The following is a 112,959-nucleotide window of genomic DNA, read 5'->3' as shown; positions in this document are numbered from 1 at the left end:
GCAACAGAACTATGAGTTCACAGGTACAGAGAGCAGATGAATCGTCTTTTGATGAAACACTGAACTCAGATGAAGTCAGTGGAGGGCGAACATGGAAGGATTTGACATATCTAAGGCTACCTTTACACGGAAACGATCTGAAACCAAAACGCAAAAGTGGCGTTTTGTTTTCACTTTTAAATCTGCATTTAGACGAGCGTTTTAGGGTGAAAATCTACTTTTTTGCATTTTCATGCCCCCAAAACGCTGTTACCATCTAAACGATATAGTGCATCCGCAAAAAGGTTTTGCGTTTTTAACCCGTTTTCGTTTCCGTGTAAAGTGCCCCTAATACTAATTAGAAAGGATTTCAAACATTTAGTCCCGCGTACCTACAGTCGACTATCACCACGCTAACATGCCACCTAATATATCTGCTGTCACCTGATAGCTTCCATTTCAGGACAACACCTGTTGTTAAACCAGTCCAGGTTCAAATTTTCTTGTTTAATTCATCAATGATTCCACTGAATTGTGAGTCCATCTTCTTTGGATTTTGACTCATGCAGGAAGCGATCCAAGTTTGTAAATGACACCCACTTTCTCCCGCGTCTTCGGTGACGGATTGCGGCTCAGTTACACCCTCGAGTTCATTTGATATCAGTCGGCTCCTCACCCACCTCTTCACTTTCTCTCTCTCCGTCTGCTTTTCTCTGTGCTCCTTTCTTCTTATCGGCCTCCAGCCAGTGCCAGGTTCTCACACTCTGGTCACGCAGGAATCTGCATTTTCAACACGTCAACATGTTTGGAAAGCTGCTCATTTATCTGATTAAAACCAATCTGATGAGCAGCCGTTTCCCGTTAACAAAAGTTCTTGTCTTGGTAAAAGGGACAAAATGAACGCTTTGTGGGGAAGGCAGCTACAGATTTGTCACAGCTGGTAACTGATAGGCCAGCAGGGCATCAGCTTCTACCTGTGTAGGTAATTAGCATCACCAGCCTATCACTAACAAACTCCATCTTATCACCGGCCTGATCAGTCGCTGCCTGTGGCAACGATGCAGGCTTCCCTGTGTCTTAATTTTGTCCCTTTTGCTGTGCCATACTTTCTAAATAAATATACAGGAAATCACTGGTCACTAAACCGCAAACTGCATACTGATGGATCAGACAGTATGCAGAGTGTTTACCCACAATGCATTTTGCTCCTGCCCGAGCCGAAATCAGCCGGCCTGAAGCTGATTTCCCTTAAGCTCTAAACTCTGTAAACTTTAGCAACATTTGAAACATTTTCAGGCGAGAAAGTAGTCGTTTAGAACCCCAACGTGTTGAAAATATGACAAAATACCGGCTATTTACAATTTTGTTCCCACGAATTCGGTGCTACTAAAGCTAGCCGCAGTGAGCAACGCACTTCCGGTTATTTTCACAAAATAAAATACCCGTCACCTTTTATCATAGGGAAAGCCATTACGATACAATTGGTGCTTTTGTTTTGAAAACAGGAAGTGAACCTACCCTCGTTGTAGCTAGCTTGAAACAGGAAATGGCGATCGGCGACGTTACGTTGCATCTTGGGTAGTTTGAGTATGAGTAGTAACCTCATGATGCATACCCAACATTTCGGCGAATCTAGTATGCATCCGGGAACTTCTCGCTTACTCAAACTCGCTTACTAACTTAACTTACTTACTAAAACTTAGTAGGAGTAGTATGCGGTTTCGAACACAGCCATAATGTGTGTCTGCATGCAGAGAATCACCAACCAAACAACAGCTCAAAAACACTCAAAAACTCTGCAGATTTTTCTGTACAAAACAGGTAAGGGTAAAAATATTTATCTAACATTAAGTTTACACAACTGAAAAAAAAACATTTATAAAATAAACATAAATCTCAACACAAAATAAGTATTTGAAGAAAATGTAATTTTCCAGGTTATATTTCTGGTGTAACATCGTGCACCTTCGGCCTTCCAATTAAGTTTTTTCAGTCAGAAAACTGATCAACTGAACATTTAGTTTATGAACACTATCCAGTAACAGATGATTGATTAATCAATCAGCAACCTCCCGTCCTGGCAACAATGTTAGAGCAACATTTGGGCCTTTAATCAGACCCCTTTCTAAGTTATTGTCCGACGTTGTGACGCTTTGGACTAGTTCAGAAACCGTTCAACACGCTCAGTGGGACATCGTCGCTACATGTACTCCTCAGACGTCATCTTTAAGTTACCTGAATGGATTACACTGCGAGTCTGGAAATTGATATATATATGTATGTATATATATATATATATGTGTGTGTATATATATATATATATATATATATATATACATTTACATTTTTTTACATTTATTACTTTATTTTATTATTTTTATGTTTTTTGTTTTTATGGCACCAAACAGACCAGGCCAAATTTCTTGTGATGTAAAAATTACTTGGCAATAAAACCTTTTCTGATTCTGATTCATGGGATGAGTCGTCTGACAAAAGAAACAAGAAAATATGTGAAGGAGAGCAGCTTTGTAACATTAATAAAACTATTATTATAGATAGATAGATAGATAGATAGATAGATAGATAGATAGATAGATAGATAGATAGATAGATAGATAGATAGATAGATAGATAGATAGATAGATAGATAGATAGATACTTTATTGATCCCGAAGGAAATTCAAGAAATAACTAATTGTAACTATAATACAACATATATACTTTAGTATAATATGTAGTTTTTACAAATTGATGCTTAGTTGAGCATTACCATGCAGGAATCATTCAGTCCAAACTACATTATCTGGGCGTGTTAGTCCGCTTTAGAGAAGCTCGATTTCATACCATTTTGGTTGGACTTAAACATGCTTACTATAAAAAATATCATCAAGCTAAAAACTCAGATCCACTTCCTGGAACCAATGGGCCCCCAAAGGATCAGCCGTCAGTGAATCGGTGCCAAACGGCCGAACACATCCTCAGAGGTCTTTGTGTCTGTTGGGACCGTTTCAGCGGCCCGATGGGAGCCTCCACCACACAGGCAGGAGGTCTGAAGGCTGTGGCTAATCTGTGCAGCTGTACAGGAATCTGACTTCTGTTAGAGACAGTTTCCACGGCAGCACGAGCCGCTTCCTGATCGGTAAAAGAGGTCTGATAAAAATGTTCAAACTGCATTTTTAATTGGTAAATGCATCTCGTTTTTAAATCTGCATGTACTTCTTTTTTTTTTTTTTTTTTTCCCCACCCTATTAAGAGCCTCTGACCTCCTGCTGCAATGCTTGGCATTCGCACTGCGAGACCATTCATTTTAGTCAAAACACTGGAAATGATGTAACTTGACATTTAGGCTGGAGGGAATACTTTAAAAGAGTGTGAGAGTGTGTGACTGTGTGTGTGTGAGAGACTGAGATTAATAGACAAAAACAGAGATGAAGAGAGATACAGTTTGGTTATGCAATCCTGTTTGAATAATGTGTGTGTGTGTGTGTGTGTGTGTTAGACCCCCGGAGGTTAAGTTTGACAGAAACAGTGTTGGGTGGTATGAGGCCAGTTAGCAGCAGCTGCTCACATCTTTACACCGAAAACACAACGATTTATATAACCAGACCTGGAAACACAAGCTGCTGAGAAAACATGATTGTGTGTGCATCGGTAACATGACGAAGCTTTATGCCGTATACTGAAGTGCAATATTGTGAAAGCAATGCCGAGACACGAGATTAAGTTTGCAGCTGGTGAATCGTATTCATTTATTGGTTTATTCATTTATTTCACCAAATGGAGACATTTTTAAATCCAGGTTAAAGACATTTCTTTTCTCATGTTTCTATGCATAAAATCTGCACGATATCTTTTAACTTATCTAGATTGTTGCTTGTTTTTAAATTCATTTAAATGATTTTATTTGTTTCTCTTTATATTCTTTGTATTTTTAATGCTTCTTGCATTCCCTGCTGCAATGCTTTTATTTTATGTAAAGCACTTTGAACTGTTTGTACATGAAATCTGCTACAAATAAATTTGATTTGATTTGATTGGTAAATCCCAGTAGCAAAAACAAATCTCTAACCTCCTTTAAAACAAGTTGTTTGCTTTCCATTGAGCTCATTGAGGAGCTTGAACATGTGATTAAGGGTTGGGTTCAATGGGCATTTTCTGCTGCCCTGCCAGTGCTTTATATAAACGCCTGGAAGTTTCTGCATATGGAGGACAGTGTGTGTGTGTGTGTGTGTGTGTGTGTGAACAGCAGCAAGGGAGCAGAAAATTCATGCATCGCCGTTACGTAGAGTGAACTGAAAACATCAACATGAAAAACTACTAAGAAGCACAACACAACAAACAAACAAAGGCTTACGAGGACATGACAAACTGAATAAATGAGTTTCTCAGAGTCCCTCGGGGTGATGACATGAATACACAAACAGCTGTTCAGCTCGGACAAAAGAGGATAATGATTGAAAAAGTGTGTGTGTACGTGCACGTGCAGTTGTGTGTCGAGTTAATCCCCGATGACAGCTTGCAGACAGACACAGCTGCGTGTGTGTGTGTGTGTTTAGTGTTGGTGCTCCTCTGGAATAAGGTCACGATGAGGTCACTTCCTGTTACAACAGATCTGATGGAGGTTCGCGAGGATGGACATGTGATCCAAACACGGCCTCGCATTTAAACTTCGGAAGATCCACGCTTAATGGTGCAAGAGTCGATCATCAGCAAGAAAAAGATAAATTGAGGAAACGGTCGGACTCGACGGCGCTTTCCATTTGACCTTTTAAGCTGCGCGTGGGTTCGTGCGCGTGTCGGGGACACCTGTCAGTCACACAGCTGCTAACAGATGCAGCGGCTGCTCATTTAAAACACCTTATCAGCAGCTAATCCCCGTTAAAATTAAAACCGAAATAAAGCTCTTTAGCAGAATATATTTAGTCGCTATCAGCTAGATGAGGACGTCTGATATTGTGTTTATTTTGTGTGTTTCTGCAGTTTTTATCTGGCAGAAATTAGCCGTGATCAGAGTGAAAGAAACAGCTCACCTTTCCGCTCTGTTTTGATGTCCTCTAACACCGTCCAGATGCATAGTGAGGATCCAAGAGATCTGCTTATTAATCAGCTATCTGTAAAGGGCGGAGAGCATAGACAAAGTAAATGCTCCTGATCAATAACGAGATTATACGAATGATTCAATTAGCGGTTTTCTTGACGAGGTTACGCTCTTCTTTTCAAAGAAGATTCAACAACAGTCGGGGAAAAAACGAATAAAAACAGTTGCTTGTTGTGGATTCCAGAGTTTTTAACTTCAATATCAGACTAAATCCACTCATTAAAAATGATAAAGTTAGGTTAAGATAAAAAAAAGCCTAATTTCTGTGAGAAACCAAACTTATTCTATCAGAATATTTTAGAATATAATAGATATTATAGAATAGAATATAAAATAAATAACAAATATAATAGAATCAGCTGCTTTATTACTTTGATCTCAACATATTTACTTGTATTTTCTCACATTTTTGTTTTTGCTTCGATGCTCTTATGTAATCTTAATAAAAAACCTACAATGTATTTTTCAAATTGGCGACATGAAGCTGTTGTAGAATTTTAAATAATTGCTTTAATTTGATTTTGAGCTACTTTCACTTGAAAAATGATTAAATTCAGATTTTGAAATTATTTTGATAGGAGCGAGGTTCTCACAGGATTTAGTACTGATCATCATTTTAAAATGGCTTCTTGGTACCTGTGAGTCCTGTGGGATGCAGATTGGGGCTCCGGGTTTGTTCCGCTGCCTACAGACACTCGATCAGAGCCGTATCCGTTGGGTTTGGACGCCACTTCAACCCCTCGATCTGCCCGTTCCATCAGTGGCTCCTGAAGCGTTTATTTAGATCTGATGGGCACAGCTCAGATACACGCAGAGATTAATGGTTCAAGTTCAAGTTTTACTCGATAAGTGGTCTTGTCAGACGATGCTGCGGTTGTAAAATCTGAATTTTATTAAAGCAGAGCTTAAGTCTGAAAACACTTAAATAAGCACCCATGCATTGTGTGAATGAGCCCCAGTTTCTGAAGCATTTAGCTGTCTGACAAAAGAAGAAGGAATATATGTGGATGACAGCTGCTTTATTAGGAATTTGGCTGTATTATCGTACATTAATGCTTTAATGCTTTTACAAAAATGTAGAACTTTGTAGTATGTGTGGAGCACCAAACTACATCATCTGGGTGTGAAATCTAAGATTTTATTCCATTTCCGTTGACATGCATTCTAAAAGTCCAGTTCTGGTGAGACTAACACAGTAATTAGCTTTTCCTTACATAGTCATGTAAAACATGCTTAAAACAAGTTAAGGCTGAGGGTTTATCATTAAATAACTCCCTTGTTCTGCGGCCTATGTTGAAGAAATCTTACAGTTTATTAAGGCGTGAGAAGTAAATAGAGACTTTAGATATATTTGGATGACTGTGATAATGGTCTAAGATCACATCAACAAACTGTTAGCAGAACTTTTAGAAATGCATCACAAATTGCAGTGACATCACATTAAAATGTGTTTTTTATGATACAACACCTAAATTAGATGAATAGCAAATGTAGCTAATTTACTAAACACTTTGTTATAACATGGTTAGTATAAAGGTGAACCACCGAGTCCTTTTTTAGTTTTTCGTGTTAGCTGGCTAACATTTGCTAATTATTTCATTCGTATGAAACAAAGTACAACTGAAGCTGATAAGAATGTCATTAGTTTTTCACGTATTTTACCTTAAAAATAGAGAAATCTCTGTATGTGTGCGTGCACGTGCTTGGTGGGTTTATTAGTTTGGATGAGCTCGACTAACAGCTCTTACGTTAAGTTTTCTTAACTATGACGAAGTGCTGAGAAAACATCAGTTGTGCAAACTCCCAACATGTGGCAGAATGTCAAAGGAAGTGACACACTCACCACAGATACTCTACAGGTGAGACATTCAGGGAATGCAGATCCACTGTTGTGTCTGCCAAAACGTCTGCAGTGCGAGAGCTTTGCTGTGAGGTGAGACGTTTGTAAGCTACGAAACAAAACCTGTGCTAGAATCGCTTGATTAGAGTTAAAATCAAATCAAATCACATTTATTTGTATGGCACATTTCATGTACAAAACAATTCAAAGTGCTTCACGTAAAATAAAAGCATTGCAGCAGGGAGTGGAAGAAGCATTAAAAATACATAAAAGAATATAAAGAGAAACAAATAAAACAATTGAAATTAATTTACAAACAAGCAACCATCTAGATAAGTTCAGTTTAATCTCCACTGGCAGTTTGTTTCACTTGTTTGCAGCATAACAGCTAAATGCTGCTTCACCATGTTTAGTCTGGATAAGTATAGTTTTTATATATAAAACGTTTTGTACAATCCTTTCCTTTCTTGATACGTGCTGAAAAGCTAAGAAAATCTTACAGTAATTCATTCTTTGGGTAATGGGACTACAAACAAGATTTCATGACAATCCATTCGATTCTTGCTGATGCGAGACCACCAGTGAGTCATCAATGAGACCACGAATATCTGCCGTGAAACCCTAAATGTGTCGTCTAGTTGCGGATCCAAAGTAAGAAGCTTCTGCAGGACACCAGCGATCACCAGATGAACAATGAGCAGTGACCCGGGCACATTAATTCCCCCTCAAACATTAACCTTTTTATGCAGCCTACACAGAGCACTGACCCCCGAGTAACGAGTCACTCGGCTTCTGAGTTATGGAGATTGTCAGCGATATTATTTATTTAGGCAGGTTTAGACCTCAGGGTAGAGTGCGCCCAAATCCACGCAGTCTATAAAATCCACCACCGACAAGTGAGTAAGAGACTAAGATCATAAATAATGAGGCAGAAACAGCTTGAAGGGGCAGAGCTGCTGTTCTGCCATGTCAACCTGCATTAACCCAGGGATGGATTATAATCCAACGCAGAGGTTTACAATGTGGTGGACACAGTAAGAGCAAGTCAACATGCATTAGTGAAGAAAAATAAAGTGATACAGCCTTAAAGACTTAATAAAGACACACATTTGAGCAGTTTTGTTCACAGGCTTCAACATGAAGCTGCTGGTTTCAACTCTGTAGAGTTACAGGGCTACAAAGATGACAAAATCCATTTAGGTTTGTAAATAATCCGCAGTCCAGCAGAAATTCCATGTTTAATCCTTTTTTGGTTTTCAGTTATTTCTCCTTGTGGAACGAGAACAGGTGAGTATTTGCTAAATTTAGCTCCTGTTTTCAACTTTTCAACTTTCAACTGATTTCATTTATCAAATGTGAGGGGAAAATTAGGAGTTATGGGCAATACTGGCCAATTGTTTTCCCAGTAAAAGCAGCTGGCAGCTGTGCTGCAGCGTAGGTGGAAGAAGCAACACGTTGACAGCAACGAGCCTTTCCAGTTAGGAAAAACAAGCAGACTTCTGCGGGGAGGGATGACTTCATCTTGGTGTTCTGGATTTAAGCTATGTTGTGTGCCAGTGTCGAAGCTTTTCACCGTTTACTGTTTTACGATGATATTACTGAGGGCTGCAAACTAAAGATATAGGTGTGGATCCCTTATTCAGATCACAGTCTTTAGAAAATAAAACCTACACTGAAAAAAGGGACTTTTTGGTGAAGTAAACTCTATTAGAGTAACTGGCATAATTTCTACCTTGTATTTTTAAGATTCAGTAAGAACTAGAGCTTCTTAAGTAAAATTAAACATTTTATTAACGTTATACATGAATTATGGGGGAAGAGTAAGTTTTACTTAGGTTTCCTCATACAATTTAAATGTTTAATAGTTGTATGTACATAAATCTAGAAATACTACATGAACTTTACTCTGAAAGTGTATCATTAAAATCTACTAAGTTACTTCATAACAGCAAATACTACAGATATATAAATTTTACTTACATTTTTGAGTAAAAAGATGTTGCTGCCTATGAAAAACAAGTAGACTTTACTTAATTTGTTTAAATAAATATAACTTAAAACTTAGATGTAATTAAGTAAATGTTACTTAATATCTTCAAAACTGTTATGTTTTATGGTAAGTAACATTTACTTGATAATGCAGCATTAAGTATTACTTAAATCATTTGAGTGCAAATATTTACAAAGAGTTTTTTAAGTAAATCTTATGAGTTGTTTTTTTCAGTGTATTTAGACTGAATGTGGTACGGTAACTTTGACAAACAACACTGCTGTGCCTCCATTTGGATTTTGATGGTTAGTTAAGTCACAACTGTTTCTCAATCCCATCGCAACAGAAAATTCGCAGTGTGGTTCGGATGAATGAACCTTTTTCGTGGCAGACATTTTGAGCGGTCTATCAGGGAAGCACAAACACGAGGGCTGGCAGCCACCGACTCTCCCAGGCTTCAGTAGAGGAGGAAATGGATCCAAAATGGTTTGTTTGGCTGGATCTGAACATAAATTATGCCACTATTTTCTCCTTTGACTAGCCAACATATCTGCTGTGAAAAAGAGCAACTCTGGTAAAAAAGTAACTAGTCATATTTTTCTGTCTTGTCTTAATATTTCCATCCCAGTTTTAACTCAAAGCTCAATGTATTACGCAGAAGTTCATTTAAATCAAATTAAAACACTGACCAAAGACGAAGACAATAGTTATAATTTTACTGAAGAATTTCTCTTTTTGATTTGATCAGGATTCATTAAACGTTTAGACCAAAAACTTTTAATTTGTGTTTAAATTTGATTGATTTTGTTGAGTTTTCTGTCCCCAGTGATCCGTCTTTGCTGTACTAAGCACGTCTCATCTCTAGCTCCTTACATCCTGCTCCTGTCGCCTCCTCATTGGACAGAAACACCTGATTTGGGTAAACTATGATGACGGGAGACTTTCATGCCAGGACTGATAAAATAACTTCCGCTGACAATCTGCAACGTGCAGCTTTAAAATTTCAGCCCCATTTCTTGTGTATAATTTAACACAATGGGCTTTTCATTGGATTGTTCCGGTGTGTTTCCCTGAAAGTGCTTTGTCAGATTTAGTCTCTTATTACCCAGAAAAGCAGAGAAGGATGGAGGTTAAAACAACAAAAGGAGACAGAACAGCAGGCAAAAGCGAGGAGTGTGAAGGCAGGTGATAAACAAGAAGAACGAGACACAGTGATTTATGCAGGAAGGCGGAGGGAGTCGAGCCTTGAGCTTTATGAACTTGATGAGCCGGTTCTGTTCTTTTCTCCCCTCCCCGTTTCATTCGGTCACATCAATCATCTCTGCGGCGCGGCTTCTGCCCTCGTCTGCCAGTCAATTAAGGCAAACACCAGCAGTGAGGGCGGAGAGATGATCAATGTTTCATGAAGGCAGGTTGGCCAGACAGACAGACAGACAGACAGACAGACAGCTGCTGCTGGTGACGTAAGAGAAACACTAAAAGGCTCCAGAGCTCAACAGACAGATTTCTTTCAATCCGTGAATAAAAACAAGCAGGTTTGAAAGTCAAAAGATACTTTAGCTGCTGCTTTCTTCAGGTAATCTGAAGTTCTTGGCTGCTGTTACTGTACTGTGTTGGTTCAACCTTTTCTTTGGATCTCCCTGCTTCAGTATGTTGTGATGTTCTCTCAGTACATTCAATAATGATTGATGCTGACAACCAGTCACTAATATGTGGTAAAGGCATGTGCTATTTTTACACAATGAAAAACACCGAGCCAAAATTTGCCATCACGTGCATTTTTACCTCATCTGCAAATTAATAAAAGGTAAATCTATCATACTGTGCTGTTGGGATGATGAATAAATAAGGATAAAATCCCACTGATCGTGTTTGCTTTGAAAGTAAAAACAACCTTTTTGTGCTTTTCTATTTTATGTGTGGTGTAACAATCCCTTTTAATGCAATTTTGATGTCAACAAACTTAAATCCATACGTATTGTTGCCGGCAAATCCCATAAAGCTCAAAAATAACAATCAGTCCCCGTGTAGTCCAATCCTGACATTTGTTCCCTTAATCCTCTTGCATCCTGTTTAACACAGAAATCTTTTAAGCCCAACTGAAATGAAAAAAAATATTTCTACGAATTTGTACATTTTATTTCTCTATATGAAGGGACGACTCCTGAAGTGTCAGGCCTAAAGAACTATCTACAGCAGCTGAACAGGATCTGAAAGTGATGTCCTTAAGAAAGAGGAAAACATCCAGCAAAGACCTGACACAGGAGCTGAGAGATGCATCTGGACCTTCAGCTGATCCATCTGCTGTTGGCCCAAGCCTCATCAGAAATGGGCTCCATGGAAGGGTGGCTGTCAGGAAGCCGTTCTTAAGGAAGGGAAACAGGGAGTAAAGGCTGAGCTGTGCCAAAGGACACAAGAAGTGGGCTGAAAATCAGTGGCAGCAGGTCTGATGGAGGGATGAATCCTCCCCAGAGCCCGGAGCTCAACATTACTGAAGCAGTGTGGGATCATGTTGGCAGAGAACGGAACAAAAGGCAGCCCACATCCAAAGAAGAGCTTTGGGATGTCCTTCAAGAAGCCTGGAGAACTATTCCTGAAGACTCCTTAAAGAAAGGACAGAAAGCTCGTCTGAGAGGGTTCAGGCTGTGTTGGAGAATAAAGAAGCTCAGACCAAAAACTGACTTTAAAGCTCGTTAGAATTGTGAAAACTCAGTTTTTTCCTCATATTCTCTATTTCCATTTATATGTGCATGTTCCTACACCTATTTCCTGTCTTCCTGGCAAAATATAAAGAAATGAGGGTCGGCTGAAGACTTGTTCCGTGCTGTAATTAGCCTCAATTTTCAGAGTTTAAACCAAGATGATTTGAACAGTGATGTCTCTAAAATCCTGAAGCTGAAGACATAGTCCTGTTAGGTTTTAAGCACAGTAGGTAAAGGGTTAAATATTGTACATATATATATATATATATATTTTATTATTATTTTTGGGGGGTTTTGTGCCTTTAATGGACAGGACAGTTCAACAGAGACAGGAAGCAGGGGGCAGAGAGAGGGGGAGCAACATGCAGCAAAGGGCCGTCCGATGCGGGACTTGAACCGGGGCCAGCTGCAGCGAGGACTGTAGCCTCTGTACATGGGGCGTCTACGCCACCAACCACCCCAAAATATTGTATTTTTAAATTAACTTTATTCACACAGGAATATGGAAATATCTTCAAATCTTTGCACAGAACTTTGGGAACTCTCAGCGAACACACATCAGAAGAATCCTTACTGCAAAAATATAGAAACTAGCTAGTGGAAAATGGTTTGATCTTTTTTCAGCCCTGCAAGCTTCCATCCAAGTGTCACAATCAGCCATCAGACAGAGAAGCACTGATGCTTTGGGTCGTAAAGCCAGGCAAGAACTCCCATCTCCAGAACAGTTCAGTCACGAGTCTGCGTTAGAGGAAGGGAGCTCAATCACCTGTGCATCACCTGTAGCAAAAACGTGTTGGAAAACTGGCACCACACACCAGAGCATTTCATTTGGCGTTGTCCTCGCATCACTTTCAGACCACAGGAAGGACATCCGCTCATCTATTTTAGTCATTAGTTTTCCAGATGGGCTGGGTCAGGTCAAACAAAGTGGAACAGTATGCATCACCATCAGACAGATGGAAAGAAACAGATCTGTGATGAAAAAAATAATCTAATCCTGTAGGGCTGATGCAATTAACCAAAAACTCTAAATCTATTAAAGGGTCACATATGTTTTCCAGCATGGGGCTGCGCGGTGGTGTGGTGGTTAGCACCGTCGCCTCACTGCGAGAGGGTTTCAGGGTCAACTCCCGGCTGGGGCCTTTGTGTGTGGAGTGTGCATCTTCTCCCCGTGTATGCGCGGGTTCTCTCTGGGTACTTCAGCTTCCTCCCACTGTCCAAAAACATGCACATTAGCATGACTGGTGTCTTTAAATCATCCCCAGGAGTGATGGTGAGCGTGTGTGGTTGTGGGTCTGGTTTGTCTGTGATGGACTGGCAAACTGTCCAGGGTGACCCCGCCCAATGACAGCTGGGATAGGCTCCAGCCCCCCCACCAACTTAAAGTATATAAATATATATTTTCCAAGCATCTATAGCAATGTTGACTGTCAGTTTTGTAAGCTCGAGTTCAGGAAAATCGGCTTCAGAGTGGTCGTATTTCAAAGAGCTCATTCAAAGAGTTGAGTTTGATTAGGATAGTTACAAGTTGCAAAAATGAAAAAAAAACAAGCAGGTTTGCAAAAAAAATCGTACTTATTATTTGCTGACCTCAATGAGCATTTAAAACATAAAGATATGTTAAGATAAGGAAGCAGAAAATGATGAAATCCTGATCATTCAGCTGGTTTGGTGTGTAACGTCAAATTTTTCAGAGAAGTTTGGTTAAAGTTTGTTGAATCAGTGTAAATGGATCACTTCTCCATGACATGCCGCAGTCACCCATCAATACTTCCACATGTGTAACATGGAAGGCCTTGAATCAAGCCGACCTTCCAATCAATTGAAAAAAAAAAAAAAAAAAAAAAAGACATACGTCCGTTAACAGTTTTAACATTTAACAGTCCACAATCGTGGTAGAGCTCTGAGGTCAACAAATCTATTTTTTCTGGAAGTGCCTAGGTCAGAATACAAACCCTGGGGTGAGCGAGCCTTTTCTGTCGCTGCCCCCAGGCTCTGGAATAAGCTCCCCGTCGAGCCAAGTCTTATTTCCTGGGCCCCTTCAAATCTAGGCTAAAAACCTACTTATTTAGGATTGCTTTTAATACCCAGTAGTATGATGACACTTTTATCTTATTTTGTCTTATTCGATTTTGTTGTATTTTATTGCTTTCACTGTTCTTTTATTGTTTTTATTTGTTTTTACTTATTCTTCTCTTTATTTATTACCTGCTGTAAAGCACTTTGGTACACCGTAAGGATTGTCTGTAAAGGGCTGTATAAATAAAGTACATTTACATTTACATACGTGATTTTTCTTTTGAGGTGAAACAAGATTAAAAAAAAAAACTTGTCACATTAAAAGAATTAAGCTTTCAAAATTTGAATGGACGCATTTCCTTAATCTAAGATCAGCTGGTCTCTAAGTGATGCTCAGTTCTGTGGTTTTGGCTTAAAGGTAAGAAAGAATATACAATGAAATTTGAAATGATAACCCTCTAAAGAGGAATATGTTCAAAAACAAAACAAAACAGTGTTTTTCTGAGAGTAAACGCTTAGCTTCAGTCCAAATAAACTAACATCTGGATCAAAACCTGCGACACTCTTCGGAGCTTTAGTTTGAAACATGTTTCCATCCATGTTTAGAGGTTTTCTGAGGATGTTTCTGCACTTTTCAGAGAACAGAGACTGCGCTCCACCCAACACAAATGTGAACTCTGGGTTAAACAGCAGCCAGGAGTCAACACACACTGGAGCTACCTTGACCTCACGTTTCTCTCTTTTTTTAAAGGTAAATACGCCTGCCGGTGTTCTTTCAAACAAGGACTTGAATGTGATATTTATTGAGTCTTGTGTGTGTGTGAGATGCATTCTGGGGAAATGAGTGCGTTCATTTTCTCACAGGAAACTTAAATGTTCCCAGAGGAAAAAGAGCTGACAGGTTGCAGCACCGTGAGTGTGTGTAAATGTGTGTGAACTCTAAACTGAGTTCCCACCGGTGGGAGGTATCAGTGCTGAGAGCCAGTAACTTATCAATCATCCTCCACTGGAACAGAGAGAGACAGGCAACGCTTTTCCCTTCAGGAGCAAAAAAGGGAATTTTATGAAAAACACTTAAAGGTTTAGATGAAGGCAGTCGTGAATATCTGTAAATCCTTTCTTAGCATTCAAACTGTACAGTTTAGACACAACTTCTCCTTCTAAATAAAGGACATCCACACTATATCAACAGTGTGGTGCCTGCCTCCAGACAATGCTCGTCACAGCAGTATAGTAGCTGTCATCTACCTGGCTTAGTTGTTGCTTTTGTTACTCTATCCATTCTTTGGCAGGAGGTGTTGGAACATGAGCTCTTACAACGGAAAACAACTCCTGAGCATGTTAGAGATGGCAGCTTAAACTATAATAAGATGAGTAACTTGATGTCTAGGGCTGGGCAACGATTAAAATGTTTAATCTAATTAATCACATGATTTCCCTGATTAATCGCATTTGTACGCAAAATCCAAAAATTAATCCAAAAGTAGCGTATAGCTTTTAGCATTTAGTTTTATTTTAAATGTGCTGCCATATGAATGAAAGTGCCATAACATTTGTTGTGCAAACACACTTTTAACATCAGCATCTTTCTGTAGTTTTTATGTAGAAGCCTCGCTCCACTGTCTGTTTCCTTGAATGACTTGCTGCTATCAGTTGTGTGTTTTGCCTTTAAGTGATATTTTAGACTGGAACTAATACGCTGAGAAGACAATTCAACTTGGCAGTGTTTACAGATGACTTTGGTTCTGTCGACTCCGCCGTCTGGAAGAACTTTAAAATGAAAATGGCCGAGTAAAAGTTCCGTACCCTTCTCCAGGTTTGGTGGATCCGCCGATTACTTTCTTTTCCGGTTCCGCAGCAGACAGCAACAGACTTCTAATTTTTAAATAAAAAAAAAATAAAAACTGCGTTAATGCGCGATAAAATATTTATCGGCGTTAAATAATTAACAAGTTAAATCGCCCTATTGATGTCAAATCTTTGAATCACAGAACTTCAACTGACGTTTAATACAACAGTTTGAAATTTAATTTGTCTTCTAGTTCAGTTAGATGTGAAAACTGAGGTTACAGTTACATGCAAAACACAAAGCTTTTTAGATTTTAGATTCTGGTTTTAGAGGAAGGTTGACAGAGGACAGAACCCGACTTCCAGGTGCTGGCACGCAGTTTTGTTGCCTTTGGACAGAGGCAGGCTGGCTGTCTCTGTGCTACTAACGGGCTTTAGCTCCGTTTTTACAGTACAGACATGTAAATAAATGCTGAACTATCTTTTATTTACCGTCCGTGCCCTTATTTTTGTCCAAACAACACCATCTAATGAATATCTGGCTCATTTTCTTTTAGAAACCGCTTACATTTTTCACTGAACCAAACAAATACAAGAGTTGTCTCCTGGGAAATGACGCAGAGCATGAGTGACTTTACAGATGATGTCAAACGGAGAAGTGGCAGAGCTGCACATCTGGCCAGAAATACTGTGCGTATGAGAATGAGGGAAAGCGGCACTCAGGATGTTCACTTGGTCTCCAGCCTCGCCATCAGCCTCACCAACAGATGAATCGGGGGAAACAGATGCTGCCCTTTCCCTTCCTGACTGCTACTTCCTACTACAGTACACATACAGTGTGCCTTTGTGTGCGTTTAACACATTTTAACTTTCCCTTTTTTGCCCTCTTCAGCACAACTGGAAAGCTGGAAACGGTGCTTCGAAAAGACCCCCAAACCGGAACTACAGCTCCCTTTTTTCCTTCACACTGGACATCCACGAATCCTGCTTCCTGAAACCCAAATTCTCTTCATTCAGATGGGATGCAGAGATTTAGATTTCTGCATACTTCCTTTACATCGGCTGAGTAGATATGAGCCAGCAGAACTGCTCCTCCTGTGCTGTGAAGCTGCTCGTAGGACGGAACAAAATCCGCGGTTCTTTGGCCTTTTGCGGCAGCCTGTTTGTCATCAGTCATGCTCGGGTGCCCGTGTGTTAATCTGTCACCCCTGACGTGATGTTTGCTGTTAACACTGCTGATCGTGTTGTTCTGTTATTATTTATGTGACTGCAGAACAGAACTGTCCGTCTGCCATAAATAAAGTCGTCCAATTTTAAATCGGGCTGCAGACGAGACATTAAACGGGAATGAGAAGCTGACATTGTGCTGGATCTGAGGCATTAGACACCACACTGAAGGACTCATGTTGATTATAACAACCATGAGGACACAGTAACAAACACAAAACAAGGTCCGGATGAGGATCAAGAAACAGGAAAGCCAGTAAACAACCTCAAAGATCCTTCTTGCCTGTTAAATGCAGATATGAGTCCAAACGGTCTCATAAACTACAGCAGAAATTGTTTTACTGTCTTATATGGGCAGCTGGCAGCACAGAACTGGTTGGCTCCGACTATGTAAGGGTCCCTTTTATGAGAGACCGACTGATAGAAGACTGTACAGTTATCCGTTCAGCAGAGGCAGGGCCACAGAGTGAAGATTTTATTTTGCTGAGTTCGTAGCAAACTTTTCTTGCATCTCTGACTTTCCCAGTTCACACGTCAAAGTGCCAAAAAATGTTTCTCATTCGTCTCAATGTTTTGCCCTGCATTTAGAATCTGAAGCATTCTAATATCAGACATGAGCTCATGTATTCAAATGGCGTGCTCCCACTATGCAGTCCGGTACGGGTCGGAACGGTTCGCTTATTTCAGTGTTTCCATTACCACGAAAGCGTACCGGTCCCGTGGAACCCGTTACCATGTCTGTAACCCTTCTGCTTGGGGTACCGAGCACACAGGACCGGCTCCAGGCTCTGCTCTCCGTTGTTGGTGAGGAGGCTGTGCAGCGGGAGCTCGATGGTGCCGTGCCAAACCAAAAACTTTTCCAGCCGATTGCCGCAAAAATGGCAGAGAGTGGTTTCAACCGCACCGCGAGCCGGTGTCGCATTGAGCTGAAGAAGCTTGGAGGTGGTTCCAAATTATGGATGTTATTTATTATTTGCTGTTATTTGCTATTTACGCGTCGGCACGCACTCCACCCACCCCTGAGGGTCCCTTTGTACAGCAAGCTGACCCCAAAGCGACCCGTACCGTACTGAACCGACCCGTACCGGACTGCATAGTGGGAACGAGGCTATAGTGGTCCTCTCGATCAGCTGCGTGGTGGTGCCATGCATCAACTAGGGCTGAGCAATTTTATCGATACTGCGATATATATCGATATTTCGATTCCCGATAAAGTATCGATTTTTCACCCGCGAGTATCGTTTTTTTTTTTTTAATTAAATTTTTTAATTTTTTTTTAAAGCAAACTTTATTGAAAAGGCAGACAATTAGTGAAAACACAGAACATTAAGGTAATACAGTACAATGCCAGGGGGTCACATTATACAAAACAGTGATAAATGAGTTCATAAAAATGTTGTATAAAGTGCAGAGCTCTCACGTTTGTGACATGTTCGTTTGTTTCCGTTTGTCTGGCGGTGTTGTCCTTCCGGTTCAAAGGTCGGACCACCGGTCCAATCAGCGACGATTCATGTCAAATCACACTGTCCCTTTTTCTTCCCCCCAGAAAATGATGCAAGTGTATCGTTAGCTGAACATCGTGTATCGTATCGTGAGATTAGTGTATCAACAGGCCCCAAGTCGTTCTGATGCGTTCATCGTCTAAGACCCAACTGAAATGAAATTCTGGTTTCGAGACAATCCCCTGGAGTTTCCATAAATTCGGCTCATAAAATCATCTTTGTAAACTTTTACGAAGTTGATCTTTTTTACTTCATCAAATCTTATATAGCTGCACTTCTGTGTCTATTATTTGGACTAATTATGTAAACAGATTTGAAGTGATTTGAAGTGTTTATGCTGTTATCACCAGATGTGAAGCGGCTATTCTGGACTCATCCTCAGTGTCAGCTCACCAAACCACTCATGCTGCAGGGATAATGAGTTCAGAGAGACTCTCCTCTACTTTCCCATGGAATGAAAGAATGTGATTGTAGATTAGCTCAACAGGGAGGATGCTTGGAAAAGGGTGGAAATCATTAACTCCAGTTGCTATCCAGCTATGGATTTCAAACTCTTTGAATTCTTTTCACATATTTGTTAGAGCTCAATCCTCTTTTATGCAAGATTCACTGTATTTTTTCTGTGATTTTTCTACAAAAACATGAGTTTTTAAAAAAAAAACAAAAAAAAAAACTACATTTCTGACTACATCTTGACAACCTCAAGTAAATTTGTGTCAGCAAAACAATATCATAGTGTAGCACTTGAAGAAATCATGTTAACAGAACAGACAAAGAATCCCTTCTATAGACCCCAGGTGTTAGATGCCGCCATCCAAAGCCACAACATTACTACAAGCCAACACAAAACACTAACCTGATCATTTCAGCAAAGCATTTGAAATGTCTGTGCTGCTCACATAAGATATTACAAAGCTTATGGGGTGCAGGAAGCAGGAGTACATGGTTTAATAATGTCGTAATAGTCTAAGGATTAGACTTAACACCAACATATTATGTCATAGTTTGGCATCTCTTTACCTGCACCTTTAGGTAAATTTTGTTTAAAGGTCAGAAAGGAGTTGGATGTCTTTTCCTCCCGGTTCTGGCAGGCTATTTGGTTCAAATAAAGTGGTTGTAATTTCAGCTAATAGTCTCAAAAGTATACAATTAAAAAGATAATAAATGAACAAAGCCTTAACCTCCACGGTGGCAGTAATGACACGTTACGGGCCTTAAATCTTTCATCTCCCCGGATATCCCAAACAGCAATTTTCTGCCTGGATTCTTCACTTTAAACATCACAGATGCAGGACATTTCTCCTCACAAGAAATCCACCTGGAGAGGAAAGATAATGTACAACAGGCGGAATACAGGGACGTTAATTATTATGCCTTATTAAAGATTACCAAAAAAAAGTGTGAGGAAATCCTCAATCTGCAGCATCACGATATTTCAAGGACTACAAGGATGTCAGAGTGAAACGACGGCGTTAATGTTTGACCGCTCTGCTTTATGTAAACCTCACAGTAAAAATAGATACAGTTTCCAGGAAATTGTTTAAATCTCTGACTAGATGCTTAATGTTTCTCACACACTGAGTGCTGATTAAACAGTGATGTAGTGAAACTGTGCAGCCCAGGAGAGCACAGGTATGTGACCCCTGTGTGTCCACCCCCGCGTTTCTGCGCACTTCTTCTTTGATCCTGAACTTCTGGGTCAAATCATCACGAGGTCAGAGGGTCCACTCTGGAAATTCCACAGCTTTTAATAGGTCACTACTGAAACATATCACATTCCAGAGAAAGAGAGCATATAAACAAATTTGTAAACTAGAGTTGGGAAAAAAAAAAAAAGCTGTCGGACGCAGCAGGAAGAAAGAAACAGGTTCTCATGATAATTAGTTCAACAGCCTGTACACTACCTGAGCCAAGTACAAGTGTGTTCTCTCACCTGGCACGACAGGAAACTCCTGCACTAAATCAACCTTTACATGACTACATGTGAGAAACACTTTGATTTCCAGGTGAATAAAGACACACATGAAGGCACTTTGAGGTAAAAAAAACCCAAAAAAACAAAATAAATCAACACCAGCAATGAAAACAATGTTACGATCTATTTTGGGATTGTCCAAAACTCTCATCGTTCTGGCACGACATCCTTGATCGTCTGGAACATATGTTTCAAATGACTATAGAATTTGATGTCAGCCCAATGCATTTTTGTACCACAGTATCACATTTGCAATCAAGAGCAGACAAATATCTAATGAAGATATTGATTGGAGCAAAGAAAGCTATAACGAGGAAATGGCTACAACCCAACACACCGACACTGGAAGACTGGCGAGGGACTATTCCCGACATCTACATCATGGAGAGACTGACGTTCGCTCTGAAATTTAAGTGTCGGTGGTTAAAATGGATCAGATATATAAGATCACGGAGACCTGAACTGCTTTAAGTATCTCTATTACATGGCTTGAAGTACCAGTTTACTAATCTTGATGGAAAAATTAGTGAATGTGACTCTCTTTGTTCAATTGTTACTATTTTATACACTGTAAAATGAAAGGGAGAGTAACAGCTTGGAGGGTATGTTAGCGCAGTTATCCAGATACATGTTTTTGTATAGATCTGTATGTGTGTAACAGCGCTGAAATGACTTTCTATGTATCTCTCTGATAAAAACAAAATGAAGAAAACAATGTTACGAACGACGTAGTGACTTGAATCTCATGACGTTGTTTACAGCTGACAGATGCGTGTGATGTAAAAGGACAAGTAATCATTACAACTTAATGGGCAAAGTAGCGTGACAGCTTTCTGAAATGCTCCACGACTCCTCTGAGGGTGTGTTCAGACACAGTAAAAATAAAGCAACGACTGTTTGGGACGAGTAAACAAAACCCCACGAGGAGCTGGATTTATGGACACTGTGACATACTGATGCCTTCCGGGCTGATCAGCAGAGTGACGGTGCCAACGCCCTGGGGAGTCGCTGCACACGGCCAAGCAGCTGTCAGACACGTCACTGTTGAACCGCACCTTGTTCACTTTGCACATGTACATAAATTACATATTCATATGTATATGTACAGGAGATGTGAGGTGTTACTCGACAAGCTGTTGATGTGCTTCTCGGTCAGTTCTGCAACTTTTCAACACAGACGGGCGATTAAATACGAGACAAAGCAGTGTGGGTGGTCTTCTTCTTATCCAACTCACAGGGAGAATGCAAATGTAAGATTTTACTAAATGTGGAACTGCTGCTGTAGCTTTACATAAAAACAAAAATCCGTTGATAAAACTGTCCGTTTTGTGACTTTTCTGATCATTGATCATACAGGAAAATCTTCCTGAGGCAGCGGGGTTTAGTTGTGGATGAGTATGGATGTTCTGTTTCCTTTGTGTCAGCCGTGCTGACAGATGATTTTTCTTCCAAAACCAGTCACAGCATGTAATTACTACAAATGTAGGTTGGAGTGTCTTCCATTATTCACAGGAAGTGTGACTTTATTTCGCCAACAACATAGGCTAAAGGCAGTTTTAGTACTCAGCTAAGATAGAAACATGACCAACAAAATTCACTCTCTGACTGAACAATGTGGAATGATTTCAATCCATCTCTACGTACAACTCAGACTCTCCGCCGTGATGGTGAGTGTGTCCTTTATCGGCCCTCTTTGATCATCTAACCTAACAAGCTTTATTGATTCAAAAACCTTGATTTAGTCAGAGAGGACTGATAAAGGACGGATAAAGACGAGAGATAGAAGACAGACAATGACAGGTGTGTGTGTGTGTGTGTGTGTGTGTACTGTGGTGCGTATAGATGAATGTGTGAATGTTGCGGTCTCCACCAGTGCTCTGGATCCCCCCAGTCGAAGCGGGACCCGTGCAGCCCAGCAACAGAGCCAGCCAGGGCATGAGCCCCCCCAACCCCAGGGGCAACAGGAAAAAGGACCAGCCCAGAATCTAGGAAAGGTAACAGCCAGGACATCCTGAGTAAACCAGCGGGGGCTGCGAGTATGGTACGGGGGGTAGGAGAAGGATAGCACTCTGGCCCCCCAACTCCGCGACCCCGCCGAGGGCAAGGCACATGCCCCCCCTTCCCTGGGACGCAGGGCCCTTGACCCTTCCCTTTTCGTGGGGATCCAGTTGTTAAACATCCTGGCGGGGCTTGGTGGAAAAGCACCAGTGGGTCGGAGTGACCCAGGCAAAAACCCAAAGCATCCACCCACCCCAGCAGGCCACCCCCCGTGACATCACCACACCAGCCCCATGGCACGCCCCGACCCACCAGTCGACCCACCAGTCGACCCCCCCCGCGACAGGGCAAGCCAGGGATACAGAGGGGGAGAGCGAGGTGATGGGAAACATCTACCAGGTTCTGCTTTCTGAAGAGCCTCAAACTGTAACATTAGCATCACCTGACAAAAAGTTTCAGATAACCAATGACAGGACTTACTTAGTTTGTTGTTTCTGAGTGACTGGTGGGGAATTCCAGGCGTTCCATTCCAGACTCGTGTGGTCATGATGGTGCATCAAGTCCACGGGATGACCCGGGAATCCCGGAGCCACCCAGCTATCACCGGGGTCATCAGAGCTGGATTATTGCTCCAGCTCACAGCAGCAGCTGAAAACAGACTGAAACCTGAAATGTATTTAAACAATTTCTGAATCCACTAAAAGGATATATTAAGACTTTCGAACAAATGAACAGGCTGCAAAAGCACACTTACCTGCTTTAATGTTGCAAGAAAACTCCAGCTTAACAAGTTATGTACAGACGAGCACATTAGCACATCCACACATCACACTGAGCAGCTGTCCAGCACAGGAGACAAACAAACACCCAAATCTATCCAAGTGCTCACTTTTTCTTTTTCCCACGATTCCACTAATCTAAGGTCTGGGAAAGAATGCCGTTCAGTACTCAGAGTTAGTCACTCTGCAGGTGAATCACCTTCTGCTCAGCTAACTGATGAAACGCATGCCTGTTGCACTGCTACAGTGTCCCGCTACATCTGTCCTTCATTCTGCATGAGCGGAGACGGTGAGACGGGCGCGATGCTGCTAATCAGGATAACGTGATCAGTTTTAACGTTTGAAGAAGCCCCTGCTTTCATCTCGCAGGCCAACTTTTCCAAGATAAAACCCAACTGACCCAATTCCGAAAGTATTTTCTCTCCAGTAAATTCTAATAAACACAAACATAACAGAGTGTGACAACTGCCTGCAGTGGATTCTAGCTGGAAGCAATTAAAGTTCCTACCGAGACTGAAGATAATTGCAAAGCATGATTCATGTGTGAAAGCAGAATCAACACACACACACACACATAAACAAACATGCATACACAGGGGTGCCACCACACCCACTTTCAGCACAACAGCCCTGAAGAAAAGGACACACACACACACTACTAAATAAATAACAAGTCACCATCAAAAACAATATCAATATTTTATTATACCAACTATACAAAACAATTAAAAAAAAAAAAGTCACTGTTAAGCTCTTATGGGTCAAATGGAAAAATAAACGGCTCCAGCAGGCAGACAATTTGAATCAAAATAGATGTGGAGTTCATGCACATGCATGTGTTCACTTACAGATACATAAAGCAGACAACTTAAAACAATCAGCAGATTTACAGCTCAGCGTAATTCACTAAATCAGGTTCACCACATTCTGGATCAGCTTCCTCAGATCAGCTTCGACTCTCTGGCATTCCCGAATGGTGCACTGGTCTGATGTCTGGATGACAATTCTCTGGGGAAAAAAAGGACAAAAACAGAGGTGAATCAGGGAAAATCTGAATCTAATTTAATCTTCTTAACAGATTAACATAATAACATTAACATATCATTTTAGTATGCCTCCAGAGGCGGTGCTGCCTCCTCTGGAACTACGTTCATATAAGTGGAAAAGTGGACATGAACAACATGTCGCTGGGATAATGAGGACATCCACGACCTGCTATGTGAACAAAGAAGACTCAAGTAATGGAATCAACGTTTAGAGTCTCCTCATCTGTCTCAGATCATGATCCTATGCCAGCTGTACCGCAGTGTTGCATAAGAACTCCAACCGTCAGGACATTAAATCACATCTTACTCATCTTCCAAAGCCAGCCAACGTTCTCAAGTTCAAATAAACCACAAACATTTGTGTACACACCCATGCAACCAATTCATTTTATCAGTAAGAGAACATTTACATTTACAAACATCCCAGAAGTGCTTAAAACAGGTGAAAGCTCTAAAAAAAAACTTCAGGTTCCAGCCGTCTTTCTCCTCTTTTGGTTCCATTTCTCTTCTTGAAGCCTTTTCTGCACACAAACCCATCATTGCTGAAAAGCCTCAGAGCAGAAAATGGCTTTGCTGTAATTCCTATTCTCAGACATGAATTTAGGAATCAGGTCATTTGACAATGGAGCAAACATTTTCCAAAACAGTCCACAGTGTTTCCCATACATTGAGGAAACTATGGCGGCCCGCCATAGTTTCCTTTTGGCCGCCATAGTTTCTGAATCCCAAACAGCGATTTTTTTTTTTTTTTTTTTTTTTTAAACACAGCGATTTCCTCGAAAACCAACCAATATGACTATACAACAGGTGAACTAGTAATTAAACATGTCCTAAAGTCTGCAGTGTCAGAGTTTTTAAGTTTAGTGGCAAAAAAAGGTTATTTCGCTGACGCTGTCGGGGCGATTGACACAGTGGGTGCGCGTGCACAAAGATCAGCTGTAATCATCGTGATTTCGTTGACAAACATATTTTTTTGACCTATTTATATTCTGAGAAATAATGTGAAATTTGAGCAATGACGAGTACACTAGTATGTTGTCCGGTATGTTGCTTAAAAAAATAGTAAGCTCAATAGTTTCTGTTTAAAATAAGGTGTTTCATCCGTCCCGCATGTGTGGTTCAACCGTCCCGACTAGGCGGAGCGGGTGAAGTTTGTTTTATATTCGACATTCGCCTATTTTCCAGCTTTGTAATTGTAATAGCGTCACGAAAACCGCACCAAAGCCTCAGGATGGTATTAATATTTACAGAAAACTAAGACTAACATACCACAGGCTTTATCAACTCACCAAAGTAAGCCTGAAAGATCAGAGTAACCGCGCCGAATATACTTCTAAGTGAACTACGGCAGCCGGAGCGCTTAGGGACCGTCGCAAAAGTGCAACGCCTTTTTTTGTTCTCACTGGATATTCAACCAATGCAGACCAAACCACTTCTGATGGGTTTGTGAACTCACTATAAAGCTTTCACAGCCTTTTAGTTTCCAGAAAAATCATTTTAGGTAGAACATTAACTCAGTGTGCATAGTTAATTCCATTTTAGACTTTTATTTTGTAATAGCTCTCTTGTTTTTAAAGATATCAAAACCAAACCACTTCTGATGTGTTCCTGAACTCCTTGTGTACTTCCCACACCCTTTATTATCAAGGACAACCTTTTCAAGTTTCTCAAAAAGGCATAAATACTCACTGTATATGATCCATTCATATTTATCATGAAGTTTAGTTTTAACCTGTAAATATTTTCTATTACAATTGTTATCATTGGGTTTTAATGACAAGATGAGGTTTCCTTATGTAAGCCCACAAGGGTTTCTGACATCTCCAGCACACATTCCTTTTTTTTTTAATTTGTTGTGTTTTATTGTGTATGTGTTATATTTGAATGAATGTGTGCAAATCAATCAAATCAAATAAAATCTGCAGTCGCACAAATTTACGCCGCATGAATTTACCCCCCCCCCATAGTTTCCAAAAATTCTGTGGGAAACACTGGTCCATGTATGACAGTGTTTGGTTTTTTTTGTCAGCCACTCATAACCCAGCCAGCCTTTATTCCACAAACCAGGACCAGGACCCTGAAAATGTCAGGATGACTGAGGACAGACTGGAGGCTGAGCAGCATGTAGCGAGTGTCTGTGGGAACATGCTTTTTCACTGAGTGTTTGATTGAGTCATTCTGTTTCATTCAGTGTGTGAGGGGCGATTAGGCTGAGCACGTTAGCTACGGAGGCTTTAGCTGCATGCGGTTGGACACAAACTCAACCCGATGCTAAAAGCTGTTCACCGTGTCCAGCCTTCAGTCTGTTTTTCCTACAACACAACCCTATAGATGCCAATAAGTGGCTCCACTGTTCCTCATGCTGCAGCATATGTGAGTCAGACTTTATAAACATTTAAATGTCCCACTAAGCATTTTTGCACTGTGTGCAGTCTACTGCCTTTAAATGAACCCAAATAATCATTTTACGCGTAAAGAAGTCACAGAGAAAGTAGTGACCCAAACATAAAAACACCTCCTAAGGAAGGATAATGACTCAAAATATGCAAATATACAGTATCAGTCACCCATTTAGACATACCTCCTCATTCAAAATGAATAGGGGGGGGGGGGGGGGGGGGGGGGGGCGGGGGGCGTGGCTTAAATGAAAACAAGAAATAAAACACCCTCTGGCACCCACACAAGCATTGTTAAAAAAGCAGAGACCCAACATACCCCTGCACAATCACTGGATCTGAGCCGGCACGGTTAATGAGCCGTTTATTGTGCACAGTATGTGTGCACAGACCTACTGGCATGATGCAGCAGTGGTTCCTTTCATTCGAGGTAAAAACAATACTTGTGAGAGACGTGGCTTCCTGCTTTCAGCCACTGTTCATACCTGCCAAGGCATCCACTGCACCAAAGTTACTGCAAACTAACGCATACAAAGTGTGTGTGTGAGTGAAAACTGCACTCCTGGGTGAAGTCGTGTGTTCTGTGGTGCCAGCTGTCCCTTATAAACACGTCGACTCTGCGGTCACGCCAGGAACAGGCAGTGCGAAAGTTAAACAACTTCAACTCAAACAAAATGACTGAGTTAATCCAGTTTCTATTCATGACGAGCCACAAAGGAAATAATAAAACATTTAGTGTTGGTGTCAAGTTAGGACCACATAACGGGGGAGTAGGAGCTAAGACTGAGGTGACTGGGTAATGGGCACGTGAAGCCCCGTCTCATAAGTCATGTTAAAGTCTGCTGTGTGTGTGAATAATTTAGATTCAATTACACCATCAGGAGACATAGGAAACTGGAGAGACTCCTCCAGCCTTGATGTACTGCACCAGTAAAACCATTTTCTTTGCTGTGACTCAGCATGAAACACCAGCTGGTCTCGGTTACTCAGCTCTTTCTGTCTTCGCTGACCTCTTAGCAAAGAGATGTATCAGTTACACCAGGTACCAGAGGCCAATTCACCTCAGAGAGCCAACGTTTTAAATGCAGTTTGCCACTTTTACCAGAGACATAAAATGAACAAAGTAGAGCGATCTGTTCACTCCATACAGTTTCTTTATAATCTCAGAGTGTTGGGTTTGAATGAATGTCACACATCAACATCAACATGTCTGCAGGTGTGGGACTGGTTCAATGCGGAGGGAGCAGTGAAAAAAACTGACTCTGGAAAAAGGCAAGTCACTTTTAACATACGAGTATTAAATTGCTTATCAACGAGATAATGCTTCAGAAAAATGGGATGTTGACTGACAGAAGGGGGAAAAGGCTGAAAAACAATCAAGCTGTGTGTGTAAAAACCTTTAGCGTAGCATGCTAACATTTGCTAATTAGGAATTAACATGTAGTTAACCTATAACAAGCAGATATTCCTTTTTCGAAGATCCTGTAAAGTTACAGTATAACATGCAAGCGTATTTAGAACTGCATGTAAATATATTGTTAACAGGTTAATTACAAACTCAGGCAGGGAAATCAGAGGCCGACTTTACTACAACTACATCAAAACAAAAGTCACAGCGTACTGTATTAGTGACGAGACAATGGCTCCATGTGAGGGCCAAACTCAAACAAAGGTGACGGGAGGAAGGAAGACGAAGATAAGGAAGAGCAGGGAGCTGTACGGGGGCTTAACTTAAAAACCATCTAGCTTTATGTTGATGGTACTTTGAGTGACACGGACAACCCACTGAAGCTGAAGTCTTGTCAGAGCTTCCCTTCCTCGCCTGTCTGCTTATTCACCCAACATATGTCCATCTGACAACTCAGTGACAAGTTCCAGCTTTCACAGGCGGAGACAAAGGACCCCGTCACACACCACCAACCTTTACAGCGTCATCACCCCCATCCCGTCCTCAGCAGGTGTTCACAGGGAGACATCAGATATAAGACACTGTGTGAGATATGGGTTGTAGGAAGTAGTGGGAAGTTACTAAAGAACTGTAGCATGACAGTTTATTTAAAACAACACAAGTGTGGATCAGGGTGAGCACAGACTGGAGTGGATATCTGAAACCATTTCCCTGAACGGAGTCTATGAGGGTGGTTTTAGAGTGTGGGATATAAATAAATCATCTACTTTCCAAACATTTCACATGCTCACCGCAAGCAAAGAAATGCATTAATCACACTATTACTGTGTCTGTGTAAAATGGCCTCCGCTTGCCATTTTTTGCTAAATGTTAATATAAACGCACTCATAAGGTGGTGCAGTAAACCAAGCTAACTTGGGGCTTTAGCTTTAACACTTAAACCGTCTACACTCGAGAGCTGGCCTCAGGAAACTACAAAGAGTAGAAGATTAATCCTGGCGGCCTGAAAGTTGCAGTTCAGGCGTCTTTAAACGATGATGCCAAATCATTTAGCATCTTTCAGAGGTAGGATGCTAATGCAGAATCTACAGTTCTTATTCTACAGGGAAAGGAAGTTAGGGTTGTAATGTTTAGTCATTATTTCTTATTTTTTAGTTTTATAGTTAGATTTCCATTTTAAAACATTAAAATTATTTATTTATATATATATATATATATATATATATATATAAATATAAATAAAACACTGAATCAGCTGAATATAACACAGGTTTCCACTGTGTTCCACATCCTTCTGAGACACACAGAACCAGACCAGGTCTAAACAAGTTCCAAAGCTTCGGCCATATAATAAAGCTCGAGTGAGTTCATACGAACAGCAAACAGTGAAACGTTTTGTTTTCAATGCTGACACGGTCACCAAATCACACGAATAAATAAAACAAAAAAGCCCAGAAGTGAGAAATATGAACATGTGATAAATAAATCATTGAACCGTGCATTGTCCTTTCATCCAGGCTCCATTTCTGTTTACATTCATAACCCTGAAGGTGTTAGCGTGTCAGTCATTAACTCGGACCTCTTCCATTCACTGCAGGTGCTCCAATTCAAAGCAAACCCTTTCATTATGATGGAAGACGGGCAACACACTCTGACGTGTTTCTGCGACATCTCATATTTTTCATTTTACAATGCGGAGTGACAAATTCTTTGTTGCACAGAAAGAAAAATGACAAGTCTACCTCACAGAGCAATTTATGCTCAATCTATCCATTTTATTACTTCCCTTCACCGCAGGTATGAGGGGGCAACCCTTTCCATTCAGCCCTCACAAAAAGAGTGGGGTGTGGTCCATTCATGGTTCACTCACTTTTACATTTGTACCTATTGGCTTTTGTTCCACTTTCTAGATAAATAGCAAAGCTTACAGTATTCTGTGCTGGTGCCTTGAGGCTGAGCCCCTCTCAGTAAAAACTTAACCCTTTGAACACAGTACGTGTTCAGGCTTTACTATAATAAGGTGACAAACTGACTAAGGGTTTCTACAGTAGTCAGATTACCAGATATACACTGAGATTAGAGGCTTAAGGATTCAATAATCATGTAAAAGGACTATCCTATATTTTACACTATGAATGGAGTATTTTTCTATTCTATTCTTCTATCCTGATGACTTCAGAGTTGCTTTAGTTTGGGACCAATGAAAATACTTTGCAGCCCTCAGTAACATGCAGCCCGTATTGAAGTTCTTCACAGTAAGAGACGGCACTTCATTTTGAGGTGTATTAAGAGGTAAGAGATGGCGCATAGAAACAAGCTAAAGCTACTTAAAGGGATAGTTTGCCTCTTGACATGAAGCTGTATGACATCCCATACTAGCAATATTATTTCTGAACATTTTCTTACCCCTTGCTGCGCCCTGTGAGCAGAGTTCCAGCCTCGTTTTGGCGTTGACGAAGGTAGTCCGGCTAGTTGGCTAGGGTCCCGAAAATAAAGCGTTTTGCTTCTCAAAACAATATGCGTTCAAAAGAGTAATACATTTGCATCACAAAATCGTTAGCCATAAAAAGTCAGACCTCACAATCGTTTGGTGCCATTTCTCTCTACCTTCGTATCACTGCATGCTGTGTAAACCGTGCAGACTGAAGTGCAGACCGAGCAGCAAACACCGTAACAGGCGCGGCTGTCGGCAGGTGGCTGAACGCATTGATATGAAGGGAGAGAAAATAGCGCCAAGCGATTGTAAGGTCTGACTTTTTATGGCTAACGATTTTGTGATGCAAATGTATTACTCTTTTGAACGCATATTGTTTTGAGAAGCGAAACGCTTTATTTTTGGGACCCTAGCACACTAGCTGGACTACCTTCGTCGACGCCAAAACTCGGCTGGAACTCGGCTCACAGGACGCAGCAGGGGGTAAGAAAATGTTCATAAATGATATTGCTAATATGGGATGTCATACAGCTTCATGTCAAAAGAGGCGAACTATCCCTTTAATACGGTGATATAAAATATGTTTGTGTATGATAGAAAAAAGGCAAAACTGGAATGGAACACTTAAAAAGTAACTGGAATTGGTTGATCAAATCGTAATGGACACATCTCTGAATAATAGAAATAATAGAGAAATAAAAAGCTGTAAGGGAACTTTAGTTCGGCCCAAGTTTAAGCAGTTAATTCACTTTTTAAACAGCTCAGACTGAGGTTTGGGTTGTGACTGTTGCAGCGAGGTGTGGGATATCACTGCGACTCCTCTGTCCACTCATGTGTGACCCTCAGAAAGCTATCGTTCACATGGGTAAAACCTTGGGCTGCTGAAGCCAAACAACAGCCGGGAATCGCTGGGAATCTGGAGTGATGTCATGAATGATTAAGATCACAGTGGTGTAGAGTGTCGAGGGAGCAGAAATCAAACAGAGTGGAGAACATGCCAGAGCATCAGCCAAAACCCTGATGGGTTAATAAACAGCGAGTAGACAAATAATGATGATACAGTGCCCACCTCATCATGAATGAAACTCATCACATGTCACAACAACTATGTGTGGCGCTGAGACGTGTTCAGCTGTTAGAAGGGACGCAGGTGCAGGTGTGCTCTGACTATCTTATTGTTTAATTACAGTTCCAGAGAGATGAATATAATCGTGCCCCGGCTTCATGAAAACGTTAAGGAAAAAGCTTAGTATCAAAAATAAAACTAGTCGTTAGATCAGACATTATTGACGCCTGCTAACTGGCAAGCTTCATGAACTATAACTATAACAAAGTATTGATCTGTTCTGCCGTGCTATGATGTTACGTCTTATAATATATATATATATAAAAAAAAAAAAAAGAAGTATTTTCTGACCAATGATTAAAAACACCACCACTATAATGGGCAAATTTAAAAAAAAAAAACAAAAACAAACATTCATCACTTCACAAGAACACACATCATGCCGGATCACTAAACCAAGCAGCGAGTTTAACAGCAGGTTTTCTCAAACGTTCGCCATCATCGATGACTAAAACGGCATTTTATCCTGAAAGCTTCAGGAGGCCGGTACCGATTACCCAGAGGTTGGAAATGTAAAGGGACTTCACGCCACAAACTGTTTGAATACCTCCTCAACTTCATGCAGAAAGCAGCAACAGAAGATGTTTTTCAATATTTGTTGTGACAATGCTTTCCCATAAAAACATCCATGCCAGTTATAGTAGACCTGGCCCTGCCTGACATTTAAACTATAATAATTAAAGTTAAATCGCTAAACTTTCAATTTGTTTCTACATGTTAGTGAGGATATCCTCCTCCTATGAGAATGCACCGTTTTGTTACATCTTATTGACCCGTTCCATCGTCCATACACATAGTAAAAGTAACTTTTAAATATATATATACACTATATCTGATTTTAAGGGGTCAGGGTATAAAGGTGTCACTGTTGCTTTGTTTATTTAAATAGGATCTAAGCTCTAAGTGTGTGTGTTTGATCACTCAGCCGTCCTGTATCTTCCGTTATATAACACCCCTACAGCAGCATTCATGCATTTCCCTTACCTATGGCAGCTATGATATAGGCGGTGTTTCTGTGTATTATCCATGTACATGAAGCATAAACAGCTCAAAGGCCTCGTCCATTAGTGTGCACGTGGGTATGAAACATGTGTACACAAACAGATTTCCCCAGTGTGAGGAGATGAGAGGCGAGTACAGGATGCTAAAGTGGCTCCCACACTGCTGAGCTTACGACCAACAACACGGGGGGATCCGATGACAAGCTTCAGCCCACACATACACAGACACACGTGCACAGTCCCTTACAGCATGCACAGACTGTGATCGCCTTTTTTCACCCCGAAGCATGCACCCTTCTGGCATGCAGCAGAGACACATATGTTCCTTTGTTACATTGTGGGAAAACTAGGGCTCGAATTGGGTGAACCTTTGCACTTTTATCATTGTCCTCGTAAACACAAGTCCCACCATCATTATGGAGATGCCCTCCCCTCAGATATAGTGTAATTACAGCCCTGACCCCACTACTTAACCTTGCACTGTTTCCCAGATAGATGCACCTGCACATACCAACATTTATATGAAAACAGTGCCCTGGTCTCGATTTAAAGCCAAATACAGTCTGAGAATAAACCGAGTCTTATTATAATGTAATGAAAAAAAAGAGGATTAAGAATAGATTTGTGTAAACATTTTCAACCATTTGTTTTTAGAGAAAAGATGCTGAAGAGAAACAATGTGTGTGTGCATGTTTCAGTGTTTTCTACTCAAAACTAAACAGTCAAATACAAAGGGATGATTTTAATTTACAGCTATATGGACCATAAAATACATGAGTAATCTGCATGCCAAGTGAAACATGTAATGGCAGAGTGTTTTCAAAGCGTAGAACAGTATGTTCGCGTCTGGCTGTCAGAATACTGGTTGAACTTGTTACTTGGCACCCTGTCAGTCTCACTAAGTTATGGGATTCTCATCTGGAAGACACGCTCTCCTCCTGCCAATGTCAATCACCATATCAACAAGCGATTAACAAGCTCATGTCTGACATACATGTTTGTTTGTGTGTCAGAAAAGAGGACGAGCGGAGGAAATATTACATACTGATCAAAAACAATTAAGAACCAATTTAAAAATCAGAAAATAGCAATGAAACGGCTGAGTGCAAAATCAGCCGAGGCACCTGTCAGGCTTCATCTATTACAATTCAGTAAGGCGAGCACACAACAAACATTACAGGTAAGCATTGTCCATACTGGGGCCCTCATGTTTGTGTGGATTCTTCACCTCATTAACGGTAATCCTAAAAGTTCAACAAGACAGGAACCACTTTTTTGGTTCTTGAAGATATTTGAACTTTCACAGCTTATCAAAAGCTCTCAGGATTATGATGTGATTAGTTAAACTGAGGGTCTACAGCCATGCAATGTAAAAGCAATCTCAGTACAGTCCTGCAAGGAAGGTAGAATGGCAGCCATGTTCATCATCTTATTATAGCACATTAGCATGCTAGCTATGCCTGCTGATTAGCGCTAAACATCAGCTGTGCATCCATCAATTGGTTTAAGTTTAAGGTGATGATTAGAAATGCGACTTTTAGGCACTTTTAGATGATCTGGAAATAAATGAATGAACTAAGCCACACAGTGATGTCAGACGATGGCTATTCAGTCTATGTTACACATGGCTGTAACAAACAGAGAGCGGTTGCTAACAACAAATAACACTGAGAAAGAGGACTAAACAAAACTTGTCACTTGGCCACAAACGAGAGAAAGATAGAGACGTATTCAGGAATTCTTCTCAACCATATATGCTGGATATTTCTTATCATCTGGAGAGTGAAACAGGTCATTTAGATCATGTGAGGGAAACGTTTGCTATGCCAAAACTTTTAAAAAAAAGTTAGAAAAAGTTATTGAAAACTCTTATGAACATTTGGACCAAACAATCCCTTAAAGGCACTTCCATCCGGATGAGACAGTCCAGGTCATTCCATTTGATAACTACTGATTCGACTCCAAAATCTGGTAAGAGCAAAGAATCTATCAAGACTTAAACTAATCTCTTTTAATTAAGCTCACATGTGCAGTACAGCGTTTAGTAGTGTATGTAATGTACGCTGTAAAAATGCACAATGGAACAGTGATCGTCATCTTCATCCATTTCCAGTTACCTTATAAACTTCTAACGAATCAGAAAAATAAAACTGCTCCCAGCATGTGGGCTGTCACAAAAAGTGGCAATAATTGGAATAATTTCCAGGCCAGCAGATAGTGTCCCATCACTGCTCAACTCATCCTCATGTGTACGTTTCAAACAGAGCGAACACCAGCATGTCACTAACTGTGTGAACAAAAAAAAGTCATTAAAAACATGTCAAATCATTTTTAAACATCAGTTGTCGCAGTGTGTTTACCTCCCGTTGCGTTTCTTGGGAGGGACAAAATGTTCAGAAGGTGCGTAAGCCGCTAAACAGGAAACTACTGGTCTATTTCAGTGCTGTGCGGTCCCACCCTACTCTGCTGTGAAATATCATGGAAAACTCAGCAGGAGGCGTTATCTCTTTCTGTCAGTCCCTCACACACTTACATTACATCACACAGACCAGAAACTAATACGCTTAGCAATAACCAAAGAACTCCGGCTGCGGTTCTCAGCCAAATATAACAGGAAAAAAAGAATGATTATTCTTTTCAAAATAAGAAACAGAGTTGGAAGAAAACCAGTGTTTGTTATTGAAGATTTGTTAATGAAATAACTTGGTGTTTTAAATGATCATAGATGAGTCTGCACTTTCAGTTTTAATTGCAACGCATTTACATGTAAAACTGAAGGCTGACTTCTGTAAATCCAAATGAATACTCTATCTGCAGGTACAGCTTTGGGAGGATTCAATGCTGTTCTCTTAATTCCTTACCTGGTTTAGGTACCTGACATGTCTCTGTATGTACCTAATGAATGTAAGTCACAATCATCTGTACTCGATGAGTGTTAAGAGCCATGAAACAAATCAACTAAAGCCGAAATGTGGCGATTAGAACAATGAGAAATATGACTATACAGAGTGGTGCAGGATCTATTATAATCTACTTAGATGTGTAAAGTTATATCTTTATGTGCAAAGGTTAAAACTAGTCTTTTTAACATCCAGTGATGAAACTGGACATAAAACAGTGACTGAAATTTTCAAACAGACATGATGCAGTAGAATTTTGTGTGATGTGGAATGAGACGGACTGAATCTTTGGTGGTACACAGACATAAAAACAGACGGTAAGAAAAGATCCTAAAACCCTTCCCAGCAATTTTCCTGTTGAACAAAAGCCGAGAGAAGAACCGGTTTGGAAGATTGATGATGCAGCGCGTCTATAGAATAAAAACACTTCTTACAACCAAACCCTGAAATCAGACTAATGCAGGATTGCAAGCTGCTCATTTGACTGTGTGAAAGCTGACGTACTGTGTGATGTGGTTTGCTCTGCTCACCACACCGACTTTAAGTTTGAGCACAGCTTCCTATTAGAGCCTCATCTGCCAATAAAAGGGATTATTTGGGGAAGTTTGATCCAGTTAATGACTGGTGAGGTTCTCCCAACTTCCTACATTCAGTGACAGTTTGAGAAATCAACAACATTGCTTATGACCAAGAGCAGCCGGTGCCGACCGTTCTGTGAAGTTTATATTTGGGTAAATTGTTTTGTTGCTAATGTCCAACAATAACCTGCTTCTGTTGGAACAAAACCATTTACAATGTAAATGAATGAGCTTTTTGATTTTAACAATTCAGAACATTTGATAATCATCCCTTCTCGATCATGATCTTCCTTCCAAAAGTCACCAAATTAGAGTTCAATCGAGTCATATCTGGTCATCTGGAGGTCTCAGCCAGTGTAAAGACGAGTTTGTTTTATAGGACTTTATTAAATCTGAGCAACAGCTCAGATGTGGGATGCAAAACATTCACTGTAGGTGTAATCAAATCTCAGTGGAAGGAGAATCAATAGAAATAAGAATTTAATACTTGAATCCAGTTGGTGTTTAATAGTAAGAACAGTTCTAATCTCCAAACCTCAGGTGTAAAATGAGTTTTTCACTCAAAGGGATAAATGTTCTTAGGTGAGCGATGCAGGTCTGCCCACACCGAACTTAAGAGACTCAAGTAGGATTTCGTTTAAAAAAAAAAAACAAACAAAAAAAAAACAGTGACAGTAAAAGACAAAGTCATGCAAGGCCGCAATGCAATTTTCATAACCCATTAAACAGCTTAATGGCTTCAAACTGACAGACGAAATAGATTTGTGAATTATGATTATTATTAATTAATTGAATTCCAATTGGCTTGAATTGGACTTACTATCTAAGTGCCTTGAGATGACATTTGTTGTATATGGCGCTATATAAATAAAAATGAATTGAATTGAACCTTACTTTATGACAGCCGTGTTGGGCGTGAGGTGGTGCTCTTCACTTTGAGGAGCTTTGGAGGACTGAAGGGATGCTGCAGGGATGGAAGAAGATGGAGGAAGAGTAGAGGAACGCAGGGATGAAGGGAGAACGGAGGAGAGGGGCGTCTGGTTCGGGGGTCCTTTGCCATTTCGAAGAAGACGAAGGGACTTGGCTCTAACGTGATGAATAATGCTGTGGTTGCTACGACGATGGGCCACCTTGCCAGAAGGTCCTGCACCTGATCTCTTAAAGGTTTGTTCGCATCTGGAAACAGAATCATGAAGAGCTGTGTTAAGTTTAAGTGACTTCCTTAATGTGTGTTTATTGATCGAGTACAGTTTCAATGCATTTACAAATCAGAATTAAATCCACAAATCCACATAGAAGCCAAAGCATTACACAGCTCTACAAGTCTGACAGTGAGGTAAATTGTTTACAGAAGAGTTCTTAGAATTCAGCTTTTAAAGGGTAAATTGCATTTTTAATTATAATCGATACATAACTAAAGCACCAAAGGGAAGAAAGTGCGTTACCCGAAACTCTCTGATGGGATTACAGCTCCATTTTCACCTTGTTATGAAACGCTCTTTATCTTCAGGTGCCACATGAAACACCTGTGTAGTTGCTCATTAAAGAGGTTGACGCTCAGTGAACCACAACAGGGAATTAATATGCCTAAATGCACTGTATTTTATGCAGTATGTAAGTAGGCAGGCACCCAGATGCAGAATAGACTGCACAATGTTCCAAAGACAGCCTGCATATTTGTACACACAACTGAGCCTGAATGACACAGTGTCAAGAGCACTGCAACACTCGAGAATTAAACAGGTCACCCAACAATCTGTTACGATGTGAAAAACACTGACAGCATGGAAACATTAAGTGTCATTCTCCATCACCTGAAAAACACGCATAATATAACATAATGTGTGGGGGAAAAACATGAAGTCAGGGTGAAATGATGCGTACTTCAAAGGCCACATGCCACAAAGCACATCCCGTCGCAGATTCAGGGTCCTGACCTGAAGATGAAAAGTATCAACTGCCTAACAGTCTGTGTACAACGTGCATATGAACCTGCCGAGACAAGTAGAACAGAAGGGGGAATTCTGAGACACAAACGCCACCGAGGAAAACAGAGCATTCCTTCTATTGTTCGAACATTCTCTTCATCTACCTTAGTTTGTGTTTTGTCTACCAGTTTCCCAACAAATTCAACATGTCTGACAATAATTCTGAGGAGATTCCTTTGAGACAACAACGCAGAGAGAGTCAGGAGGCTTGGAGATTAGCGTTAAGCGACAGATATGTCACGGGGTCATGGTATAATGTTAAGTGACTGTGATATGACCCTTACCCTCACTTAACCCATGCGAGGCCCCCGGTCCCTAATCTCTGACTAGTCTACAGATGAATTAGATACATGATCTGCATCCTCTTTAGTTTTCTTTTCTTTGTGACAGTCATGTCCAGTTCAAGCTTATGAATGTTGTGCAACTCATATGAAGTAATGCAGATCATTTCTGATCTTCCAAGCAATGTAGAATTTAAGCTGAGCGCCTCAGCTAGGAGCGCCCACATAAACATATCTGCCTCTGTGAACCTGAGATGCAGGGATGTACAGTTCCTAAGTGTGGGCCTAAAAAGAAGGGACCAAGTAAGTAAACTGTCCCAAGCCAAACACCAACCACGTGGTGAACACTTAACAAGACGTCATTCTGATGTGTCGCCTATAAAACAACAAATAGCTCATTTTAAACAAGTGAATCACTCAAAGTTACCACTGACACCATCTTGTGCAACATTAGATATTTAAAACGTCCTTTTCTGATGCATTCGTGGCATTGCACTGCATGTGCTGTTCAAACAAGGAAGCCGGAAGTCGTTTTGACATGAGATACCTGGACATTTCGCAAAACCACAACAGCACATCAAATGCTAAAAGCATGCTCACATTTAAATGCATCTATGCGGAGATTTCGCAGTGTTATGATGTTGGATGTTAAAAGAGATTTTAGGTTCTACTTGCTGACAAAACTGACCCGTTTCTCTAAAGTTTAATGGTCATGATAGTGAATTCTTTACACTATAAAGGAATTTTCTTCTATTTAGATTTGAAAAAAGTGCAGTATATCTCATGCTTTATAATTTTGGAGTACATCAAAATAATCATAAAACCTGTATGATGACATCATCAGCAGATTCTTGTTCTGCGAACACATTTTTTTCCCCCCGTCTCTCCCTCTAGCGGAGGATCCATCACTCGACATTCCCTAATGGCCTTTCTGTGAAGTTAAGTTTCTGTTAAGATGAAGTGAGTTTTAAAGAGTTCCATCCTCTACAACCAATTACATTAATCCTTTTGGTGACCCCTGACGACCCCTGGTGACCCACAGCCTGGTTCAAACAACCTGAACAACTTGACACAAAGAGCAAAGCTGTGAGGAATGACAAGTATGCTTGAGACATGCGCACAAACACGTGCATACATACACATGTAGGGAATGCACGCACACAGACACACAAACCACTAGCACACAGGTGACAGCCCTTATTATCATTAGCAGTGCCAGCTGGAGGAAGAAAACAACATTACAATGAGAGGATTAGAAAACTATTGTGAAATTCTAAATGCGGCTGGAAAATGGCCTGGTTTCATCACAAAGAAACAAAAGCTGAAGACTTTGTGGAGTTGTAGAAATTTCTGGCATTAAGTGACTGAAGTGATTTCAGAGAAGACGGCACACGGCAGGCAGAGCATGCTAATGTGTACTTAAAAGCACAGTTTCCTCTCTGATTGCACTTGTCAGATGTATCAACTTTGTCTAAACTTTGCCACATTTTTGTGATAAAAAGAAAAGAAAAAAAAATTAAAATTATTGCTTTTAGGCTGAATGCAATGATTGGATGCCCTCCTGTCTGTGGATTAATTGCAGGTCATTTAAGTCTACAGATGGCTGCAGGGACAGAAAAAGAGCAGCAACTTAAACCGTTCTCATCAAGTAGCGCCACAGGAGGCAAGAAAAGAAAGGCTGCATCAGAAAAAGCTAAAAATAAAACTTTCGATGGAGAGCTGACCCCATGCTTGCCGTTTTTCAGCTAGACAGGTATTGATTTGGTTTGTTTTGGGGGGAATTTGTTGTTTTCATTACTTTACAGCTAGCGCCGCTACATTGTGTGTCAGTCAAAGACTTTTTTTTAATCTTGGTTTCTGGTGCAGCCCGAGAACAACTCGCTGCTCACTGGGAGCTCAAGTTGTAGAGGAGAAGCTTTGGAAGGAGCTCTGAGGGGAGGGTGGGTGCTTTGGAAAAATAAATAAATAAATAAATATATATATATATATATATATATGTGTGTGTGTGTGTGTGTGTACACATATGTGTACGTGAGGCGAGTGTTATAAAGCAAACAGTGATGGGGTTGCATCAGGGTAACATCATTAAAAAACTGGAAAAAGCGTAAAAAAAAAGTAAACAAAGACACAAAAGCACATCAAATGTTAAAATCAACAGTAAAAAAATGTGTGAGTGCCTCAACTATTATTTATGCATCTCTAATGCGCTCACAGCAAATGCTCTAAGATCAAAGGTTTATTAAATAGATCCAATAAAATAAAGAAAGCATAAAAAAAAAAAATTGTCTCAGGCACTGAGAAACAGACTGATGATCAGCAGCCTGCTGACTGACAGAAGCTCTAAGGACAAAAATAATGATTCAAGACATAATTTATGACCGTATAAAACACAAAGCGCAACTTACGGTCCAAACAGCTGCGGGGGAAAATTTGAAAGAATTGTGGGAATCAAAGACCGAGATACTTAAGTGATCATAAAAGAAAAGGCAGTGATGAAAATAAAAGAGACTGTCATATGAATTATGGCACCTGTCTGGACAGAAGACTGAATAATGTTGAGAAAAAGACCGATGAAGCCATTAACAGTCGATGTGAACTTCCAAAAGATTTAAAGTGCTTTTACTATTCATCATATTCAGAGTGCACATGTTCCTGCTTCTCTTTAGTAGGCAGTATACATAATATTGGGGAAACTAGCAGGAACATGCTAAGATCTGTGCAATGTCCAAATCCTGAGTCAAACGTAAATAAACACTTCTTCAGGAAAGCTCGGGTGTTGGGCGGGGCCCCTGCCGGGGGGTTTTGGTGGCGCTCGGGCTCGCGGGGGCCGGTTCCGGCGCGCGGCCCATGTCTGGGTGGCGGGGGCCTGGCGGGGCTGGTAGGCTGCCGCCTCTGGTCACCGGGGGGGCTCTGCCCGATGCTTGTGGGGGCTCTGTCCGGGGCCTTCCTCTGCTGTCTTCTGGGGGGATGCGTGGTTGTCCCTATGGTGGGCTTCCCGGGTTCTGTGCTCCTTAGGGGCTGTTGGTGGCCTGGGTCTGGGGGCCCTCTCGGCCTGCTTCTGATTGTTGGGTGGGGGATTGTGACACTATACACTGATATTTAAGCATGGTTATTATGTGGGACCATCTATGTGTGTTGCATGTTCATGCACACGCACACACACACACACACACACACACACACACACACACACACACACACTCATTAGCCCAGTAGCATGCTCACTATGCTCACTAAGCAGTTGTGCTGTCCTGTGGTTTAAGGTCACCTGTGTATCATATGAGATTGCTGCTGCTTGTGTTTTTTTTTGTTTGTGTGTTTGTCTGCTTACAGGTGCTCCTGGTGATTCTAAGGTTGGATTCCCCACAAAAGCCGTGAATCGTCTTCAGTTTTGTTTTTACAGGTGTAGCAGCTGGTTGTTGGATTTTTCATTGTTTTTTTATGTTCGTCTCTTCATGTTTCTGTTCTTTTTTTCTCTTCTTCGCTTTCCCTCTCTCTCTGTCCCCCGGTCCGGTTCGGCACTATTATCATATCATGTTAAATATTGTAACAAAAATAAATAAATAAAAATGAGGAGTTGATGGGCGTCAAGGGGAGCTTTACATTCATAAAGCTTCCCTAGGCATAGCAAATGTGTTTAGCATAAACGGTATTCAGATTACAATTCTGCTGCCATAATGCTGGACAGGACAAGGGAAAAAAAAAAAAAAAAGAAAAGAAAGCTCGGACCGAAGCGATTGCAGGTATGTCACACATTAAACTCTGTCCTCACCTTTCGGTTTTCCCACAGCCAGCAGCCTCTCTTACAGAGACGGTGCCTTGCACTGCGGGCTGGTGGGCGCCACTTTTCTGCTGGCTCCGCCTTCTTGACCTCGTCTGAAAGAAGTAACAAATGGAGAATGAATGGATGAGGAAAAAGTGAAGAGATGGGTCTGAACAGAATCCATTATGCACGTCCCAGTTTGTTTCCTTTGTTAAACTTACCGCCTCCAACAGAGCGTATGACTAAACAGCATCAATTAAAAAAAAATAATTTAATAAATAATAATAAGAAAATAATAAATAATAAATAAAGTTAATAAATATATTAAACCAGTTAATAAATAAAATAAATCATAATAAATAAGTTCAATAACAATAAATAAATAAATGAAATAAATAAGTTGGCCATTGAAAACTTTACATTCTATTAACCAAATTTTCCATTTATTTCATGGACACATTGTATATTTCATAGCATATTTATTAATTTCAGTACTTCTTTATCTAATTTGGAATGGAACGGCTCTCCGTACTTTACTCCCTGAAACACTGCAGAGTAAAATACAAGCAATTGAGGTTAAATCTTCTGAAAATCCTTGTTACCAAATATTATGAAAGCTCATCACAATCATAGTAGAGATAAGCTCTATTGTGTAAAGTGATTTCCATCAGATGCCAACTTTATGAGCTTTACTTCTCATTCTGGCTTAAGGAGGAGGATTTGGCATCTAAATGGAGCTGTTGAAACTCTGGCTGCCTGACACGTGGTGCTTTGTCCCGGGCTTTCAGACTTGTGCCTCTGTGAGGGTCATGATCATTTTGAGAGCTAAAGAGACCTCTTTACTGTTCAGATAAGGGGATTCTGCAGAAGGCACACCACACAGAACAGATTCTAAGAATGCCTTATTGCATCATTAAGCATAGTTAAAGAAGAATACATGTTAAATCACCACAAAAGGTTATGTGAACAAGCAAGGATGGAGAGAAAGTTTTGAATTTTGGTCTCACACATGTGAACAACTCTTGGGTTACATCAACAGCAGAAACACTGGAAATGGTGGGAAAATAATGTAAGAACACCTTCCTTTCCACAAGCTTAAAACTTGTTCATTTATAGGTTGATACACATGTTTCTTTCATCTACACCAAAACAGATGTGTAAGCAATGACTTGATTTGTTCCCTCTCGTGCTGATGGTGATGACATCACTGAATCTACAATTAAATAAATCATTTAGTTCTAGTTTTTGTGCCGAGTTAAACTGGCCAGTTGGTGGTTGCACCCTTGCATTGACAGTGCTGCATTGAGAGAATAAATCTTGTTTCGATGACACAACAGATCCACAGCAGGAAGCGTGCTAGCTACTACTTACAAGTTGACTTACAACACGAGAAAAAGAATTAAATGCTACTTTTTACAGACTGCGGTTTTACCTGAGCGTGTGGTAATGAAGCCGAGGTGCGACTCCGGAAGACGCGTCCTGGACTTCGCTGTCTGGGCTTTGCCTGCGTTTGTGAAGTCTTTTCTTCAACCTGCTGTCCGCCCATAGGGTCAAAAATGTACCGCTGTGCCATGCGCAACACCCGTGTCAGCACACTTAAAGGGCCTGGGGCCGAGTCTGCAGGTGAAAAATATTTCATTCAGTTTTATTTAGGGTTAATTCTATACACTTCAGTTGTCCACCAACAAGAGCTCATTAAAATGGCTCATGTTTGAAGGCTCTGAAATATAGAAGATGTTATAGAAAAGCTCCATATCATTCAAGTCATTTTACCACTTAGAAGACATCTTTCTGAGACAGAAAACATCCAGGGGACAACACTGTGATGATGCAGCACATATCCTCTTCTCAAAATAAGTTATCATTCCACTACAGACCTACCCCAGCTGAAACGGCTTTGTGCGTGCACTGTTCATGTACTTTGGTGTGAGAATGTGTCCTTTTTATACAGAAATGAATGTTATCAGTAGCTCACCATATTTACTCAGGGGGCAGAATCTGTCTGTTTAGGCAAGCTGTGAACACAAAGACTTTCTTGTACTATGCACCGTCCGTGTTTGTGTGCAAGCACACTCATGCATACAATCACAGTCATGGACTCTGCTGCTATATCTCATGTTTACAGAGAGCGAGCAGTTCAAACGGAGAGATCATTTTTTAGAACGCAGTGAGTGTTGAAAATAGGATCCGATATGATTGAGAGGAGAAATCTAGCACTGATGGAGCATTTTTCTTTTTCAGCCTTCTTGCTGCAGCACGAGGCCGACATGCAACCCAAGAAGCAAGCTTGTCTATTTATGTCTGATGTTCCAACCACAACATTTTCATCTGTGATCCAACTGTACGTTCGGAAACCCAAAAGAATTTTCCATATTTCTGCATGAATTTAATTTGATTTTCACATCCTGCAAAATGTCCTATAAAATATCAGAGTCCTAAAACTGGGTCTGTAGAACCAATTAACTAAATTGGAGAGAAGTGCTGTCTAACGGCGAACTGCACGCACTAACGGAGACGTGATGTTAAAGTTCCTCTGCAGATGACTGCTCTGCACCCACAAATAGGAAAATGCAACAATCAAGCATAAAATCATGAAATATCTTGGACTCGTGCAATCTGCACTGAATTAAAAGGAAATTTAAGAATCACTTTTTGTTTCTTTTTTTATTTGATTAGCTTTTTCCGTACCACCACAACTTTTTTCAGCCTATAAAACATTAGCAGGATCGCCATCAAACGGGCTCGCACTCGTCACCGCTGTCGTACGACTCGGCTCTGCTGACAAGCCCAACTGATTTAGAGCCACTGACTCCTTTTCTCATGTTAGAGAACGTTCAGTTAAGACCTGCTGCATAGATAATGTTGTACAAACAAACATGACAGGTGAGATTAATGCATTCAGTAGCTACACATTTACAGTAGGGCCACAGAACACACACTTACCCTTTGAAGACGTCTTTTCAGCGTCACGTGACGTTGATAGATTTTCTCTCTCCGTTTCTGTTCTGACTTGACATGACAGTGTGTCCTGTTCTTTCTCCAACTGTTCTGCAATACATCACAGAATAATTACAGTTTAGTTCACAATGTTGGGTGAAATTGTTTGAGTCTTTTTGAAGTGTCACAGTTTCACATTTGGCCTCTGAGTGTACATCACATACAGCGCCAACAGCAACGCAGTGACAGAGAAACCTGAACGCCGTCTGTCATTTCCACAGATCTGATCACTGTCCAGAGGCTGAATATTCAGCAGCAATTGTTCACAGTCATATGGACATCATCTCTGACCTTGGTGTTGAGTTCCATGTTTCTTACTTTTTGGTTATTGATAGCACTTTGAAGGACTACAGACTGGAGGGCCTGTGAGCTCACTGTTACAGGAGGGTGCAGAGGGAGAGCTTGCTGCAGGATTTCCCTCCAGTGAGGCAAGCGCTTGCAGAAGTGGCAACTCCCACATTCAGAAAGTCAAGTTGACTCCTGATAACCTCCTTTGGAGAATGTTTTGCCGACTTTACAATACTGGCTCGAGTGGAGCTGGTCATTGCTTTTCTAAGTGCGGCAGCAGAGCAGCGGTTCAGACTTCATAACTACAGCCCCGATTCCAAAAAGAGTTGCGATTATATGTAAAATGTGACAGAAATATAAAGCAATGATCTGCAAATCACGAAAAAAAACAATATTCTGTTTAAAACAAAACATAGAAAACATTTCAAATGTTGAAAGTAAGACATTAAAAATATTAGCTCTTCTTTGTATTTTTGGGAGAGAGAGGTCTCAAAAAAAGTGGCAAACGAGCATTAAAAGGCTGGAGAAATAAGAGGTACTAAAAAGAAACGGCAGGAGGAACATGCTACAGCTAATTAAGTTAACTGGTAAGAGGTCAGTAACATGACTGGGTATAAAAAGAGCACCTTAGAGAGGCAGAGTGTCTCAGAAGTAAAGAAGAGGTTCAACAGTCTCCAAACTGTGGAGCAGTTTCAGAATAATGACTTTGAATATATCGTTTACAGTCGATAATTTCTGTAAAAGAGTCAAAGAATCTGAAGACGTCTCTGATTTTCAGGCCCTCGGGCAGCACTGCGTTAAAAACTGATCCGTCTCTGTCATGGAAACCACTGCACTAGCTCAGAGGCACTTTCATAAATCACTGTCTGTGAGCACAGTTGCATATTTCAGCAAGACAATGATAAAACACATACTGCGCCTATTACAACAGCATGGCTTCGTGGTAGAAGAGTCTGGGTGCTCGACTGTCCTGCGTGCAGTCCAGATGTTTCACCAGCTCAAACATTTGGCACATCAAGAAACACAAAAAACAACAAAGAAGACCTGGGACTGCTGAGCTGATTGAATCCCATATCAGATAAGAATAGGAAACAAACCCAGACATTTCCAGGCTACACAGTAGTAAACATGAACCTTTCCCATCTTTGACATGTTGGGACTGTCATTAAACATTTGGTAAGCTTTTCTGTTCTATTGTGAATCATCGATCATTACATTCAGTTTTTAAGTTACATTTTTCCAAAGCATCCCAACCTGCACCAGGCAAATATGAATTGTTAGACAAACACCTCTCTGTTGATCAGTTTCATTGACATAAATCAGCCGTCTTGCCGACTGGGAGGAAGGCTCGAGTTCATCCTCGGCTGCAGCAGAGCACCTGTGTTAGTTACAGTTTACTTTCTGAAAACCATTTGTCCACATTTCCATCTTAATTTTGCTCAAACTAGAACTCAAACATGAACACTTTAAACTTTAGTCGTAGTAGTTCAGTGCGCCGCAGGATTCAGATACAGCTCCGGTCCATTTTCTCTAAATCCTCTTGTCTTGTTCTTCGTTACCAGGCCCAAGAAAAGCTGAAATGCATGTCTGGTTGTAAGTTTGTGCACTGTGGGAGGGCAGGGGTAATGTAGGCTTCTAATTTGTAAGAGTACATATCACTGACTGAGCACAAGCTTCAGCGATGAGGCTTCTGCCTAACAGGAAGAGCCAGTGATAAAGTGCCGTGTCTACTGCCTAATGCAAGGCTTTTGGAGAATCCTGAGCAGGGTTATCTTTGATGTTAAAACAACTCAGTTTCCCAGACACACCCTCCCCCCTCCTATAGCCCATGGCTCTCCTTCTCCCTCTGCCTCTGCCTCATGTCTCTTTCCTTCCTTCCCTCCATCCTATCTATCTCTATCACTGTCAGACATCAGTTAAGGAGAGGTCCCCTTCCACAACCAAATTCAAAACACTGATGTGTCACGGCATGCCTCCTGTTAACCACCCAAAGACTAACAGGACAAAAACGGAAAGCTTTAGCTCAGCCACTGTCTGAAATAAATTAGGAGGGGAAATTATTCTGGCATTGTGGGTTTGACAAGATGTTTAACACTGTTGACTCTTTTTGCGACTGCTTTCAGAGTAATTGACTGGTTGGGAACCAAGTTAATTACATTACTGTAGCAGAGTGCCGTTTTATTTCTTGAATATAATGGCTAGTTCCCTTTACCCAGTTTGGAAAGCTTTAGTTAGTGCTTCGTTGCCTTCTCATTATTGCGGTTAACTGATGGACTACAGGACTTTCCTTTTGAAGAATATGACTAGCTGTGATGAAAGTCTACACATGGATCAGTGGTGTCCAACACAGCAAATGTTGTAAACTCATGATAAAAATACTGAAAAACATCACAGCCTTGAACAAACATCTCTTTTTGTACGTTTTCATTAAGCACATAAAAACAGGCTGCGGATGTATCAACACTGGTGAGCTCACCTGCGCAGCTCCAGCATGACTCAGGGTTGTAATGAGTAGGCTGGAACGGCTGTGCGAGTGTGTTCGAGTGATTTATGGCTGAAGCTAAGTCTTGTGCAGGCATTTCTACCCTCGCTAAGCTGCCACCCAGCAGTTAGACATCGATTCTCCCCAGCCGAAAGAAAAAGAACAACTTTGACCAGCACAAGATACATTAAGTGCCAGATAAGACCTCGCTTTATCATATTAACATTACCCATCTGGGAAACTACACTTGCTTGTCTGGAGGAGGATCAGAGGCACATAGAGCTAATCTTGACACATATTTGGGAAAGGTTCACTCACACCTCCGAAAGGTATGATCTATAAAAGGCCCAGTTTACGATTTATCTGGCCCCACTTACAGTAGCCTGGAGTAACCTCTGAGGAGAGTTGGAGATAAGTTCAGGTCCATCTCCTCGTATGAACCAATATAAGAAGATGCTGGAACATGAATGAGTTTTATTGCACTGATGAAAAGTAGGGAGCAAACCAAGCATTGGGAGTTTTAAAACTGCAAACGTATAGAACATTTGGATAGAAAGCCCATCATCTCCTGAAGAGAGAACGGCAGCTCTCATAGCTTCGCTCTATAATACCAGAGGAAACATCAACATTGAGTTTAGAATGTGTAACATTCTACTCGGCTGGATTTTAGGACGGTATTTCACAGCAGATTCTTTCGGCAGCTTTGCATAAACCTAATAAGAGAGAGTTACTGTAGGTGATGCTAATGGCTTCCACTGGAGAGGAAATGTTAACAACCAGGGATTACTTGTTGGGGATAAAGGTGTTTTCTTAACACATTGACTCCCAAGTCACGTAAAACTACGTTTTTACTGCCCATGCGTTGGCTCCCAAATGGTAAAAACACGTTTTTTTTTATGGAATCTGAATCTATACATTCTGTATGGTTTTTGTAATTATGTGATGAACAGAACTGACATAGATGGCAGTCAAAAACTGGTGTCATCATCTGGACATTTTGATCATTACGCCAATGGCTTTGCGTCAACTCAAGAACAATTTTGATAACGCTGCATTGATTGTTGTGCATTTCCGCATTTTGTCCAATCGCACGTGTCGGTTTCCAGAGGGTGGCGGTAAAGTAACATAAACAAACAACAAGAAGGAGAAGAAGACACGCGACAAGTCTAAGGAGGCGGTCTTATGAACAGGTTAGCTTTGCAACATGCGACACGACGCAAATCCTCTGACCCGGAAATGTAAGTATCTAAAGTGCGACAGGCTGAAAGAGCGCACGTTTCACAAAAGCCCCGATATCTCAGTTTTTTGTTGATTTTGGTGGATACCCGCCTTGGTTTAGCTAAGGATAGCTCGCTAATGGCGGCACCTAGAGACACGCAGTTTTGACCCACAAAGAGTTTAAAGTCTCAGCTTTCAAACGAGCCATAACATGTTTCAGTGGCCCTATCACAAAATATGCTATGACTATACAAAAAACGTCAAAAAATGGTTTAGAACACTGGGATACTACGACATAATTCCGTAAACACCGCCGGTATTCAATGTGTTAACTGTGTCAGTAGTCCAGAGTGAAATAAAAAAAATAAAAGGCAACTACATTTGAAACTAAGTGTTTGATGAGCTAAATAACTTCTCAGCTTAATGTGAGGTTCTTTCCTTCCCATCTCTGCTCTTCGTCATAGATCATCACCCTAATATTCTGAGGAACACAACTTTATTTAAACTTATAATTCAATGGACACTGGTTCAGAATCAAAGAAATCCCTTCAAAAGATTCAATCTTGGATTCTGTTCAGTCATTGTAACACAGCCAACTTAGTCTTTAATGCTGTTTCCATAAGCACACACATGGAGCTCTTTCAGCACAGTTTTTTTTTCAGGTCACATTGAACTGAAACACTGCTATGAAAAGGCAGAGAGTCACTGCCTTTGAAAATTACATATTTAAACTAATACAAGTAGCAAAATATATAAAAATAACCAGTACGACAGCTTAATCTTCAGCTAATGTGGTCTTTGTAATCATCAACAGAGCAACATATCGCAGGATTACATCCATCTTAAACAAATACGCCACACCACAAAGTGATGAGGCAACTTGTAGCCGTTAAATGAAAACATATGGTGGTGAAACTCCTGACTGACACAGAACAGTTACTAATGTTACAGTCTGTGAGTTCAGCTCCAGGCTTTCTCTATGACTCAGGGGTATAATGAGAAGGTATGAATGACAGTGTGTGTTTTTCTGCCCACTCTCCATCTCTCTCCCTCAAAGTCAGTTTCGGATGACAGAGCGCTCTGCTGATTCCTCAATGTCCAAGAATTAATGCTGATGACTCACAGCCTTTTGAAGGTTGTATTTTAGTGTGTTTGAAGCATTGGATGTCCTCTGGGAGTTGGCGGGGCAGCACACCTGTAGCCGAGACTGAATAAGCTCTAATGTAAGCCTGGGGTCAGCAGATCCTGTAGCCTGGAAGATCACTGACACTGCTCAACGGCACCTTTGAAGTGCTGATCATTTGCAGAGAGGGGAAAAAGTAATGGAGACTGAAAACTTCTCCAGGGAAGCAAAGCACAGAGACCAATACATTCCACTCCTACTTACCTAAAACCAAGATAAATGCACAAGAGAAGCTGCAACGCAGCTCGTATTCAAAACACACGTTTTTAACTCGAGTGTGACAGCTGAAAGAGACCCTCTGAGCTGTCACAGACTGGAAACTTGGTCTGAGCTACATGCAACAGGTAAGTATGAAAATTCTGAAGATTAGATTAATCTCCATAACGTTATAACCCAAGGTCACATCACAGCATTGGTGGCTACAAAGCAATAATAAGCACATTCAAGGTTCCATCCAGCTGACGCATGGTCCAACAGACTGGATAGTGAGCAAAAAGAAGAAGCATGAGGGCAAAATAAAGTTATATTTAAGTGAACGTTGTCCTGAATTAAAAAAGACAAAGAGAGTAGTGACCAGGATCCAAACTTCTGACGACAGACATAATCAGTGTGTTGCAGGATTAGTGAGGGCCATAAAAAATGGCTTAATGTAAAGTAAAAGTAAGATGCTGCCCCAAATCAAAAGGTGACTGTAGCTAAGAGAGGTTAAGCCACTTGGTGCTGAAGCTGCATTAAAAAAAATCCCACATATATACTTAAATTAAATGAATGGAGGATCAATTCTTATAGATATACAAGATTAATCCTTAATGGAGTCATTAGCCGCATTCGGACAGAGCAGTTCTAAGAACGCAGTTCTAAGAACGGTCCTCCTCGAATTTTGGTCTAATAACTGCCCTTCTCCAGGGGAACTGTTTCAGTTTGCATTCGCAAACTACTTTAGCGACACATTCAACAACGAAACGAAACAAAACACGCGAAAAGTAAGGACAGAAGAAAAAAACACCACAAAGAAGCTATCATGGAGAGCGGGGAGGCCACCGTGTTAATGGTCTGCATGATGGTGATATTAATCATGGGCGTCTAACATCGAGCTGTAAAATCCATCACCCCATACCCCCACCCATAGACTGATTATTATAAACCCCTGCAGATTCGCACTGCACTTTTATTTGACTTACTTATGCTGTAATATGTGCAATAGTCACACAACAATCGAGCCAGATATTTAGATATCTTTATACTGTGTGCCTTATATCGTTTTGTGTATCCAAAGCCAAGAGCTTCTGAACTAAATTTCATTATGCCTGCATAGTGACAAAGATTCTTGATTAATCACATCATGTACGATAATAACTTAGCATGTTGGGAACAGGTTGAAAAAGTGGTGGCAGATAGTTCAGAGAGTCATGTTCAGGCAAGAACATGGAAGAAAACTCTGTTTGGAGTCGGTCTTACTGGAGGTCAGAACTCGAAATGATTTCTGTCCTTTCAACCAGTTAATGTCAAAGTTTTTAAAAAAGATATCCTAATTACATATTGAACTTTATCGAGACCTTTATCAAGCGAGTTGTGCCGAAGCAGATTCTCAGATATGAGCCGACACCTTGGTTAAAACAGATGCCGTAGTCTCTTAATGTCCTTATCAGAGAAGCAGTGAGAATAAGACCCGGATCAGGCATTTGTTTTTTTTATTTCAGCCTACTGGTTATGACTCAGCCTGCAGTCATTCCATCACTACGACAACACATTGTTTGGTGAGATAACATGGACAGTTAAAGCTCTTTACTACTGGAAAGAAAGAGAGGCCGAGGGTGAAAGCATTACAAAGGACAGAGAAGTGAAAGGTGAAGGAGAAAAAGAGGAGGTGGTGGGCAGAAAGGAAGGAAACAGGTCAGATAAGGAGGAAAAAAAAAACAAACTGAGAACCAATGGTTGAATATCCAAATTTTTTTTTTTATGTAACGATAAGCTGACAACATGACAATTAACATTTAATTATAGATCCAGTCTGAAGTACAGACAGAACAATTGAAAATATATTTTATAACCTTTAGAATAGAAATGGAAACTACACTGCATGTGATATTTCACACTATGCTACAAATACATGTTTTTCATTGCAAACTGTGAGCATCTGCACCCATTCTGTTGGAGTCTGTGCCCAAGTATAGACCTTTTAACAAGCTGGCACTGGCCATTTATAATTCAAAATGTTGTTATGTTTTTCTTATCCACAATCTCGTGCAGTTTCTTATAAAGCATCTTAGATCGCAGCATGACAAAAAGGTACAGCAACTAAAGTACTGAGCTACCAGCTAAGCTCAGAGTGGATGGCTGATGGGAACTATTTGGCTCTGCCTGAGCTGCTTGCTCACGAGTCATCGAAGTTTATCAAATGTAAAATGGACAATTAATTGAATTCCTGGATGAATCCCTCCACCGTTGGGTCAAAGCCTCACCCAAAGTTCAAAATGGTGGTATCTGACTACTTTTCCCACAAAAATCTAAATGACTTAGAATAACGTGATGAACCAAGACTAAAGGAGAGGAGGATAGAGTAATGATAAAAATAGTAAAAGGAAGCCAGTCTAACAATCTCAATCATGCAGTGTTCTGGGACATGGTTGAGCTGCACAATGGGGCAAGACAGGGCTGAGCTTTTAAATAAATCTGTTCATTTGGAAAGCAAAAAGACGGCAAAGATCCGCATCGCTAGCCAAGATTTTAACCATGTTATTGCACTATTCATACACTCCACAGCAAAATACATGATTTGAGCAACGGGTGGGGGGGGGGGGGGGGGGCTATATGTCCAGCAACGACCACGTATGCAAGTGGAGGTAGATGCTGGATTACGGAACAAAGGCATTTGTTTCTTTGCCAACTGATGCAGGCTGGAAATGTGGACACGTACACAATTTATCTGTCTGGCTCATCAGCGACATCAAAGCTGTTTAAAGTTTACAGCCCTCAGCAGCCCTCTAAAAATTCCCCAAAACTCCCACAGCATAAAATAGACTGAACTATCATGAGTGATCAAGTGATCCAAAACAAAAACAACAAAACAACAGAATTTATGTAAGCAAATCACATCATGTGTTGAACCTTTAATGCTGTATTACACCGGGCCGTGGCAGAATATAAAAAGAAGGACCTAAAAATGATTTATTCAGTCTTTAGGGATCAAGAAAGGGAGGAAGCATGAAAGCGAATGAAAAACAGAGATAAACTTAAGTCTAAGATTATGAGAGAGAAGGGGAATTCCACAGGGAATTCATGGTCCACAGATAGAAAAATACAAAACAATTAAAACAGCACTTTCCTCACTCTTTTACTGCACCTTTAACACCTTCCTGTACATGATCTTTCTGGTCTTACTGATACGGTCGGGAAGCTCCAGTCCAACAGGCGCACCGACAGTCTCCAAACCATTTGGTTTCAAAACTTGAAATGTTTGTTTTAGTTTTCTTGAGTTTTTAATACAAACCTTAATACAAGTCTTAATACCTTAATACAAGTCTTCAGTGTATGTGTGCTTCCATGTAATGGCATGTTTACGAGGGAACAAAATGAGAAAGAATTATCATTAAGCCAAAGCACAGTAACAGGCCAACAGATGGAGGAAAGTAGATAAAGAGGTTAAAGAAAGAAAGCATTCAGCAAATTCTGCTCCAGGAGCGTTGAAGCCAAGAGGTGTGCAGGAACAACACACACACACACACACACACACACACACAAATATCAGCAGCTGGAAAAGAACAATGTTAACTGGTCTGACTACATATTTGGCAATAAAAGGAAAACCTGGTCTTACCGTACAAACTCAAATGAGACCAATCAATGAGGTTATTGTGTTGGATTTATTTTCTAATCAGTAAATTAATCAAACAAACACGATCTGGATCAGTACAGACAACCCAGCTCAAAAACAAATATACAAAAATATTTAGCTTTACCGTCCAATATCTGTATAATATTCAGTTAGCCAGTATCAACGCTTAACCGTTTTTTTATTCATTTTCCCAATACTGCTTGTTTGTGTTTACAACCCAAATCAAGTTATCTAAATTAATAAAGAGTGTAAAAGTGCAGGGCATCAATGCAACTTTATTGATTCAAAATTCCTCGACACATTCTTGGATGGGGACCGGCCAGCCTGTGCCATTCCTGTGTAACGTGTGCAGAATGTGGTTGTTTATCGTCTTTTTGAAACTGCATGAAACGCATTGGAAAATATTTATTTAAGGCAGCACATGCTGCACAAAAATATCAATCAACTTCATTTTTGCTTGAATGTAAACAAGCTTTACCAAGAGCATTGATACAACTCCGACTGTCAGAGAGCCAGCGTTTTAAAGTTGTTGCTTGGCTGTTATGCTGCACACAACTGGAACAAACTACCAGCAGAACTGAAATCAGCCCCAACTGTAAGCACTTTTAAATCCAGGTTGAAAACATTTCTCTTTCGGTGTGCTTATGGTTGAGTTTATATTTTTCTTTTTCCCCTCTTTGATTGCTTTAATTTTTATTCTATTTTTTTTTCTCTTTAAATTGCTTGTTTTTAATGCTGCTTTATGCTGTTCTTTTAAATGCCTTGTCTTTATGTAAAGCACATTGAGTTGCCTGTGGTATGAAATGCGCTATATAAATAAAGATACCTTGCCTTGCTTGTAAGGGTCTTGATGGTCCTTTTTTAAAATGTATATATATATATTTTTTTTTATTGGTTTCGAGTACCTGCCATCCATTTCTTCCCAGAGATCTACAATACTGATTAGTCCGACTACAGTGCACACTTCCACTCAGTGATGGCTTCTGTCACAGGCCCCTGAGTCCAGAGAGGTTTACACTGCACTTCTCAATCTCCCACAGTAATCCATTACCCATGTAGTTTTATAAGCTGGTGATGAATAAGGGTTCTTGATGCATAGATGACGGGTGAATAACTAGGTTTTGTCCTCATGTACTTTACCCGCTAAGATTGCTCCTCTAGCTTTTGTTACAACCAACCAGATTTCAGCATGAACTGTCCGCTTGAATCTTTTTGGCGCTTACATCCATCACTTCTTTCATCTTAACTGTACATAAAAAACATAATTTAAAGAACATAATGGCTTGATAGGTTTGTGTCACACAGCCATATGGAAAATGCTCCAGAAGAACCAAATGGAGAGGACAGACAGAAAAAAATACTTTGGTTAAACATCAACCGCATTTAATTTGAACATAGAACCCCAACAGTTATCGTCTTAATCAAAATGGGTTTCTTTAGAATAAAACACATTACGTTTGATTTAAAAGCATGAGTAACTAATATCCTTCTCTGGATTAATGTAAGCAGGGAGGCTCATAAGACATTAAGACAAAGTGGTGCCTGAACCTGTGTAATTCTCTTTGTGAGTATCTCCCATCAACTTGATTTCAAAAGATTTTGACAATATATAATCTGGCCTCTAGAGCATCACAGCAGAAAAGCACTCAATCATCACCATAATAAGGACTCAAAACTGTTTGTATTTCTACGTTTTCACGCAGTCCTTTAGAGCAAACGTAAGATCTTTGGTCAAACACTTACACCCACGCTCATATTTGTAATAACAGCCTGGGTTAGTAATAATACTTAAGAACCCGATGGGATCAACTTCTCTTCTCAGAGACAACATGTTCTTCTAAATCAAAAGCAGACAGCAGCTAAATTATTCTGGTGGTTTGCTTTTGTGCTCTTGCTGTTTGAGTGAAACTGACAGACAGGAAAAGCTCTCAGAGTAACGTGGTATTAAATTGTGGATGGGAATACACGCAGGAGTTAATGGGTGTCTGATGACAGTCAGAGACACACCGGGCCTGCTCATGCACATATTCAGTCATTATTATTGTGCACAAAGCTCAGACGAATCAAAAGTTTCATACGGTTCTTGATAAATCCAAGGCTTAGGAGTCTGAGAGAGGCGGTTTAATAGTTAGGAAAACAGAAGAAGCGGGGAGGGACCGTATAATAGAGACACTGGTGTAACAATTCAATATTCCACACATATGTGGCAGGTTGTAAAGACAGAAATTGAGCCCAATGAAACTCATGTTACCGCAATGCTGCCGATATTGTTTAATAAGGAGAGTAGAAACACAACCACACTTTGAAAAAATAAAAAATAAAAAAAAAAATCGGATAAGATCAGATAAAATAAAAGACAATAATATGAGTATAAGTGTATGCAAAGCAGCATAACCTCTAGAGCAATGTATGCCCTAGATATTACTTAAAGTAAACATAGTTATAACAATCCATTAATCATTCATATGGCACATCCCCTTCTTAAGGCTGACAGCTGAGTTCCATCTCAGATCATAAACAGACCTTTTACTTACATGTATAACCACTTATAGTGCACCCCCCCCCCCCACACCTAACATACTCAGCATACATATGGCCTCCTTTTACCTCAATTATATGGCAATACTCCAGGATAGAAACAGAAGCTCCACAGAGAGTAATAGTTGAACAGGGCTAAGGTAGAGAAAGCTGTATCAGTAAGGCAAAAGCGAGCAATGTAAACACCAGCAATGACACACATACAGAGAGGATATTACGTTGGCAGGAAAACCTTCAGGGTCTGACCTGGAGGAAAGTGTTCAGGGATCTGATAACACGGTTTTCCTTTTGTCTTCCTCAGCTCTCATCTCCCCTCCCACCAACAGCTTCCAATTCCCTCATTTAACACGATAATATCACAAATAATGAATACTTCTCATAATTCTAATTAGGCCATATACAATTATACCATATGCAATTGATTTATTTAGTCATTTATTATTATTATTAGCATTATTATTATTATTGTTGTCAAATATACAATCATTGTAAATATTTATAATTTTTTGAGCTTCTTGACTAATTTGAATTTCCCCCATTGGGGGATGAATAAAGTATTTTTCTATTCTATACCACCAAGCATCAAATTCCCAACCAGATGCCTGCTTCTAATTTAGTAAGTTATAAATTCCCTGTTGAGTTTTACTCCTTAAAAACTGCTCATTTTCACACTTGAGAGAAAAACACTGGTAAAGAGACCAGTTAATAAAAAGCTTAGTTGTCCTACACAATGCTAAAACTTGAGAAGGCCACCCATTGAAAATGAAGGTCACTCAAGTATATTTGGCAAATCATTCAGTCTGACATTTTGACTGTACAAATAAGGAAAACCTTTTCTTGCTTTTGAACTACTTGCAGCACAAAACAAAGAGAATAAAAAAAATAAAAATCAGCCCTCTAACACAAACAGTCACATTACACCATCCCCTCCCTTCTTAATGCACAGACACACCAAATCAATACACAATTATTCATGTGAAGAAGGATTGAAGGGTTCCATTATCGTCAAGTGGACAGCCAAACTGACCAGGAAAGTGTTAGAAAACCGAGGAGGAGAAATTGTTTAAAAGACTACGTTGGGGTTCATATGTGCAACTATCTGCATAATTATTGTGCTCATGATGTAGAGTGAGTGGAGTCAACACACAGCGGATCAACCAGTCCTAGATCAGGTGGTCAAAGTGGTTCATGTGCACACATTGTTGATACGAGTGAGGCAAAAACCAATACAAAACTAATTTCTGACAACTAATACGGACACAATGTATGGATTTATGAAAAGGAAGGAATATTTGGAGAAGAGTGTGTAGCGCCTCAGTTAGGTTCAGCCGTAGCATGACATCACGATGAGTCCATGGATGCTAACACAACCAGCAAAAACAAGGACAAGAATCCTCAATATTTATATTTTTTTAATTAACGTCCAACCACTGCAACAACCCGGTGAAGTCTAAGGTAATTACAGCAGCTGTTGTCTGATTTGTTGCTACAGGTTTGTGACCAACTGTGTGGTTCGATGTAATGGCATTTGTGACATAGTACTGTACATACCTTAGAGTCATGTTAAAAGATCCCAACTAGAAGGTATTTATCCCACTACATGAATAATATCCTGTAGCAAGAACAAAACTGCCAGATAAACAATTACCATCAACAATAAATCCCTTTCCCCTGGGGTCAACAAAAGTAGGAAGACAGGCCTACTGAACATTCCCCGACCTGCAAACATCTCGCCATAGTGGGGTTGAGGTAAAGACCTTGTCAGAACATCTCGGTCAACATTGCTCTGCTTTACAGTGCTGATGATTCAATGAATTTTTGCTTATTTCATTAAAAAAATAAAAATAAAATAATAATAATAAAAAAAAAAATCCACTTTGTAGCATTGTTTGTGACAAAAATTCAACAGGCTCAAGGCGAGTTTGTGCTTGAACATCAGTATGAAACCAAATTAAATGGCAAATTTTCTGTTCACAATGTAGGCGTCTAAGGATGGGAGTGGGCCAGGGCCCTAAGGCTGACCGAGCAGGTGGCATTCCACCTAAACTAGCAGAAACAAATGGAGAAGGAGAGGGGGGGATTACAGAAAGGCTTACTAGAAAGCTGGCCCAATCTAAAGGGTCATATGTAGGCTAAGTGTTAACAAAGGTCAGAGGTGACATTCTTGTGGGACTAATGAACACAATCCAATTCAAACCATGGTTTAAGACTACAAGATCAACAAAGATGACCCAGATTTATTTTCTTCTAGCCCCTTCATTTGAAAAATCAACAAACAAAATGTTTGTTACCGATGGTAAAATGCACCAATGGCAAAGCAATTACATCAGCAGCTCCTATGATGAAAAAGGTTGGGTTTTTCTGTTTTTTCTTGAAGAGAAGACTGTTGCAAGCAGCTCCTCATTGTGGATATTTTGCTCTGTCTCAGTGACCTTTGTCTGCTGGCGACACCTGCAGCACAGGAACCTTAAGCTGCTAACAGCAATGACATCATCTTTTGGTTTCTGTAGGTCACAAACTCCACATTTTGACCACTAAAACATCCTTCGTCACATACCTTGTACCATCTTGTAATGTGTTTGTTGGTGTGTGTGGTCATTCTAATAATGAAACCAATGCCATTTACCTTTTATGTATACACACACTTGCAGTTATTCTCGTCAGAGATGGACACTCAGCCATTAAAGTTAGTATTCAGTGCCTGAATCATTTATCATGAACCAAAGAGCAAAGAGAAGGCAAATGGTGTCACTGTTCTCACAAAGTGACTCTGGAAGATGCAGTCATGCCCCACACACACACGCACACACACACACAAACATACATAAAGTACTGCAGTGAGTCTGTGGGCCAAATAACAGATGGACAGAGGTCAAAAAGGTGTGAGCGGTGGGATAAAATGTAGAGATTTGAAGACTTTATATGACACAAAGTTCACTGAACACAAGAAAAATAAAATATGCAACTATATTAATCAAAGTACAGCAAACAAGACAATCTCTGCTTTATCTAACGTTTTCTTTTTCTTTTCTGGGTCAAAAAGAGGTTCATTAGATCCAAAGGAGGGCTGAGCATTGGATCAAAGGAATTTGATTGATATGACTGATAACTCATGAATTGATTGTAACATGTAAAAACACATAAAAACATATTGCATAAATATTTTTAAATAAGTTTCCAAAAAGTTAATAACACAAATATGTAGTTCAAGTTAACCAAAGCCTGAAAGCTATCTTTAAGTGATTGTCGCATAGCAAAGAAACATTATGTAATACATGATATTCATTTAGAGTATGTGATAAACTGCTGCTGTAAAAGGGTTTCATGTGGCTCCACGTGTCTTCTGGCTGTCATATAACAATCTCAGCAACTGCTTTTATGGTAAAAGAAGACAGATGGGGAATAGAAAGGCACATTGATGGATGCCCTGGTTTATTTTTGGAGTTTCACATCTGGCTCTTCTTCTCAAAATAACTATACTTGGAGAAAATGAACCATTCTACAATGATTTGGGTGATTTTAGAAAAGTGCTTCTGCATATAAATAAACAAACTTGGGCTAAACAAAGGCTATATAATTGGGTGTAACTCGCCAAAAACCAGAAAAAAGGCCCTTTTTTACCTCTGACCGAAGGATTAACATCATCTCTAATGCTACGGTCTCTCAAGTGTGGAGATGAGCAGTGCTCAGACAGCTGTGTGAAGGTGGAGGCTGACATATGAAGCTGCAGTCCTTTCTCAGTGTCACATGTAACCAGGGAGGAGAACGCTGCTAAGTCGGACCTCCTCTGGGTGAAGAGTATAGGTCCAACAGAAGTTTGCCGTCTCTGCATGCTCGTAGGATGGCACAGGTGGACCAGAAAGAGAAAAAGGTGTTCCTTTTGTGATGCTACTGTTATTGTTTATGAGGCTTTTTTAAATGCATGTTTGATTCTTAGTTATCATCTTGTTTTGTGTGCGTTAAATTGTTATGCTGCCGTTATTCTCTCGCTGCTGAGAGACCAAATAAAGGATGATCTTATTTTAATATTGCAGTTCAGATAAAGTGGCTCTGGTTGGGGAACATATTGGTATTGGCAAATATTCAAGGTCAAACCAGAAATCAAGAAAGCAGATCGGTGTGTCTCTGTTCTATTTTGCTCAGTAAACTAAAGCTTGCGATCTAATGGCAATAAAATCAATAAAATGTTAAACTGGTTATCACAGTGGGTGTCTTCTGTGTGCTATATTTAATTCAAGGAGTGGGTAAAACATCTTTTCTTTTATTTATAAATTCTAACACAATTAAAAAATAAAAGAAATGTACTGGATTTAATCATTTCATACTTAGCCTTGTACAGCTGTTTTGTGCCAACAGCATTTTGGTTAACAATGAGTAAATAGAAAAGTAAATAGCCTAAGTATCTTTTAGGAGTCACACATACACATCTCCACACTTTCAAACACCTTTACTCAGATTTTTACTGCAAAAAGAAAAAAGAAAAAAACTACTCATGGCCTTGTTTGCTTACCTGTCAGTTATCTTTGAATTGCATCTCAGCCTGGTCATCAGTGCTGTCCATTAAAGCAAATGACACTGCAGGTTTATACATGACTGGTAGTCTGATAAAGGTAAAATTTATGCAAGTTATGCACCACTGGCCGTAGGAGGTTGTTTGGGGGCACTGAATAAAATGAATGCTGAGTCACTGCATTAAGGCTCAAGCAGCAGACAGACTGGAAGAAAATAGTGCAGGTATCATGGGAGCCTGCCGAGGAGAACAGGACTGTGACATTTGCTACTACAAAAGGAGAGTAATGAAAAATGGGGAAAGGACGGAAAATGAAAGTAAAGAAGAGAAGAGAAGATGATGAAATCAAGAGAAAGGAGAGAGCTGAAGAAAAGAAAAGTATGATATAGCAGTGGCGAAGGACATGAGGGTGAAAGAGGGAGTAAAGAAGAAAGGGGAAGGAGATGAGGGGTAGAGAAAACAAAGGGTGCACAATAGGTGAGTAGCCTGTAGAGGACATAAGAACACATCTTTGTGTTCTCAGCCCTTCTCAGCCTGACGAAGCATAATTTAAAGTCACTTCAACTCGGTGCTTAAATGCTGACTCAGACTGTTGGACGGGCCCCAGAGACCTTATTGTCACATTTCAAACCCTACAACATCATTCAACAACACTTTTTTTAAATAAATAAATCTATCACACACACAGAGAGAAGGAGGGTTACTATGATCAGAAAATGAGCTTTTCTGACCTAAAAATGAGACCACCAATATCTTCTTTACATAACCAAGAAAAAAATCTTATTTTAAAAAAAAGTGAATATTTGGCCAGTAAAACTGGAATAATAAATAAGTAAATGCAACTTTATTGTCAGCTTACAATGAGAATCATCAGAAGGTAACTCCTCTGCCTGATGCATTTGCACTGAGAAACTCTGAATGACTTATTTAAGGGGGAGGTAGAAGTCTACGGTGCAAGCCTCAGCACTTATTATGAGTAGTCTGGGAGGAATTCACCCAAGGCCCCACAATATTCTTTAAATAAATACAAGCTTGAAAATATAATTTGGTTCTCCACACAGCTTCTTATTGGTTTTCTGAGGTTCTTTTAGACATTTTGCTGTGGTGTTTATCATGAGACTGAAGCGTACGTCACTGGGCTTCTGTTGGCTAATATCCGTTCATCGGTGTGCAAAATTATCAAATAAAGTAGGCTGTGCACCAACTACATTACAATATTTATCTACACTCCATAACACTATGTATCACGTATTCAGAGAATATAGATATAACCCGAATTAGTTCATTTTGGGACTGTGAACCCACTTCAGAATTTCAAATGAACTGTGAACACAAATTAGTTTGTGAAGTGTGAACTTACATATAAACATTTATCAATGCTGATAAAAAGTTATTTTTAGAGCGATAACGTTACAGCACTAGCAAAGTGTAATGAACCAGAGCGTCCTGCAGTCAGCTTAACGCTGGATCACTTAACCTTCCATCAATCCATTTACACAGCCAATAAATGATCCCCTTTAATGGACTGTGGTAATCCTCATCAGCAAACAGAGAACATGTAGAATAGATGATGGGATATCATCGTCAGTTTAAATCTGTCAGAAATAGTCAGTGGAAGTTAATATCATCTGGACAAGTCCATCATTTATCATCAAAAAGTCATAGTTTCCTAAACGATTAACTTCACACCCAGTGCCTTAAACAGAAAATAAATCAAATTTGCTCATAAATTCAGCAACAAGGTTTTTTACGTTGCCACTAGAGGTGCATCGATCATTTATCCAGCAACCAATTAGTGATTTTAGTTTATCAGCTCTGCGTGGTGATTGGCAGATATTAAACCCTGTGATGTAAGCTGAGGTACTCACATTGATAGGTGCCCAATTGTGCAGCTCAGTCATTTGAACATTAAAATCATCTACAAATGATTAAGGAACTTGGTCCATAACCCAGACCCCCAAACAGCAAATTAAAACTATTTGGATGTAGATTATTCAAATAAGTCCCACACATTGATGTACAGAAAAAAAAGCAACATTTACTAAAGCAGTGTTGTCTACAACCCTGCTGATCAGGCATCTTCCTGATAAGCGTTAGTGATAAAAGGCTAAAAACCTACTGTGCCTATAACGAATACAGTAAAAACACACAAGTCACCTCCATAAACCTCAGGTTGCTTATTAGGAATCTAACAATCTAAAACAGAAATGCTTTCACAAAGACACTCATCGACGGACAGTGTTCCAATGTGGAAATGAAAGAAAGTAGCCCTTCAAAAGTAAACAGCCTGAACTAATAAGGGTATGTGTGACTAACACAGAGAGCGAGTAAAAGTGTGAGAGTGGAGCAGAATAATGAAACTGCACTGGAGAGGCAGCCAGTGAATCAGCTCATTTTCCCCAGCTTGCTTCAGGGCTTCATAGTCTGGCAGGCCAGCAAATAAGGATGTCTCATCTGATACACACACACACACACACACACACACACACACACACATTTAAAAAGGCTGGCTCACACACAAACTCATGTTGATGGGTTTTTCTCACCATGAAACGCACTTTTGTGACTTCCATTTGCCCTGAAAGTAAAACTTCTCATGTTTTCCACTCTTTTTCAAATACTCTTATTTACTGAACTAATTCTTTGATCCCCTCTCTCTGCTAAATGCACAAACGCATGCCTATCCTTTATCCATCCATCCATTTTCTATACCTGCTGAATCCGTCGGTCGGGTCGCGGGGGGGGGCGGGGTACACCCTGGACAGGCCGCCAGTCCATCACAGGGCGCCTACCCTTTAGCTTTAGTGAATTCCAACCCTTACATGCAGTTTTTAGAGCCTCAAAAATCACTTTAAACTTGAGGAGTGCATCATTTTTGTCCCTGCAAAGTCGCCAGACCCCTGAAGGTATAGAGAAGTCTACAGAAAACCAAGACAAACACGCCCAACTATGTTTCCCTCTTCAGCCCTGCGGCTGTCAACATGCGAGTCATTTTTTAGCCTTTCTAAAAGCCCGTTAGGATGCGCCAACCGACACGAGCATATGTGCACACTCACATGCACTTTCCGAAGAAAACTGCATTCCAATCTGTCCTTTGTGAGGATCAGACTCCAGTGGAGAGGGGTTTACAGTTCTTGACAGAATGAATAACCTTCAAAAGAGAACTGCTCCTTTGATCTTTGGGGTGACAACAGGCACACGTGTATGAACACAAGGAGCCCATTACACAAGCTCAACTATCAGTCTTTTAAAGATTGGTATCATAAAAAAATGACCTCTCAGTCTGTAGACAGTGTTTTTTTTGTGGCTGCACAGCTTTAACATACACTATATTGCCAAAAGTATTCACTCGACCATCCAAATAATTCGATTCAGGCGTTCCAACCACTTCCATGGCCACAGGTGTAGAAATTCAAGCATCTAAGCATGCAGACTGCTTCTACAAACATCTGTGAAAGAATGGGTCGCTCTCAGTGAATTCCAGTGTGGTACCGTGATAGGATAACACCTGTGCAACAAGTCCAGTTGTGAATTTTCTTTGCAACTAAATATTCCAGTCAGCTGTCAGTGGTATTATAACAAAGTGGAGGCGATCAAGAGACCTCCAAACTTCATGTGGCCTTCAGATTAGCTCAACACATTAGCTCTGGTACCAAAGAGAATTGTACTTGTTCTCTTTGAGAAAAGCTTGTGTGTTTTATGGAATTTGCAGGAAATAAAGAATTTCTTCAAAGGCCACCTCTACAACACTATGATTGTGGCACATCAATCAAGCAAAACGCATACAAAAATGTTTGGATTGTGAGAGGACACACACACTCAGTTTCATCCTGTCGGAGACCTCAGCACCCTTTTTATGATAAAACAAAAACCTGTAATAAACTGACACAAACATCAGCAGGCAGTTTTCCAGAAATTATCACGACAGCTTTCAATTGTTTCAAATAAGAAATTACTTTCAAAGCAAGTAATATTTGTTTGGGAAGATTATGAAACTTGATGGACGGATTCCATTCAGTATCCAAACAAGATTTAAATTATTATGGTTGATTTGATTTGAACTTTGCGCTAAACAGCAAAAGACAACATGGAGAGATGCAAAGAAGCAGGTGGTACGTAGGAAAATAAGCGATACGGGTGAACAAGCAGAAACTGTTCATCTGTTTTGGAAAAGTGTTTTCAGGGACGTATCGGTGAGGTCTTCCCTCACTCAACCATCATCCACAGTGAAGTTTGGACAGGGGGACAACAGTGTATGTGCATATCAGAGCCTGAATGAGCAGGCGTCTATAGAGTGGTCTCCAATGTTCCCATCTCTCTGTTTAAGATCCAATACTTCGTATGTGTGTGTGTGTGTGTGTGTTTTACCTGCTTTGGGTCCATGCTGGCTGTCATCCAGCACCAGGTTGTTCATACATTTAAGCTCCCAGTCTTGGACCTCAGTGTTCCACAAGGCTGGAACCAACACATTGTACTGGGCCCTGCAGATGGACGAGTAGTGGGAAGGAAACACTTCATACAATGGTAGGACAATAATTTGTTTTTGAAAAATGTATATTGTGCACGCAAGGCAAGATCATTCAAATGAGATATTACAGAAAGTAAAGAAACGCCGTTTTATGATCGAATTGCAACCTCAGTGAATTTAAAAAAAAAAAAAAAAAAAAAACAGAAACTAAAATTTTATTTGGATTGATCTTGGGCCGGACAGTATGTTGCTTCAGCAAGGCAAAGGCAAATCAACAAACCTGCTACTTTTTTTACAGCATGGACAGAAAAAAAACTTGCACAGCTCTCATTTCCCGTGACTGATCTCCAGGAAAAACACATCTGAACTAACTAAATTTATTAAGACTTAAGGGTTTATAGGTCATGCACACTGATAATTTAGTGAGCGAACTGCAGGCTCTGCCCATTCTGAGCAGAATGAGCCTAAAAGCAAAGCAGACAAGGAAAAAGGACGATGCTATCAGCCACAGACTGTGGGGAGGTTGGGCCTACACTCTCCCTTTTTGTAGCTCTTCTTTTATACACCAAACTGACATGAAGAGCCAGCAGTGACGAGCGGCCCCCTCCTGGCTCTCGTCTGAATAAACAAAATAGCACTTAAACACACCACAAAGACAACTCCCAACTGCCAGCCTGCACAGAAAATCTGCACCGGCACAAGAAGACGTAGCTGGCCGGTGGAGAAGGGGTAATGTGGAAATCTTAGAATACAGGAAACGGGAAGACCGTGTCATTTAAAACACTTTAACAAAGCAGCATGTGCACTCTGTTTTTTTTTTTGGTAATGTCAAACAGAGCGAGGTTCTTTTAGGTCATGATAATCAGTTTGTCTTAAGGCACGTTGTTAAAGAAAAAAAAGATGGCAAATGAGAAGAGTGTGTTTGGGGTCACAGAATCAGTGAATCGGAGAAGGAACCAGAGTCCGACAGCGACGACAGGGAAGGCGTAAGGAATATACAGAAGACAGATGTTCAGAAATGCTCCAGACGCGACGGCCGACTGTCTTCTGTTCGGCACCTTCAACCATGTTTTGAGCACTGCTCTCCCCATTTCCACAGAGAGGGCATCACTCTTAAAGGATAAGACCGGTTTTTTGACATTGGGCCCTTGATTTCACATTATAACATGATGTTCTACTCACCCCTGCTTGTTGTTGAACATTTGGAGCTGTTCCGAAGATATTCGCGAGGCGTCTGGCTGCTCTCTTGAGATATTCGGCCATGAAACGGTTTCCTATGGGCAAGCTTATACAGGCACAAACTATGCTGTTTATAATTTATTAATTACTCTACACCAGCACTGATAACGTGGAGGTGCGTCGCTTACTAAAAAAAATCCGGGTTACTAATTTTGAATTTTAGCCGAATGAATAAAGAGGCAGCAGGTCTGTGGGCTGTCTGTGGCAGTAGCACGACGAGGAGTCAGTAACACCCACTTTACGACAAAAAAAAAAAAATCAAAATTACAATAACCTGGATTTTTTTAAGTAAGCGACGCACCTCCACGTTATCAGTGCTAGTGTACAGTAATTAATAAATTATAAACAGCATAGTTTGTGCCTGTATAAGCTTGCCCATAGGAAACCGTTTCATGGCCGAATATCTCAAGAGAGCAGCCAGACGCCTCGCGAATATCTTCGGAACAGCTCCAAATGTTCAACAACAAGCAGGGGTGAGTAGAACATCATGTTATAATGTGAAATCAAGGGCCCAATGTAAAAAAACCGGTCTTATCCTTTAAGGAGGGGGGCAGTAATAATGCCCTCTCTGTCAGAAGCCCGGAGCACATTCTTCTCAGGAGTGGGGTGTATTCAAACTGACAGGCACTAAATTTAAAGGCAAAACTAATCATTTTATGCGCAGATGAACTCAGAAAAAGAAGAAAAAAATAAATCACAATAATAGATAAGAAATTATTAAGAAACTTTATCTAATCATCTTCTGAAAATTCCTATATTTTTCTGTTTTGCAACACATTTAGCAAAATAACAAGAAAATTAAATAAATAAATCAAATATAGCATTTCCAGTATGGTGCGCCCTATATTGATCACAGGGCCGGACCTTCCAGGAAAGCAACAGAGAAAGTGAGTGTTTGGTTGGTTGGTTGGGAGGGGAGACGTCTGAATTATGCGCAGTAAAAGGTTTTGTCTGGGTTTGCTGTCAGTTCCTTAACAAAGCCAGCCAGCATCTCAGACACAGTGACGTGCTGTTGATGTACGACATTATATGCTTGAAAAACTCTTTCCTGGGATCTGATTTCATGAGGACACATGATGCAAAATCTGCAACAGATTCTGAAATCCAGACACCACCAACTTAAAAAAGGTTTACTCAATAACCCCTGATATAAGTTCATTTGAATGTTTGAATGATGGGTGGTGGGGTGAGAGCCTTCAATGAAGTCCGTCTTCTCACTGAGAAGTAAACAAATGATGTGTCACACCCTTAGTGTCACTGAGACAATAAGGATGGATGAATGAATCAATTAATGGACTCATAGAGGAAGAAAGGGGACATAGAAAAGAAATGAGAACCCTGGACTCTGAGTTGGATTAAGCAGGTATAAAAAAAAATAGATTGATGGATGGATATTACAGTGATGTACCGTGAGATATAGAGAGAACTCCTGGGAACAACAGCAATAAAACACGATGAAAAGTAGACTTTAAAATGAGGAGGTAAATCAGTCAGAGAAAGGTTGTAAAGTGTAACTAAAGTTAAGTATAACATTAAATGTGACGTCAAAGTCGATTCTCAGAATTGGGATCAATTCACCAATAAACTAGATGAGAAGAACTAGTTGGTTTGTGGACTTTATTGTATATTTGATTCAGTTAAATGTGGTGTGCATCAAACCCAGTGCACTAACATCATTGTCACAGAGGCATACAACTACTGCGTTCCAGACAGATTGGGTTTTATGACATTAGGAACTATAGATGATGACAAATAAACAAGAGAAATGGCTATTTTATTGCATCTCTAAAGGAAAACAAACACAAAACAGATGGGGCTAAATCATGCTGCTCATATGAACAAAATCAGGATCATTGGGATTAAGTACAACTGTCTGACTCATTTGCAGTAAAAACGTTACATTTTCTACATATAAACAAAGCCAATAATCCTACTGTGATACACATGTTTCATATACTTGATCAACAAAATCCAAAATTGATATTATAAAGAGTTTAAACTGCAGAAATAAGCATTAATATCTGAATAGCACTCATATCTGCCAATACTTTAAGTTTGGCTAAACAGACACTAAAAAGAAAGACAAAAAAAAACACAAACTTGCACTATAGGATTAGACTAAAAGTAGGGGAAACGGCACAGCATTACAAGCTCGTGACATGTTTTGTTGGGTGTCATTGTTAAGCCCAACACCGAGGTGACAGCTGATTGACAGCCCAGTAGACAGCCACAAGAGATGGATGAGCCTCTTCACCAATCATTAATCAAAATGGCCTGTGTGAATGCATGACATCACACATTTGTACCATTCATAGAAAGAAGAAGAGCAAAGCTCCTTAAAGAGAATTAAGAGGCTGAAGATAGCCTCGCTCCCCTCTATCATTTTCCTCCCTCTTGCTTTCTGACAACCCCCAGCAACAATCAATGAACCAGCTCACTTTGGTCGCTTCTCTCGCCAACCCTCCATTCATTCGTTTTTCCCCTCTTTCCACACTCACTCACTTTCTCTCTTTCTTCAGCAGGATCTTCCCAGTGTAAGGAGATCCTGCCCGGAGACACAGTCGCCCCACTTAGCGCCGACTTCTGACCAAGCTTTCGTAACGATGCCAAGCAGGCAACAAGGACTTCTCAATGTGATGCGATGGCAGGCTGCCCACTGAACAAAACAGGTCTGTCACTGCTGCTCTTCCGTGAACAAACAGAGGGTTCATACATGGATCAAAATGTTTCTCTTTGAGCACAAAACAAAGCTGTCAATGTTATTTAGTACTAATAATCAAAAGCTACAAAATGGTGTGATTGAAGTTTTAATAAATGACAGAATCGGTTGTTAAGGCGTTCCTCACAATAATTCTACATAATGCGTTCTTTATCGTGCCCTTTCATTGGTGTGTATCCAGCAATACGTTTCTCTCTGGCCCATGCTGGGGAGCTTTATCACCGTCTGTGACACAGCAATGTTTATGGAAACTATATGGTCTTCATTTGCTTTCCACATCTTTCTCCAAGGTAAACAACCGTAGGTCCAAACTGTTGGATCTTTTAAACTCTAAACCCACACAAGGTTGAAAATGTAGTAGCTGAAGAGAATATGTCAACCAGAACAAATCCTGATTCTTAATAATCACTGCGCACTAATCCATCCTTTAGGTTGTATGTACAGACCCAGTGACCCGGCCAAGTTGCCATAACTACTGCTCTGCATCAACAAAACATGTCTGTTGGCATGCGACATTTATATTCAGCATGGTAAGACAAAGACAGAATGCTGAAATTGAAATCAGCATCGGCTGCCGTTAGAAGAACTCATTTAGCATCAACATGTTGAGCAGACAGGGAGGCAGACCACAAATAAAGCCTCAAAGACTTGAGTAGCAGAACCTTGGTAATATATAGCTTGAATGTTAGCTTAAAAACTCCAAAATTAGCTTCACTTTTGGTTGGGTGAGCTTTGAATTCCATGGCTCTATAAGACAAAACTGTACTGCCTACAAAAAAGATAAAAATGCTAAGCCTGGAGTATAAAAACTCAAATTTGTCTGAATGTATTAGTGAACATTAGAGTGCATGACACAGCTGCACTCTAACCTGAACATTCAGTGGAAAAGTCCCCCCTTTGAAAAAGTAAATAAATCAGAAAACTGTACTTTCGTAAAAAACTAAATCAATCACATTACAGATTTAGTCATCGGATGTCCAACTTGTTGTGACCCGTTTGAACTTGAATGTTGTTTCTATGCCTGACTCACAAGGCTAAAAAAGGGCTGGGTTTTTATCATTTGTTTAACTTAAATCCACTATTCTAAACTGGGAAGATGTTTTCCAGTTTTTTGCACATTTTGTGAACACAACGAACTGTTACAAAAAGTCATAACACACTGTTCTTCATCAAGTCACACTTTTTTGTGTGTGTATGCATTTCTGTACATTGTGGGACAAGTTACACACCGTGTTTGATGACTGATGTCATGAAATGCCTTCTGAACAGTGTTTCTAACCACCAAAACAACAATATTAATGCATACAAAGACAACATACAGACGTTCATAAGGCTCTATAACGTCAAATCTTACTTACACTTCCACAGGTACTCTTAGCAGCAGGGGTAATACTGCTCCTTCGTCGTTCAGGTCCATCAGTCGGGGCTCCAGGAGCTGAATGATGGTCAGAGCCGTACGGACCACAGCTGGCAGGCCTGAGAAGAAGAGGCAAACATTTAAAAAAAATTATACATGACAGATGAAGGTCGATCAACGTTTTTTTTTTTTTTTTAATAAAAACAGACCTTGTGACATCATGATTTCCTTTCTTACTCAGAGTTACATGAAAAATCATCACTACTTTCATATCTGCACTCCAGATGTACGGATACAGCCGGAGGTCAGTCAGCTTAGTGAAAGGAAGCTTTTGCTGGACAGCCAGAAAACACTTAAGGGCCTGTGTTTAACACAGCACTTTTCTCTGGCGCTCCTAACACTTCAGCTAATCATAAACCAGCCTCACCCCTTTGCTATGTATCACTTATTTGTCAGTCCATGATCTGTTTACGATTGTTTTTTCCATCGTGACCATCAAACAGAGGATACTTGCACTAATATTGTCAATGGATGAGCTTGCCACAACTTGAATTGACAGCCGTAGTGCGGGGGCTAGTTGTTGTATGTCATAACAACCTGTCACTTTACATCTCTGACATCTGTCTGACACAGCAATGTGTCCATCACAGCTTTGTGAAAGAAGTACTGCTAAAAAGAAGCCCGTTTCTAGGTCTGGTCTAAATAAAACAAGGGAAAATTTAAAGTAAGATTCCTTTCAAAGTGTTTGCGGTGCCAAAACACAACGTTCATGGAGATAATAAGCCCCACAGAGCATCTTTATGTGACAAATTGTTGGCGATTTTCATTTTAACAACCAGTTTTAGCTTCATTGTCATCACAATAAGATTATAATCAGCAACATTTAATGTCTAACCGATTTGCTCCATCAAAAAGGCTTTTTAAGAGCAACTTGCAACCATGTTGCAAGTGACTTAAAGCATGGAAATGAGTTTTCAAAAAAAGAAACGCATCTAAAAATGCACTATATTAACATTTAGAGCTGTTTTACTGTTTGAACACACTTGAAAATAAGAGAGAAAACAAAACAAAAGAGCTATGGATCAACACAGGTGGCCAAATCAGCCCACAAACAAATTCCAGGAGATGGAACCCGAAATGAAGTACAGAACAACCAGGGCAGACACAGTAAACAGTTACAAGATAAGATTGTATTAAAACCAGATAAAATGACCCCATCATCTGAATGAGTCATAAATCAATACACAACATACATGCAGTGTTGTTTAGGTTTCATCCTCCGACTTCACTCTGTACATTTGTGAATGTGTAAGTGTACAAACCATGCAGAATGATGAGATCCCAGACAGCCAGAACAGAGTCCCAGCAGGGCAGGGAAGTGAAGAGAGTGAGGAACCATGGCATCACAAAGTGGACTGATAAGACTCCCACCGACTCCTGCAGGGAAGTTGACAGGAGAGGAAGGGCTGATTTGGCAGGGCCAAAAATGTGTTCAAAATTTCTTTCACTGGCTTCCTCAGCCAAATAAGCTGAAGTATCCATCCACACATAATATGCATTTCTGTCAAATCTTCCGCTGTAAACTTGAGGGCCGTCTTTGTGGTTTCTCTAAAAGATGTGTTTTTTGTACCAGTCTGTCAGCTAATGGTAGAACCTCCAGAAAAACGTGGGCATAAATCCTTGATCTTGCGGGCTAAAATCCTGGATTTTGCGATTGAATATGCGGGTTTTTTAATGATTTTATGCCGTGAAATTGCGAGAAGTTGCGGAAACTTGCAAATTATGCAAAAAGTTGTGAATTATGCAAAGTTACAAAATATGCTGCTACTGAATGAAAAAGAGTCATTTTAAAGATCTATGTTAAACAAGCATACTGGAACCCAGTTACTTCACAGAAGGTTTTTTTTTATTTTAACAAAAGCAGTTTCACAATACATACACACACACACACACACACACACACACACACACACTTCTCGGTCTCATTCGGTTTCATTTATTCTTTATTTGGCCAATTTCAAGCTTGTACGCTACTCACCTCGTTTCTGGTAGCCCTCGCAAGGGTTTTGGAGGTTGATGCCTCGGTGAACGTCAGCTGTCTGGCTTTGGCTTTCCTTTCCGCAGCTGCAGAAAGCATTTACAAATGTTTCGCGCTGGTAAAGTGGCACGTCACCGACGATTTTCTTTTATGCTCCAACACAGTTGCACGGGGTGCAGAATAGTTTCCCCCCGCTTTCGTGCAAGACATCGGGGTACTGGTTTGCCCGGTCTTTGGCAGTAATGTGCGTCGGTAGGTGAGATAGATTAGCTTTTTTCATTTTGTCTCTCGTTAATTTTCGACATTTTTTTCTTTCCCCAACTTTATGCAGAAAAGTGCCGAGATTGTGAAATCAAGCGAGTCCTGCATATTTCGCATATTTTGCGTGGAAAATGTGATTATTGCGGTGAATATACGGCTTTTTTGAAAAATATTGACCCCCACATAAATCAGCGGTATTTTGCAATAAAATCAGCGATCGCAAAATTGCGTTTTTCTGGAGGGCCTATAATAGGTAACAATCAGCTTCTTAGTATCTAGGGGGAAAAAAAACAACAACCTTGGCCTGGAAAAATGTTCAATGCCTGTCACACTGAACATGTCTTACAAATAAAATCAGGTTACCAATTGGTCTACAAGACAGTGGCATTAAAAAGGTGTAAAGCCAAAGTACAACTGTGTGTGTACAGCATGCCTATGAACAGCTCCATTAAAAATGAAATGCTGATCTTTGATGTCTTATAGGTGAAAGGAAGGAGAGGGGGGTCTATTGTGTTTAATACAAGCCCTATAATGCATGTGTGTGCAGATTTTGTGAGATATAATGAGCAAGATATTATGTAGCAAAAACAAAGAGTTTTTTTCCATTATCAAGAGCAGCCTTGATTACACCAAAGCTTATAAGGACTATAATATTTAATAATTTAGCCCATGAGTCTGGTTAATAATGGGCGACTCACCAAGTGCTTGGAGAGCTGAGGCTTCCGGTGCTTCAGGAACTGCTCAAACACCTTCACCTGATGTTGAACTCTAATTAGAAGCAGACAAGACACCACAGTTAAGTTTCTCAGCTGGGACACCGGAGAGAAAATAAATCATCTAAAAAGGACACACCACAACAAAAGGTTTATGAATACAGAGGCATTATCTTGAAGGGCTTGAATATAAACCAAATCCTGATGACAATGCAAAAAACAAGCTATGATAGTATCTGTCGTTTCATTTATTCAACTGTAATGATGCCGTGTGGTAACATGTCACAGTAACATTTCAATCTCTAAAATAATTTTTCTTTAATGCTTCTAGTTTCTTCAGGAAAAAAAAAAGCTTTTAGAGAACAGTTTTAAGTTTTCCAGAGAACCTTGAGGTTTCATAAGGTTTTATTGGGTCACTCTTGCCACTTTAGCAGCTGTAGAAGTTCAAAAGATGCCAAAAAAAAAGCTGCCGTATCCAGTTGGTTGTAGTCTTACGTTGGTTGGTTCACAGTAAAGTAAAGGATACATAACTTAAGCTGAGTTACCTGTAGTCCTACGGCTCCATCATGTTCTTTACTCATTATCACTCCTGATGACACTGGAAGAATCTCAATGCTGATAGGCTGTCACAACAAATGGTCGCATATTTGGGAGCTCAAGTCCTTTCATGGACTATTTGTAATCATGCCACCCACACAGGTCACTTGGTCTTAACACACCAATCTATTAATATATATAACCAATAAGCCTAAATAACTTGCAGGTTTTTTTATATCTTTCACAAAATCCTCTGTATTTTACTTAATACAGTATAGTATATTACAACTATCTTTTTACCGATTTACCTACATTTGGCACAAATCTGTAAAGTTGCTAATCTGAATCTACATTCTGTCCATTTAAGCCCATTCTTACTTTGTCAGACTGAGGTCAAAGAGTTCAGCTAGATATTTGGATTTATCCAACAAGGCTGTCAGAGCCCAGAAGGCCTCCTCCTCTCCCAACTGCATCAGCAGCACAGCAGCTATGTAGGACATCCCTGTGAAACAAACACACACTATTTTAAAGGGATAATGCACAAAGTACAACACAGCTTGAATAAGATATAATGTACCAAGTGTGTATGTGCCTTGGATTTACAGTAAAATATAGTAAATACGTGAGCTATGTAACAATTAACATGTTCCATCGATCCACTTTGCAGTGTGGAGAGGTGTAATTTCAACACATTGGGAAATGTTATGTGGTGGTTCAATATGACAGTAATGTGAAAAAAATCAAATGCAAAACAACTGTTTGGCACTAAATTCTGTATCAAATCCAGTTTGGCTTACTCCAGATTGATTTCCTGTATAATAAGACAAATCAAATGTGCAAAATGGGAAATGCTTTCTGTTCATCGAGCTCGTTTTTTTTCATCATGATCTCATGGTTGATCATTTAAATTTCCAGTGAAAAAAAAAAAATAGGTAAAACAGAATCCAAGATGTGACTCAAAACTAGAGTTAATCAAGTTAAATCAAAAGTCCAACGATATATTCTTTTTTTCTGCTAAGTGCAGAGGAACAACTCACCAGCTACTTACGCTGATGGTCTTCTATTGCCATCAGCTGGTCACAAACGGCATTGCAGTTATCTCCTTTAAAGCTATGGTAGGTAATCCTAGAGAGCTAGCAAGAGAGCTAGCAAGATTCGAAAGTGTCCCCTCCTCTAAGCTCCACCCCCCCCTCCCCATTCCGTCAGTGCTTCATCCAAAGCCGGTAGAACCGCATGCGCACACGGAGCAGGGAGCCGACAGAGGGGGGCGTAGGCAGAAAGCAGAGGCATCTGATTGGTTTTTGTAGGCGCTCCAATCCGAGATCAGCGGGACGCTGATCTCGGATTGGTCAGCTTGGTCAGCTTTTTCTAAATACATCTTGTATAGATTTCTCTCAGGACAGACGGACCATTTCACCCAGTATTACAAAATGTGTTTCTGAACAGGATTACCAACCATGCCTTTAAATAAGTGAAAAGGGCTGAACACATTTTAAGAACTCCCTGATCAGTGAGGGAGCGTCATGTCATTAATTAGTAAAATAACCTGTTAATCACCACTTAAATATGATTTACTGTGAAATATTAAGCAACCCAGTCACTAATACATTTTATAACACTTTTATTGTCCAAAATAGTGAGGTCTTCTTTTAGTGTATGACCTCTCATCATCATAAGAACACCATTCCTAAACTGAAGCATGGTGGTGGCAGCATAATGCCCCCAATCGCCAGGGACTGGGAAACTGGTACAGGGAAAAACCTTTTTAGTCTTCCAGAGATTAGAGTCAACACATTTTGTGTCCGAGTGTAATAATAAACATTTAGCATTTTCAAGGTTGTCGACATGCTGTGTAAATTGTGTTACAGCGTCTCCTTCCCTTGTTACCTGACACACCAAACTGATCCTTGATCATGCACGGGAGTGCCCAGATAACTCCTGACTGTAAACTGGTTTCTAAAAACAAATTGACATGTGCAGAGCTAAATATTCAACAGTTCATTACCTTGGCTGTAGCCAACCTGTGGGTTGTATTTTGCATAGGCGATGAGGACCCTGAAGAGTTTAGCCTGACCCTCGATGGCTTCCGGACTCTCTCCCATAAGAGACCGGTGGGTTGGGAAGGAACGCTCTGTGGAAGTGGCCAAATGAAAGTGCTCTTTACTTTGTTCAGCCATTTCTATCTCAGTTAAGTCATAAACTAAACCTTAACCCCAGAAACTGTGCAATAGTTACAGAAAATACAATTAGATACGATTACAGAAAAGTTGTGTCACGCGTCTAATTCCAAAGGTCGACTTTTAACCCCTTTAAATTTGGTTGTTAGAATTGATTCAACATGATCTGCAGAACCATAATAAGAACCTTGGACTATGAAAGTAAAACGTTTTTCTCAAGAGAACAGAGACACAATGTTTACAATCCATTTACTAAGCTTCTAATCTCATTTCCATGTTTGAACTCACGCAGGTCCAGGGCGATCTGTCTGAACAGAGTGATGTCATCTACAGAGTAACAGGGCTCAGAGCAGTTTGAGGGTTGCTGTTGGTTTAAGCCCAGATCGTTCTGGGTTTCACTCAGTGTGGTAATGGCAGACAAAATGCCATACTCACTGACACCCAAGTCCACAAGGGGCCCACGTACTTCAGACAAGCATGTCTGGGGGGAGAGAGAGAATAATAATGAATAAAATCCTTTGCAGCACAGAAAGCACAGTTATAGTTCTGCTATGAATGAATGACAGACATGGTTGGTAACTAAACCATCAACAAGATTAGTTCAATTATAATAAAATCATGGTTATGCATTGTGAGGACAAAATAAACCTTTCTAAAGCACAGAGCCACAGTGGAGCAGCTGTGGGTAAAGCATACGTTACTTAAAACATTAAACACAGTTAAAGTGGTGACATCTGCTGGATAGTCTCAGAATTGCGTTTTGTGTTCACTGTTATGTGCATGCAAATCAAAATTCAGACCCATTATCCTCTTTTCAGATAGAGACACAAGCTCCTGAGTTCTTGATGAAATGCCTGTGATATGCTTTGGTAAGAACACCTCAGAAACAGTACAACAGCTCACTGCACCTTGGATTTGAAGTGACCCAAAATCTCATTAGTCATGTACTGAGATGACAACATCCAACCACAGAATGCAACAGCCAATCAGCAACTCACACAGTAATTTCTATGTCACTGCTGCTTATAGGGGCTACTTTTCACCAAAGTTAACCGAGTTTATCTCAGCTCTCAACATACGTATTTTTGTTTTTTATGCATTTGTGCTTTCGTCCAGATAAAATGCAGCTTTAAGCAGATTTTCACTTGTTGCAACTGTATTTATATTTATGTATAGACTGGAAAACTTTGGCTTTTTACTTAAAATGTCACATTGAGCGCTGTCATCCTCTTCGTTTACATGGCAATGTTGGACCTACCCTGATAGTAGCCTTGCTAAGAAGACTTTTGATATGCATGCATACAAACGAACAGTTATGCACCTACTACACTGAGAAACTGAGGTGTAAGAACACATTATGAAATACACTGCTACATAAAACAACACTCCAAAGATAGAGACACAGACGCAAACACTGCCAGTATTAGACCAGACCCAGTAAGACCTCGAGCTACTGGGACAACTCTGAGATAAAGGTGGCTTTTGCTGAAAAATGAGAGAATATTTGTAGGACATCGCTGATGCATGTGACTGAGCTTCTGCAAATGTACACTGACGGGTAGGACACGGTTATAGGAAAACCAGTCAATACTGTCAAACTGTACAACTTGGCTTCAACTGAAAGCTTTTTGTCAGCTGAGCAGCGGGAACATGATCTTTTCTGCAAACAGAGAGGGGAAAAACCCGTTTTTTAAGAAATGCAGATGTTCATGTGTACACATGATGGTGCATTCAAAGACAAAAGGGATATAAATCGTTATGTCATTATTAGAGACTTGATTAGTTTAAAACTGAACTTATGAGTCCATACATGTAGAAGGTTACTGGTAAGGTGTAATCCTCATTATTTTTTTTACCTGGTAGTTGAAATCACTGGTTTCTCTAAGACCGTCGATGTTGAGGAGACACTTCCAGACTCTACCTCGCAGGCTTGGAGGAATGCCCATCCTGATAAACCGCTCGATCTGAAAAGCATGACGTAGAAGAGCATGTTCAAGTAGTTACAGCACGTTAGAAATGACAAACAACCCTTTTGGCAGATTGTACAGGTCTCACCTGACTCCTGCAGATAAAACTGGCTCCATTCCAGTAGCTTAGCAGCTCACACAGCTCCTTCACCCTCACTGAGCTCAGCTGGGGGTAACTGACAGAGACAACACATCATAGTGAGCTTGGACTGATTCATCAGTTTTAGGGATTAGATAATTTGCTGTAAAAGCCTATACGGGGGTCTGAGCACAATACAAACCAGAATGATTATCAGTGATCTCACCCATGCTGATGTGAGAGGTTTTATATGCTGATGTCATTTAATCTCGTTTCTAGGAAGTATGCATATATTTCTTTTTATTTACACGAGTGACCCATTAAATGACCAAAGTACAGTATAATGGTATAAACAGTATAAACATGGAGAAGCAGCATTTAGCTGTTATGCTGCAAACAAATGGAACAAACTGCCGGTGGAGATTAAACTTTCACCAAATGTAGACATTTTTAAATCCAGGTTAAAGACATTTCTGTTCTCATGCATCTATGCATGAAATATTTTTTAACTTATCTAGACTGTTGCTTGTTTTTAAATTAATTTAAATTATTTTATTTGTTTCTCTTTATATTCTTTTATGTATTTTTAATGCTTCTTACACTCCCTGCTGCAATGCTTTTATTTTACGTAAAGCACTTTGAATTGTTTGTACATGAAATGTGCTATATAAATAAATTTGATTTGATTTATAATGTGGAAGGGACTGAGTTCAAAAGCTCCAGCCAGCTTACAATTAAACCTCCTAGAACAACTTGCCCTCCGATATGGATTTATCTTATTTGTTTGTCAATAGACAGATAGACAATACTAACTTATATGAAGCTATTCTAATTAATTCATAAAAAATAATTTAAGCCTTTACGGTGACCATTTAAATTTAATGTAATTTAGTCTCAAACCCAAAAACAGCAGTTTTAAAGGTTAGCATGTTATCCGTTATCACAAAAGCAATTCCTGAAATTAATTAACAACCAAATGAGCAGAATAAAAGTTTCCCAAATCAACTTAAAAACTTCTACCACATGCCTTTTGTCATGACAATAATGAGCTGCTTCGTTAGCTGTATGCTACTGCACAGAAGCTACCTTAACGGTAATTACGGTATTAACCTGCCCCGCACCTGTAGTCGTGACATCGGTGATGAAGTTTTTGGTCCTTTTTTTTAGTGAGAGCAAAGCCGAATTCATCAAAACCCACATTCTCACTGCGCCTTCGAAGTGTTGAACTTCTCCTGTTGGCGTTGCCGCTGCTTCTCCTCCTCATGGTTAAAACAAAGCCACTTAGTTTGCAGACTACTTTTTGTACTTGGAAAATCTGAATGGTTAAACGTTTGTTCGGTTTGTTGCCACCGCCAGTCTCAACGGCTGCCTTGGAACCGCCTCCTTTCCTACGTCACCGTCAACTGAAAATGGGCGGGATGGAAACTGAGGATTTAAAAACGTAAAATACGTAATTACGTCAGAACGTTTGGAGGTTTTAATTTAAGTCATATCAAGTAATTAGCAATAGACAATACGGAGGTCTTGCAAAAATTCAACAGAAGTAAAAATACAGATATAGAAAAAGGAAGCATTGCTACTTAAAAAGGATAAAATATTCATAAAATTGCTTATATAGTAATCTGTATTTGTAAATGGGACCTAAGGTTGATATATCAGGCCATGAGCATTATTCAAAATGGTTGAGGTGGAGCTTATTTTATCATAGGGCTCCCAAACCTGGACTTGGGGAAAAGTGACTGCACGTTCTGATATTAACATCCAAAATATTTTTTTTTAATGCATCTTTCAACTTTGCCTGATATAGTATTATAGAGACTATGTGAGAAGTTTAAAGGGAAAATTAACTGTTTGGAGCAAAAAATATCTAACAGCATAAATGTAGGTGTGTGGGAAATATGATCTTATCTGTGGATGTTTCATTAATTCCAAAAAATGCGATTTCACAAAAGATGCTAAAAAGTTATCTTTATTGTATTGACAGCAACTACAGTGCTTACAAAATACATATAAGGCCTTCAGTTGACATTCACAATAACAAAGACATCCTCCATTGCCAGCAAAGGATCACTTTAGTGAGCAATAATAGATCTTCTCGTTGTTGCACCATATTGTTTAATGTTTAAGTGATAATAATGGCTTTGACCCAGGATACAGGATGGAAAATATGTATATCAGCATCACTCTACAGTATTTCAGTCATTCCTGCGTGTCTCCACTTTGTATATTGTCTGGTAGCCATCGTCCCAGGCATACAGCTGCTTTTCTCCGGGGTGGTAGTGGATGCTGCTGTGACTGGTGTAGCGCTTTGGGAAGAACATCACAGGACTCTCATTGCTGCCCATGAAGGGCAGAGAAAAGGAAAAAAAAAGTTTCAACATTGTAAATGGCTTCAGTTGAGAGAGACATTGCTTTTAAATTCGTCAAACTACAGTTTCACTGCGATGATATGTGTTCATGTCGAGAGCTCACGCATGCTTGCACTGTGAGTGTGTGCACCAACCTGTGGATGGTGTCGTGGATGTCATAGAGACACTGAATGGTGGAGCGTCCCCCATAGCGTGTGTTGTAGACCACATAAAGGGTACCACACATCAGGAAGGCTCCTTCAGCATCACGGCTTCTACATTGTGTATCCCAGGTGTATTCCACTGCCAACGATCCTGATCACGACAACAAACAAACAATAAATACTATCTACCTTTTACATTTCTTAAGAGATGCATTTGACAAAAAAATCCATGGTGATTTTTATTTATCAATTAACATGATTCTAAACTAAGTAAATTGATCGTTGACATCAAACAAATATTCGGTATGAAATTTATCACCATGTCCTCCTTCTCTTTGGTACAGCTTTCAAAGGCACCAAAAGGATCTTGGGGAACTTTATGTTTTACCAAAAAAACATCTTAACAGCAGGAGGTGGTCATCTCTACCTTTATCCAGTTTGGTAATGACCAGGTTTCCTCCGTACTCTGGGTCGGCATGGACAACCCAGAGGCCGAGTTCGTCAACAGCCAGGTCCAGGTAGGTGTCAGGATTTAAACTGTAGACGGGAAGACGACCTGCTCCTGGCAGAAGGGTGCTGTCTGCCACCGTGCCGTTCTGAAGGTCTACCTTTATGGGACCGGACAAAAAAATACAAGTTCTGCTTGGAGGCCATCCATCCATTTTATATACCCAATGAATCCGTTGGTCAGGTCACAGGGGGGCTGGAGCCTATCCCAGCTGTCATTGCAGCCTCTTGCTAAATGCTAAGTTCAGGATGGAAACATGCGTTTTATGATAAGGCAGATTTGACCATGTTTGCAATCTGAGTTTGTTGTTTATCAGCAGATTTCCCCTGATGCTGTTGCTTCACAGAAAGATATCTGAGTTCATTGCTATGAATTCAATAGCTTATGATTAATTAAAGAAAATCCCAACAATCCTTTTTATTCTGCTCTGTTTCTTGGATGTGCTTTTCTGAGTGCCTGTGGTTAATTACATTTGCTTCAAAACACCCAAAGAGTGTTTAAAATATATTGTTTTAGTGGAACAAAATTGTTTCTCTTGGCATGGTGGTCTCATTGACCTCAGCTCACACAGAGAGACGCAAAGGAAACAGGACAGAGCCCACTCCCTGATGACTAAGCTTCCTGGAAGTGATCAGACTCCAGCCAAAGGCTGCACTGTAATTCAACACAACACTCTTATGAAATCAGTCTCAGATTGGTAAACTGTGTACAGTTGGGGACTGTTTCTTGTAATTTCTGCCTTGCAACATAATTTCCACTGAACAAACAAACAGTTTTATTCCAGCCTTTTTGTCCTTTCCACAAACACAATGCAAATCACATGAGAAATGCCACGATAGCACACGCATGGCATATCAGGTTGTGATTGCCTCACTAGTCGCAAACCTTCAGTATTTGGTTGGGTGTATCTGCTTTGTGGTAATACAGGAATCCATTGAAAACCACGTGACCTGTCCCCTGCCAGTTGAAAGGCAGCTGCACCATCTTTGCTGGAGGCATAGACGTCTTCTCGGTGAAGCTTTCCAGAGACACATACTCCTGCAGAGTGTTGTTACGAACTCCACTGAGCAGGTAGACCTGAAAGATGAAAAAATGATTCAAATCCTTCCAAGAATCTGACAGACAATATGGGCTCTGTTAAAAGCAGAGTGCAGCTGTTGCTGTGTTATGGCTCTCAACGCACCTGCTTACAGACTTCTAAACTTTCACATTTAGAGTAATTTTCCATCAGTGTTTGTATGATTAGAACACTGGAAAAAATGTCCCTCCAAAAGTAAGAAAAAAACAACACATACAAGATGTTTTTGCTTGAAATAAGCAAAAAAATCTGCCAATGGAACTAGTGAAAATCGGCTTGTCAAGATTCCTTGAAATAAGATGTGATATTTGGGACTTGAGATAAAAGTGATCTTGAAATTAGCTTAAAAACCTCTTCAAATGAAAGAAAAAGTTTGTTTCATGTGAAATATGACTCAAAACAAGATGTTTTCAAGACTTTTTCACTTTTTCACTCAACAAGATATTCAAGATGTATTATATTAAAACAAGTCCCTATATCTTGCTGAAATGGTACTTGTTAGGCAGTTGTGTCTTATATCGTGTGTAATGAGATACTCAATGAGACAAATATACATGGTAAGATTTACATTTTTTCCAGTGAAGAAGTACAAAGGCAAATTGTGAAATGCTGAGAAACGTTATTGTCTTTTAGAATATATGTGCTTGTTTTGAATTAGTTGTCAATACTTTGTAAGAAAGTTTGGATGGAAAGTTTGGAGTTGTGTGATTGGGAAAAAGAAATTAAACTGAAAGGTGTTGGTCCTTGTAAAAATGTGAAAAAATAATCACCGAGCGTTCACCACTCTTTAAAAGAATATGGGGCTAAATAAGTGTTTCTTACTGTAAAATTGCAGTAAAAGTTATTAATTCATTTCTACAATCAAGAGAACCTCACAAGGGACAATGCTGAAATCATGTAAGGTCATGGTCTGTCCTCAAGGTTAATAAAGTGAGAGACAAACAGCGCACGTGATCATGTTATGAGTGCACAGTTCCACAGCCAGCGTCCACACTGATATGATGCCCATACTGTGGGTCACCTGCAGATCTGTTAAGATTCAAGATTCAAGATTCAAGAGGGTTTATTGTCATTCCAGCCATATACACAGTATACAGTGCAATGAAATAACGTTTCTCGAGAAGTTTTTCAGTGCAACAAACAGCAACAATAAAGAACAGCTGGGACAACAGAGGTGATCAGTTCAGTCTCTGAGCGTTGAGGAGTCGTATGGCCTGGGGGAAGAAGCTGTTTTGTAGTCTGGTGGTGACAGACCGTATGCTGCGGTACCTTCTGCCAGATGGGAGGGGTGAGAAAAGTCTATGTGAGGGGTGGGTGGGGTCTTTAAGAATCCTGGTTGACTTGCGGATGCAGCGTGTGGTGTAGATGTCTGAGACGGAGGGCAGAGTGGCTCCAATGATCTTTTCAGCCGTCCTCACCACACGCTGAAGGTTTTTTGCGGTCCAGTTGGGTGCAGTTACCGAATCAGGTGGTGATGCAGCTACCCAGGAGGCTCTCTATGGTACCGTTAATGCTGAGCGACATGTACAACATGTGCTGCCATTTTCAATGAAGGACTCACTCATTTCAGCACGACAGCTCCACACCACATGATGCATGCATCATAACAGCGAGTCCGTGTGCATTCTGGGTCCCTGAGCTGCTTTGACGATGTTGCTCAGAGTGAAGTGGAGACTATCATCAAGACAATGAAGCCTTCATCCTGCGCCCTGGATCCCTTCCCCTCGTCACTCATAAAATCCAATCACGCTGCAATAAGCCCATTAATCACACAAATAATTAACAAGTCACTGAAATCTGGTCATGTTCCATTGCCTCTTAAAACTGCTATCATCAAACCTCTTCTGAAAAAATCCAACTTGGATCCAGACATTCTTTCCAATTACCGCCCAATTTCCCACCTCCCATTTCTGTCAAAATTGCTGGAGAAAGCTGTTGCTGCTCAGCTGCAGCTCCACCTACAACAGCACTCTCTGTACGAGAAATTTCAGTCTGGTTTCCGTCCAGCTCACAGTACTGAGACCGCATTGCTGAGAGTTACCAACGATGTCCTCATGGCAGCTGACACTGGCTCTACTTCTCTCCTTGTCCTCCTTGACCTCACTGCAGCCTTTGACACTGTGGACCATAATATCCTCCTCCACCGTCTTCATGAGGAGGTCGGTCTCTGTGACACGGTTCTGGACTGGTTTAAATCCTTCCTCTCCAATAGGCTGGAATGTGTTAGTCTTGGCAACGCCAAGTCCCAGACTGTCTGTGTCTCCTGTGGTGTCCCACAAGGGTCAGTTCTAGGGTCCCTGCTATTTTCCCTTTACATGCTGCCTTTAGGTCAAATCATTAATCGGCACAACATCTCCTTCCATTGTTATACTGACGACATACAACTTTACATTAGAACTGGAGCATCATCATCACCATCTTCACTCACTGCCCTCACTACCTGCCTGGAGGAGATAAGGATGTGGATGAATCAGACCTTTCTTCAGTTAAACTGCTCCAAAACTGAGGCCATATTGATTGGCACCCCTCACCAGGTTCAAACTTCAACTCTGATGACTATTTCTTTTTCTGGACAAGACATCTCCCTCTCCACCCCTGTTACAAATCTTGGAGTAAAAATGGACTCTCAACTTACATTTGAAAATCACATTAAGCATCTGTTTAAAACCTGCTTCTTTCATCTTCGTAATATCTCCAAAATTCGTCCATCTCTCTCTTTCTCTGATGCCGAGACTCTCGTCCATGCCTTTGTTTCCTCCAGGCTCGATTACTGCAATTCTCTGTTTGTTGGAATCCACAGAAAACATCTTCAGAAGCTTCAATACATTCAGAACGGTACAGCCAGGGTTCTATTGAGAGCTCATAAATCTGACCATATTACACCTATTCTCCATGATCTGCACTGGCTTCCTGTCACTTACAGAATTCAGTACAAAATTGCTCTCATCACCCATCAATGCTTAAACGGAACCTCACCAGATTATCCGAAGGACATTCTCATTCCACATTCATCCACCAGATCTCTACGATCACAAGACTGCAACCTCCTCCACCTTCCTCGATCCAGATTAAGGACCATGGGAGATCGGGCATTCTCTGTGGCAGCCCCCCGTCTCTGGAACTCTCTCCCAGTCTATCTGAGAGCTCTGCAACCACTGGGCGACTTCAAAAGAGGCTTAAAGACTTTTCTTTTTAAGCAAGCCTATTCTGCCGCCACATGATTTTTATGATGTTGATTTTATCCCTGATTTTAGTTGTACTTTGTAGCACTTTGAGATTTTTGCTAATGAAAAGTGCGTTACAAATTTGATTTATTATTATTATTATTATTACTTCACCGTCAATACTTCTTGTTGCCAAACTGGCCTGCGTGCAGTTCAGATAAGTCATTCTGAAGAGGCTTTTTTCACAACTTCCTCATTTGGTCTCCTCAGTTCCTAAAGTCTCAGTATCAACATTCATTATGTGTTCAATTAAATGTAATTTCAGAGTTTGAGTTAATTGCAAACCCTTGCATTTGGTTAAATTAAAGTGAATACTGATTTATGTAGACAATTTGGGTTACAATCATTATGCACCCAAGTACTTACATCTCAGTATATCTAACTTAATTTAACTAAATTTTTGTTGCTCTTTCGGGGACAGCAGAACAAGCTTAAAACAAATTACTGATCCTTCACATAAATTATAAGAAAAAAAGTATAAAGCAACATTAGCAGTCTTCAGTTTCTACACCCTGAGAAAAATTGGGTAAAACTTCTTTTGCATCTAGTTTTTTTTCCTCTTCAGTGAAATTAGGTGCTTAGTAAACTCCTACCAGAGACCAGGTTTTATGGGAGGGCTGACACTGATCTGCAGCAGTAAAATTGTGCTACAAGGATGTGTGTTTTGGCCAACTTTAGAAAATTGGATGTTCTCACACAGCCCAAACCAAACAAACTGATTTGGATTGTTACTGATTGGACTGATCCGTCAGATGCCACACACTGAGTGTGAGACAGAGAAAAGTCTGCTCTCATAAATCTAAACAGCCGTCACCGTGAATACTCAGACGTTACAGACCTTCGCTGAACCTCCAGAGGGGTCCTTGAACCAGGAGCCATGTGTGTCTCCTGCCTTCTTCACAATCTTGAGAGACTTGATTTGACTCAGAGTTGTGCTGCAGTCTGGAGATGTTTGAGAAAGTACTTTTTTTAAAACTTTTCTCTCAGGGTGGGGTTATTTATTTCTTCCCTTTTAATCAGCTTTGGCCCCCGCACACGCTTCCTACCATTCTCCACGTTGATGGTGGCCTTCTTTTTTAGCTGCTCCAGCTCTGCAGCTATGATCTGTTGTTCCAGCAGTGCCTCCTCCATCTCAATGTCAGACTGAGTTGGAATCTTATTTTCCAAATATTCCAGCTCTCTCTCCACCCGGTCAACGCGCGCTGACACACTGTCCATCTGGCTCTTCACCTCTGATCTACAGAGAAGAAACAAAACTTATACAATCATTATTTACGCACAAAGAATTTGAATTATTTAATTAATTTGTTAGTGTCACGTTACTTTGGACAATGGTTTAACAGAGGTGATTTAAACAGGCCTACCTCAGAACAGTGAGCGTGGACAGACAGCCCCTGATCTCAGAGGAGAGGTCATAAGTTTTCTGGGTGAAGCTCAATGTGTTTTGCTCACACTGATTCAGACGCTCCTGATTTCAATAACACAGAGAAAAGGTGCTACGAATATGAAATTACATCAAGAAATTGGAATAAAACATTCTTCTTCTTACAAAGTTAATTTAAAAGTCATGAAACAGAATCAAATCAGTTTTATAACTCTGGTTGAATGGGTTGTTTGTTCATGCAAGCACAACAACCCATCAGTGCGTTCAAAGAAAAGACGCCCTCCAGTGGCCATGAAAGCAACTGCATGTGAAGCGTGAAAATGCCATCCATCTGCAGACCATGACAGTGGTGCAGAATGGTCACTTATAACCGGAACAAATCCAACAAAGACATGACAACGTTTCTTAACATGTTGTTGTGTCACCAAGCCAATCCGCAAAACGATCAAATCAAAATCAAATCAAGTTTATTTGTATAGCACATTTCATGCATAGACACATGAGAACAGAAATGTTTTTAACCTGGATTTAGAAATGTCTCCATTTGGTGAAAGTTTAATCTCCACTGGCAGTTTGTTCCACTTGTTTGCAGCATAACAGCTAAATGCTGCTTCTCCATGTTTAGTCTGGACTCTGGACTGGACCAGCCGACCTGAGTCCTTGGATCTCAGAGCTCTGCTGGACTTATATTCTCTGAACAGATCACAGATGTAAACCATCAGCAGGCTTTTAAAATCTATTCTGTGACTGACTGGAAGCCAGAGTAAAGATTTTAAAGCTGCTGTGATGTGTTCAGATCTCTTAGTCCGGGTTAAAACTCTAGCAGCAGCGTTCTGGATGAGCTGCAGATGTTTAATGCTCTTTTTGGGAAGTCCAGTTACGATGGTGTAAAAAGAACATTCATGGCCTTAACCATGATTTTCTTCTAACCCTAACCAAGAAATGTTATGGGCTAAACCAAACCAAGGAGTGACAGAAGAGTTTTAGGGACGTATTGGCATGTCATTGACGAAACATTACGAACAAAAAACTAAACTGCCGTGTCTGGGTGTAAAACTCTTTTTTATATGATCTGACTGAAGCAGATAAGAAAAGCAAGCGGGTGGACCGAAGAACCTGAGGACACAATCTGCCCCCACAGGCTTGCAAATGTTTAGTCACATTAGAAGCAGCAACAACTCACCTCCATCTGAGACAGCCTTCTCTCTAGGTACTGGATTATGAAGGCATCCTGGGATGAGCCCTGGCTCTGGACTGAACCCGCAGTCAGACACAGAGATAAGAGAAAGAGAAGAATCCCTCTGCCTGATGTTACTTCCATCAAAACTTCAACTTTTCAACAACTGGAGCCGCAACTATGTCTTAAATGTTTATATTCCAGTGGCACTCCGACTAAGTCTTCTTTGAATAGCTGTGCTCAGTCACACTTTAAAAAACTCCTGCAGTGTGGAAGGCAGTTCTTCAGTCCTTATATGGATGAGTTCCTTCTCCTCCTGTTGTTTTCTGTGAAGGTTTTAATCCTGTTAGAGGTTTAGCTCTTGAACTTTCCGTCTTACTTCTCTAAACAGTCATTACTCAAGTTGGTTTTTGATCCAAGTTATCCTCACCCACGATCCCTCCCAGTTTTTCTCTCTGACAAGTCTTTATGTCCGTCTTTCCCTTCTCTTCTCTGGGCTTCGTGCATTTGTGGTAAGAGAGAGAAAGCTAATAGAGGAGGGTAAAAAAGAGAGATAGGGAGAGCTAGAAATAACCCAAGAGAGTTATACCCTATTGGTCCGTCCAGCATTTTTTTTTGCCATTGTAATCCTCTCCAGATGGCTCATGGACACGTCCTCAGTTCTCCAGCTGAACAGAACATGGTCCACAATAGATGTTGGCTGCCACATGATCAGTGCCACCCTGTGTGAATTTACCTTAAAAAACTACAAAGCTCAGCCTGTGCACAGTAACCTAAGTATTTTGTTATTTTGCAAACTAGAAGGGTTGTTTTCTGTGGGCAGAATAGGTTTAAATATGGCTTGATATAAATGTTATGAATAAAGCAGTATTTAAATGAAACCTTTTTTTCTAACTCTAGACCGGGATGCTCATTGCGTGGCGTAAACCAACTTTTTCACTGTCCATATGATGGTGTTGATTTTTGTATCTTGCAATAAGGGTTCCTCTAAAGCATTAGAAACAGTTGCATTACTTATAGTTAGATAACAACTTAGAACCTGTAGATTGTAAATCCAAATAAATGAAAAATGTTGGCAGCCTTATCACTCAACCTTGTTTTCCAGATGAGGTTCTCTCTGATTTCAGTCCAAACGTTGTCACTAACTTTGTGGAACACTCCTGGTTTGGCTGCTGCTTTTGGACAACTTTTACCTCCATCTGGTGCTTTTTACTGCCACCTGGCATGGCTTCCTGGCTTCTTTGTGATGACAGACAACATCTGGCTGCCTTCTCTGGTGCACGGCAGCTGGCAGATATGAAAAACACAGCTCTGCTAAGAGGGCATATATGAACAAGACAAGGATGATACAAAATAAAATGCTAACACACTCACAAAGCAGCATACCTCTTCTTATCATCCTCTTTGAAATAGCTCAAACATCATATCCCTCACTTTGGTCTGATGTACTACACATTTCTACCATGAGATGGCGTCAAATCACCACCGAATTACAACAACATCAAAGTAAAATCTGACAAATAAGAGCTGCTCTTATCTCAACAACCATGTTTCCACCCAAAACTTTACCTGCTGTTGGTCATTATAGCCAGCGGGTAAATCTTGATTAAAAAAAAAGAACTCCTGATAGTCAGAAGATGCCCTCCACCGTGTTTACAAATCCCAGGTTTATTTCTTCAAACTTATAACTATGTTTCCATCATAATATATTGCAAAAGTGTTTCCAATTTCAAGATAATCAGCAAAATAAAAATGCAGATATATGCATGTTGCTATAGACTACTGTTATTAGATTTAAAAGAAATGTTTGATTTAGTTGGCGCCAAATATTTAATTGACTGAATTTTGTAACATGATGGGAAGTCAAGTGACAGAACACATAACTGACACTGAGACCATATACTCCAGTGCTCTGTGAGGAATGAATTAATTCATAAGGATGATGATTTTTTTTATTTCATCATTCATTTACTGAACTTTGGCTGAACTTGTTGTCATTGCACTCTTGATAACATATTTAACTTTTTTCATGTGTCTCAAGAGTAAAAATGAATGTTTTTTTCAAATTTCCTGTTTCCATTTCGCTGTTCTAATGTGCAAACTGAAGTTGTGCATAACAGCTTTATCAAAACACAGCTTGGGAATAATTTTGTAAGCAGTTCACTGGAAGGGATTTTCCTTTCCCTTTTTTTTTTTTTTTACTGTAGCTGTGTTTCCAACCGTTAAGCAAACTTGTGGCAAAAGTTGGAGGACAGAAAAGGGCACAGCAGGGAGGTTCCTGTGACAGGGTTTGGAGCATATAGCACTGGGGGAATACACCACACTCACTTACTGTCTTAGTAAGTCAAGAGAGCCACATGATGCAGTTTGACATGAAATTAAATGAAAAAAAAAAAACTTTATTTATGCCAAAGGTAAAGTAAATACAAATCCCAATTCATTCGAAATGCACTCCAAACCTGCAGAGGGCGACCACACACAAAAGAAGGTGGTGGAACCCAAACTTTCAGTATGTGCTCTTAAAGGGAAGTTCGTTTTTTAAACCTGGACCTTATTTCTGACATAAAAAGCGTTCATCTACTCACCGATAACAGTTTGGTGAAAGTCGGCGTCCTTCAGAAGATATTTAGATCACTGGAGATCCGCTGTAGGTACCAGATCGGCTCGGCTGCCAGATCGGCTCGGGTTCCGTCGTCGTCTGATTACGTCACGCAATATGGCTGTCCGCTTGAATGGGAGTACATTGTGATTGGCTGTAGTAGCCATAGTAACCGTAACTAGGCGCTGTGCGTCAGAGAGTTTATTTTCTCGGTCTTTCGGTGATCGGCAGCAGCTATGGAGAGCTTTTACGAAGAAATTAAATATTTCCTACAAAATAGGGTGTACCACACCTTGACCACCACTAGCCCCAAACCTTTAAAATCTAGTTTGTTTTGTTCAATCATTTTGGCCTTGGTTCACTCTGTAGAGAAGCTTAATTTTCGGTTTTGTGTATTGTTTGTGTGCTGAGCAGCAATAACCTCTTTGACTATATGCGACTGGACTCCTGTTCATAAATGTACATAAAACTTGTAAAAATTGTTATGTTGGATATGTGTGTACATACAGTCTAGGTAAATAAGACAAATACACACACTGAAAAATTTGCTTAGATAGATCTATCTATCTATCTATCTATCTATCTATCTATCTATCTATCTATCTATCTATGTATTGGCTCTGTGATGGTCGGCTAACTTTAATTTGCTTCTGCTAGTTTTGTGCAAAATGGCAATTTGGAAATACGCAATAACGCACCATGTTACCAGCAGCAGTAGTAAATTCCATGTAAAGATGCTGCTGCGGCGGCACATGTTGATGACGTCATCCCAGTAGATGTAACCTGCTACATATCATCCTCTGAAAAAAGTAATTACAGTACTTGACCCCTTTAGCTACGGTCCATTACTCATCATATGCTCTGCGTAAGTGGAGCAACGTGACATTAAAATCATGTAGGAGCATACAGTTTGTTTAAAAATCGCCTGGGTGTTCGCAGCTCTTCTGAATTCACGTCACAAAGAACACACTGTGTGTGTCCTACGATCACGAAATCTAACACATTAACTACACCAAGAGACAAACACACGATGTACTGTAGTCGTGGCTTCATTCTGTACGAAAAGTAATCTTTCAGAATCGTCTCCTTTGCTTGTTTTCCAGTTACCGACCTTTAAAGCATTAGTCGGTGCAGTAGGGTGAAGATTTGATCCTGATCTGGGTGATCAGATTACTTCTAACTACCACTTTATAATCCTCCAGCTGTGCACTACGCGTACACGTGCGCACACACACTACACAGGACACACAATGAGATGTAACCTCGTGAAAGTTTCATGACGATTTGCAGAGGAGTCCTATAAAATATCCATGGAGTCGCAGCAAGATATCTGACTGAGCTCATATTCCAGAGCGACAGGAGTAATCCCAATAGAGTGGGTGCATGTGTGTGAACTGTTATTTATGTAAGACATGGGTTTGTTGACAGTATCTCTTTATGGATGAGATTGATTTTTAGTAATGAGTGTTTCCTTATGCACTCCTGGAAGTGTGCTCCTGTTTACTTCATGACTGCCCCTGTTTGTCTTTGTGATTTTCATATGGGCTTTAATATGTGTGCGGTTGTGTCTGGGTGATTGAGTGAGTGATGCCAGCTTCCTGCCACCCTCTGTCTCTTGACCTTTCCTACTTGTCTTTGTGTTTGGCAGATGATGAGTTTTTAATGCCAACCAGTAGAGACAGACCCCACCTGGATACCTCTGACACAGCACAGTGTGGTGGACGTAAAAAGAAATTATTAGGATTTTTATTTTTCCTTTCAAAACAACACAGAAAGGGGATTTATTATTTTTTTCTTTTTAACCTTATAAGAACAAATGAATAATGTAATGGTGGGCTCAAATGCTCTCAGAGGCAGACATGAAAGTGCAAAACAAAAAGGAGCTTTAATTATTTCCTGGAAGGAAAACAAATATAAACGAGAAAATAAAAATTAAAGCACAGTTGGCGCTGGTAATCCAGCAAAGTCCATGAAAAACAGAATCAAGCAGGAAAAGAAGGCAAAGCCAGAAAGTACAGCACACAAACTGAAAACTGGAAATGATAAATTCAGTGGAAGGAGATGACTTCTATGACACAGGTGTGTGGCAGTCACTAATGAAAACCGTGTGTGAAACAATGTTGGGAGGACAAACTAAACAGAGAGCACAAGGTATCGCACTGATACAAAACAGAAAGAGCAAACTTTATGACATTTCTTGGTTTGTTTGGACTCCATAATGTATTCTCACTTGCTCGGAGGCTGTTTTTTGAATGTACAGACGCTGTAGGATCAGCTTTTAAAATCATATTTCTGTCCATTTCTTATCCTCATGACCAAACGTTAAACATATCTGTCCCATGCAAAGAGAAAAAACACATTTTCAAGATTACAACACATCTTTTTACATCTTAATATATGAGGATTAACATTATTAACGATAATTAGTTTACTTTATTGAATTAGCCAAAACATGGCGGTCGGATATTAGTGATGAAACAGATTTCACCACAATAGCGGCTTGTTAATAACCAGATCTTGAATTAAGTGCTGCAATTGAACTCACATCTCCTTCACTAGATTTTACCGTTTTTCGCCCAACAAAACTAAATCTAACCAGGCAACGGTGGTTTTAAATGACATAATGGGCGAATATTACTCACAAGATGGTGCCGACGTCCCATCGACAGGGTATGACGCATGTTCACTTTCTCTATAAAGACATAAAGCTTTCAAAGCTGCAGGAAGAAAACTGATTTTGAAGTAGAATGAGTGGTGCTTATAAGTAAGAAGCATACACAGCACGGAAATTCAAATAAACAAAGCAATACAAAAGCAGAGAACATAACAAAAACTCATTGACCGTGACTAAGCAAATATAAACTTCTGTATAAAGAACTGGTCTCCTTGGGTCCCAGATGTTCACAGGATGTTAAAAGAGGAGGGCTGCTGCACAGTGGGAAACATGGACCTGTCCAAACCTTAATTTGACATGTTGCTGCTATCAAATTCAGGCTAAAATTTCTCATGAAATAGTGAAATATCAAAGTCACCATATCCTCCATCTATCTAAGATGTTAATGCCAAATTAACATGATGATAACGTTGATAATTGGTCTCATACTTTTTGATAAAAAGACATTTTCATTGTGTCATCTCAGCTGTATTTTTCATAAAGATCTAATCAAGAGATGAACATTTCACCTGCTAAACATCAGCACGGTAGCCCTGTTAGTACAGGGTTTAGTCGTTATCCACAGCCTCTGTAATCATCTTTCCTCTATGATATTCTGTATCCCACCTCACCTTTTCTGTCACATATTGCAGTATGTGCTGTACACCAAAGCCCCCCTTGTCCCTCACATTGTTTCACAATTGCTCCCTGACCTTTTCTCTCTGTTCTCCTTCACTTTGTCTCTTTCACTCTCACTCTGTGGGTCATTTGACGTCCTGTGGTTCTACTCTTAAAAAATTAATTACCAGGATGCTCCCTGGAGCAACAGGCCAAGATGAATGCCACGTCAACTCCAGGTATTGAAATTAATTAGGCTTAATTCAGCTGCATTAATTGTTCGTTGACAGCAGCATTCCCATTGTCAGGAACTTTCTTTTCCCTATACTTCAAAGCCAATTAGTAAGTTATAAAATGTGAAAATGACAAACAGGAAAAGATGTACAGTAATAAGAACAAAAATAACGAGAACGCATCCATGTTGAGCAACTAGTAAACAGAGAGGAGCTACAGACAGAGTTAATGGGTCTTACTAATTCTCTAATGAGCAAATGTTTGCTGACTATTTGTTAAAGTAATGATATGACAAGGTCTTCTTTTTTGTTGCACTTCTTGAAAATGGTCGATGAAATCAGTTCATGGATATATACAGAAGAAGCTCACAATAAGTTGAAAAATACATTAAAAGGGGCTGCTAATGTCTAGAGTAATTAAAGGGATTTTAACTGGGTAAGAAATAAGACTAAAGAAGAAGAACTGTCTTAGAAAAGAGGAACAGCTCCACTGAAAGAAACCATAAACCTCCTTCAAGTCGTGACTCATTTGGTGCTTTGCCAAAAGAAGTCACTAATGGGATCATTTTTCATTGAAGTTTCATATTTCCATGCTATCATCAATTATGTCAGATACAGGGACAGGGAAAAGAATGAAGCCAAAAGGATGTTAATCATATATTTCACCACACTTTAATATACACATGCTAAAACTTGTTTGAAACATGTGTAAGAAAGGCTGCCTGTAAGTTTGGACTCATGTTAGAGAAAAACTTTCTCATAGCTCAGGAATTCTCTGCTTTAAGCCCGTCCACAATGCCAAAACAAAGTGACCTATACCGAGCATTCAAAAGTGATTAATCATGTCACCGTCGTCCTGACCTGTTATTTGCATACATGCATCCCACATAATGTGAACTTTGGCATTTTCCTCATTAGTAATCCCTCTTAAGGCTGCCACTGGCTGGATGTGTGTTCTGCACCATTTTATGAACACTTCACAGTGTGGAGCTAAAGTCACAGAAAATACTGCAATAATACAAATAGATTCTGACAGCAGTACTTACATTTTTAGTGTCCACTCTAATGTATAGTCAAGCCTTTTAACACGTTTTTAACGCCCAGAGGATTGAGCCGCTTGTATAAATGAAAGCTTGTGTGTAAAAATGTGAAAGCAGTGTTTGGATTCTTATAATTTTGCAAAGAAAATTCCCATCGTGTTTGCTCCTGTGAGAAATCTCTTTCTGCTTTATCCCCTTTTAAGGGATGTCAATGCACCTCACCCTCCCCGGGTTTCTTCATCTCACATTTTGTGAGATGTTTTGAAGCAACACCTCCAGTAGAGATCAGGCTGTAAAAGCACCCGAGACATCAGACATGCATTAAGAGTGGACAGGATTATGTAATAAAAAATTTGATTCAATAATCTGAATATAAATGACAGGAATACAATGAAACCCATTGAAGAAGTTAACAGACAGCAAGGTCCCAGTTTTGCATGATTAGCAGTATTTGAAAGATATTTGAGAAAAGACGAAGGAGTCAACTGTCACTGATGAAGGACGTGAAAAGTTGCCATAGAAACTACTGCGGGGAGGTTTTTAGATGTATGGGAGGAAGAATGTAAAAGTAAGGTCAGAGCACAAGCAGCAACACACAACCTGGCGCTTCACTGGATAACCTTTCCAGCTTGCCGCGAACCGACAGATAACAATGTGAGCAAGAAGAAAGATGGCTTTCACGGCTTGACGTCTAATTGGCAACAGAAATCTCTTGTCTTGCACATTGTTTCAGAGGACAGACGTTCACAGACGTTCATTTAAATGATTTTCTCCTGTAATCCTACTCGACTCGGAGTGAGATGGTGACTGAAAGACAACTGATCAGTGTGGTTATTTCAACTTGAAACCTCTTCTTGGTTCAGACTGACATTCCTCAGATAAATAACATAAAGCTCATGATAAAGTCAAATCATGACAACTGAGGGAAACCGTAAAATAACAACTCACAAAACTTCCTGACTGAGAGGCAGAACTCTGAGGCTGCGTATTAGCGCATCAATTCTTTTAGCTCATTGTGATGGTGTCAACCGTGATGATTTACAATCCGTATGCAGGTATAATTCAACTCAGATGAAGGTAGAAGTAGGAATAATGGAGATGAAGTTAAGACATCAAATTCAGCAGGAGTTTATTGGCTTGTTTGTTATGGAAATAATCAAACTCAGTGATTTATTTCATGGTAAAGCAACATTTATTATGTCTTTTAACCATCTGATTGTTTAAAAAGAGAGTTTTGATGCCTTAAACATTGTATCAAACTGGCAAAAGATATTTAGGCCACGGCTGACGATGCGATTCTCGATGCCCCGCTACATCAATTTTAAAGGATCTCTTGGATAGTTTTCTTTGTTGTAAAGATATACAACCCTAACTTTTCTCCACCAATGACAGGAAGTCAATTTTAGTAACTTAAGAAAAGCAAGCGTGTCCCAGTTTTATGTTTTTCATCCCTGCAAACACTTCACAAGTTTTCTTATGTTCTCTGTACAGCAAAATCAAACCCGTCAATAATACCAGTCGTATTGAACATAAAACAGATGCATATTAAAGTCAGTACGCTGACGTGATGGTGAGGAGTACTTTCACGAGGAGAAGAACATCCTGAAGTCGAGCTGAGCTGGACAGGAAGACATCGACTGAAAAGACTCTGAGATAATTCTATTGTATTAGGCATGATTCAAAGCAGATGTCTTGGTTCAGTCAGGGAATTGCTAATAGGAAAATCTAATTCAATACCTCCCTAGATTGCATTATGAATTCACTCTAAGCCATAAAAAACAAGCTTTCAATTCATGGGGCGTGTCCGATAGTGGAGTTAATGTCCAGATGGCCTGAGGCATTTCCCAGAAATTCAAAAATGATATGAAAGAAAGTTTTCCAACATAGTCTAATGACAGCTTCACCCTTGTTTTGCTGGATAGTTGTTTACTGCATATTAACGCTGCAGTTATTCTACATTACAAAGCTCGGTAGAAATGATGTTGAAGCTAGACTTCATACAACTCACATATGCACAAAACCGAACCGCAGGCACGAGCTGAGAGATGGCTCAATATCTAAATAATAGTTTCACTATGGTCCAAATCAGCCAGCAGGCAGAGAGGAAAAGACGAGGCATTGATGGCTTCTGATCACACTGAAGGTCATCTCATGTGGAGGAAAATTGAAAGATTTCTAGACAGAAAGGAAGAGTTTGTGATTGTTCACTGTAGAGGAGAATGAAGGGCAGTGAAAGTTGAAATTTAAGCAACTTCTTTGACCACTTTTTCAGATGTTAAAGTAAAAATCTAAAGATCTTTACCCAGCTTAGCATTACTATATATAAAGATACAGATGCTATTTTCAAATTAAAAATGTATCAAATTATTATATTGAAGGCAAAAGTAATTACTCAAAATGACAAACAATTGTCGCCTGACCAACGTGTTTTCATAGAAATCCAATTAACACGTTAATTAACTCGACCCCACCTCCCACCTTTGTTAGAAAGGTTTGGTCTCCGGTACTCCGAATCACATGTTGCTGACAGCTAAAAAAAGCACTTGAGCATGCACCACTGCTTGTAAACATCATACTTGTACAAGAAAAATGGACCTCTTTGCTAGCGTGTGCCTAAGACTTATTTAAAAATGGCCCAATTTTGTTTGGTTAAAAGTGTGGCTGTGTATCCTGAGAGGAGATCCCACCGCAGCAACGTGCAACAAATATTTAAAACAGGAGATGATGATGATGACGGCAGCATTTCCGCGGATCGGTAGTCTGATGTAATGATTGCAAGTCATATTGTCGGCACTTGGGAAAACATACCTGCGTGTATTGCCCTCATCGACACAATCTGAGAGGGTTTGGAGCCTTCGGATTCTTTCCCAACTACCATCAGCCGAGAGGCAGGGCACATCATGGACAGCTAAGCAGTCCATCACACGGTTGAGACAAAGGCAACCACACACACTCACGCTTACAGTCAATTTAGAATAATCAGTCAAGCAGCAGTAGTAATAGTAGAGTGTTGACCCTTGGAGCGTTAAGGGCTACAAGGAACACTCTGGGATTTACATTCAATAACACGACTTGCTCCATAGTGAAGACAACAGAGGATGACGTTACACAGAGTCCATTAGACTGTAGTGGAGAACAACTTCTGATAAGCATGGCTTTCTGAGATCGTGTATTTGACTGGACTGAAACACAAGCCCACACAGCAGGACTGAGACTGAGCTGCCAGCTGTCGTGCACTCTGGTAAAAATCGAAAAATCTCGTTTTCTCTTTTTGGTCGTGATTTGTTGCTGTCACTCTGAGCCTCCATGTCAGTTGTTACAGAGAGTGAATTGTGCCAGTCTACTGGCATCATGAGAGACTGTTCCCACCCTGCACATGGACCGACCTCGGGCAGGAGGCTGCACAGCATCCGGGCAAGAACTAACCCAGAACTGCTCCTCACGGCCACTCTGACAGCCTCAGGAACTGCCTCATACTGCACAGCGCTGCCCTTTGTTCAAGCTTTTATAGAATTTCCCCCCTTTTTTGCTACAGCTGTGATGTCAGTTAGTTCTCTAAGAGATTATGTTTGAGGGGGAATATTGGGATTAGGCCACTCCTCTTTCTGTGGAGTCAGTGTATAAATGGAGTTAAATTTTTATTCATGTCTCGTATCATCCATCCAATTCTTTTTATTTTCTATACCCGCTTAATCCAATTTTTAGGGTCGACCCTGGACAGATCACCAGCCCCTCACAGGGCCATACTCACTCCTGGGGACAATTTAGAGTCACTAATTAACCGAACATGCATGTTTTTGGATGGTGGGACAAAGCCGGAGTACCTGGAGAGAACCCACGTATACACGGCGAGAACATGCAAACTCCACACAGAAAGGCCCCAGCCAGGAATCGAATCTGGAACCCTCTTGCTGTGAGGTGACGGCGCTAACCACCACACCCCGTATCATGAACAAAATATCTTTCCACTTGACAGTAGGCTGTGCTCAAATATTGCATCTTTTTATCTGCTGAAGGAGCTGGGTGGGGGGTTCCTATTCTAAGATGACAAAATATTTCACGAGTCAACAACCAGCTTTGTTTGTATCTACTGCCCTCGTGACTAGTTAAAAAAGACATGAGCAGGACTTATTATAGAATCTGATGGCTAAAGCTACTTTGACAAAGCTGACATGCTGCAAATACTGAATTATGGAGAACTTTAGTGAATATTGTGACACACACACAGAAATGCTTTGTTCCAAAAGAACCATATTTCTGAGTTGCTCAAACTGGATATCTTGAACACCCAAAGGTCTTTTTTTCTGTAATACACACGTACAAAGAAGAGAAGCTTTTATCGAGTTTTATTCTGCTCAATTTCTGTTTGTATGTCAAAGCTTAAGTTAGAAGGCACAGCAACAGAAATGAGGGTGCCATTTATTTCTAACTGCAGGGCATGAAACGGTCATGCTGAGGAGTCGTGACCACCTGCACACCTGATTCTCGTCACCTTGATTCCCAGCCGCTGCTACTTAAGGTCCCGGCTTCCTCCTACGCAGCACCAGAGTGTTGTGTAGCCACAGTGGTAACGCACACAGGCCATTTTTCTTCAGTTCCCTTGTCTGTTTGACCCAGCATTGAAGCCTGTTTGTCCTCTCTCCCACAGTCTCCGACCTCTCCTTGTTCCTGAGTAGCCCCCCCGGATTGCCCGGGCCTTTTCCCTTGCCTGTCTGACCTGGGTTGTCTGGAAAACATAACAAAAGATAATCTGTTTATTCTACTGCTCAGTCTCAGAGTCCATCCCTGCCTGAAGCCTGTCCTTGGACATGACTTCCTCCCTCTGATGGATACAGACACGGAAATTATTAAATACATAAGATAATAGTCAGTATTTAAAATCTAGAATTTATTTCTTAGGTCCTTTGTTGAAAACACTCTTATTGTCACCAAGTGGTAAAAAGACTGATGGTTAAATAGTCACGGTTTGTTTGACCAGCTGGAAAACACATAGAAAAAGGCAATTCCGCCACTACGGAAGCCCAGAGCGGACGTGGTACGTATAAACTCTTTTCTGATCGTTTTCTCGAGATAACGAGTTGATTTACCGATGGTTTTCGAGGCCACTGTTTCTCCCCGGTCCGCCCCTGTTTATATGTGTTTTGTGTGTTCGCAATTTGTTTGTCTTGTAGAGATAACTTTCACATCAGCCCGCGTCATTTAAGGAGACGGCCGGCTCGACTGCAGCTCAACAGGCGTTTACACCTCAGTGATCCAGCTGAGGGGACCAGGCCGTCTCCATGGTTACCGAATGATGCATGAGAGGTGCTGTTATCGTTTTCTCGAGATAACGAAATGCTTGTCACACCAGCGGGATTTGCTTTGTGCATTTTCACAAGCAGAATTGTTACATGAACGCTCCACATTCCATGTTTGATTCATAGGCTACTTTATTCAGTTTTCAATGAAAGGGGGTAAAAATGGGTACACCTTTGCCAGAAATACATATAAACACATATAAACAGGGGCGGGCTGGGGAGAAAAAGTGGCCTCGAAAACCATCGGAAAATTAACTCGTTATCTCGAGAAAACCATCAAAAAAAAGTTTATACGTACCACGTCCGCTCTGGGCTTCCGTATGCAACAGACTTTAAATGATGTCCACTAGATTTCTGCCATTCACGAAAACAGCTGAATCCAGGTTCAGGAACCTGGATTTGCTGTGAAAACTTCTGTTTGACTCATTAGATTTCTAAGTGAAAATCATTATCGTACGATATCATGACAAACTGTCGACATGATAACGTTTCCAGCATTTCCCATTTAAAGTCAGTGTAACAGCAATGTTTTTGCATTTGATGGAAGAAAACATGCAAACACTCTTTCTGTTCTGCATCTCGAATGAGGGTTGGATGTTAAAATGATCGTAGAGGAACAAGAACAGGTTTATTCTGCAAATGAAATGTGTCCAGGAAGTGACTTACCTCTTTAAGTTTGTGCTAAATATTTTCAAATGAAGTGTGTTATTGACCTGTTGATGAATAGTTAAATTAGTCACGGATCCTGGGGGAGCAGGAGGTTGAGGACCCAAATGCAGGACTGAAGAGGCGAGGACAGACGATGAAATGAACAACTGGTTTATTAAAACTAAAGTGAAGCGCTGCTGGAGCAGGACAAGTACAACCATGAACTAAAGGTACAAAGAGAAACCAGAGAAACGACTGACGGGACTGACAGAGAGTACAAGAGACTCACGGAAGGACAGATGTTTACAGCTGCACAACACAATGAACCGACAAGGGAACAAAGGGAAAAGCAGGAGAAGAAGTACTGAAGGACTGATGAGGGAAATGAACAACAGGCGGGGCAACAGAAAGCAGGTGCAACACAGGAAATAATTACAACGCAAATGACAAACACATGGGGTCAAATGTACAAAATGAAACAGGAAGAAGGGCCAAGAAACCAAAAAAAAAAAACAAGCCATACATAAAAACTCATAACGTAACAAGATTATACCTGCATGTGTGCTCCTGATCCCTGGGTGTTAGAAATCAAGAGTTGTCGAGCTTATTAGCGACATGATGAAGCAGCAAAAATAACCCGCAAAACAACTTAATTTCTGCTGACAAATGCATACAAAGGATCAGGCAGCCAGGCTTTTATATTGTTTCAAGACTTCCTTCATGAATTCCGTGTATCACGGAGCTCCGAGGTTCATCTCCAGTTTTAAATCTCTCACACATCATTGTTTGCTGTACGTGTTGCATGTGTTGGACGGTCTTCTTTGTCTGCTCGTAGACTCAGTCACTGGCACATTTTGATTTATAAGTCTATTCTAGGTCTGCTCCCATCCTACCTTCTGACCTACAGTACATCAGTCAGAGGAGCACAGAAGCCTCTAACCTTCGTTCTCAGGATCTTTTTTTATCGTTTGTTCCGAAAGTCACAAGTGAACTGGGAAAAAAGGCGTTCAGGTTTGCGGCTCCATTTACTTGGAATAAACTACAAAAAGACCTGAAACTACTGATTCCACTGGACTCTTTTAAGAGGTTATTGAGCGCCTTGGAGGCAGAAACATCCTGCTGCAGATGTTTTGACTGATGCACTAAATTTTTATCTCATGAGCAATTTTAATTTTGGCCTGATTCTGTGTTTTTTAATGTATTGAATTCTAGTTTCACGTTTTTTTTTGGTGGGTGTTTGTCCGAAACTGTTCAATGTACTGCTGCCTGTCTTGGCCAGGACACTCTTGAAAAAGAGATTTTAAATCTCAATGAGGTTTTTCCTGGTTAAATAAAGGTTAATTAAAAGGATAAAAATAAAAAAGGCCGTTAGAGCCTGAAAGGTGTGGACCACCTTGTATTGTTGCATGTGAATTCATGGGAGTGCAAAACAATTTTTAACCAAATGCAGAATAGTACCACTATTAGGATTTGTGCTGTGAAATTAATTACAAATGACTCCGCTATTTAGAGCCATAAAAGAATTCATGTCTTAAAGAAATCTGCACTTGACATTGCTGTGACAGATGCTGCTGGTGAAGGAAGAGCATGTAAATCTATTTATTCCCAGAAGAAAACATAATTAAAATGACCTTATTCTTGGAATCTTATTCTTAATTAACTGGAGAGAATCTCAGACGACCTGGAATCCAAACACAGAGTGATGCAATGCCACCTGCAGCAAAGCTTTTTGAAGCTGTTTTATTTTCTCCTTCCTTTAATTTGTTATTCTTTGGTTTGACTTCATAGACACACCATAACTCACACAGATTGGATATCACCACCCACATTTTCACCTTCATTATTGTTGTGTGCTGAGGAAAAAAACCTTAGCAAATATGATGCATAAGCAGGTTTATATTAGCACGCCTTCATTTTCTGGAACAGTAGCTGTTTGCAGGCATCCTAGCGGTGTGATGTTCCTTATTATTGTTGTTTATATTATAGTCTACATGTTAGACTTTAATGACTCTTCCTCACTTATATTTGCTATCAAATTCTACGATGCATTAGACCAGTGATACTCACTATTTTTTTCACAAGATCCACATTGGGCAGAGCAAAATCAAGGGAAGAGCCACTTTTACGACAACATATTAAGTTCCCCTTTTGCAAATATGCATTTCTACAAATTTCTAAAAATAAACAACACAGCCAATACCTTTTCAATTAAGACCATATTTACCTTAATACTGGGATGAGCGGAGGCTGGCGTGCATGTCCTTGACTTTCTTCATGTTGTACTTGCAGTTTGTTGTTGATGAGCATGGTTTTTGTGCTGGTTTTTAAACTTTTTTAATTAAAACCGATCCGTTGTGCCTGCATCTCGCGCTGGCTAAAGGAGCTAGCGTGCTCTGCAGTCAAGTGTGACAGTGGTTTAAGCGGGCTGCGTTGCCAGGTTTAACAGAGCTCCCTTTAAGAAACACCATTAAGCCTTAATTAATACTTGATAAAAATACTTAATACTGTGCAGTATTCGCTGTGTGTTATTTGAAAAAATGTATTGTTATTGTTACCATATAGTTATAAGCTACTATGTGAGTGTGAGCCACCAATTAAAGTTTGAGGAGCTGCATGTGGCTCGCGAGCCGGCAATGAATATCTCTGCATTAGACTGAGGAGTAATAACTTATGACACTCATGTGGGTATCACTATAAATAGACAATATAATAATACACCATCTTAGCCATATAGCACACATAATCATGGTTATACTTATGTGACCTCTGTTGAATCAACAGTAAACATGCTACACCTGTGTTGTGTGCCTTTTATTTGTGGCCACTGGCTCATTTAACCAGTTTAGTAAATTTGGACCTTACTTTGCTGCACATATAGAGACAGTGAAGAGATGAGGAGGAGCTGTCTCTGTGTCTCTCCGCTTTTCATCTGAGTTCCTGTGACAGGCTGCCATGTTTTGTTTAGTCGACAAAGGCGCAGTCTTCTTGTTAGACGTGAGCACATCCCTGTGTCTGTGTTGAAGCTTTTAAAAAAAATGTAACAACATAGATGCTTTCATAACTCAAAACCCTCTGAAGTAGTTTTATTTATCTGTCCAGCAGGCTGTTAAAACTAACAGTGTTAAGTCTTTTGTTCTAACGTCTGAAGCACATTCACCTCAAAGAGAACAAAACATATTCGTATATATTTATTAACAGTAAAATTAATTATTTTATTCATTTAGTTTTGACCATGTCTCCATTCAGTAAACACTTCAGAATGAGCTGCATCTATCGAAGGAATCGTGTTTTTAAAAAAAGCTCCTCACATAAGTTCCAATTATGAACAAGCATAATCTACTTAAACTAATAACATAAATTAAATTTTGTTCTCAACATTCGCAGTGTAGGCTGGGAAATAAAATCAACAAAAGTTAATTGGATTCAGAAGCAATAAAGGCAAACAAGGAAAGGGGAGTCCTATCAATAAAACAAAGTTACGTAACTTTCCAGTAAAGTTTCAAATTACACGAAACACCTGCAGATGTAAACCATGATGCAATCAATAGTTGATTTTCATTAGCTGGAAATTGTAGAAGAATAGTCCCAGAGATATTTATATGACCACGTTGTCTGTGAAACTTCTATAAATAGAGACGATGTAGCACTACTACACCGCCATGTAGGTGGGTGCTGAGTTGACTGCCTAAATGCAAAACAAAAAAAACTTTTTTTACTTATTATATAGCGCGTGGCCTTATTGACCTGATACGGCAAACTGCTGAAGTGAGCAGCTGTGCAGACGACAGGCATGCAGACTTTCTGTGCTTGAATTCTACCAAACCTCAGTTGTAATAAAACCAACAGCTTAAACCACGGATGTCCAAAGTCGGTCCTCGAGGGCCGCTGCAGGTTTTAGATGTTTCCTTGGATTTCCACCGGATTCAGATGAAATGTATCACTTCAAAAGATTGTTAAGTTCTGCTCAAGCCTGCTAATGATGCCTAATGATCTGAATCAGGTGTGTTGAAGCAGGGAAACATATAAAACCTGCAGGACAACGGCCCTCCAGGACCGGATGTGGACATCCCTGAAATAAGTTAATACTTAACTAGCTGGTACAGTCAAAAATTTCATTTAGGTTAAGTGTCTTTATGGAAAATGCCGATCCAATAATTAAACTTCACATTTGTGGTACTAAAAAAAACCCAACTAATCGTTTCGTGCCTTCGGTTTGACTTTACACGGTCATGAATGACCAAAAACTGTAAACCTAAAGCACTTGTCAGTCACTATTAGTAAGGTTTAGGCATAAAAAAATTCATGATTAGGGTAACAAATAAAATGTACTTGGTTAGGGTAAGGAAAAGATCCCAGTTTGGGCTTGGACAATGCTAGAGTTTAAATATCAGCATTCGATTTTACATGTACTTCTTCACACGACCACTAAAGGTTGCATATCTTTTAAACAATAAAGTAACATAAGATTGTGACCTCCTCACCTAAAAGTCAGGGCACAGACAAAGAGCGTTTTAGGGTGTTCTGGAGTGTCTGGATGTTAACAGTAGATCCTTTGGGGCCCTGTGGTTTAGTGGGTGTCTCTCTTGGTTGGGCTTGTGCTCCCCCAGACATCATCACATCCCATCAGGTTTGTATTTGGGAGTATGGAGGCCGGGTAATGTAAAGGTGGGTTAAAAGTGTCACGATAACACCCATATGAATGAATGCCACAATGCACAATGAGGAACAGTGTGACTGTGAAGGGTTTTCATGGTTTGACTGATTGGTGTAAGTTGAAGTTCTCTTGGGGTCATTTTGTCAGACAGTCTCGAAAATAATAATTGTTAATGTATAACAATTATGCTTAGATACACAGTAGTTCAAATAATCGCTATTGTACTTATTATTGCATGTCTGTCAAATATTTATTAGATCTTTTCATTTTCATGATAGCTTGAAAATGACAGTTCTAAAAGTAATGTGTTTTGTGAGTATAAATAGCTTAATGTTTACTTTATATTGAGTTAATATTATGTTTGATGCTGATGAAACATCCGGACTGATAGATATGTAGAGGAGGTTCAAGGACCCCCTCAGACTGCTTCATCTTCGTTGTGAAAAGAAAAATTGCCTCCGAGTTTTTTCCTCTTGCATCTTTCTCCCTCACGTCTCACATCCTGTCAAATGCCAGGCCTTCAAAGACCCACTTGTTTGCTCAGCCAGCGCCTCCCTCTCTGTCCTCCTTTAAACACTGTCTCCCTGTTCTTCATTTTTCATCCTTCTTCCTCTCTTTTTTCTTCTATACTATTCAAACGTAATCAATTTTCTTTGCAGAGATACTGCATGAACAGATGAAAGCACTGATGTTCCGTAAATAAGAGCACTGAGAGAAATCTGTTTCTAGTCCATCCACATTGACCCGACAGAACAATGGCTCCTTTTCAAACTAATTCTTATTAAACTGATGTAACTGAAATGTTTTTATATTAGATCTGAATACACAGTGGTTGAGACATCATGGCTGTGCTGTTCAGTTCAATAGAAAGCTGTCTTCAGAGTTTTTTTTTAACAGATTTTTTCTTTATGTAAAGTGAACAAACGCACACAAAGAGGGGAAGAAAGCTGACAATATTCACCCTGTTGGTCTGTGCTAAGGTTTTGTGAGTTCATTAGCTTTTTGGGTGATGAACAGCAGCAGTGGGACTACTTTAGAACCAAACCATCTGATGCAGACAGTCCAATCATTGAGAAAATGACCCTATAGGTTGTGTCAAAGCACTCTGTTGTGATCAATAGTTTTGTTTTAGTAATAAGTAGCCTCTACAGGTTTTTATGAGGCAGCAAAGTTTAAGTGAACGCTCTGACAAATTACGTGTGGCACGATTATGTTCAAGTGACAAACCCTTGTAGTTTCTGTTGTGAATGAGACAGGAGCAGGTAAAGTCATTAGAACATGCAGTCTGCAGAGAGGAGTCGAGTCGGATGGATGGGTTTGACAACATTTTTCACTTGACTCAGGAGACTACAGTTCATTTCTTTTTTCATACTCACAGTCAATGGTTTCTTTTAAGCTCATTCACGGTTTCAGTGTCCGCATTTGTGGACGCATTTGTAGATTCAATTCATAATAAAGTTTGGGTGAGCCGCAGTGAAGCTTCCGAGGTATCTGCATCAATCAATCATACAGTTTTTGTATTCCTACAGTGACAAATAGAAGTCTATAAAGTATGGCTGGGCAACGATTAAAAGTTTTAATCTAATTAATCACATGATTTCCCTGATTAATCACAATTAATCGCATTTGTACGCAAAATCCAAAAATAAATTCAAAAGTAGTGTATAGCTTTTAGCATTTAGTTTTATTTTAAATATACTGCCATATGAATGAAAGTGCCATAACATTTGTTGTGCAAACACACTTTTAACATCAGCATCTTTCTGTAGTTTTTATGTAGAAGCCTCGCTCCACTGTCTGTTTCCTTGAATGACTTGCTGCTATCAGTTGTGTGTTTTGCCTTTAAGTGATATTTTAGACTGGAACTACTACGCTGAGAAGACAATTCAACTTGGCAGTGTTTACAGATGACTTTGGTTCTGTCGACTCCGCCGTCTGGAAGAACTTTAAAATGAAAATGGCCGAGTAAAAGTTCCGTACCCTTCTCCAGGTTTGGTGGATCCGTCGATTACTTTCTTTTCCGGTTCCGCAGCAGACAGCAACAGACTTTTACAAAATAAAAGCCTGTGAGCAACAGACTTTTACAATAATAAAATAAATGATAAAACAGGGGTGGTCCGTGGCGTAGTGGGTTGAGCAGGCGCCCCATGTACAGAGGCTACAGTCCTCGCTGCAGCTGGCCCCGTCCTGCATCGGACAGCCCTGTGCTGCGTGTCGTTCCCCCTCTCTCTGCTTCCTGTCTCTCTCAACTTTCCTATCCATTAAAGCCCCCCCCTAAAAATGTTTAAAAAAATAAAATAAAATAAAACCTGCATTAATGCGCAATAAAATACTTATCTGCGTTAAATAATTAACGAGTTAACGCGATAATTACGAGTTAACTTGCCCAGCCCTAGTATAAAGGTGAATTTCCTCTCAGACTCTACTCAAAATAAGCCAAAATAAGACATGGAAACCGTTATTGGCCCCTTACCATAATCATTCCATAATTTTTGCTGAATATTTTACAGATACTAACCCATATCTGATCCTTCCTTCAACCTGAGCTGGTTGTTGTGTGCCTCAACCCAACCTAAAACAGTGCCATAGCATTCTCATAGAACAAAGGAGTTGGTGGTGTAACAGCACATTGCTACAGGACGTATTTCAGGACAAACAACTTATAGTTCCAGCCGTATTAATAACAAGATGTGGAAAGGTTGGCGTTAGATTGAAATGGATCTTAACCAGTACAGCAAGGAATCCCCTGGGAAATGCAGCCAAGGAATTTACATCCAAAAGGTGCTCAGGTTTGTTATCCTAAATGAGCAACAAATGTAGTTCCATCCATCAATACCATTTTTATTGACAGAAAGACAAAAGCAGACATAAAGTCACCCCAAATACCAGATGCATCTGGAAAACCAGAGCAGCCTCGAACTTTCCTGTTCTCAAAAAAAGAGGACACTCTATGCAGGTACACAAATCAATAAGTTTGTTTCATGAGAATATCAATTACTGCTGTGAGACTGTATTGTCCAACATCATAGTGCGCCATGCCTCCATGTGTCCAATTGTTCAGTAGACTTCTGTGATGTCCCCAGTCACCAGATCTGAATCCAACTGGGGATCATTGGGATGAGGAAGAAGGGGAGATTGGCAGAAATCATGTGCAGCAGATGTATCGACATAGAGAAAATCTCCAATGAATCCAACATTTTGCAGAATCAGTATAATAAAGAAGGCCTTATCCTGTACAGGTGTGATTTCTTTAATGAAATATTCAGTGAGTGTATGAAGCAGCTCCAAACAACAGATCAAAACAACTCGCTCTTCTTTGCCCGACCTGAATGAATCCGAATGCTTCTTGTTGTTCCTCTCTGTCATTCTGCCAGTGTGACTGGCCCCAAAATATCACAAAGACTGAATCCAATGCAACGTTCATATGAATACAGGCATAAAACAACCAGCCTGTGCCAGGAGTCAAACTATCTACTAGCTGGCAATCATTTCATACACAGTACGAAAAGGTGAATGGAAATTATTTCAAATAAATCATTAGAATTTTGGTGATTCTAAGTCCAACCAAGCCTGTAAATAGTTCTTCTTAGGGTGACAGGAACTGCTGGAGTGGGACTTTGAGGTAAAAAGGAAACAGGGAAAAAAAAAAGGGACTGAGGTATGCCAAATGACAGAATAACTGGACAGAATATTAAGTGGCAACAGGCTCAAGACCTAATCACAGTCGTGTAGTTTCAGATGAGTTTTTGGACTTCATCCTCCCCGGTGTTTCTGAAAGCAAGTATGTGAAAGTGAAAGTCATGGTGACAAATCCTTTAACCTCAGTTGGGAGTTTATCTGTGGATGCTGCTCTGTGAGGAGCATTTAAGAACAGAGCGGCTGGTGTGGAGGCTGAACAGAAGCCTTCAGTTCCCCCGAGGCAGCTGGGCTGGCTTATGAACCCTGACTGCATCTACTCAAATAATTCTAACTCAGATGTACCACATCTGCAAGACGCATCCCTGGGCAACACACGCACACAAACAGGTGCACCGATGTGTTCGTGTGAATACCCAAAAGTAAGCAGTGTCAGAGACACTTTTTGGGAAATTAACAAATAATGTGCAGGGAGATGCAAACAAACAGAGGAGCAGAGGCACCCACACACTCCCCCACACACACACAAACAAACCAAGCCACTGAGCAGAGGAACACAGCAGATACACAACACTTTCTTTTTTAATATCTACTGATTGTCTGAAGCTAACCACTGAGGGTCACATGGTTTGGCTTAGGGGGAGCAACCATCTTAACTTATGAAATGTTTTACAGTAAATGTGATCACATACCATTAGTTTAGGTTTTTCTCTGTGAGTACTGACAGCACAACACACGACTGTTGTCAAGACAAATAGAAAAACAGGAACCCTGTTTGATGAAATTAAAGGCTGTGTTACTGAGGCCAAACACTAATCTATACTTTACAGCTGTGCGTCAGCAACATCATCATTTGTACTCTAAATAATGATTTTTCTTGACACTAAGCATAATCTGTCAATTGATCTTCAAAAAAATCAAACATTTTCTCTCAGTGAATGGATTAAATCATTACGGTTTCATTAGGACAGCCTCCAGGGTCGGTGAGCTTCATTCAAGGCTCCAGATGATTACGGTTCTGATGAGCCCTCTGGGGATCCGATGAGATGAGGAGACAGTTCAAGTCATTCCTCAGTGTTGCGTTTATCCCCAAACACCTGGGTTCAGCTCAGGTCGGGGTGAACTTGCATGCACCCAGTCTCAAGCCAAACATGTCATGTATGATATCATCACTTTGGCCAGGAGAGAGTCACAGAGCTGCACCACCTGGTCCACAGTAAAGAGAAATAAAACAATTCAAGTAAACAATCAAGTTCTTGCTTGAAATACGCACCACAATTAGCAACACATGTAATATGATTATGATGATGATATCATTGTTGAAGGTTTTTATGCAGACGCTCGCTCCTTCAAAAGGAAAGAAGATGAACAAAGTTGAGTTAGAGCAACACTGTAGCTGACTACAAGTACACGCCACATCCTCTAATCAGATGTGAAAAGAGCATCTATTTCATCCAGCTAAAGTGACGGTGGAACACTATCAAGCCAGTCAAAGTTTTCAGTGTAACTGCATCTTGTTTTGTAGAATAAGACGTTTCCCAAACGATTTGCTTTATCTATTAATAGAATTATGTTCAATATTCCCTGAATGTCAAAAACCTGTGATGAAGCAGTCTTCTGATTTATGCTTTTTAACGTCTACTAAATATCTGGCAACAAATGATTCAAATGAGTTCTTAAATTAATGGGCTGCGTTTATTTGCAGTTACTCTAAAACACCCGAGAGATAAATAATGAGGGTGTTTGGATGAAGCGCGGCTCCCCCCTAGAATTATTATTCACCAGCTGCCTAAAAACAACATATTTTGACGTCCTGTTAATGACTGCATGTTTCTGTTATATGCTGTGAATAATAGGAGTAGGTGCATTGAACTTGTGTATCTAAAAGACCCATATTCCCATATTTTGTCTCTGGTGAAAGTGGCAATTAATCCCTTAAAGAACTTCGGGGCATTTGAAGCGCAATCCCATTGCTAGAGGTTGTCAAATACTGATAGTAGTATAACAATGCATGCCCAGTAATATTGTTGTAATGTTTTAAATACTTGAACGCAGTTTTTCTAGAGAAGATAATTATTTTGTATATGGGAGTATCGTCCATTGACTCTTTTGGGCTTTCACATCCGCGAGCATACCGACAAGAGGTAAGTGACATGCTGTTTCTAAAGTTGTTTTGTAACGTCCCCATGCCAGTAATGTGAGAACCATGCATATGGTTTTGATGGTAAGGCTTGTGACTTTATTGTCGGATGGTTTATAAAGTGGTGTGACGTTTCTGCAGTGTGCAAGTTGTTGTTTTACGTGGAAGGTTTAGCACTTGCCCCTTAGCCACCACGTATTTGGCTAGCATGACAGGCTGCGCAAACAGCGCAATCGCCGCACAGGGAGCGCCGATTTGCACCAGTCTGTGTCCTACTGTCAGTATTTGACAACCTCTAGCAATGGAAATGCGCTTCAAATGCCCCGGAGTTCCCCTTTAAGCTCTCCATGCACACCTCAAAAAGCATCCTTAAATTCAACAAGAGCCCAACTGAGAGGCCAAAAGCGCAATTAATGCATGAGCTCATGATGAGACGCTGGGAAGAGTTTTGAAATACAATAATTCTCTGAATTTCTTTTGTCAAGTGAGAGTGAGATGTGATCAACTGAAATCAAGAGATTCAAAGTTATTTCGCATTTGTCTAGTTTGTCTCTTATGCCTGGAAATTGCACACGTAGCAGCATTTTTCTTCTTTATTCATTATTTTTCTCAGCGATCAGTAAGAAAGTTTTCAATCACAGGCAAACAGTTTACAAAAGTCTGTTGGGTTTTTGAACCAATCTGTGACCGTCGCCACCACTTTGAATCTATGTTTTTGCTATAGAAGTGCAGCTTTAAGAAAAATATATGTTTGTTAAAGGGACAAGTATTTCTGAAAATGTAATCCAGAGCAACTCTCAGGACTCTGTCTTTCCCTTACTTCGGTGGATGATTCTCATGGGTGTGAGATTTGCAGTTAAACCCTTATTCTCTCAGTATACTTCTGTTTGGTTATGAATATGCAGCTAAAAGCAGCTGATTTATACATAAAAGCTTCACTGTGGTTTCTTATTGCTAAATGTTGACGAGCTTAAAGGTTCTTTCCTAATGTCACAAACATAGAGAAAGAGACAGAGAGACTGAGGAGGGAAGCCTTTATTACCTCCTTCACCGGGGCTTTAATGTCACATTTATTTGTCTCTTGCCCTTCATTACTTTCCTCTGTAAAGGTCAGGCTCATGAATGTGGGCCCTC

The 112,959-nt window shown here is 40.2% G+C and overlaps 2 protein-coding genes across 2 annotated transcripts; both read right to left on the bottom strand.

Moving 5' to 3' along the window:
- Positions 1-23,611: 23,611 nt before the first annotated feature.
- On the bottom strand, positions 23,612-79,786 carry LOC142384396 (uncharacterized). Its single transcript, XM_075470606.1, has 15 exons — positions 79,546-79,786; positions 78,434-78,521; positions 78,235-78,342; positions 76,667-76,859; positions 76,207-76,332; positions 74,580-74,703; positions 73,650-73,719; positions 71,975-72,089; positions 70,654-70,771; positions 65,238-65,350; positions 44,762-44,866; positions 43,251-43,435; positions 41,828-41,931; positions 36,681-36,962; positions 23,612-23,905 (listed from the first exon to the last, which is right to left on the bottom strand). The coding sequence occupies exons 1-15, from the start codon at positions 79,686-79,688 to the stop codon at positions 23,839-23,841; spliced, it is 1,941 nt and encodes a 646-aa protein (XP_075326721.1). The 5' UTR covers positions 79,689-79,786; the 3' UTR covers positions 23,612-23,838.
- A 591-nt stretch (positions 79,787-80,377) lies between these two features.
- Positions 80,378-88,835, bottom strand: olfml1 (olfactomedin-like 1). The gene is made up of 8 exons (XM_075470607.1): positions 88,314-88,835; positions 87,111-87,214; positions 86,793-86,983; positions 86,585-86,688; positions 82,330-82,521; positions 81,364-81,544; positions 80,928-81,087; positions 80,378-80,761 (listed from the first exon to the last, which is right to left on the bottom strand). The coding sequence occupies exons 1-8, from the start codon at positions 88,449-88,451 to the stop codon at positions 80,620-80,622; spliced, it is 1,212 nt and encodes a 403-aa protein (XP_075326722.1). The 5' UTR covers positions 88,452-88,835; the 3' UTR covers positions 80,378-80,619.
- Between the last annotated feature and the right edge of the window lie 24,124 nt (positions 88,836-112,959).

Source organism: Odontesthes bonariensis, chromosome 7 (genome assembly GCF_027942865.1).
Source record: "Odontesthes bonariensis isolate fOdoBon6 chromosome 7, fOdoBon6.hap1, whole genome shotgun sequence".
Classification (NCBI taxonomy): domain Eukaryota; kingdom Metazoa; phylum Chordata; class Actinopteri; order Atheriniformes; family Atherinopsidae; genus Odontesthes; species Odontesthes bonariensis.
The sequence above is the reverse complement of the archived record's forward strand: the minus strand, read 5'-3'. Positions and strand labels throughout refer to the sequence as shown.

Excerpts from the sequence above, each read along its gene's own strand:
- olfml1 (XM_075470607.1), bottom strand. The coding sequence starts at position 88,451 with ATGGAAGTAACATCAGGCAGAGGGATTCTTCTCTTTCTCTTATCTCTG. Across the intron at positions 86,984-87,110 it reads TCCACGCTCACTGTTCTGAG|ATCAGAGGTGAAGAGCCAGA; the intron begins GTAGGCCTGTTT and ends TCTTCTCTGTAG. Across the intron at positions 86,689-86,792 it reads CACCATCAACGTGGAGAATG|ACTGCAGCACAACTCTGAGT; the intron begins GTAGGAAGCGTG and ends AAACATCTCCAG.
- LOC142384396 (XM_075470606.1), bottom strand. The coding sequence starts at position 79,688 with ATGAGGAGGAGAAGCAGCGGCAACGCCAACAGGAGAAGTTCAACACTT. Across the intron at positions 73,720-74,579 it reads TTTGACCTCAGTCTGACAAA|AGTTCAACATCAGGTGAAGG; the intron begins GTAAGAATGGGC and ends GCTTCTAATTAG. Across the intron at positions 41,932-43,250 it reads CTTCATTACCACACGCTCAG|ACGAGGTCAAGAAGGCGGAG; the intron begins GTAAAACCGCAG and ends TACTTCTTTCAG.